Source organism: Protopterus annectens, chromosome 4.part0, assembly GCF_019279795.1.
Source record: "Protopterus annectens isolate FY-2018-M chromosome 4.part0, PAN1.0, whole genome shotgun sequence".
In the NCBI taxonomy this organism is placed as follows: domain Eukaryota; kingdom Metazoa; phylum Chordata; order Ceratodontiformes; family Protopteridae; genus Protopterus; species Protopterus annectens.
Window position 1 is genome coordinate 1,101,333,288 of NC_056733.1, and position 144,179 is coordinate 1,101,477,466.

The window sequence follows — 144,179 nt, forward strand, 5'->3', positions numbered from 1 at the left end:
ATCTTGCTCTCTGTTATGAAGCAGGTGTCTGCCATCACTTCTTTCTGAGAGCGCTAAACAAGGTGATGTTCATGTGTCAACTGTGCAGACGTTAATGTTGATTTAAATTAGTGTCTGTGACATTCTGAGCATAGATGTAATGATAATTCCATTTTTTCTATCTCTATGAAGTTAATGCAAGTGTAAAATCATGTACATTACCTTTTTATGCAAAAACATAAGGTTAAAAGTTAATGCATGCATCGACAAAGATAAAAACGAAGCAAACTTTTTAAGTTATTCTTGAAGGAACTGTAAGGACAGACATGTTACTTAATTTATCTTAATGTATTAAATGTTCAGGTGCAAGAATTCAAGATTTAATATCACACAAAGCATCAAGTAGAAGTTAAAATTTCTAATGAGGATTCATTATAGCCAAGTGCGCCTCCAGGCGTTTCTGCAAATAACACCTACTGACGCCTCTAGGAGTCAAATATTGTTTGTTCATATTTGCATTAATAATTCCAAAACCATGCTACATATAAAGTATCAGAAGATTTCATCTTAAAGCCTACATGATGGCAAATACCTACCTCTACCCTCTGATATCACTTCTTTAACCTCTTTCCAACTTTTCAAATACCAACTAAAAATTTATCTCAATAAACACTGGCTTTGCTCCTGCACTAATCCAGACTAATGCTAACTCTTTTCTCTACCATCACCCTTGTTTAAAAAAAAAAAATTTACAAATTTATTTTTTATCTGTTTTACTTGCTATATTTCTCATGTAACCTTTTATGCCTTTTTGTGAAAGTGTACAACTAATGGAGCTTTTCTCCCCGGGCCTCTACTGAAAATGGACATATATCCAGTTGGACTAGCCCGGTCAACAAATGTAAAATAAATAAATAAAATAAAAATACAATTGCATTGTCTAATGCAGCTAAAGAGATATTAAATCTTATTTGTGTAGTTTATTTGTATTTGTAGTAATTTCCATATTTCTCTAAATATCTCAACATTCAGGTAACAGAGACAGAACTGCGTAGCCTCATATGAAGGCTTACAGCTGTATGAAGAAAATCTTGCTGACAGTATGTGTCTTGCTTGGACGGTTAATGAGATAATTTGTCTTGTGTCTTTCGGCTTTTCCCGGTTAGGGGTCGCCACAGCGGAACTCCGGTCCGCTAATGATTGGTAGTTGATTTTTATGTGCCGAGTTACCAGCCCTGATGCACAACCTTCAACAAAGGTACGCCCATTCACGCATGTCTCCACGCAGAAGACGTTCTAGCTGAGAATCTAACCGGATAGCGTCTTACTGTGAGGTTAATGAGATAACACAAGCTGTTTATACATTACAAAGTTAATATTCTTTGCCTTTATTTTGACTTATAAAATCCAGTCTAATGCATTGAACTAAATGAATGCCACTAATGTAAAGATTAACTTATCCTGAATAGTTTGCCATTTACAGATTTCTAGTAACACTTATGGTTCCAGAGATATGAATATTTGTTAGAACTCTAAGGTATAACTTCATTTTTTAAAATGCTAGAGCCACACCCACTGGGAGTTAAAGGTACAAACTCAAAAGAGCTGTACTGGAGAGAGTGAGATAAGGGAAGCATAAGAGAAATTAAACTAATAGGAGTGAGATAAGGGAAGCATAAGAGAAATCAAACTAATAGGAGTGAGATAAGGGAAGCATAAGAGAAATTAAACTAATAGGAGTGAGATAAGGGAAGCATAAGAGAAATTAAACTAATAGGAGTGAGATAAGGGAAGCATAAGAGAAATTAAACTAATAGGAGTGAGATAAGGGAAGCATAAGAGAAATTAAACTAATAGGAGTGAGATAAGGGAAGCATAAGAGAAATTAAACTAATAGGAGTGAGATAAGGGAAGCATAAGAGAAATTAAACTAATAGGAGTGAGATAAGAGAAGCATAAGAGTAATTAAACTAATAGGAGTGAGATAAGGGAAGCATAAGAGAAATTAAACTAATAGGAGTGAGATAAGAGAAGCATAAGAGTAATTAAACTAATAGGAGTGAGATAAGGGAAGCATAAGAGAAATTAAACTAATAGGAGTGAGATAAGGGAAGCATAAGAGAAATTAAACTAATAGGAGTGAGATAAGAGAAGCATAAGAGTAATTAAACTAATAGGAGTGAGATAAGGGAAGCATAAGAGAAATTAAACTAATAGGAGTGAGATAAGAGAAGCATAAGAGTAATTAAACTAATAGGAGTGAGATAAGGGAAGCATAAGAGAAATTAAACTAATAGTACTGTGGCACCAACTACCAAGTAAATAAGCTAAGTCAGTCTATCAGTCGGTGCTAGACAACACAATTGTTGCACCTAGTGTCTGCAAAAGTATATATTGTCTTTGCAGGTTATCCATTTAAACCTGATAGGCAGCTGGTAGAAATTTATTTGCAGTACTTTGATCAACACATACTTTCCAGACTAACAATTTCTCCAGTTAAAACTGGAGGAACTCGTATCTGTCGATGGGAAATTAGAAGCATGTAAACTGATTTTCTGTCACTGGTGTTCTGCATGTATATTTCTACGGACATCCTAAAATATAGGCCAGCATGGCAGTCGTGTTCTAATGTTAGAGGCAGTGAACTGACTAATACTGACACCCAACCCCGTTAGTTTGAGCTCCCTTTTCATCCCTCCCATGGACTTAAATGGGCTTCTGTGAAGGACCTTCCTCAGGATGAAAAGGATGCAGGCTGGTATGCATGTCTAGCACTTCTTAGAGAAGATGGACAATAAAACAAATTCTGCGTTCATCCATTTATTTTAATGTAGCTCTTAGAGTTAAGGTGGAACAGCATGAAGCCTACTGTTTAATGACAACGTAAACCCACGGCTTGAACATCTCACACCTGAAGGTGGGGACTGACATTCAAATAAAATTATCAAGAAACAGAAGTTTGGGCATACCTTACCAAACTTTATATCTAGGTTGTTGTTGTTTGTCTTTCGGCTTTTCCCGGTAAGGGGTCGCCACAGCGGAACTCTGGTCTTCTAATGATTGGCAGTAGATTTTTTACGAAATGCCGAGATGCCAGCTCGATGCTCAACCTTCAACGAAGGCACGCCATTTATGCACGCATGTCTTTCGAACGCTACCCAACCGCGGGGAGAACATGTAGACTCCACACAGAAGGCACTCCCAAGTCCAGCCAAGAATTGAACGGGAGAACCTCTTGCTGTGAGGTAACAATGCTACCGCCGTACCACCGCGTCATCGCCGTACCTTTATATCTAGTTAATGCTGAAAAAAATGGGTCCCGTCATACATGTATGACAGATTGTCTAGATACTGTAACAGAATACCTTAAAAGTGAGAGAGATATGGGAAAAGAACATGGGGGAACAGGTAATTCACCTAGTTGAAGGGAATCCCTATGTCATCCTGCTTAGAAGTCATTCAAGCATAAGCAAGTTTGACCCTGATAGGCAGCTGGTAAAAATTTATTTGCAGTACCACTGAAGTACCTGTTCCTTTTGCCTACTTCAGAGCCCACCAACTCCTAATTACAGACAGAGGTCATGAATGACATCCTACAATGTCTGCTTCCACAGGAAGGCAAGTGAGTAATTGTTGGCTTATAAAAACTAGATTGCCATCTACAGTGCTAGCAAAGATTTCCCATCTGAGATGCTAATTATCCAACCTTAGCTAATATCACAAATACTGTAGGCCAAGTCAGAGGAACAAATCTGATTGCTCAAGAGCCACTTCACTTTTTTGGAGACAAATGGAGGCACCATCTCTACAGTGTTTCTCTCTCACTCTCTCTTTTTGATAGCTACTGCAGAGACAACCTTAGCAGGGTACATTTAGCTATGACATGAGCAGATGTGCAGTGCTCCTATTCACAGAAATTCAATGTAATTTGTTTTTCATTTTATTTTATTTATTGCTGATGGGACCTTAGAGGCAGGTAAAACATCCAATTGCACGTAACATGATGCAGTAGCTGTAATACTAAAACTTGTCTTACTAACACTAATCTCTACCTCTCACCTATCCAGAGTTTTGCAGACTGTCCAGAGTTTTCATGCATATCTTTGGTCTGTTCCTCATAATGAAACCAAAAATGGTAGTTAAGCGAATGAAACAGGCCACGGCACTTTACAAACTAACACTTTAATGATAGTTGAGCACTTTTGTTCCAATACTTCCAATGAAACCTATTCAGAACTACATTTCAGTTAAAAAACCTCACTTAAGTAATGACTCTAAAAAGTCATGTGACCTGACAAGTCCACTTCAAAACTTTTACCAATTAACACAATACTTACTTACAATTAAAATTACAAAATATTCAAGCATCAGACTATTTCAATTTTAAAAGCGAATAAATGGAACTGTAATCATTCAGACCAGGAAAATTCATGTCATCTAATCAAATTTCCATTTTAATTTATACTTATCTAGATGTTCATTGATTATAAAGCTACAAGGGTCATTCACTACTTGCTGTATTGCCAAAAAAGCAAGCTTGTGTGAGTTGAACTCATTAATATGTTTAAACAAAGCATTGGTAGTCCTCCCTTTCCTCATGTATGACATGTGCTCATAAATTTGCTTCCTCAGTTTTATGGAAGTCTTCCTAATGTAAAATGCAGGGCATAAATTACATAAAGCTATGTAAACCACTTGTTTTGCATTACAAGAAAAAGCTATTATTTTTGTATTCCTGACCTTTTACACTGAAATGGCCTGATGTGATTATATGTGAACATTATGAGCAACTGTCACCTTTACTCATACCCAAGTTACTACTATGTTAATATTGTGGACATATTTGATTTGTTCCAAGTAGTCTTTAAATGCTTTCTCTTTTCTGTAAGTTATACATGTTTTTTTGCCCTAAGGTTTTTATTGTGCCACCCTCCAATCTAAATAGGTTCCAATTTTTATTTAAAACCTCTGCTATTGCTTTACTAAGGAAAATGTCATTATGAATGATTTGCTAATTCTGAACTCGTTACTACTTTTGGCCCCTGCAGACCATTCCAAAATCAATCAGTATTTGAGGAATTTAAAATAGGTACCTATATACCATTTCTCCTCTTATAAACCACTTTGTCTCTTATTTCATTGGTGAAGCTTGTAGGATAACCCCTCTTGTTGAACATATCGATCACAATTTCACATTCCTTGTAAAAGCCATCCAAGTCTGAGGTCATTCTAGCTACACGGACTAGTTGTCCCTTTACCACTGACTTTTTTGGTGCCATGGGTGCCAACTGTCATAAGTACAAGTTTGAAACTGTAAGTTTCTGTGAATATGAGAACAAAATCTACCATTGCCTACGTCCTTAGAAAATTCAGCATCTAAATATACTATTTTTCTTTATCACACTTCAAGAATTCAACTGAGCTGTTGATATATTCAAAAAATTCCAATAACTTGTCATATGTATCAACCTACAGAATGAATATATCATCCAAAAATTCTTTCTAGAGGTTCAAGGAATTTTTAAAGATACTGTTGAAAATAAACTGTTTCCCAGTGTGCCGTTACCAAATTTGCCAAAATTGGGGCACACGCTGCAGCCATATCTATTCTGGTAACTTGTTAGAAATACTGTCCTTCGGAACATATGAAATTAATTTTTAAGATTGTTTCCATCAGAACTACAACAGCATGTTTGAACATCTTCTCTTCAAGCCACTCCAAACCCACATCTTGAGGTATAACAGAATAGAAATTTTGAACGTCAATGATCACAAAAAGATCATTTTCTAAACAAAAACGAGCTCATTAACATGACTCAAAAATGCCGCGAATCCTAACATAGATATAGCAAGTTAATTAGTTCCTTCTTTAAAATGTTATCCACAAACATAGCTATATAATGCCTCAGATCTAGTTGTGTCAACTATTGGCCTGAATGGAGGATTATCTATACACTTGTGAATCTCAAGGATGCCAAACACCCCTAAATTTACTGGCTTCTCATTAATCATGAAGTCATATTCACTTTTCAACAATTGACATTGTAATTTTGGAGAAACCAATATGAATTTAATTTCTAGACACCACTGTATAAGCATCCTTCAACAATACAGCATTCATACGATTATGGTATTCTTCTTGGTTGATAATAACAAGGCCGCTCCCCTTATCAGGCTTCATTACTCTTATGTTCTTATCTTCACTTACATCCTTCAATAGTTTAACTTCATCTCTCGACATACTGTAAAACCTATTAGTGCAAGGTTGACTTGAGATGCTTCTAATATCTAAGTCTCACAGTTGTTCTAACACTTGAATACTGTAATTTAAAGGAGGGTTAAAACAACTAGGTCTACACATACAATCATAGCTGTTGGTTATGCCACCATTTTTAAACCACATGGCTAGATTTAATTTACAAGTTAATAATTTTAAGTCCATAATGATGTCTACAATATTAGCCTTTCTAGCTGGCACATAAGTCAAACTTTTTGCTAGAACATTGGCACATTCGGAAATAATATTTTTAGCAGACAAATTATAAACATTGAAATCCTGCAGATTGTTATGAACTACTTTAACATGAGAAAGGCAGTCTGAGTCCTTTACAGAGTAACATCCATCAAGTTCTTGTAATTGTGGCTGTGATGAAACCTCCTCTTCATCTTGGCTCCCTGCCTGTGGAATACTTAACCGTTATTTTTTTATTTTATTTATTTAACATTTGTTATTCATTTGTTTTGCCAAGTATCTCTGCTGGTCTCTGCTGTGGATTGTCTCTGATCTCCTCATCTCCTTTTATCTAAAGGGACCAGCTGATTTTGTGGTTCCTAAGTAAGTCCGATGACATAGTATCCTGCTCGCTATCTATTGGCCAATTATTGCTGTCATTCGAAAGGTTACAGCAGAAACTCATCAGACCCATTATTGAGTACAATGCACCAATTGGAATGTACCTGGCTAGGTATCTCCAGCAGCTGGAGAGACCACAGAGGTACCTCACTAAGAGGATTACTGGCCTCAAACAGTTGCCCTATGCAGCACGATTGAAAAAACTAAGGCTTTTCTCTGTTGCATACCACCTTCTCAGAGGTGATCTCTGTCTAACATACCATGTCCAACCCAGAACTGTTGAACATGCTCCATCTTAGCAAAACCAAATCCACTTGAGCTACACGCTCTAGGGATATAAACCTCAGGACAACAATGAATAGAACATGCTGGAGGGATAGATTCCCTTCGCAAAGACTTCCCTTGCTACAGAACAAGGTCCCGATCTACATAAGACAGAGACCTTCACTATTACTCTTCAAGAGGAACCTTGACGAGTGGATGGGTAACAGAAAGTTCACACCAGGGATCATACCAACAGCTCTACTAGATAGGGGCCAAGGGTACTAGCTGCTAGATCAAGGGCCTAGGGAGCTAACCAAAGGGGTGGTGAATACCACACAACGTGGCTGGGCTAATATATGCCTTCGGGCAGATAGCCCAGTATCTACCTATGAACCTATGAACTAGGAGGACTAGGTTATGCCGTGCCATTTCTGTAACTGTCAAAATCTCTTTTTAATTTGTAAATCTTTCATTTAAGAATAGCATCACAGTTTTTGTCCATATTAATAAAAATATTATTGTAGTTAGTCTGATAATCAGCAAACAGCAGATCTTCCCTGACAGATCTATCAAGCATATCTATTTCACTAGATAATTGTTCATTTAGAACATTATTGTCTCACCATCAGTCTCATAATATCACACCCAGCTCTGTCAAAAATCCTTCACAGATCATGATGGAATACAAAACCTTTTGTTATTTCAGTGGGTTGAAAACCTGATTGGTTTCTATGGTTTTTAACAGATAACCATTCCTCGTAATATTGGTGGTTTTCTGGCAAATCAGTGGGAATCAAAGTCACTAAATAATGACATACGTTTGAGCTTCAGGCTTCATAACCTTCAGGAAATGCATGTTAATGCAAAACTTGCTATTCTAGCATCTTTCTAAGTTTATAAGAGCAATATTTAAAAGATGTCCCTATTTTGGGGCCTTTCCCTTCCCCATTATTTTTGTCTCTGTTCAGATTTCTTGCCCTAAGAGGTTGAGGGGTATGCAATAAATAGCCCAATGGTGCTATCTAGTCTCAAAAGCCTTTAAGGCTTATTTATTGAAATATTTTAAATCTGCTGAACAGGAATGTGGTAAAACAATACCAACAAACTGATATTGTGCTTGTAAAGACTGTATAACCAGATAAAACACACTGCATACATTGTATAAGTGTAGCTGTTTCAGACCTGAATTCCTACATTTTACAGAGGTAGACAATGACATAACCTACATTCTAGAGAGTTGGTAACCATTTTTCCTGCAAAACTCATTATAATTTTTATAGAGTTGTAAGAAGAGATAGTTGACAAACAGTTCATACATGCTATACTGCCAAACATGCACTCTCATGATAGGCATTACAGTATATAGTGTATTTACTAAACGGGATACTTTAAGCCGCTGTGGTACAGTGGTAGCATTGTCACCTCACAGCAAGAGGCTGTCATGTTTGATTCTCGGCTGGAGCACCTTCTGTATGGAGTCTGCATGTCCTCCCCGGGGTCGAGTAGCCTCCGAAAGACATGTGTGAATGGGAGTGCCTTTGCTGAAGGTTGGGTGTCGGGCTGGCAACTCGGCACCATAAAAAAAATCTACTGCCAATCATTAGCGGACCGGAGTTCCGCTGTGGTGACCCCTAACTGGGAAAAGGCGAAAAGACAAACAAAAACTGAACAGGACACCTCTATCACATTTACTGTCACCTATTACATAAAAGGAAGTGTACCCTACCTCCTAATATGTACTAGGAGGAAGACACTAACATTATTTTATTCTATAATCCATAGAAGTTAGGATGCATATTGTAAGGCTACGGCAAAGCATGGATAAGGAGTATTGTTAGTAGAAGAATGTTAGTATGAGCCAGAGTATGTGGCAAGCTCTCTCTTAGTATCATTGTTGTACTTACAGTGTAAAGCAGTATTACATACTTCTGCAGGTAGTTTAGGTAGGTATTTAAAGTATTAACATTAATATTTTAGTTAAAAATATTGTCCAACAAAGGTATCTAAAGACTGTGTTGCAAAATTGTATGGTAAGTTGTGTTGCTGTTCTGCTATGTTGTGATTATTCCCTGTATCCCCAAAGCACTGTAATTCAATCATTTATGTTTTGTAGGCACCTTTTAAGTTTCTTCCTGAATGTTATGTCATACCTCTCAATCTCTTAGCAGAAAAAAATCTGAACAAAGTTTAAAATAATGGCCAAAAAAAAAAAAAACAACAGATTTTAAATAGTGCTCTTATAAACCTAGACAATTGCTAGACTAATACGATTTATGTTAGCATACATTATCTGAAGGATATGAAGTCTGCAATTCAAATGTATGCCATTATTTAGTGACTTCAGTCCTCAGTGATTTCCCAGTAATTACAAATTTTATGAGGAGGAGAGCAAAAAAACACAAAGCAAAAATCTGGACATTCTGTGAAAATCTAGACAGTTATGCCTGTAGTTAATTTTCATTCTAAGCTCCTTTAATGGCTTGTTCCAGTTTGTATGGGCAATTTCATAGTAGCTGTCTTCTCCTATTGCTTTTTCTAAAGTGTGGTCTGTGCATCTGTGATGTCACAAAGGTCATGAGAAGAGGCTTTTACAAATAATTTGTTTGAGTTAAAAACAGTATCTGCTAACCAGATATTGTCTAGCCAGTTGGATGTAACAAAGGGATGGATTGCAATGAATGTGTACACAGATTTAAATTTTTGAAAAGTTGTTGAAGTGACATCTGTCCTGTAATTGAAACATACAATGGCAGATGACCTAGAATGTCATCTGTGATGTTATGCTTCATAAATTGTTCTAGGCTGAGTGAAATGGCCCTGCTGACTGGTATGGAGACCACCAACTGGTGAATTTTTATGTCTCAGTTTGTCAGATTGGAGAAACTGCACCCTGATGTTACTGTAAGTGCTCTCTGGGTGGATGTTGTCCACTAGCACCAAAAAGATTTAGTGGGCAAAAAAGTAGTAATATGTGGATCTTAGTTCTCCTGTGGTATAAAATCAGGTCAAGCCAGCATACACAAAGACAATTAAATGATGCCATTCCGAAGTATCAGGGAGTAGGTACATTAACATCTAAAGCAGCTTCAATAAAGAAATTAGAACTAAAAGCACAGCATGAAAGTTAATAGGGAAGGACTTTTAGTAACACAAGACTGTTTTGGAAAGAAGTAAATAAACTTGAAAACAAGAACAAAACACCTGCGTCACCACTCAGCTGTATTTGCATGGCTCATTCAGGGTAGTGATACCTCTTTCCAGCCACGTGACAATGTTTGGTTACCGCTTTCCAGCCACGTGACAATGTTTGGTTACCTCTTTCCAGCCACATGACAATGTTTGGTTACCTCTTTCCAGCCACGTGGCAATGTTTGGTCATTTAAACAAAGACACTATGATTAGCAGTGTAATAGCAAGTAATGAGTTAAGTACGACTACTTCTATAAAAATGGCGGCCAGGTTGAATATGTTCTGTTGTCTTTTGATGACGGGACGTGCCATTCTACTGCATCTTCCTTTCATTTTCTTTTCTGTGTCATTTTAATTTATCTGAATTGCTGTTATTTTTATTTTACATGCATGATACATATAACCTGCTGGAGAGACAGGTTTGTCTCCCAGAGGCTGCCCTGTCTCTGGAATAGACTTCCCATACATGTCAAACAGAGCACCTTGCTGACTCACTTCATGTGCAACCTTGATGAGTGAATGGGAAACCACAAATTTGTCCCAGGGGGTCCACATGTGTCCCTCATTGACAGGGGCAACAGGTGCTGACTGAGGTTTCTTTTTGAGGAATAATCTCCTGGCTAGGCTGGTAAGAGCCCTAGGGCCATTAGCCTAGTAACCTCCTATGATCCTGTGATATAATGGTTTAATCTTGGATATTATGGTTCTTAAGTCTGGCAGCATAACCTCACTGCGGTCTATTAGCTGGCTTATGACATTTAACCTGAAATGCTACATGTGAAAACACACAGTCCACAGATCATAAGAATAGAAAGACACGTAGAATCATCTCTGTATAAACTCATTGCTTCGGGTCTATATTAGAACATCGAACATTCTAAATAGCAAACACTCACATGAGTGAAAATGCAGGACCTCGAAAACGTTATTGTGGGGGGCTGCACCCCCACCCCATCCCCACTAAATATAAATTCCAACTCCGAGATCGCACTACAGTGAGGAAAGGGCAAATATTCCGATCTTCACTGTACTGCGATAAAAAAAGAAACTTTGAGGTCCTGCATTTTAGCTCATGTGAGCGTTTGCTATTTAGAACATTCAATGTTTTAATCTAGACCCCACTGATTCACCTTACTGAGTTGTGAATGCTGTTAGTTACCAATACAATCAGGAACTGAATATGCCAACTCTGCAGTGTACAGAGATAAGCTAATAACTGGCATTCAGACAGGTCAGGACTGGTTAGTGACCCAGCTGTTGGAAAAACAGCTGAGAAGGGTAGGGGTGAGTGGCAAATGGTAGCTGGCTTATGGGGGGATCAGTCCAACTCACTGCATGCCTGACACATGGAAGAAGCAGGTGTTGTAGAATAGAGCAGGAGGCCTGGGATGAGCACATCCATCAGGCTGCACATTCATTCACAGTAGCTGCATTACAATGAACTGTCCAGATTTTCACAGAATGTCCTTATTTTTGCCTCTTATTTTTAGTCTGATTCTCATAAAATTTGTGGTTTTCTGGCAAATCATAGAGGCTTGACGTCACTAAATAGTACCAAATAATGACAGTCATTTGCATTTCAGATTTCATATCCTTCAGAAAATATATAATTAATAATAATATATATAATAATAATATATATAATAATATATAAACTAGGAGAGTTATATAGAAATAAGCAACTTCTCACCAAAGCAGCAAAGATTTCAATAGCAAATTCCCACCTTATCTCCACCCTACTTTATGCCTCTCCAATATATACCAACCTAAGGCAATGCGATCTAAACAAGCTAGAGACCTGCTACAACAAAATCGCCAAATTCGCCACGGGGCATCCTACCATAGTCACCACTGTCTCTCACTTGCTGAACTGGGCTGGCTTGAACTCCCTCACCTCCTTCAGTGGTATCAACTCTCACTCGCCCACAAACTAGTAAACCATCCAGTAAATGTCCCATCCCTCCAGAATCTACTCCAACCCTATCGCACCACCAGACCACTAAGATCCAGCAACAAAAATCACTTGCAGATCATTAAAGCCAATAACTCTGCTGGTGAAGCACTATTCTCTTGCACCATAGCCAAATTATGGCACTCCCTCCCACCCACAATTACCTCCATACCATCATGCACCCACTTCAAAACTTTACTAAAAGCACACCTAAAAACATGCTGGCTATGCCCTTGCAACTCCCACTCTAATATCACCCACCCCATCCAACCACTACCTTTCTTTCCACTCCACCAACTACCTTCACCAAGAATGATGCCACAATATAGAGACAAGATGATCAGCTTTAACAACTGGCTTAATGTCTGGTGTCATTCAAAGGGGATCCAGTGTCTGTCTGCCTGGGATGACATGCTTGACAAGCTGCTTCACAAGGGACGGCTTGCACCTGTCACCCCTGGGATTCCGGATATTGGCTAAGGCTCTTGCCACCCCCATAGTGCCTTTTTTAGGCAAGGCTCAAATTCTAAACCTACCACCCTAGAAAACAAAAATGGGAAGAAATTGAGGGTAATGCTGCTCAATGCCAGAAGTCTAAATCTCAAAATGCATGCACTCGAGGCCCTTCTCAGTATGGAGAACATCGATGTCTGTGCTGTAACTGAAACCTGGTTCAAGGCTCCTGAGAGCACCCCGGCACTATTAGGTTTTACCTCATATCATGCGTTCGGCCCCAAAACCCAGACCACACCACAAAAGGAGGGTGTATCCATATTCATAAAGGATACCCACACCTCCAGGTTGGTGGCAATGCACTAAGCTTGAAACCATCCAGGTGCAACTAACCATAGGCAAAACTGCTCTACAAATTGTAGCATGCTACAGGCCACCCTCTCAAACTCAGGAACCCCACACAGCCTTCCTGAAGACACTGGAGGGTATAAATGTATCTCCAAACACCATCATATTGGGTGACTTCAACTACCCGAATATAGACTGGGAACATTACTCAAGCCCTAACTTTCTAGCCCAACGGTTCCTGGAGTTCATAAATTCAAATGCCATGGAACAGCTAGTCACTGTTCCCATGAGAGGAGAAAATATACTAGATCTCATTATCACAAACATGGGGACAAAATGCTCCACACCGGAAGTATATCCCTCATTGGTGAGATCTGATCATAAACTAATCTCACTGGAAATCCACATCCCGCCCCCACCCCAAACAAAAAAGACCACAGTGAAGAACTTCTCTAAAGCAAACTTCACACTACTCAAGACTGGTGTGGTATCCTTCAATGCCCCTGAGCCAGTGGAAACCACAACCCAAGCTGCAGAAGCCCTTATAAATGCCTTCTATGAACACCTCCAGGACTGCATGAATCAGGCAATCCCAAATAAAACCAAGACTCTTTCCACAAAGGGCAAATGTCCAGTCTGGTGGACCCCAGCCATTAACAAACTTTACAATAAGAGGAGAAAGCTATTACATGATAGAACAAAATCCATAAAAGGGAAGTCACCCCTGATCATTATCAGTAAAAAAATACGAGCACTCATAAAATCAACTAAGGCCAATTTTGAGAGAAAAATTGCCATGGATTCAAAGGACAATCATAAGGCCTTTTTCAGCTATGTTAGGAACCTGGGTGGGAACTCCCAGATATGCTCAGAATTAGTCCAAAATGATACAAAATCACTGAACCCACAGACATTGCCAACATACTGGCAGACAGGTTCAGTGCAAACTTCACCCCTTTCCCCTAAAGGAGAGATAACTATCCCAGCAGAGTGTAGCCTCCCAGACATCTCAAATGCGCAGGTGAAAGCTGCTCTCTCTAAAGCTAAAAACACAGCATCAATGGGACCGGATGGTGTCCCGGCTGTGTGCTACGAGCTAAATGAGGAATTAAACCCGCACATAAGGCAGCTGTTTAATCTCAGCCTTACCACAGGATACGTGCCCAAGGAGTGGCGTACGGCAACTGTGGTCCCACTCCACAAAGGCAGTGCCTCTATGGACCCTGGTAATTACCGCTTCATAAGCTTAACAAGTCTAGTCTGCAAAGCTATGGAGAGGATCATAATGGAGCTCATAAACAAAGATATAGGGGACTTGCAGACATTGGACCCGTCCCAGTTTGGCTTCGTCAAGGGCAGATCATGCCTTTTGAACTTGGTCGACTTCTTCGAAACAGTCACCAAGGCCATTGATGAGGGAAAGGCAGACCATACAGCCTACCTTGACCTTGCAAAGGCCTTCAACACAATACCCCACTCGGGTATTGTAGAAAAACTTACCAGCTTAAATGTAAACCCATATGTCACAAGATGGGTTGCAAACTGGCTTAAGGACAGAACCCACAGGGTTAGAGTTGCTGGCGCTATGTCAGACTCCAAGCCGGTCACAAGTGGTGTCCCACAGGGCTCGGTCCTTGGCCCCCTATTGTTCGGCATCTACTTCTCAGAAGTACAGGCTAACATGGGAGGACTTTGGCTGACAAAGTTTGCAGGCGACTGCAAATTGGCCATAGTGGAAAGTGCATCGGACACGGATATCCTTCAGAAGGGACTCACAGAAACAGATAGCTGGTGCCAGAGCCATGGCCTGAAGTTAAACGCCAAAAATGTATAGTCATACCCTTCGGGAAAAACAAGGTAACCCCAAGCTACCATATAGGTGGCAATCCACTAAGCACAGAAGAGGTTATCAGGGACCTGGGGACCCAGGTTGACAGTGGCCTTTCTTTTGACACTCACGTTGCTAAAGTGGTTAGAAAGACCTTCTACATTGCCCACCTGATCATGAAGGGATTCACATCCAGATCTAGTGAGGTCATTGTTCCCCTGTACTCTTCACTTATCAGACCAATGATCGAGTACAATGCCCCATTCGGGATGTATCTCACCCGACATCTGCAGCAATTGGAGAGACCCCAAAGTTCCTCACCAAAAGGATAAAAGGACTCCAAAATCTGTCATATGCTGCCAGATTGAAGAAACTCCAGCTCTATTCAGTTGCATACCATCTGCTCAGAGGTGACATGTGCCTGACATACAAGGCCATGTCCAACCCGGAATTAATGGACATGCTCCACCTCAAAAAATCCAAATCCACCAAAACCACTAGAGCAAGCGACTTAAACCTTAGCACGGATATAAATAGGACATGCTGGAGGGATAGATTTATCACTCGGAGACTCCCTATGCTGTGGAATAAAATCCCGATCCATGTGAGGCAGAGCACCTCGCTGGCTCTGTTCAAGAGAAATCTTGACCTGTGGATGGGAGATCGTAGGTTTATCCCGGGAATCATCTCTGTGTCACTGCTGGACAGAGGCACAATAAACTAATGGGCACAGTATTTTTTCATATAAGGGGTGGCATAAGCCACAAAAATTTGGGCTAGGCTTATAAATGCCTTAGGGCAGATAGCCTAGTATAAACCTATGAACCTATGATTATAGCAAGCTCAGATGCTCATAAGCCTAGTACTTATTATACAGCAGGAACTTCTTATTGTAACATTTGTTAATGTCTGTTATGTACTTCACAGATAAAGATTCTGGTTATCTACTGATGTACTATGTTGTTCATCTGTAAATATGTTGTAAGTAATTGCTATGTTAAATTGTTAATCGCTATGTAATTCAGTGTAACTACTGTCTGTTTATTTTAACTGTGGAGCTTTTCTCCCTGGGCCTCCACTGAAAATGGACCTATGTCCAGTCGGGCACTCCCGATCAACAAATGTAAATAAATCATCATCTTCTTTCGGCTGTTCCCGTTAGGGGTCGCCACAGCGGATCATCTGTTTCCATTTCTTCCTGTCCTCTGCATTATGCTCTTTCACACTAACCGCCTGCATGTTCTCTCTCACCACATCCATAAACCATATTTTAGGCCTTCCTCTTTTTCTCTTACCTGGCAGCTCCATCCTTAGCATCCTTTTCCCAATATACCCAGCATCCCTCCTCAGCACATGTCCAAATCAACGCAATCTCGCCTCTCTTACTTTGTCTCCAAACTGTCCAACCTGAGCTGAACCTCTAATATACTGATTCCTAATCCTGTCCATCCTAGTCACACCCAGTGCAAATCTTAACATCTTTAACTCTGCCACATCCAGCTCTGACTCCTGCCTTTTCGTCCATGCTACCATCTCCAACCCATATAACATAGCTGGTCTCACTACCCTCTTGTAGACCTTCCCTTTCACTTTTACTGGTACCCGTCTGTCACAAATCACTCCTGACACTCTTCTCCACCCATTCCACCCTGCCTGTACTCTCTTCTTCACCTCTCTTCCACACTCACCATTACTCTGAACTGTTGATCCCAAGTACTTAAACTCATTCACCTTTACCAACTCTAGTCCCTGCATCCTCACCATTCCTCTACCCTCCCTCTCATTTATACACATATATTCTGTTTTAGCCCTGCTGACCTTCATTCCTCTCCTCTCTAAAGCATATCTCCACCTCTCCAGGGTCTCCTCAACCTGGTCCCTACTCTCACTACATATCACAATGTCATCTGCAAACATCATAGTCCATGGGGCCTCCTGTCTAATCTCATCTGTCAACCTGTTCATCACCACTGCAAATAAGAAAGGGCTCAGAGCTGATCCTTGATGTAATCCCACCTCCACCTTAAACGTATCTGTCACTCCCACCGCAGTCCTCACCAATGTCACACTACCCTTGTACACATCCTGTACAACTCTTACATACTTCTCTGCCACTCCCGACTTCCTCATACAATACCACAACTCCTCTCTAGGCACCCTGTCATATGCTTTCTCTAAGTCCACAAAGACACAATGCAACTCCTTCTGACCTTCTCTGTATTTCTCCAACAATACTCTCAGAGAAAATATTGCATCTGTAGAGCTCTTTCCTGGCATGAAACCATACTGCTGATCACTAATCATCACCTCCCTTCTTAACCTAGCTTCCACTACTCTTTCCCATAACTTCAAGCTGTGACTGATCAATTTTATCCCTCTGTAGTTACTGCAGCTCTGCACATCACCCTTATTCTCTGACTTTCCAAAATTTCATTAAACAATCTAGTTAAAAAGTCCACTGCCATTTCTCCTAAGCACCTCCATGCTTCCACTGGTATGTCATCTGGGCCAACAGCCTTTCCATTCTTCATCCTCTTCATAGCTGTCCTTACTTCCTCCTTGCTAATCTGCTTCACTTCCTGATTCACTATCCCCACATCATCCAACCTTCTCTCTCTCTCATTCTCTTCATTCATCAGCCTCTCAAAATACTATTTCCATCTACTCAACACACTCTCCTCACTTGTGAGTACATTTCCCTCACTGCCCTTTATCACCCTTACCTGCTGCACATCTTTCCCAGCTCTGTTCCTCTGTCTAGCCAATCGGTACAGGTCCTTTTCTCCCTCTTTAGTGTCCAATCTCTCATACAACTCTCCATATGCCTTATCCTTAGCCTTCACCACCTCTCTCTTTGCCATGCACCTCATCTCCTTATACTCATGTATATTTTCTTCATCTCTTTGACAATCCCACTTCTTCTTCGCCAACCTCTTCCTCTGTATACTCTCCTGTACTTCCTCATTCCACCACCATGTCTCCTTGTCCTCCTTCCTCTGTCCAGATGTCACACCAAGCACCTTCCTAGCAGTCTCCCTTACTAGCTCTGCTGTAGTTACCCAGCTATTCGGTAACTCTTCATTGCCTCCCAGTGCCTATCTTAACTCTTCCCTGAACTCCACCTCACAGTCACCATTTTTTAACTTCCACCATTTAATCCTTGGCACTGCTTTCACACTCCTCCTCCTCTTCTTGATCACCAACGTCATCCTACAGACCACCATTCTATGCTGCTTAACTACACTTTCCCCAGTCACCACTTTACAGTCTCCAATCTCCTTCAGACTGGCCCTCCTACGTAGGATATAATCAAATGTAAATAAATAAATAAATAAAATATAATAATGCAAAATATGTCATTCTAGAAACTTTCTAAGTTTATAGGAGCAATATTTTAAATCTGTCCCTATTTTTGGGCCTTTTCCCCTATTATTTCTAGCTTTGTCCAGATTTCTTGTGTTGAGAGGTTGAGAGGTACAGCGTATATACATGTCACAGGGCAGCATCGTGGGATGATGTGAATTATGCAACTATGACCAAAAAAAAAACCTGATGGCTCCATGAATCATAGCATCCTGTGACCAGCTTTCACCCCCTCCTCCTCCCAACCAACACAAACATATGTGAGAGATGCAGCTACACAGCCAAGCTGGAGGCTAAGCTCTCTCAACCCACAACTGGATCATCCAGTCACAAGGAGAAGGGCAACACTAGCACCACATTACCAGACTCACATAGACCAGGCATAGCTGCACCAGCAAACAACTCTCAGAAACACGCAAAAACATACTCAGAGGCTTTAAATAAGAACCCGCCTAAACAACAGAGACCTCCTAAGCATACAACTAAGCAACCCCCACCCCACAACAGAAACCAGACAACACATATGTCACAACATCAGTGTGCCAAGCAAAAACAGCCCCTAAGGCTAAATAACACACCTAACACACTAATAATCGGTGATTCTATCATCAGGCACACAGACGTCCCACTCACTAGACTGAATAAGGAGAAGGTTACCGTAAGCTGCCTGCCGGGTGCCAGAATCCGCCACATAACACATGCACTCAGGTCACTCCACAAGTACAGATATGAGTCTGTCATTGTACATGTTGACGTAAATGACCTGAGACGTACCTCCCTGGACTACATGAAAAGAGACATTCAGGAGCTCTCTGACCATGTAGCCCAGACTGGTATGACTGACTCTGAGTAGCATCCTGCCCTCACCCAAAATGATGCCAGCATACGAACAAAACAATGATCAGTTTCAACAATTGGTTAAACTACTGGTGTCATTCAAAGGGGATCCAGTACTTGTCAGCCTGGGATGACATGCTTGACAAGCCACGTTGCTTTGACAGAGATGGCTTGCACCTGTCGCCTCTGGGCTTTCGAATACTGGCCAAGAATCTTGCCGCCCCAATACTGCCTTTTTTAGGCAAGGCTCAAAAGACAAACCTGCCTCCATAAACAACAATAATAAATATAAACTGAAGGTAATGCTGCTCAACGCCAGAAGTCTAAACCTCAAAATGCACGCACTCGAGGCTCTCCTTAGTATGGAAGAAATCGACGTATGTGCAGTGACAGAAACCTGGTTCAAGAATCCAGAGAGCACCCCAGCACTACCAGGCTATAACTCCTACCATACCTTTAGGTCCCAAAACCAGGACCAGAACACAAAAGGAGGGGGTGTGTCCATATTCATCAAGAACACCCACACCTCCAGGCTAGTAGCACAGCACACGGAATCTGAGACCATCCAAGTGCAATTGACAGCTGGTAAATTGACTGTTCAATTTATAGCTTGCTACAGATCTCCCACCTTGTCCCAGGACCCTCATGCAGCATTTCTGAGAACATTAGAAAGTATGAAGATTCTACCCAACACCATGCTACTGGGTGACTTCAACTATCCAAACATTAACTGGGAAAACTACTCAAGCTCAAACGCCCTAGCCCAAGTTTGGTATAAGTTCATGATAATTGTATACATGTTTTTTAAATATTTTTTTAAATATTTGTAACTTGTTTCTTTAATTTAATTTGTAATTAACTGAGAGTAATTACTTAATTGTTAGTAGGGGTGTGTCTTTTGAAATGTATTTAAAGTGAGTTATTAGTCTTTGTGGAACTTTTACTCTGTAAAGGCAAGTTTTGCCGAGGTGCTAGAGAAAATTACTTGTGTTTTTTACCTTCAAGTGGATTAAATATTTATCCAGACGTGCAGTGGAGTTTTTCTTTCATGGTATTACAAATAGAGTTTTGTACTTTTCTTTGGTGGTTATTGCAATGCTTCCATGAGTTTATAAACTCAAATGCCCTGGAACAGCTGGTCACCACTCCCACAAGAGGTGACAACATACTGGACCTGGTCATCACCGACATGGGAAACCTGTTCCACACCTGAGGTAAACTTGTCATTGGTAAGATCAGATCACAAACTAATCACACTGGACATCCACATCCCAACCCCCCCCCCCCCACACACACACACACACACACACACAGTCAAGGAAATAAAGGTAAATAACTTCTCTAAAGCCAACTTCGCACTCCTCAAGACCGAGGTGGGAAGTTTCAAAGCTCCCAATCAAATGGAAAATGATGACCCATCGGCAGAATCCTTTACAAATGCATTCTATGAACACCTTCAAGAATGCATAGAACGAGCCATCCCAAGTAAAACCAACACCAACTCCTCAAAAAAGAGGAAGCCAGTCTGGTGGACCCCAGCCATAAATAAACTTTACAACAGAGGGAGGAAACTCCTGCAAGATAGAACAAAATCCCAAAATAAGAAGGCATCTCTGATTAACATCAGTAAAAAACTGCGCTCCCTCATTAAATCATCCAAGGCCACCTTCGAAAGAAAAATAGCCAATGACTCTAAGGATAACCACAAGGCCTTCTTTAACTATGTCAAGAGTCTAGGGGCAAACTCTCAGATATGCTCTGAGCTAGTGCATAATGGCCATAAATACACTGAACCAACCAACATTGCCAACATCCTGGCTGACAAGTTCAGTGCAAACTTCACCCCCCCCCCCCACCAAAGGGGCTGGCACCCATCCCAGTAGAATGTGGCACTCCAGATATCTCAGATACACAAGTAAAGACAGCCCTTGCAAAGGCCAAAAACACAGCATCAATAGGACCAGATGGTATCCCAGGTTGTGTCTTACATGAGCTTCAAAATAAACTAACCCCCCATCTCAAAACACTATTCAAACTCAGCCTCTCTACAGGCTATGTACCCAAAGAATGGCATACAGCAACAGTCGTACCACTCCACAAAGGTGGTGCCACAACTGACCCTGGGAACTATTACCCTATAAGCTTGACTAGCTTGGTCTGCAAAGCCATGGAACGCATTGTCATGGAGCTCATTAACAGGGACATTGGGAACCTCCAGACACTGGACCCCACCCAGTTCGGCTTTGTTAAAGGCAGATCTTGCCTCCTGAACTTGGTTGACTTCTTCAAAACAGTCACCAAAGCCATAGATAAAGGGAAGGTGGTCCACACAGCATATATGGACCTCGCTAAGGCGTTCAACACCATCCCTCACTCAGGAATCATAGACAAACTCACCAGCTTAAATATCAACCCCCATGTCACGAGATGGGTTGCCAATTGGCTCTCAGACAGAACCCACATAGTAAGAGTGGCAGGCATCATGTCTGACTCTAAACCAGTCACAAGCGGAGTCCCACAGGGGTCAGTCCTGGGACCCCTCCTGTTCGGTATATATTTCTTCAAAGTACAGGCAAATGTGGAGGGACTGCGGCTAACCAAGTTCGCAGATTACTGTAAATTGGGTGTAATAATTGACTCTCCAGCTGGCACAGACATCCTGCAAAAGGATCTCTCAGAGACAAACACCTGGCGTCAAAGTCACGGCCTCAAGCTAAATGCCAAAAAATGCATAGTAATCCCATTTGGGAAAACAAAGTACCTACAAACTACCACATAGATGGGAATCCACTAAGTACAGAAGAAGTAATTAGGGACCTGGGTACCCAAGTAGATAGCATGCTCACCTTTGAGAACCACATTGCCAAAATGGTCAGGAAATCCTTCTATGTGGCACACCTGATCACAAAGGGTTTCTCATCCAGATCCAAGGAGGTGATTGTGCCCCTTTACTCCTCACTCTTTAGGCCCATAATAGAGTACAATGCCCCATTTGGGATGTACCTCACTAGACACCTGCAACAACTAGAAAGACCACAGAAGTACCTCACTAAGAGGATTAAGGGCCTTAAACAATTACCCTATGAAGCATGACTAAAAAAGCTCCAGCTCTTCTCAGTCGCTTACCATCTGCTCAGAGGTGACCTATGCCTGACCTATAGGGCCATGTCAAACCCTGAACTAATGGACATGCTTCATCTCAAAAAAACGAGATCCCTCAGAACCACTCGTTATAGCGACTTGAACCTATGCACAACAATAAACAAGACATACTGGAGGGATAGATTCCTGTCCCAGCGACTCCCCTCACTCTGGAATAGAATCCCAATCCATATTCGACAGAGCTCCTCTCTGACCCTCTTCAAGAGAAATCTTGATGAGTGGATGGGTAATCATAAGTTCTACCCTGGGATCACTTCAGGAGCCCTGTTAGACAGAGGCCCAGGTTACTAATCTAATGGGGAGGCGAAAGCCATCACTCTGTGGCTAGGCTTATAAATGTCCCTGGGCAGATAGCCTAGTACTTACCTATGAACCTATGAACCTAAATGGGCAGGTTAGGTCATGATAAGGCTGATGGCTGTTTGGTAATAGAGAAAAAAATGCCCAGAAAAAAAAACAGGTATGTAATGAACAGATGAAATGTGAGTTATTCCTTAAGAGGGAGGATTCAATATGTCATTAGGGCTTTCATGAATCTTTATACCTACAGTCAGTCAATTAGGCATAACACTGCAAACTCAGATATTATTAACATGGGTTAAAGTTCAAGGCATTCACTGCCACATGCTTTACTTCAAACAAATGCCTAGACAATTTGAAACTTATTGCAATGTAATTTGGAGCACTGATGTGATACAAGTCAACAGTTTTATGGTTTGATACTCATTTTCCTCATGGATAGGTGACCACAGGTAAACATCTCAATATATCATTTTTCAGCCCAGCCCCATATTATTCATAAACAAAATATAAGGGCTAAAAAGTATCTTGGGAATGTAAGGCTAAGCTTCTTAAGATCCTCACAGATCAGTAGTGTACTAAGTATCTATGAACCTGTACCTTCAGCTTCAAGAAAATAATTGTCCAGTCTCAGCAATACGTGTTTCAGAAGTGTTTGTTGAATGCATATGCCGATTGCATAATCTCCTTATTTACATTGTGAAATGTTATGTAACTGTTCCAGCTTGTATTATTGCCTGTGCTACAGAATAACATTTATTTTGAACATGATATCTTAACCTGTGTTCCTTTTTTTGTAACGTTCGTGAATTGTAGTTTGATTACAAGCATTATTTAATGACTTAACAAATTAAAATAAGGTGACCACAAAACAAATTAGTTTTGTTTCCTCTTGCTGTCTTACATGCAGATAGTTGAAAACTCAGTATTTTCTCTCTGTCCCTAACTAAAGAGGTAAAGTAACACTAAGCAGGCTTTATTTCAAATCAGAAGCCTGCACTAAATGTACATATAAGTATCAGTAACAATTCACAGTATGATGATATCCCCATATCTGAGATGGACTGGCTTCCCATCCAGAATTAGTTCTCTGCCTTACGGCTTTGTTTACTGGAATAGGCTGGTTTCTCCACAACTCTAAATAAGATAAAATTATCATTGTCAACTCCCTTTTCCCCCATTTTCTACATGGGTCAGCGTGTTGGGTCACTTGTCACCATCTCTTCTTATTCAACGCTTCTCTCTTATCTTCTTCAACACTCGAGCCTGACTATCGCAAATCGTCTCTCACACAGTCCATCTATCACCTTGCTGCATGCCCTTGTTTCCTTTTGCCTTCTTCCTCTCTGTCCCAAATCTTCTTCACCAGATTTTCTGATTCCCTGAACTTGTTCTCGAACCACCATAAACTAAATAAGATAAAACATATGTTTGAAAATGAAGTTATAAATCCACAGGATGATTAAACATTGCTAATAAATTTACATTCCCCATACATTAATCAGTGCATTAAACAATTAACTGCTATTGGAAAGAGTAGCAGGACCCTTTAGTCCCATGCCTTTCTAATACAAACTATAACTGAGTCCTCTTTTTTAAATGTAACGCAAGAGTGTCTGGATCCTCTCATTACTATAAGGTTACCAACAGGATGGCAAAGAAAGTATATTTGAATGAATATTGATGACTTGTTATAACTAATCCCCATCAGCATAATTAAAGTAAGCAGTAATTTGCCCCCAAAAATCAAACAGCTATGTTTATTTTAACTTAGTATTAATACTGTCACAGATTTTAGCAAACTACACTTTTTGCGCTCCTTTCAGATTTTAGCTAGAACATAATCAGATTCAATTTGCCCGTCATACAATGTTACATAGCGTGACTAATGTTAAATATCAAAATATTTTGCCTAGCTCCATGGAGTAGAGAGAGATGGACCCAGGCAACCAGACTTAAATTAGTGGACCCAAGAACTGGAGGACCAGGCAGAGAAAGAGGGAGGAGGAGTGAAGGGGAATGGCTTGCTTGCCTTTCCTGAGTGGGGTAAGGGTATGCATGCATTTGGGAGTACGCTGGTAAAGACCACTGTTCATGCTCTGATGGAATGGTTGGGGTCATGTGGAGAGAATATCCCCTGCAAAAGTGTGGGGACTTTATCCACAGATGCCTAATTGCGTGCTCCTCCCTTATCATTATCCAAATGTACATAGTAAGATCCTGGGGAAAATAACAAAAAAAAATGTGTCACCCCTTATGGCTGTCTAAATGATGGCCCCCACCCCCAGATGATGTTCACCATGCTGAAGAGGAACAAATGGGCCAAATGACTGGGAGAGGGATGATGGTCAACAGACAGCAGAGGTAGAAAGCTGCAAAAATATATCAAAGCATAACAAGTTCTTTTAGCTTAGTTATCTTATCAGTCTTCTGAGTGTAAGTTTGTATCAAAGTGTAATAAGTTCTTTTACCTTAGTTATCTTATCAGTCTTCTGAGTGTAAGTTTGTATCAAAGTGTAACAAGTTATTTTAGCTTAGTTATCAGTCTTCTGAGTGTAAGTTTCAGTGTTTGTTGCTTTTATATGAATTATGGCTTGGTTTTGTAAATGCCACGGCTCACAATAGCAGGTCATGAACTTTGCAGGGAGCATTTCTACAAACTTGTCAGCCTCTGACATACATTTATGATCTTGCAGAGTGTGGGTCTAGGGCAAAAATATTAATTTTCTCTAAAAAAATCATTCATAAATATAGTGCAAGAGATATGAAGAAGCAATTCATAGACACAAAACACAGTCATGAACAGTGGTGTACAAAGAAGTTAAACTGTGAGCTGCATACAGGATACATTGCTTTGTATCTTGCATTCCACCGCACAATTTATTATCAGTCACTGTGTTGCATGTTGATATTACTCAGCACAGCAGGGAAGAGTTACAAATTAAAGTTTGCTAAATTGCTTTTTTCCTGAAAAATGTTTCACTCACTCATGATGGTAGAACTAGGGCATTACCATAATATGCTTATGAGGTGACCTGGAGCTCAAGGAAGACACAATGGTGGGGAGGAGACAAGTGTGGCTGTGCAAGCAGGGTTGCATGCATCTCAGGGACTCTGTTGGCGTCTACATCAGAATAGCAAACGCTAAAAACAGCGAACGCTCTTCTGTCAAACTGTAAAGTTTGAAACCCAAAAATTTCGAAGTCAAGGATCTGCAAATTTTTTCCCAGGGGAAAAAAATTCACTGATCCAAAAAAAATATATACAAACAAAATAAAGTGGGGGGGCTGTGCCCCCCCCACACCCCCCAACTTAAATAAAGCAACTTGGAAATCGCACCACAGTGGAGAAAACAGCAAAGTCCCTAGAACAGCCCAGCAATTTTTGTCCCCTGGGAAAACAAATCACTGTTCCGTGACTTTGACATTCTCAGCGTTTGAACTTTACAGTTCAACAGAAGAGTGTTCACTAATTTCAGAGTTTGCTCTTCTGATAGGAACCCCTCTGTTGTTGGTAATTTTTTCCTATGGTAGAATGAAGCTGTTTTTAATTTTAATTTTCTGTTTATCACTGATATGCTGCTCAGCTCTGGATGCAGAGCAACAAATCAGCAGGGAAGGGAGATTGATGTGTTCACTACCACAGCACCATCTGCTCTGCTGATACATAGTTGGAGTCCCATAAGGTATACAACTGGGAACAGCCCATGGTTTCCCATAAATAACTAAATAAGGTACCCCACAGGGTATACTGTTGGGAACAGATCATGTGTTCCTCTAAATAACTAAATGAGGTGCCCCACAAGGTATACTGCTGGGAGCAGACCATATGTTCCCCCCCATAAAAATAAATAAGGTACCCCACAAGGTATACTGCTGGGACCAGACCACATGTTCCCCTAAATAACTAAATGAGGTGTCCCACAAGGTATACTGCTGGGAGCAGACCATATGTTCCCCCCATAAATAAATAAATTACCCCACAAGGTATACTGCTGGGACCAGACCACATGTTCCCCTAAATAATTAAATAAGGTACCCCACTAGGTATACTGTTGGAAACAGACCATATGTTCCCCTAAATAACTAAATAAGGTACTCCACAAGGTATACTGCTGGGAACAGACCATATGTTCCCCTAAACAACTAAATAACGTACCCAAAAGGTATACTGCTGGGACCAGGCCATATGCTCTCCTAAATAACTAAATAAGGTATCCCACAAGGTATACAACTGGGAACAGTTCATATGTTCACCTAAATAAATAAGGTACCCCAAAAGGCATACTGATGGGAACAGACCTTATGTTCCTCTAAATAACTAAATAAGGTACCCCACAAGATATACCTCTGGGAACAGCTCATATGTAGATGTTGGTACCTTTGAGAATCAAAAACAATCATGGATGTCATAACATTTATGCTCTATGCATGGAGTACCACACTTGTACGATGGGGTAAAACTGCATACAATGTCTTACCCCATTGTATTCCAAATATTATGCATCATAAAGGGCTTTGGCTCAATGATACCCAATTTTTAGGAACTACTCTTATAAAACTCAAAGAATTGTGAAGACACATGTTTATGAAAGAAGTGATTTTTGTTGAGGCAAGCACCCCCCCCCCCCTCCAAGAATCCCCTCTATATTGGAAAACCAAAGCACTCACATTGCTGTTAAATTACAGAATTAATTCTAAGGTCACCACACTGACAAACATGATTATTGTCAAAAAACATTTCAATAACTCTCTTGTATAGCAAACCAGGAAAAGGAAAAAGGCATTTTCAAAATACATTGTTGAAAACTCTTATTAGACCACTGACTTGTGTTTAGGGATAATGTATATTATCCCCACAAAGCCTTAACAATTTAGCATGAGAATGCTTTAATTCTATTTAATTGTGGCATGCAATCTACCCCAAATCTATTTATGTAAAATATGAATTAAAAAAGGCATTTTTTCAAAATACCTGTTTGAAATTCCTGACTGCAAAGTGTTTTCTCAAAATACTATATCTGGTTGAGCTGAGTCTGAAATAGGTCCTCATAGTTCAGTGCTCTTTCCTAGTAAATAGATCTAGATAAATAATAAATTAGAACAAGATGAAGGTGGTGGATGGCTGACTCTAAAAGAGTTTAATAAATTGAAAGAACTGCTACTGATGGAATCAGCCTGAACTTAAATGGCAATACAAAATACTCATGCACTAGACTGAATTGCAGATGAGTGTATTTGTGTATTTGGTTGTTTATACTGATCATTATAACAAGTTCAAAAAATGAATAACTAAAAGTTAGTCAAAACATCTCGTGAAACAAAGAAATTAAGTACAGTATTCAAACATATGCCATATCTAAATTATGTAATGCAAACATTGTCTTGTTGATTTTTAACTGGGTATATGGATTTGGACTTATGTCCCCTTGTCAATAATCATTATACAATATTCAGACATTAACATGACAAGCTAAGGCTATGTTCCATGTTCTAGTAGATATTTTACAGTAAATGTACGATATGCAAGACACAAAAATATCAATGTCGTTTTACTCATGAGTATAGCGGCATAAGTGAAATGGAGAGGGAGGTTGGCTAAATGGTGTTTACCTCATGGAAATAAGGTACAGGGTTTGAGTCTCACCTTTGAGGGAAAACCGGCCAGACTTAAAATGGCTCAAGGACAGCTAGCCTAGCACTTACCTCTGAGTGTTATTAATAGATTATGGAAGTAAAATATGCTTTGTAGAAGCATATATACCATCCTTTATGAAAGTATTAATATCCAGATAGGTTAGTGGGTCTTTCAGATGCTCAGGAACAATGTTTCAAAGGATGTAAGAGAAGGGCAGTTCTGAAAAAGGCAGAGAGATTTTGTTATGCTACAGGTGCTATTTGAGAGAAGGTACATTCTGTTAATGAGATAGTAAAAAGTGACCAGTGTGTGTCGTCTCTGGTAAGGTCAGACCAAAAAAATGGTCTCCTTGTAGAAATAAAAGTAAAAATAAAACCCCAAACTCCAAGTAACCCTGGAACATTCAAGAGCTACTCTAAGGCTGACTTCCTACTACTAAGGGATAACCTGGCAAACCCTAAGAACACTGCTGCCTATGCAGAATTGTTCACAGAAACCCTGTACAAGCATGTTAATAGCTGCACAGAAGCAGTTGTACCCACCAGGAATAAGTACAGAACTAACCCAATAAAGAAAAACAAGCCCATCTAGAAGGACCACAACATCAATAGGTTGCATAACAGAAGTAACAAAATCATGTCAAAAAATCGGAGGTATAGTTCCGATCAGGTTAAAAGCACTCTCATCAAACCAAACAAACAACACAGAGAACAAATAAAGTCTCCCAAAGCCAAATTTAGGGTAAATATAGCCTTCCAGGCCAAGGACAGCCACAAGGCATTTTTTATATATGTCCACAACTTCAAAGCCAATACACAATTGTGTGCAAAGCTCATTGTTAATGGAACCACCTACAGAGCTTATTGTTAATGGAGCCTGTGATGAAAGGGGATACTGCCAGATCAGCTAGCTTGAATTTTGTAAATAATTATATGTCATTTGTGAACATCAACATTATCTATATAAGATGTTTGTGTTACAAATGTATTACAAGTGTATGTCATGTGTATATCAAACTTGTTTGTACAGATGTGTGTTGAAAAAGGTTTTTGGAAAATGCTTGAAATGTATCCACAGTGTGCCCTACTGGAATAGAACATAAATGTACATGCACTATTCTAATTGTTTAAATGAATATACTTTAACAGTGGAAACTGGAACACAGGTGGTTAACTTCAGTCCAGCAAAACTTCAGAACAATAGCTGAAATTAAATTACTTTATGGCTATAGAATAAAAGATATCTTTCAGTTTTAATGCAGCAAGGAGACACAATGTCTGTACTAGGGATCTTTTTGTATTGTCTTGGAAGTGTTTTATTGTTTTATGACTTCCAGCATCTGCCAAAGATCTGAGAAAAAGCCCTTGTTGATGTATTTTACAGGTAGATGCTAAATGCTACCAGCTGCCATCAATGGTTGTTTTGGGCCTGGGAACTAGTAGTCAGATGACAAGAAATTATGTAATTCTGCAAGCTACCCCAGCAGTAATATTTGAGATATTAATTTAAGAAGTCTCTGAGAGAGACACAGCATTCTGTAGTCTGTCTTGGACTTGACAACAACAGGAACAATTCACCACATCTGCCTTGGTCTAAGTACGTTTCTAGGTTATAAAAATTATCTTAGATACAGTCAAGAATATAACAAAGCTTAGTTTAGATATTTTTTCTTTATTTATGTGAGACTGTCCTGCAATGTTGCTTTAAATATTTACTGTGATTTTGAACTTTGATGTCACTATGAATATATATATATATATATATATATATATATATATATATATATATATATATATTCGGTATTGTCTTGTTCTTTTATTGTTTATTATTAAATATATTTACACCATTCATTGTGGCTTATCTGTGTAGAGATAATTAATTTCTAAGAGTACTTGCATATTTATTTGGTGACACTGTATGGGCCACTCCTAATAGCCTTGCTCTTGGTCAAACTACCATTTGCATTAATATTAATGTTACACAGTAAGATTGAACACCCTTTGTTAAGGGCCTTAAAGTAGGTGATAAGGAGTGAATGGTGGCAGTGATAACTATCTTATAGTCTGGGAAAAAGGGGGCATAGCTAGTAAACCTGTACCAGCCTTTCCCAGATGTGTGTGTGTGTGTGTGTGTGTGTGTGTGTGTGTGTGTGTGTGTGTGTGTGTGTGTGTGTGTGCGTGTGTGTGTGTGTGTGTGTGTGTGTGTGTGTGTGTGTGTGTGTGTGTGTGTGTGTGTGTGTGTAAATCAAACCTCAAAGAGTGTGTGTGTGTCAGCTACTTGGGCAGGGACACGGGGCACTGGTTGGACAGAGAGGGTGCTAGAGGTCTTGGCTTGGCAACTCAATTGAGATCTCAACTCTATAGCTGTGCCATTGAGGAGTCTTACTGGGGATCTGTAGAAAGAAGGAGAAACCAGCCCCCAACTGACTGTGGTCTCTGTGTGCTCTTAAGGGAAATTGCACTTGATGCGGAGAGCTGCATCTGGAAATACGGTGTATGTACCTGTCATCCTGTTAGTGTACATCCCCCACTGGTGCCAGTGGTGAGGATTGAGGCTGCTTCATTACCGGTCCAGTGGTGGGTCTTTACATTTATTGGTTGGCAGTGGTGGGATCACCACATCACATATTCGGATTCAGTGGTGTGGATATTGAACTTCTGTAGCCTGTAAACAGTGGTCACTAAAGAAGGTGTTTGTACCCCCAAGTAGCCACACAGTGAACATTCAGAGTTTCATATCACAATAGTTTTATTTTTTTTTTTAGCTTAGTTAGTCAGGGAGAGCAGGAAGGATGTCGGCAGAGGAGTATGGCAAGTTGACAAGGAGCCAGCTAGCTGAGATGTGCCAAGACAAAGGACTGGTGCATACCAACCTGACTAAAGCAGAAATTACTGCAGCCTTAACCACAGGTGCATCACAGAGCAGCAACCAGGAGGAAAACCAGACTGGCCTTGGGGATGTACAACTCAGAAAATGGACAGTTCAACTTTCTCTCTGAGGACCTGAAAATCTGTCTGGAGTTCAAGAGACTTGAACTGGAGGCCAAACATTTGGAAATAGAATCACCAGAGAGACAGCCGCATTTGGAAGTCAAAGCTGAATCAGTAGAGAGACTGAGATGTCTGGAAGCCAAAGAAAATGGGAGGCAGAGGCAACATGAAAAGGAGATACTGACTCTTCACCAGGGTTATTGAGGTAATGGAAAAGGGAGTAACCGAACCCCAGAAGCAATAAAGGTCAGTAAATTTCTTCCACAATTTTCAGAGGGTGATACTTTTGATAGTTTTATTCATATGTTTGAGAGGGTATGTAAACAGTATAATGTTGACCAAGGGCTCTTTGTATGGTTCTTGACCCCCTTACTCCATGGTAAAGCTGTAACTGCTATTTCTAAATTGTCTGATACTGATTACTTAAATTATAATACTGTTAAAATTTGTTTATTAGTGTTTTAAGTTAACACCTGAAGCTTAGAGAAAAAAGTTTAGTGAGCATAGACGCGAGGCAGATGAAAGTGTATGTGAATATTTATTTTATTTATTATTTATTTTACATTTGTTGACCGGGCTAGTCTAGCTGAATATATCTCCATTTTCAGTAGAGGCCCGGGGAGAAAAGCTCCAAGACAGATACAAACAGACAATAAATATTGTTGCAAAAAACAAGAAGTAGACATAGAAGATATTTTTATGCATTTAACAGTTTTGTTTGTGTCTTTCGGCTTTTCCTGGTTAGGGGTCACCAGAGCGGAACTCCGGTCCGCTAATGATTGGCAGTAGAGTTTTACGTGCTGGCTTGCCGGGCCTAACGTACAACCTTCAATGAAGGAACACCCTTTCACGCATGTCGCCACACAGAAGACGCTCTAACTCAGAATCGAATGGGCAACGTCTAACTATGAGGCAACAATGCTACCGCAGCACCACCACCGCAGTATTATTTTTATGCATTTAACAGTACATTTCATAAAACTATATACAAAGTTTAGAGCAAGATATATACATGTGTTAGTGGCTAAAAAAATAGTATCCAGGTTCTTACTAGATGCTTTCCATTGCACTACAGAAGATTAATTTAGTGGAGAGAGAACAGCTAGCCGAGATATTAGTAGCAGCAGTAATGATAGGTTAGTCAGGGTTGCTACAAGGGCACAGCCAGTGTGTTTTGAGGAAGGTTTTAAGTTTTTGTTTGAAGAGTGGTAAGGAAGGAAGGGAAGTAAGTTCAGTAGGTAGAAGGTTCCAGTTTTTTCCAGTTGTGTTTGAGAATAGAGAGTTCCCTGCCATGTTGTGAGACTTGTTGATGTTAACTAGGAGTTTATTTGATGAATGCAAGGCATTAAGATTTTTATAGGGGTTATGAGGTCTGAAAGTATTGGAGTATTGTTTGACTGGTAAAGGATCTTATGGGCAATCACAAGTTGGTTGAATTGAAGCTGGTTTTGAAGTTCAAGCCATCCAAGTTATTTGAGATTCTGACAGTGATGGGTTCTGAAGGGTTTACCAGTGGCAAGTCTGGCAATATATTGCTGAGTTAAGCACTTATTTTCATAGATGGGTGACTGGGTGTCAGGTCACGACTTTTGAATGTCTGGCAGACTTTTAGGTGAGAGAACATGCCCTTAGCACTTTGCCTGAGGACATGAGAATCCGGTTAGCAGATAAAGAATGCAATACCACAAATGAGTTGGGGAAAAAGGGATACCTATACCTAGCAAGCAGGGCATCACTGTACAGGAAAGGGATACCCAGTGCTGCTCATGGGGACCCATGGTGGGCAGCCTAAATCACCCCAACAGAGTCTGCCAGTAGCAGTGTAAGCCACTAGTTAAGGTAGATGGCCAGGATCATGGGTTAAATGTTTTAAATGTAACCAGTGGGGCCATGTAGCACATAGATGCCCATGGAGGCAAGGTGGGGAACAAAAAACAGGAGAGCCAGTAAGTGGGAATGACAGAATGCCAGGAGTAAGTTGTCTGGAGACAACAAGGGTACCAAACTAACACAACAGGTTATATCCTATCTTAGTAGATGGGAAACAGGCCACTGCTAAGACAGACACAGCCTCTGACCTAACCATTGTGAAGACTGCAATGGTTAAAGAGGAGCACTACTTTCTTGGGTAGTCTACTCCAGACAGAGCTTTAGGAGGTACCCCATTCCAAATACCTTTGGCTAGGGTTCACCTTGTCTGGGAGGGTGGAACAGGAAGCAAGCAAGTAAGTGTGCTTGCGTATGTCCCTGTGGATGTCCTGATAGGGAATGATTTTGATAATGCAATACCTTCTGTGCATGCATTTACATGAAGTCAGGCTTAGAGACAAGTATGTGCGTCTGGTAGCCTGAGGGGAACCCAGACAGACCACAGACTTGAAGCCAGGATTGGGGAGGTGGTTACTTCAGGGAGGGAGCTCCCCTGTAGCAGTGAGACTGAAGGTGAGCCACAGCTGCTTGTGGATATGTGGATACTGATGTTCCCTTGTAGAGAGTACCCAGGCTGACAGTGAGCCACTGCTGTCAGAGAATACCAAACTTTCTGTGGAAGGGGAGCTGGGAAGGGTAACAATGACAGAGTTGAGACTCAGCTCTCAGACCCTACATTACAGGGCTTGAGAGAGGTAGCCAGAGAGGTGCCTGATTCTCAAGAAAAAGGGGAATCTGTATGCTGGGGCAAAGGGTTACTGTATAGAGAGTAAACCCCTGAGGGAGGGCTAGAGGGTGAGAGAATACTGCAGTTGGTAGTGCCCAGAGCCTACAGTCTGGCACTTCTAGCCATAGCCCATGACATTCCCTTTGCAGGTCATATGAGCATAAAGAATATAAAGAGATGTATTATGCAAAACTTTTATTGGCCTGGGATTTTTGGGGATGTAACAGGATACTGCAGGACCTGTGAGCAGTGCCAAAAGGTAAGCAAGACAGCAGACAAGGTCAAAGCTCCTTTGCTGCCTTTGCCTGTGATTGTAGAGCTGTTTCAGAGGATAGCTATTGATTTGTGGAGCTCTGAGTATCCCACGTTCCACAGGAAAGAAGTATATCCTAGTGGTAGTAGATTATGCAACCAGATACCCTGAAAAGGTGGCAAATGCTTTATTAGAGATCTTCAGCGGGGTAGGTTTCCCAAAAGAAGTATTGACTGACAGAAGTGCGAATTTCATGTCAGACCTGATGGCTTGTCTATGGAAGCACTGTGGTGTGAAGCACCTAAAGACCACCCCTTACCACCCCCAGACTAATGGTCTGGTTCAGAGGTTAAACTCTACACTAAAGACCATTCTATTGGCATTTGCAGACCAGTTTAAGAGTGATTGGGAAAAATATCTGCCCCATTTGTTGTTTGCATACAGAGGGAAGCCCCAGGAATCCACAGTTTATTCACCTTTTGAGTTGCTGTATGGGCATAGGGTGAGGGAACCTCTAGATTTGATTCACAATGAGTGGGAGGGTTAGTACGAATCCCACAAGGAGTCTGCCGTGGCATATGTCTTAAATCTCAGGACAAGGCTCAGGGAACTCATGGGATTGGCCCAGGAGAACCTGGCAAAAGTCCAACAGCAGAAAAAGGTCTGGTATGACAGGAATGCTTGAGCTAGAGAGTATGCTCTGGGACAGAAGGGTATGGTATTCATTCATGTCAGGCACAACAAGCTGCAGGCAGTTTGGGGGGACTCTTCAAATTGGTAAGGAAGCTCAGTGATATTAACTACATGGTAGTACTGCTAGGCAGGAGGCAGGGGCACAAATTGTACCATGTTAATATGATGAAACCTTACCATGATAGGGAGGCCCTGGTTCGAAGTAATTGCAGTAGAAGGCAGGAGGAGACTGAGGGGGATCTATGGCTAGAGGAAGCCAGCCAGCAAAATCCCAAATTACTATGGTCGAGCCTAGGGTTGCAGGCCCATGATATGACAGTGCAACACTGTAATGGGGTCAGCAATGCAAAGGCAGCTGGAATCTCAAGATGTAATGGGGTAATGTATTCCCAGACAGACTTATCCCTCTCAAGCAAAGTTTCTCAAGGGTCTAGTTGAAAAACTAGCTTGAGTCTTTAGAGGGGGAGAAGTGTGAGAAAAGGAGATACAGTCATCCCAGCTAGCCTGAATTTTGTAAATAATTATATGTCATTTGTGAATATCAACATGATCTATATAAGATGTTTGTGTTACAAATGTATTAGAACTGTATGTCATGTGTATATCAAACGTGTTTGTATAGATGTGTGTTAAAAAAGTTTTTGCAAAGTGCTTGAAATGTATCCATCATGTGTCCTACTGGAATAGAACAGAAATGTACATGCACTATTGTAACTGTTTAAATGTATTTATTTTAACAGTGGAAACTGGAACACATGTGGTTAGCTTCAGTCCAGCAAAACTTCAGGAAAAATAGCTGAAATTAAATTACTTTATGGCTGCGCAATAAAAGATGATATCTTTCAGTTTCAATGCAGCAAAGATACACAATGTCTGTACTAGGGAACTTTCTGTATTGTCTTGGAAGTGTTTTATTGTTTTATGACTTCCAGCATCTGCCAAAGATCTGAGGAAAAGCCCTTGTCTATGTATTTTTACAGGTAGATGCTAAATGCTACCAGCTGCCATCAGTGGTTGTTTTGGGCCTGGGAACTAGGAGTCAGATGACAAGAAATTATGTCATTCTGCAAGCTATTCCAGCAGTAATATTTGAGATATTAATTTAAGAAGTCTCTGAGAGAAACATAGCATTTGGTATTCCATTTTGGACCTGACAACAGGAACCATTCACCACATCTGCCTTGCTCTAAGTAAGTTTCTAGGTTATAGTAATTCTCTTAGATACAGTCAGGAATATAGCAAAACTTAGTTTAGATATTTTTCTTTATTTATTTGAGACTGTCCTGCAATGTTGCTTTAAATATTTCCTGTGATTTTGAACTCTGATGTCACTATGAATATATATATATATTCAGTATCGTCTTGTTCTTTTATTATTTATTATTAAATATATTTAAACCTTTCATTGTGGCTAATCTGTGTAGAGATATTTAAGTTGTGAGTGTACTTGCATATTTATTTCGTGACACTGTATGGCCCACTCCTAATAGCCTTGCTCTTGGTCAAACTACCATTTGTATTAATATTAATATTATACAGTAGGATTGGGCAAACTTTGTTAAGGGCCTTAAAGTAGCTGATAAGAGTTGGCTGGTGGCAGTGATAACTACCTTATAGTCTGGGCAAAAGGGGGCATAGCTAGTAAACCTGTGTCAGCCTTTCCCAGGTGTGTGTGTGTGTGTGTGTGTGTGTGTGTGTGTGTGTGTGTGTGTGTGTGTGTGTGTGTGTGTGTGTGTGTGTGTGTGTGTGTGTGTGTGTGTGTGTGTGTGTGTGTGTGTGTGTGTGTGTGTGTGTGTGTGTGTGTGTGTGTTTGTGTGTCTATAAATCAAACCTCAAAGAGTGTCTGCGTCAGCTACTTGGGCAGGAACATGAAGCACTGATTGGATAGAGAGGGTGCTGGAGGTCTTAGCTTGGCCACTCAGCTGAGATTTCAACTCTATAATTTTGCCATAAGGAAGTCTTACTGGGGATCTGGAGAAAGAGGGAGACTCCAGCCCCGGACTGACTGTAGTCTCTGTGTGCTCTTAAAGGAAATTGCATTTGCAAACTGGAACTTAACCTTGAAAGTGATGTGTGTCAATTCTGTCTATTGTATTTAATAGTTCAACATCTACCTGTGAATTCATTTTCTTCCCTTACTTGTTACATTATGTTTTGGGGCTCCCCCCAGGCTTCCACTGAAAATTGGTCTTTGATCCAGTGAACTTTCCCAGTCAACAAATGTCAATAAATAAATAAAATAAATGAATAAATTTGATGCAGAGAGTTGCAACTGGAAATACTGTGTGTATATCTGTCATCCTCTCATTGTACGTCCCCCACTGGTGCCAGTGATGAGGAATGAGGCTCCTTGATTACTGGTCCAGTGGTTGGTCATCACAAAGCCATCTACACTGAGCCAGAAGATATAGCAAATCTTCTGGAAGACAAATTCAGCATTAAATTGATCCCTCTCTCCCCCCCCCCCATCTCTCTTCAGGAAATACCATCAAATACAACTCCCCCACCTATCACTATGGAACAGGTCATCAATGCTCTCTCTGGGACCAAGAATACTGTATCAATGAGCAACAACAATATCACATGCTGTAATTTAACCATATCCTGCAAAAAGGCTTCATGACTCATGCATAGAGAATGACAATTCTCATCCCTCTGCACAAAAGTGGGCCTTCTAGGGACCCTGGAAACTACTGACCCATTAAGTCTCACTAGTTTCATAAGCAAAGCCATGGAAAGACTTAACATGGAAATGATCAGTAATGATATAAGAAACTTCCATACACTGGAACAAGCCAATTTGGTTTTGCCAAAGGCAGGTCATGCCTACTCATCCTGGTGGACTTCTTTGAGAAGGTTATCAAAGCAATGAATAAGGGCAAAACTGTTTACACAGTTTGCACTGCCTATCTTGATCTGGCCAAGACATTTGACACAATAGCCCACTTGGGCATTGAGGTTAGGTACCAGTTCTTATGTCACCCAGTGGATAGTCAGCTGGCTCACAGACAGGACACAGAAAGTTAGAATTGGAGAGGCCAGCTATACAAAGAAGCCAGTCACCAGCAGAGTCTCTCAGGAATCAGTTCTGTGATGACTCCTTTTTGACATCTACATCTCTCAAGTCAAGGCCAACATAAATAGCCTCTGGCTGACCAAATTTGCAGATGATTCCAAATTAGGAGAGGTCATAGAATCCCTCACCAACACAAATATTACAATAGTATGCATCCCAGACATGGGTTTTCCAACATTGTAAAAAGTCAATTTACAAGGCTACTTAGATTATGTAAAGAACCTGGGGACTTGAAACAACAAGCTGATAGTCTGGAAGGTTTATTTGTAGATAGAGGATATAACAGTAATATAATTAAAGAAATTAGGCCTTCTATAATTGATAGAACTTATATGCAACATATACAAAAAAGGACTAGCCATAAGAGTAATTATAAGCCAAAGAATCAACATAAAGTAACTTTTATCACCAGATACACAAGTGACAACAAAGAAATTACTAGAATCATATCAAAGAATTGGCATATTCTTATGGCTGACCCCCACTTAAGCAAAATACTGGACAAAAGACCTGGTTTTACATATAAAAATAGTAAAAGTCTAAAATGAATCTTATGTATTGAGCGCAATGATAAAGACTCTAAGCGTTTAAAATGTCCTAGAATAGTAGGCACCCTACCATGTGGTAAATGTAATATGTGCCCACTGATTACTAAAGAACAGGTATTTATACATCCGACATTAGACTACAAATTTGAACCCAGATTTTATGCTTCTTGTAACAGTGTTAACCTGATATATTTGGCCAACTGTGATACATGTCAGGCATTTTATGCAGGTATGACTACCAGAAGATTGAGGGATAGAATATATAACCATATGTATGACATTAAAAAATCTGACCAACAAAATGCCTTAGCTAAGCATTGTTCAGCATATGTAGGACATAGTTTCAGATTTAGAGTTATTCAGATAGTCCTTATTAATAAGAGAAGAGGTAATGTAGTGAATTACTTAGCAAAAGTGGAAATTGAATGGATATTAAAATTGAGAGCACATCAAGAACCAGGTTTGAATCAATTCATCACTATAAAACCCATACTAGAATCACGCAGTTTAAAATAAAATAGATAAATAAACATTCATCCATTTATCTATCTATTTATTTACTTTATTTTATTTTATTTAATTGATTTTTTATCTTTTATGTATAATATTTATCATATAATATGTTGTTTTAATATCTGATGCACTTTATTAATTTATTTAAATGTTTCATACATACATATTTTTATACATATACATACATACATACATACATTTAATTGACTAATATATATATGATGGTGACTATTTGATATATATAATACCTATACATATTTCCTATGAATTTTTTCTATGAATTTTTTCTATGAAGTCTTTTTATTAGAGCTTGTTGATTTTACTGATATAATACATAGTAATTATTTTATATATATATATATTTATTTGTTATATTTATTATTAGTTTATTTAGATTCTAGATCTGCATTTAAAATTCAATGTAATTGACTAATTGTTTGATTAGAGTTACGTAATCATTTTACACTATTTAAATGCAATGTGATGTCTTAATTACTTTAGATCTGATGAAGCGTACCAGGGGTGTACGCGAAAGCGCTCATTTGTTTGTTCTATTTTAATAAAGTACTCATATATTTTTTTTGTGGTAGTCTGACTACGTCCTTTTGATCATATGATTCCAAATTAGGAGAGGTCATAGAATCCCTCACCAACACAAATATTCTCTGGGAAGGGGTGACACAGACAACTATCTTGTCTCAGAGCCAAGAAATGCATAATAGTATCCTTTGTGAAGTCAGCCACCCTTGATAACACCATATTGACAACACACCCCTAACAGTCGCTCCAGAATTAAGGGAATTAGGACATCTATCATTTGACCATCACATATGTACCGTAGTGAAGAAATATTTTTATGATATATAACTTAGAAAGAAAGGTATGGCATTTAGGTCCAAGGAGTTCATTGTTCCACTGTATTTCACACTAAGCAGACCTATCATTGAGTACAATCCCCCCTTTGCCATGTAATTAACCAGGTACACAAAACATTTGTAACATCCACAGAGGTTCTCACTAAAAGAATACAAGGCATAAATAATATGCCCTATGCAGCCCTCCTTAATGCCCTATTCCTGCTTGGCTGTCAAGGAGATTTATGCCTGACATACAAAGCATCGTCTAACCCAATCTGATGTACCACCTGCATATCCGCAAAAGCAAGCAGCTCTTGACTTACCCATTCTAAAGACTTACTGTAAGCCTTACCTGTGATTTAAATAGGACCCACTGGAAAAAAACAGATATGCATTCCAAAGGCTGCCTGTTTGTCTAGAATAGGCTCCTCATCCATGTGAAGCAGAGTTCCTCCCTAACCCAATTCAAGTGTAACTTGGACAACTGAATGGGGAACTGGAAATTCACCTTTTTTGGCACCTATGTCTCTAATGGACACAGGTAACCTGTAAATGGTTCATCTCCCCAGCTTCTGCTTACATTATTAAGGGTACCAGAACTGGTCAGAGATTTGGGATGCATGACTAGGCTTAAAAATACCCTAGTGGTTGTTAGCCTAGTACACACCTGTGAACCTATAAGCATAAGTAATATTTGAATGTAGCATAAGGCAGAAATTACCAAATGACATTTTGCAGGTTAGTGCTTAGAGCAGCTGCATATGGTTCCTTCTGTGACTGGTAGGTAACTAGCATTTTAAGTGTTCCATAATGGTGTTCTGTTGGACTTGGCTAGTGTTACAAAGTTGCACATTTATTTATGGTTGTCTGTAGCAGGTGGGTGCTTTATAAGGGGGCTAAAGCAGTAAAGACCATTGCAAATAGCTTTGCATGATTCTTGGATGAGTAATCTAATAACTGAATATGACTTACAGCTGAGAAAGGACTCTAGCAATAGTTTTTTTATGTACAAATTTTGAACCTTAGTGTTAAGCTGAGCCCACACCCTAAGTATTTATAATTATTTATAAAGGCAATGTTGTTATATACATGGTCTGTGATAAGAATGGTGTGTTTTTTACAAGCTATTAAGCTGTACAGAGTGTCTGATAGAGGTTTTAGTGAGTTAACTGTGAGGTTAAAATCATTCATTCAGTTTGTTAGCCAGGAAAGAACACTGATCCAATGGAACATTTGCAGGTTCAGCCTGAAAAAAATAACAAAATGTAACAGTTTAAATCACTTGCTGCGGAAGTCTTTATTTATAATAGGTTATATTCAATGAGTGGCGTAACAGAAGACTGGCTCATAAAGTGTTATGTTTAGTACCTGAAATTAACTGGATACGTTGTTTATTATTGATGAACACAAATTAAAATATTGGACCTAGACAGCGCCTTGTGGCACCCCCTTCATTAGCATGGATGGTTCGACAAGGTAGTTCTTAGCTGAGCTCTCTCTGCTCAACGGTGTCAATAATTTGAAAAACATTCTCATGGACTAATTCTCATGTGGAATCTAAGAACTTTTCTATGAGAAGTGAATGATTTACATTGTCAAATGTTATTTGAACTCTAGGAATAGGGCTTGTGTCATGCATCTCTTACCAGTTCTGGTAAATATAGAGGGTAATAGAGCATGTAGGGTGTTGTATTTATACCTAAAACCATGTGTGCTTGGATTATATGTATTTCTTCTATTAATTTAATTAGTTGTTTGCATACTAGTTTTTATTTTATTATTTTATTTATTTATCCTTTGTTGACCTGGTTAGCCTCACTAGGCTAGCTCCCACTTTTCAGGGTAGATGCAAGGTGGCATTTCTACAACATTTAGCCAGGGCATCAGAGAACATCCCATACTCATTCACCTGAGCTAGCACCAAGTCAAACAGATTGGACTCTGAAAGGAGTTTAATTTTGCTGGACCTAAAGTCAGAAAGGTTAGTTACAATTTGAACATTTTGGTAAAAGTATAAATAGCGTGGATTTTCGGTTGTTGGGTGTTAAACTCTTGTAGAGATTAATCTCATAAATGTGGGTTAAAGATTTGAGGGTATTATAGCCAGTTTTCTTCATAAAGGGCAGTTGCACTTTTTTTCTATGAACAGGGTTCAAAGAGAAGACTGGATACGGAATCTGGAATAACTGTTCTTTAGCTTGTCCATAACTGTAAGGAGCATGAAAGGGAAAGCAAGATCCATAAATATTTTCTAAACTCCTTGATAGAAATGTAACTAAATGTGATCAGAAAACAGCACGTAAATTAAAATAGTGAAAATCAAAACTTTCTCTGTAGCAAATCCTAAAACATTTACAGGGGGGTCTGAACACTCAACTCCTCATCGACTTGCTACTTATAAACAGTAACTCTGATGTAATTGTCAAAATAAGGGGAACCACTGAGACACAATAATCCTGATGTTAATATGCACATGGCATTGACTGAACTTTTGTGACTGCACATTTTAATGTTAGTCTTTTGTTTGTCAGATATCTTCCTGGCAGCAGTTTTAATACTCACAATAACTCATATATTAGTTTTGAAATTCTAGCCTTTCTTGAACTTTAATTCTGTAACTCAGTCTGATATAAGTGGATTCCTGACACCATTTTTTCAGAGGCCAATATATGTTTATCTTATGCAAACACTCTAAAATGTTTGTCTCAAGAGTCAGAATGCATTTTAATTGTATCTAAAAACTTTGTGGATGCATTAATGGGTTTTGTTCTTAGTGGCTTTACTAGTGTCCGTTTCTTCACAGTGATAGGTGAAAGCCATGGTCCTGTCTTATTTTTGCTCCCCTATAAATTACTGGTGTCTTATGATAAAGTTTAATGAAAGATAGAATGTTTACCCTCACAGATCTAGGTGTCTAGTTAGGGCACCAGCAATTTATCCATTGCTCCTGTGTTGTTTTCAGTGAGCTGCAAAATAAAATCCAGACTTTACATAGTATAATGTACCTGAACAAATACCAGTAGCTATGGCTGCCTAAGTACACAAATGTAGATTATGGAAAAGATTGTTTGTCATTTTCTTTATTTAATAATCACCTGAATACATTGGCAGTTTGTTACTACACTTAATCTTAGTTTTGAATGTCTGCTGTCTGCTAAAATGCCAGCAAAACTGCAAAATGTAACTTTAGGAAACAATCCAATTTCTCATAGTTTTCAGGTAAGAACTCTGTAAATGTATTGATTCTTTCATGGATACATTCAAAAATTAATGAATTATAGCATCTCAAAATATAGTAAGTGTTGTGCCCTGTGGTAGGAAACACATGAATACTAACACTAGCAGGCTGACAGGCTGACAGTTTCCACACACTTCATGCACCAAAGCAGCCAATATCAAAGCATACTTCTCACCATTCATAGGTTGTTAAAAGATGTACCACTATAGTGCTTTGTAATAGTAAAACTAAAAATTGGCCTCAGCTGATGGAATAGCACCAAATAACACCACATAATAAAACTATGCGGAGCAAAGAACCTAACTGGTCTAACATAATAAAAATTTTTAATTGCCGCTTTCATAATGCAACTTATTCAGAGTATTTATATCACATTATCGAAAGATGAAAATAGCGAATGCTATTTCATCTAACCTAAAATATCTAAACCACATAATATCGAACATTCAGAACAGGAAATTTTTTCCTTGGGAAAAAATTCACTATTCTGAAACACATTCACACCACACAAGCACACCTAAAAAATATCAATACACACACATACACTTATAATCCTACAACTAACCCTACACTAAACTATACATACACTACTATCTATCCATTTACCTTAACCCAAACCCTAGCACTGAGGTCCATCACTATCGCACACTCACCTAACCCGCACCCTAACCCTAACTCACTTAACCCACCCCTAACCCTAATTCACCTAACCTGTGCCCTAACCCTAATTCACCTAACCCGCGCCCTAACCCTAACTCACTTAACCCGCCCCTAACCCTGATTCACCTAACCCGCACCCTAACCCTAACTCACCTAACCCGTGCCCTAACCCTAACTCACCTAACCTGTGCCCTAATCCTAACAACCACACAATTGCACACTTACCTGAACCTGAACCTGACCCGTAAATTTCCAACACAGCGCTGAAAATAGCGAAGCCACAGAGCCGGCCAACCGAATTCTTTCCCTAGGAAAGAATTTGGTGTTCTGCAGCTTCGCTATTTTTAGCGTTCGCTCAAAACAGGTCGATATTAGAACATTCAAAGTTTTAAAACTTCGATGTTCTGATATAACCCTATTCAGGACACACACCATAATAAAACTGCACTTCATTATATACAATACTCAATCCAATCAATTGCTACAAATTGTTATTTAACAAATAATTATCATCCAATCACTGTTAAGATACAAAGACACCACTTACTCATCCCATAAAAACAATTTAAATAATACATTCAACTTTAATTAACTTTTTACATAAAAGGAGGTTTAATAAGTAAATGAATTATTATGATGTGTGTTCTGAAGAAGTTGTATTCTGAAAGCGGGAATTACATTTTTTTATTACGCTAGACCAGTTTGGTTCTTTGCACCGTATAGTTTTATTGTATACTTTGTAATAGTACCCATAAGGCAGTGTAGCCTCTAGTAACAAGGCCTGAGAGAGCCCCCATTTGGCGGCATTGTCTCCAGCTCATATAAAAACATGGTACCGCCTGGCAGCTAATATTATCCAGAGTTAAAGCTTTAACTCCCATCATTGGAATACAGCAACATCAGTTTCTGACAGGAACTGTAAGAGTGCAAACATCAGCACCTTCCCTGTCATCCCTGCAGGACATCACTCTCTCGAAACGATCCATTATCACAGAGTCTCCCGGGCTTTTTATATAATTAAAAACCAAATCAGCACCTGTACAGAGTTTCAGGTGGCCTACCTCTGCATGCCTTCATGGGTGTCATCTTTGTCTGCAGTCTGTCATGAGAGATGAAACAGATGAAAATAATAAAACATGTATTCTACACGCAAGATACTAGAACAGTACTTTATATTGCTATATGAAATATAATTAATTTAACATGTAGTGGCATGAATTGCATTAGTTAGAGCATCTTATAAAGCCATAGATGTAGGTATGCAGTATTTGTGTTCACAGCTGTAATTAGACAGTTTCAACAACTTACAGCACAAGTTAAATGCAACCAAAGTAAGATGCAGTTAGTTACTGTTATGCAAAAATATAGTATATGTAGCTGGTGTAAAACACAACAAGAAATACCATGCTCCTTACTGTCTCAAATGTAGGGATTCTGCTACTATTAATAAATAATTCACTGCCTAACCTTAACTCTAAAGACCTAAGAATTAAAATTTTTGTGATGAGTGGAATGTGTTTTTCTTCTGTCAGCTCTTGAGATGAAATGAATGATTCTTCAAGAAACAGAAAAGACACCTTTCATCGGTACAGTAGGTAGCTTTCGGGACCCATCCTCTATCTATCAAATTAAAGTAAGCATAAACATAAATTGCAGCGGAGTGTGTTACACTGAACTGAAGTTTAACTGGTCTATTGTTGAATTGTGTTTGTAACATTTAGTTTTTATTATATAAGTTAAGGCTGAAAAATAGTACATCTGTGTTAGGTCTGAATTGTATTATAACCCTAAATATTACGTAGGCTACCTTGATGCTGACCTTAAAACATAATGCCTCTAACTTAACTGTAATCCTGATATCTCTAATCCAAACCATAACACCATTCATAACACCTGGGCCTCCACACTTAAATCTAATATCTGTAACTTTAACTCTACAGACCCTGGAACTAAAACTGTAGAGATGAGTGAAATGTGTTTTTATTCTGTCAACTCCTGAGATTAAATCACACCCCTCTTATCAGTCTTTTAACTTTTCAGGGCCCCTTCCTCTTCCTGCTAGAAAAGCAAATCTGTCATTCCATCTGTCTCTCATTACATTTCATTACTTTAAGTAAAAAAAAATCTAATAGACTTAACAACCATCAAAAGTTTTCTGCCATTAATAATATATAGTTAATAATATAAACTTTCTCTCATTCCTAGTTTAAGAAATCCATTAAATAACTATGTTAATTGGCAAATATTAGTAGAAAAAAAATGGCAAAATTAATGGAATTTAAGTTTTAAACAGAATACTGTTTCATATCTGTTGCAAAAAGTGCTGACAGTGGGTCTTATATACTTGGTCATTAAGGGTCTGTGCTTTTCCCCTAAACCTTAAACAGTATGGTACAAAATTAAATTTAAAACTTGAATACCTTTTTAGGTTTAACAAGGTCTTTCTCAGTTTCAGACCACTATGGACTCAAAATTCAAGGATATCATTTTACTGAAAGAAAAAAAATGCAGTTAGAGGATAGTGCCTAGGGAGATTAGTTAATCACCACTATACGTGTCTGTCTCGTGACAGCAGAATAATTAAATTTCAAGTAGAAGAATATTCTGGTAAATATTTAGAACTGTGGGGCTGTCTTTCTGAAATATGATGATAAACACCTGCAACTTTCGTACCTAGTATAGGATCAGATGTAGTACAAGAGCCAACATTTAGTTAGAAGTTGTTTATGGTAGCCCCTATTCACACCATGCTGCTCTGTTACCTTATTTGTATGCAATGTCAGGTAGTAATAATAATACCCATCTGTTAACCAGGTAAGGCCTCAGGGCACACAGTTCCTTTCCAGGGCTGACTCAGCAGCAAAGTCAGGTTAAGTGACTCGCTCAAAGTCACACAGCAGGCACATTTGGGCCGAGGGAATCAAACCCTGTTACAGGGACTACAGCTCACAACCTTAACCCTCTGCACCAGCTGCTACAGGACTTTTTCTTTTCCATATGAAATGGGGAGCTGCCTACATCATCTTTTACCACTTTATATCACAAATATCATAGGAATCAAATGTAAAGTTAATGCTCATACAGCAAATATATATACTGCTTTTTCTGACCAGCTAATGCAATGTTGCACCATTGCTGACACATAGCACATGGTACAGCATCAATTTCACATCCCAAATGTACTCTTATAGTAACTGAACTGCACAGTTCTTGCAGCTACTGTATTTGCTAATAAATTAGACCAGGCCTTCCCCCTCGTTGAGAAGCAGCTTCTGCCTAATGGCCCACATCACTCATTGCACTTGTGAGGCCTTTATTATTTCTTTACAATTTTTTTACCTTTTCCATAACCACCAAACCCTTTCCACACGTTCTGATTCATGTGTTCCTACACTGGCTAACAGTAACTGTATCACCAGCTGTGGACAGAACTGAAAGCTCAGGCGGACCATCAGTCATATTCAGTTGCTCTGGATATTTGCAGCACATCAAGAAGTCAATGACATCAGCAAGGAACTAAGATTTCCCATTTCAGCAAACTTTCCAGGCAACTCTTTTTCCACATACTTCATGTTATTAAAAAAATGCTGTGAAACCCTTTTTCTGACTATAGGTTGCAGGTGACATTACAAGGTAACATAAACAATTGTGGGAATCTCTAATGCCCCTGAAGATCTCTGTAGCAGACTCTTGGTTATCTCCACTCTGCCATCAAAACACAGTTTACCATAAACACCTGCACCTTACTCCAGAGTCAATATCTGTCTCAATTTGCTATTTAATAATACCATTGAAAATGCTCAGTTTATTTAAATTTCTCCATCATAATCTACAATATAAGGCTTTGCTGAAATCCAGAGAGGCATTAACTGTTAATCTTCAAAAATACTACAGCTGCAGAACTCCACCAGTCTTAGTACAACACTTTCCTTCTGTGACTCTCTAAATAACCATTCAGCTGGATTTTATTTCATAATGAGATCTTTCCTGGAGACTTTTATTATTAGGTAAATGAATTAGTCCTATTGGATAAAACATAACCAGTCAACAATAGTTAAATACACTCAAAATATGTAAGTCTACAAAAATAAAAAATAAGAATGTTTTAGAAGGCTTTCAATGAAAGCATTTTACATATTAACTCTGTGTCAGGGTTATATTAATTCATTGAAAACTAATTACAACGAACGGCTGTGCATGGAACACAAATGGCCATTCATTGAACAATTACTTCAGCGAATGTTTTTCTGAGGGAAGGGTATTACTTGTCCATCAAACTAACCATAACACAAACTACATTATATTAAACCCACCAAGGTAGGGGGGTCACACACCCCCACACTTTTATATAGCAACTCCAAAATCGCACTACAGTGAGGAAGAGGCAAATTTCTTAATGCTGGCTTACTATCTCCCTTCCCTTAGAAAAATGCTCGCTAAAGTGAACATTCAGTGAACAGCTATTCGCTGGTTTGTGTTCACTGAACAGCTGTTCGCTGAAATTAGTTTTTGATAAATTAATATAGAAACTTAGAAAATATTAGTATTGCTACACAAGTATTGTTTGCATATTTCTATACGATTCTGTGTGATTTCCTGGAGACTGTCCCATGTCAAAGAAATGACCGATGGAGGTTTTCCATGTATGTAGGATGCAATAGCTTTGTAAGTAAATAAATAAACCTAATTTGAAGGGAATGCATACCCTACTGGCATTCATTGAGATAAATAATGAGTTGGTAGACAAGTAAAGGATTTAATTAAGAGCAAGACAACTGCATCCTGTATTGGATAAGGTGAAGGTAATTATCAACTCTCATTAGGTATAATTGGTGGGTCCTGCAATGGTTCATGTCAAAGTATATCCTTTGTTCTCTTATAATCAAAGGATGTCACAGAGTGCTCATTAAAATTGCATTTCCTGACCTATTAGTACTACAGCAAACATGTTTTAGGTACTTCATGTAGGCAACAAAACCCACAGCTGATTCCAGAGTATCATAAAGCCAAATCTTTCACAGTCATCAGGCCAATAAGAATAATGCATAATAAGAATACTCTGCATGATGTATTGCAGGTCCTAAGTAGCCTTTCGTCATGGCAAACTTTAGAACTCATCTGTAATGTTACCTGAAAATACCAACCAAGGTTATCAGTATCCTTCTTCTTTTGGCTTTTCCCAGTTAGGGGTCGCCACAGCGGATCACCTGTCCGCTCATGACTGGCAGTGGAGTTTTACAGTGTCGAGTTGCCAGCCCAGTGCCCAACCTTCCAAAGAAGGCACACACATTCACACATTCACACCTAGGGCCAGTTTAGAGTGTCCAATCCACCTGCAGCATGTCTTTGGGATGTGGGAGGAAACCAGAGCACCCAGAGGAATGCGACCACAGAGAGGACATGCAGACTCTGCACAGAAGGCACTCCAGCCAAGGATCGAACCAGAGAACCTCTTGCTGTGAGGTGGCAATGCTAATCACTGCACCACTGTGGCTGCCCAAGGTTATCAGTATCCTTACTGTTGTTATATGCTGCATACCAATCTAATTTCTAAGATCACGGCCATATAGATTCATAGGTTCATAGGTTGGTACTGGGCTATCTGCCCGAAGGCATATATTAGCCCAGCCATGTTGTGCAGTATTCACCGCCCCTTTAGTGGTTCTCTAGACCCTTGTACTAGCAGCTAGAACCCTTGGCCCCTATCTAGTAGTGCTGTTGGTGTGATCCCCGGTGTGAACTTTCTGTTACCCATGCACTCATCAAGGTTCCTCTTGAAGAGTGATAGTGAGAGGTTCTGTCTTATGTAGATCGGGACCCTGTTCCATAGTAAGGGAAGTCTCTGTGAGGGGAATCTATCCCTCCAGCATGTTTTATTCAATGTTGTGTTGAGGTTTATATCCCTAGAGCGTGTAGCTCAAGTAGATTTGGTTTTGTTAAGATGGAGCATGTTCAACAATTCTGGGTTGGACATGGCTCTGTACGTTAGACAGAGATCGCCTCTGAGAAAGCGGTATGCAACAGGGAACAGTCTTAGCTTTTTCAAACGTGCTGCATAGGGCAACTGTTTGAGGTCAGTAATCCTCTTGATTAGGTACCTCTGTGGTCTCTCCAGCTGCTGTAATGTCTAGCCAGGTACATTCCAATTGGTGCATTGTACTCAATAATGGGTCTGATGAGGGAAGAGTAGAGGGGCACCATTACATCCTTAGATCTTGATGCGAACCCTTTCGTGATCAGATGGGTCACATAGAAGGATTTTCTAACCACTCTGGCAACATGGTTATCAAAGGAAAGCTGACTATCTACTTGGGTCCCTAGATCCCTTATTTCTTCTTCAGATTTCAGGGGATTACCTCCTATGTTGTAGTTTGCGGATACTCTGTTTTTTCCAAAGGAGATTACTATGCATTTTTTTGCATTTAGCTTGAGACCATGGCTTTGACACCATGCATCAGTCTCATTTAGGCCCTTCTGGAGGATCTCCATGTCGGTCGGAGACTCTATTATAGCACCCAGTTTGCAGTCGTCCGCAAATTTAGTCAACCACAGCCTTTCCATGCTTGCCTGTACTTCTGAGAAGTATATGCCAAACAGGAGGGGCCCCAGGACAGAGCCCTGAGGCACACCACTAGTTACTGGTCTGGATTTGGACATAGATCCCACTACTCTTACTTTATGGGATCTGTCTGAGAGCCAGTTTGCGATCCATCTTGTGACGTAAGGGTTTATGCCCAGGCTGGTGAGCTTATCAATAATACCTGAATGGGGAATGGTGTCAAATGCTTTAGCAAGGTCAAGGTAAGCCGTGTGTACCTCCTTTCCCTTATCTATAGCCGGAGTAACTGTCTCAAAGAAATCCAGCAGGTTCAGGAGGCATAATCTGCCCTTGACGAAGCCGAACTATGATATAAACAGAATTTAGAACATATGCTTAATTAAAAGTTTGCCTCACCATGTTTCTTTTCTTAAAAACCTGTGCATAGCATTACACAATGAACCATTCAACAGTTGTTTCTCTATGATACATGTTTCAGGGTTTGCCTGCACATAGCATTACACAATGAACTATTCAACAGTTGTTTCTCTATGATACATGTTTCAGGGTTTGCCTGCACATAGCATTACACAATGAACTATTCAACAGTTGTTTCTCTATGATACATGTTTCAGGGTTTGCCTGCATATAGCATTACACAATGAACTATTCAAGAGTTGTTTCTCTATGATACATGTTTCAGGGTTTCATAAGCTTACAGAATTTAAGTCCCTGTGTAAGCCTTGGTTAAGTCTTCTCACTTATACAGTATTCTGCCTATTATAAAGTCAGACATTAATGTAGGCAATATGACTGTATACTTTTGGACTTTACTGAAGTTTAAACTGGAACAGTCATCATTAAGGGTTCCATATGTAACTCTATTTCTGGCCTCAGATACATATAAAAATATTTATAATTATGCGCACTTTAACATTAAAAACAAAGAAGGGGCATAATGGTTAAGGTCTTTACCTCACACGGTTTGATTCTTACCTCTGATTACTGGCTGAGCTTATAATAGTCTGTGGACTGTTAATCTAGTATTTACCTATGATCATACAAAATACGAGAAAATAATATGTCTAAAACAGAGATATGCATTAAGGTACAATAATAGCAAATTTTAGTGATCAGCTGGCATGATGGTTAGGGTGTTTATCTTACAGACAGAAGGTGCAGGGTTTGATTCTGAAATGGGATAATTAGCTGGGCTTAAAATGGCATGCAAGAGCAGTTAGCCTAGTACTAACCTATGACCATCTGGGGCTTTGTGCAGCTATGTCTCAGTCATTCATAGAAGCTATGTTTGACTACTGAATGGCAACTTATGTCTAACCTACAAGGCACTTTTCAATGCAGCCCTAATGGATTTGCTACACATTTGCAAGAAAAACTGCACTAGAATTACCTAATCTAAGGATCTAAACCTTGTCTGTCGCATACACAAAACATGTTAGCGGGACAGGTATGTGTCTCAGAGGTTACCCCTTCCTTGGAACAGACTTTCCATTCATGTGAAACAGAACTCTTCCCTAAGTCTATTCAAATGCAGTTTGGACCTGTGGATGACAAATTGCAAAATCACCCCTGGCTTGTCGCCTGTGGCCCTTATGGACAGGGGCAGTCTGTAGATAACCTAAGGCACAGGTATATAACAAAGCCATTCTAGCCTGTGGGCACTAATAATTAGGAAAAGTTGGGAATGAATGGCTAGGCTTAAAAAGCCTCTAGGGCAGTTAGCTAAGTAATTTCCTATGAGCCTATGATCAATGCTGTAAAATTATAGGCTGATATCTTACATTACTAAAATTCTAAACTTGTTCCACCTCTCACCCATTACCATATGTGATATCAGAAAGGAAAGAGGTGCAAGGTGACTCAGTAGCCCTCAGGATATTTGTGTGCCAAAAGCTTGGTAGACAGCACATGTACAGTTCACTAGACCACTCATATATCATTAGCAGAATCATGTGTTATAAAAAAACAATTCCATAGCAGAGAGACTTTGACCTTTACTCTGCCCTAGATAAACCACATTCAATCAGGAGAAAAGGTGCTGGAGAAACCAGTTGGTGAGGGATGGAAGTGACTAGACAAGGTCAGCTTAACCCTCCTGTTGGGTGGAAGTTAATTAAACCTGCAGGTCTGTGGTACACAAAGATGAAGCCCTGTCTAGGACCCAGGTGACATGGATTCAATTAGAAGCTGAAGACAGGGCAAGAGGAATTATGAAGTAATACGTCCTTGCCACTTCCAGGGAGCAGGGTGGACGATTTGCTTGGGACATAAAACCATGATGGAACAGCAGCTATGCCATTTTAAGGTGAGTGGGTAAATGAAGAGAGTGCCACTACATAGGTGTGGGTGGTCACTTTGTGGCATCATAGCTCAGCATGTCTTGGGAATGGCTAGACTCATCTGGCTACAGTATAATGTCCCTGGCACCTCCGCTCTGCTCCCCAGTCACAGGGATATTCATTGCCAAGTGGCCATATTGTCTTCTGTTTTGGAAGGACAAAACCCACTGAGTGAGGGCATCCAGGGCACTCTCCCACTATGCAGTGACCCAGAGATAAAAGGACTATCAGGGATGCTGAGGATCTGAATTCAGAGCTGGATGGCCAGGAAAAATAAAAATACTACAGGAGTGCCGCTGGGGAAGGCTCAGTGTTACATTTATTTACAGAGATACTTGGGTCACAAGCCCAGACAGGACATGCATGAATTCCAGTTGAGTGTAGTATCTAGAAAAATAGAAAACTTTCAAAGCCACAGACATGCAGGTGACTGGTGAAAAAAATTTTTTTCTTTATTGCACTCTGGTACCTCGGCCTTCGCCTTCTCAAGGAATACATTTAATTTGTGATTCACCACACCTTATAAATCATTAACTAAAATTTTAGAACCAATCACAACACTCAATGTGCATTTGAATAATTAAACATTTACACCTGAAAAAACCATCACAAAGTCTGTCAAATGCATTTCTATGATGCAAACATATGTTTTGTTGAACCAAATGGCAAGTTAATGAACACGTGAAAATTTTATACTTAATCAAATGTATAATATGCAAAATGTGCAAATATGCAAAATATACAAAATATACCTAAACAATGTACCATCTCAAATTATATTCATTTGTAAAACAACATTTTGTGTATACATAATGCAACCCCTATAAGAATATTCCTTTAATTTTTTCATTATAACATCATCTAACAAGTCAATTGTATTATATGTGTAACAGGGGCATTCTCTGATGAATTCAATAGAGTTATAATGAAAAAATTAAAGGAATATTCTTATAGGGGTTGCATTATGTATACACAAAATGTTGTTTTACAAATGAATATAATTTGAGATGGTACATTGTTTAGGTATATTTTGTATATTTTGCATATTTGCACATTTTGCATATTATACATTTGATTAAGTATAAAATTTTCACGTGTTCATTAACTTGCCATTTGGTTCAACAAAACATAAGTTTGCATCATAGAAATGCATTTGACAGACTTTGTGATGGTTTTTTCAGGTGTAAATGTTTAATTATTCAAATGCACATTGAGTGTTGTGATTGGTTCTAAAATTTTAGTTAATGATTTATAAGGTGTGGTGAATCACAAATTAAATGTATTCCTTGAGAAGGCGAAGGCCGAGGTACCAGAGTGCAATAAAGAAAAAAATTTTTTTCACCAGTCACCTGCATGTCTGTGGCTTTGAAAGTTTTCTATTTTTCATCATTCTACATCAGTGTTTCTTATTTGTGTGATGTCTATGAATGCCGTTGCAGACATGGAATCAGGAATTCCACCATCTAACCAGCCGGTCAATTTCATTTCTATGTGGAAGGAGAGAGACGACAAAATAGCGTCCAGTGATCCTTGGAGCAGGGCAAGTACTGATTATGCTTCCAAATACATTGAATTGGAAAAAGCTATGGTAAAGGAGGTGACTACATACTATGATATTAAGTTGTTGGAGAAATATGTAAATTTGAACATAACCCCACGGGGTTTACGAGTAGAGCGGTTACCAGCCTACGAGTTTGCAGAAGAGGAGGCTGATTTATCAGCTGAGTGGAAGGCAGTTTCTTTAAAATGTACAATAAGTTGGCTTGGCATTCTCATTAGAAGAAATGAAAGAGTACTGGACAGAATTCGTGCTTCTATTTTGCAGTTGCAGAAAGAACTGATACAAGAAAGCTCAAGTAACATCTTTGAAAAAAATATTTCAGATATCAGATCCAGAGTGTCGAAAGTGGAGTCGGAGGTGATTATACGCAAAAAGAACAAATTATTAAGAGACATTAAAGATCATGAATCTGGTAGGATTTATTCGTGGCAATACAGCTTTAAAAGAAAACGCGGAACCAGGCGTGACGTCAGAAGTCAGACCAGGAGCGACTCGGTAGGGGATTCCACTTTTTCTTCAGTGGAAATGGAGTCGGCAGGAAGAAAAAGCGTTTCCTTTGAAAATTTGAACACTACCCAAGAAGCGGAGTCGAGGGCGATGGATGTGGCAGAGAGTTCTAATCATAGTTCCACACAGAACACCGTGCAAAACAAGGGTAGTGGAAGACGCTTTCAAAACAAGAGTAACAAAAGGTAAAAAGGAGCCAACTGGTCTTCGTAATCTTGGCTATGATGTTTCTATAAATCCGGTTAATTGTTCCGGTCCGGCTGAAGGTGTAGTAATGATTTCGAACCATGAAAGCAGCAGTAGATCTGTGATTTCATCTTCAGTAGGTGAGTCCTACCATATTTTAAACTATTCCACTTTAGACATTGCAACTGCGGGTAGAAATGTACTGTTGAAGGGACCGAAATTTGTTCCAACCCGTTTTCCTTCTTTATCTGACATCTTGTCAGATGTAAAGTCATTTTGTAGAAAGCTGCACCTAAGGGTATTTTTTGAAGAAAATAAAACCAGTAGGAGTTTGGAAATGGGGTCGGAACAGTGTTTGAATACCTCCACAGACTCTATTCTGGACAGTTCACTCATGGACATTTCTTTACACCAAAATGACCTTGTTGATATTTTTGCTACTGAAGAAAATGTATGCAACAACAATAATGATGGTTTTTTTACAGGTTATGGTAGATTTGAGATGCCGAGAATGCCCCAGGAGAGCAAATTTAATGCTCCAAGAAGTAGTACAGCAATTTTACTGTTTGAAAAGACCTTATTCAAGCAGCTTGAGTATAGACACGAAATGTTCATTAGAGGTAAGAAATCTTATAATTTGAACAAGGAAGAATGGGAAGCTTTATCAAATATGAAAAAATCTAATGAGCATTTCGTGTTTACACAAGCTGACAAAGGGGGCAATTGGGTGATTTTACCTAGGGAAAGGTATAATAGGATGGCCCTTGAATTGTTAGATGATGTAAAAACTTATTCCAGGTTACCTTCTAGCATGTTAAGAGAATTCAATTTTGCACTATTAGAAATTTTGGAAAGAGGGGAGCGGTTGGGTTTTTTTACGTCTAAAGATGTGAAGTTGATGTATAGAAAAAATCCAAGGAATGCGAGATTTTTTATAATTCCTAAAATCCATAAAGACGTAGAAAACCCACCCGGTCGACCTATAGTTTCTGGCCAAGGCTCTTTTCTGGAAAATGTAGGACTATTCTTAGATTCTGTGTTAAAACAACATCTCCACAAAGTGGATGCACATATTAAAAATACTAAAGAAGTTTGTATGGAAGTTAAAGATATGGCATGGGAACAGGACTTTTATTGGGCCTGTGTTGATGTCAAGTCCCTATATACAAGTATTAATACGGTTTGGGGTTTGAAGTCCATTGAGAGAATGTTGGGAGAAGGGCCGAGGACGAGCTATATAGTGCAACTATTGGAATTTTGTCTAACCCATAACTGCTTTGAGTTCGAAGGGAAACATTTTCTGCAGAAAGAAGGAACTGCCATGGGGGCTTCTTTTGCCCCATCTTATGCCATTCTTTTTATGGCATTTTTTGAAAATTCTGTCATTTATACCAACTTTTTCTATAGGACCAAGGTAGTTAAATATAAACGTTTTATAGACGACTTGTTGTTCTTGTGCAAGGGGGATCCTTCGGATTTTGATACATTTATTTCGGAAATCAAAGGAAATCCTTATGGTTTGGACTTCACTCATACGATAGGGGGCAGCAACATCCAGTATCTGGATGTTGAATTTTATGTAGATTCGAACAACAGAATCCAGCATAAACCTTATTATAAAAAAACAGCTGCAGATAATTTTTTGCATGCCTCCAGTATGCATAGTGGAGCATTAATAAATGCATTACCGTTAGGGGAGTTCAAACGTATTGGAAATAACATTTCTGATTTAAGTCTGGTGGGACGTGAATTTGATAAAATAGAAAATAGATTACAGTTAAGGGGTTATCAAGGGACAATAGTTCGTTCTGCCAGAAGAAAGGTAGAAAAGGATTTGGGTCTTCCAGTGCACATGCAAGGGGAGAGCATGGAGGAAAGTTGGGTTAGGACAAGAAATCTAGGGGGCCATGGTTCGAAATCTACTTGGTTGGTCAACAATGAAGCAGGGGCCATAGAACAAGATAAATTATTTTTTGTTACCAAATTTTCCCAATTTTCAAAGGTAGTGAGGGACACAGTGTATAGTCTTTGGCCTTTGGTCTTGGGGGATGATAGAGTAGGAAAATTGTTTCCCAGTAAAATCACCTTCTCTTACGGCAGATACCCTAACCTTAAGGAGATTTTAAATACTAGAAGTCCGAAGAGGAAAGGCAATATCTCCAAGGTAGGGACATACAAATGTGGGAATTGCAAAGTTTGTAATAGAGTAAGGAACTTGGATGGAACATTTATCAACAACAAGAAATATAAGGCTTTGGAATATTATGACTGCAACTCGGGGGGAGTGGTATATATTATTGGTTGTGAGTGTCGAAAGTGGTATGTGGGACAAACCTCCAGAAAAGTTAAATTAAGAATAATGGAACACCTTGGAGATATTAGGAATGGCAGACAGGAAAGCCCAGTGGCAAAACATTTTATAGATTTTCACAATGGATCAGAGGAGGGTTTAATATTTTGTGTTTTGGGTAGGCCATTTAGTGTGGAAGGGGAAATTGGAGTGAATAACAAACTATTGGAAATGGAGTCCAGGTTCATTTTGAACTTCAAAACCCTTTTCCCCAATGGCATGAATTTAGACATGTAAGACGTGTAAATTCAACATTGAGGTAAACAGTTTTGGATGATATAGCAAATGTAGTATGTGTAAATTTAGTATATACCATTTCATCTAACAAGTCAATTGTATTATATGTGTAACAGGGGCATTCTCTGATGAATTTAATAGAGTTATAATGAAAAAATTAAAGGAATATTCTTATAGGGGTTGCATTATGTATACACAAAATGTTGTTTTACAAATGAATATAATTTGAGATGGTACATTGTTTAGGTATATTTTGTATATTTTGCATATTTGCACATTTTGCATATTATACATTTGATTAAGTATAAAATTTTCACGTGTTCATTAACTTGCCATTTGGTTCAACAAAACATAAGTTTGCATCATAGAAATGCATTTGACAGACTTTGTGATGGTTTTTTCAGGTGTAAATGTTTAATTATTCAAATGCACATTGAGTGTTGTGATTGGTTCTAAAATTTTAGTTAATGATTTATAAGGTGTGGTGAATCACAAATTAAATGTATTCCTTGAGAAGGCGAAGGCCGAGGTACCAGAGTGCAATAAAGAAAAAAAGGAAAAAAATTTTTTTCACCAGTCACCTGCATGTCTGTGGCTTTGAAAGTTTTCTATTTTTCATCATTCTACATCAGTGTTTCTTATTTGTAGTATCTAGAAGTCAGCTGTTTAAACTCTCATAAAAGAATGTGGTCACTTTGTTTTCTTGATTAACCTCCAAAAAAGCACCCTAGAGGTTAGAAGTTGATACTGATGTTTTGACAATTGGTTATTTTGGGCAGATATATTACTATGTGTGTACCACAAAGGTGGTAACTCCCAAGAAAGCTCTAATTTTAGGCCGATAGCCATTCTGTCACCCTCTCTAAGCTACTAGAAAAATATATACATGAGCAAACTCTATAATACCTAATACAGGAAAACCTACTTTCCCCTACTCAGCACAGTTTCCGTCCAAAACACAGTACAAACACTGCCCTTATCTCCTTTACTAACAATATTTCAATGACTCATGATAATAACAAACTTGTATCCTGCTTATTTCTAGAACTTTCTATGGCATTTGATACCATCTCACACTTTCTACTTCTGGCTAAACTGACTAATCGCAACTTCTCTCCTGCCACTCTCTTGGTTTTCTAGCTCTCTCTAATCGATTACAATCAGTGAAATGGCTCTCTGTACCACCCCCCCCGTAAAAATGGGTGTTCCCCAAGGATCTATATTGAGTCCTTTGCTATTTAATATTTTCACCAGTCTGCTCTATACTTCTTGCTATCAGTCATCACTTGTACAATATGCAGATGATTCTACTGTGATCACTAGCACTGACTCTCCCTCTGGTCTTATCTCTATTAATCAGGCAGCCATTACATCAGTGGAAACCTGGCTCACCAACAACCAATTAATTCTAAATCCCCAAAAAAACTAAACTCTAACTCTTTTTCCCTAAAACCCTTAACCAACTCAAATCTACTTTCACTATACTGTCTCTAAATGAGACTCCAATAGTACCCGAAGGTAGCACCAAACTCCTAGGCATCACCATATATGATCAACTTAAATTTGACTTGCACAGCAACAATTGTATTAGGAAGACTCATCAAAAACTAGGCCTCCTTTACAGAAACAGAAAGTTTCTCACTTTCAAAGACAAAGTAACCCTATCCCATACTTATCTCCTACGCAGTGTATTATATGGTTCTCAAATACTCACAAATCTAAACACTACTCTCCTAGCAAAACGTAACTCAACTTACAACAAGGTAGCCAGATTCTCTGCCCAACATACTCATAAAATCAATTACTGTGTCTCACTTAAGCACCTAAACTGGCTGGAACTACCCAACCTGCTTCTTCTTTCTCAGCTCCAGATTATACACTCTGTATTGTACCAACCATACTGCTGCCCTAACGTATCCTTCTATATATCCCACTACTCTCCAACTAGATCACGTCAAAGCTCTGATCAAGACCTACTACCTATCTATAAACCTGGGACTAATATGGGATGCAACTTATATAGCTACCATACTACCATTGCATGGAATAAATTTCCTCTTCAAATTAGATTACTAAATCAACCAAAACAATTCAAAGCAGCTGCTAAAGAACACTTAAAAACTCTCTGGTCCTGCCTCTGTTCCCACCCAACATAAATTGTCCCCTCATCCCTAAACTACCTACTAATTAAACACTATTCCAAACTTTTATCCTCTAATCTCCACTGTTTCTACTTTTCCATCTCCCCTGGCTTTGTCTACCAGTCTCGTTTAACTTAGATATCTTATGCTTTAGCTAAACTCTTCTCTTTTCTAAACTATCACCTGAAAGCAAATAATGTTTTATATTGAACTAATAATTTAAGACTGTATGTTTATGTTTCTTCTCATATTTCCTGCATAATAATGATGACTTGTAAATATATCACAATTGTTTAATGTTGTTTACACTTGATATCTTTTTTGAATATGCTTTTGTAATTTTTTTTACTTTGAACATTTTCATCTGTAATTTTTATTTCTAATTGTACTGTATAATGTTTTCGGAGCTTTTCTCCCTGGGCCTCCACTGAAAAAGGGCTATTTTCAGCTCAGTCGCACTACTCCTGGTCAACAAATGTAAAATAAAAAATAAATATAGCCTGCTTGTTTAAGTTGCTCTCCAACAGAGTTTGAATTTATTCCCTTACGATGTCTACCAAACCTGAAAGAAATAAAAAGAAAACTATGTTATAGATATGGGCAGGAATTCATTAAAACTTCAACCAGAGCAAAAAAAAAAAAAAGAACAGTCAAAACCAGCTACATGATGAAATAAAATAAAACTTTTATTTTATTTATTTATTTATTTAAGTTTGATGACCGGGGAAGTCCACTGGGCCAAGAAGAGCCTGTTTTCCATGGAGGCCAGGGGAGAAAAGCTCCACAATAATTAAAAGTTACATTTCACATGTTACAAAACAACATAGTTCATACAGCTAATTTAAACATTTACAGATAAGCTCCATGATATTTGCAATTGGCTTGTCACAATGTTACAAAAATGAAAATACATAATTCAATACAGAAATTTCAACATTTACATAAAGTGAATATTTTTTTTACAAACTCGGTTGTAGGTTTAACATTTCAAAATATATAGCTACTAGCCATTAGTAGGTTAGGAAAATATTATGCATGGAGAGAGTAATAGTATATTTCAGATTGGAGGGCATAGTACGATAGATATTAGACAGAAAATTAGTTTTTGGTAGGGGAAGGATTGTTTTGGGTGGGATGAAGTAATAGTAGAGGTAGTTGGATGAGTCAGTGCAAGGTGGAATGGGGGGGGTGGTTAAGCTAGGGCATGGCAAGGGCATTCCCATTTGGAAGAAAGATGAGAGAGTAGCTGAGATTTGAAATTTGTATGGTTAGGTAGGTTACGTAGGTGTGTGGGGAGAGAGTTCCACTGTTTAGGTAAGGAGTGGGACAGCGGTAGATGGCCAGGAGGTCGTGCAGGTTTGTGGACCTGAAGGAGATTTTGTTTTTTGGATCTGAGTGAGCAGTTGGGAATGTAAGGTTTTAAGGATGTAGCAAGAGCTGGACAGTTGACAGGTTTAAAGATGAGCTTGTGGGCAATAGTGAGTTGTAGGTAACTGAGGTAGTTGGGTAGTTCAGGCCAGTTGAGGGTGAGGAGGGAGTGGCAGTGGTGGGATGAGTTTTTTTTGAATTGGTTAAAAATTTGGAGATCTTGTGGTAGCAAGATTCAAGTTTGGACCAAAGGCCAAGATGGAGATTGGTGAAAAGAGGGGCACCATACATAACGGAGGGAAGTAAGAAGGTGGATGCAAGAGTTTGATGGGTAGAGAGGCTTAGGAAGTGGCTGTGCCTGTAGTGGAGACCTAACTTTTGGTGGATTTTCTTGATTGTGGAATGGATGTGGATGTCAAATTTTGGTTCTTCATCACTAATGATGCCATGAAGCTTGGTGTTGGGAACAATTTCAAGGAGGGTGTTGTTTTGGCTCTCTATGGTGAATGTGGATTTGTCAATGGAGTTTTTGGTAGGGGAAAAAACATTAGTTTAGTTTTATTTGCATTTAGTGCTAGATGGTTAGACTGCATCCAGGTTTTTGTTTTGGAGAAGGCTAGTTGGGTTTTTGCTGGAAGCTCAGAGGGGGAGAAGGCTGAGCAGATGATTGTTGAATCATCTACATATTGGATGATAGATGAGTCTGGGATGGATTGGTGAAAGTTGTTAATGAATACGTTGAAGAGAAGAGAGCCAAGAACAGAACCTTGTGGGACACCAGTGGGTGTGGGAAGGAAGGGGGAGGTTGAAATTTTCCATTGGACAGCATGTTGGCAGTTGGACAAGTAGGTGGAAAACCAGGCAATGGTGGTGGGAGAGAGGTGTAGGGTGGAGAGTTGGGATATAAGTATGGTGTGTGAGATGGTGTCAAAGGCCTTTGACAGATCTTGGAATAGTGTGGATACGAACTTGCCTGAGTCACGTTCAAGGTTTATGGTTTCAAGAAAGCCATGTTAGGTAGGGGAGAGGAGATTGTTTAGTGTTAGGTGTGCCATGAGTTGTGCTTGTATTGTTTTCTCTAGTATTTTAGAAAGAGGGGAAAGGATGGCAATAGGCCTGAAGTTGGTGGTATCAGTATTTTTGCCACCTTTGTGGAGAGGGATGATGTAAGCATAGCGCCAAATAAAAGGGACGTATGATTCTTGTATGGATCTATTTATAAGAATAGAGATGGGATAGGCAATGCTGTCTCAGATTGTTTGAGGAAGGTGGGTGGAAGGTTGTCGGGTGCATTGCGACAGGGTTTGAGTTTGAGGAGAAGTCTTTTTATAGTGCTTGTGGGGATGGGCTTGAGGCAGAAGGATGTGGAGGAAGGTTGATGACTGTGGTGGTGGTTGGAGGAGGATGGGCTGGTTGTGGAGGAGGGGGGTGGGAAGGAGGCTGATAGTTTAGCTATGCAGTCTATGAAGAATGAGTTGAACTGGCTGGCTGTTTCAAGGTTGGAGAGGTTGGGGTCTGAGCAGGGGATTTCTTTGTTACCAGGATGCAACATGGATGAGATGGAGTCCCAGACTTTTTTGGGATTTGTTGAGTGCAAGGACTGTAGGTTGGAGTAGTAGGCTTTGTGGTCTTTAATTATTAGTTTTTTGCAGAGTTTCGTAGTTGCTTATACTCTAGGAGGGTGTTAGGGTTTTAAGTTTTTGATATTGTTTCCATTTTTGTCCCTTTGGTGCAAGACTAGTTTAGTATCTTTTGATAATCATGGGCAGGAATTAGTTTTGATGCTTTTGGTTTGGGGGGGCTTGCTGATTGAGAATGGTTAGGAATGAGTGGTTAAAGTAGGAAACAGCATCATCTAGAGGAAGGGTTTTTAGAGGGGACCAGTCAGTATGCTTTAAGCATTCAGAGCAAGTTAGAGGGTTGAAAGAAGAGAGGTTGTGGGTTTGGATGTAGTGGTGTTGTTTATGCAGTGGAGATGGGAACTGGTTGGCGAACGCTGGTAGGTGATCACTGAGAGGATCAGGTAATGTTCCAGCTTTGGTGATAAGATTTGGGTGAGTTGTTAGGATCCAGTCAATGATGGTACTAGAGGTACCATCTTTATTTGGCCTGGTTGGAGATTGTATTAGTTGGGAGAAGTTGTACAGGTTGATTGTGTGGGATGGGGCTTCAGAGTTAATAGTATTCCAGTTGATGCTGGTATCACCGAGTTTATAGGTTTCATTTTTTATAATGGAGGAGAACCAGGACAGGATGATTTCAAGAGTTTTGATATTATCACCAGGAGGAGTATAGAGGGCAGTGATACATATGGACTTGTGGTTGTTTATTTTTAGTAAACCTATTATAATTTCAACATTGGCAAAGGTTGGCATTTTTATTGGAGTAGGGAGTTATGGTGTGTGAGGTGGGGTAGATTATTGCTACTCCACCTCCTTTTTTGTGGGCTCCATCATTGCGAATGATTTGGAAACCTGGTGGTAGGATTTTGCTATCTTGTATATAGGTTTTCAGCCAGGTTTCAGAAATGGCGGTAATGTCAGGGTAGTTATGGGAGAGCCAGGCACGGAGGTTAGGGATTTTGTTTTTTAGGCTTTGTGCATTAAGTGTTGTAAGTTGAATGGACTTTGAGTTTGTGGGTTGAGTAAAGGGTATGGTGAGATTGATGTTAGAGATGGGTCCGGGGTTGGGGTAGATGTCGCCGGCTAGTGAGAGAGAGATGTGGTGGAGTAGAAGAGTGAGGCAGTGTGTTGGGCAAGGGTAGCTTGGGTTGCATGAGAGTAGTGATTTTCTGGTACCACATTTAAGAGGGGAGTACAGGGTTGGGTTGGGGACAGTTTTGGTTTGAAGAAATAGATTGGGTTAGAGGTAAAGAGTCCATGTGAGATGGATGAGTTGGATGGGAAGTGAGGTTGATGGTAAGATGTAGTGGAGTGTGTGTGAGAGTTATGACAAGGGTTGGGAAAAAGTGTGAGATAGGTAAGAGAAGAGAGAGAAATTAGTAGGGCAAATGTGGTCATAGGGAGAGATTTTATGTAGAGCATTGTAGGAGGGGTGGATGTTTGGGGTGATGTAGATCTACAGGTGGGTGGGGTTTGGTTTAGGTGTGTTGTGACTGGAGAGGTGTTGGGTGGGGAGGAGTCAGGGGATGTATAAAAGTACAGGTAGTGGGAGCATGTGGAATTTGGGGGCAGGGTAGGGGAGAGGAGTGAGCCCGAAGGGTGAACAGAGCGGGTTACACCTTCCAGGAGGAGCAGCAGTCGCCAAACAGAAAAAAAATCAATGAGAAGTTTAGAAACTACTGAAATAGAGCAGCCTATCGTTTTGGTTTGAATGTTACCTTTCTGTTTGTTTTTATTATTTATGCAGCAATGGGGAGCTGCAGTTCACTGAGAAGTAGGAAAATAATGTAGTTATGCCAGGGGTTTTAGAAAGGGACATGCAGTACGTGCACACTATAGAGGGATGCCCGTGGGACAGACAGAAACAGAGTGTAGTCAGGAAGAGGTTTTTAGTATTTAAAGATGGCACCACAGCTCAGGGGAGGAATAAGCAAACTCTCAAGAGGAAGAGGGAGGGAATAAACAGGATTGACAGGGCTGGGAAGCTTATAATAAGATTATGTTAGGAGACCGAGGGAAGGGGGGGGCTAAGAGCTAGGGCTTGGAGAAAGCTGTGAGAAAACAAGTTTGACAGGGCTAGGAAACTTACACTAGAATTATGTTAGGAGAACAAGAAAAGGGGGAGTGGCTATGGTCCAGGACTTGGAAAAAGCTGTGAGATGGGAAAAACAATCAACCAGCTAGCCCAGGTCAGTACCTAAAAGTGAATGTTTATATGTATGAATTCAAAAGCAGATTTAGTAGAGCATCAGGGAAGTAGAATATAAAATAAATGTAAAGCTTTGTAAAATGAATGCTTTTGTAAAATAAATGCGCATGTGAATGTGCATGTGAGTTGGTGTCTGTGTTTGCATGTGTATCCATTTTTTTATATCCTGCAGTGGACTGGTATCCTGTCCAGAACTGGTTCTATGCCTTACTCCTGCTGTTTGCCCAAAAATGCTGCAGTTCCCGTGCAAAAATACAATTGGTGAAACAAATACCAGAGAATGAATAAATGACCTTAAGGACATGACACAGAGCAACTTGAGCACACAGCAGGAACTGCTTACAACAGTTTGACATTGATGGGCATTGCACAGTTCCTGTCAGCCAATAGTGGGAAGGTTGTTAGGTGCTTACACAAAATCCAAGCCAGCCACCAATGATGGCCTACTAGTGTCAGACTTTTGCGCCTACATCCTGGAGGTGAGATTTAATTACAAAAAGCTATTCCTGACTGGAAGGTGAGGATGTCACATAGGGTGAGATGGGGGGTAATTCAGCAGCACTGAAGAATGAATGAGTCATTGAGGTCATATGTACACATGATGGTCAAGGCTGGTAAGAGTCAAAAACCTAGATGCAGTCATAGAACAGGATAAAGGCTTTAGGTAAGCTCTTCATGCCCCACCCATCTGTGCAGCTGTAATAATGCTATATTTTTTCAGTTAATGTTAACCCAATTTAACTGTGGTCAGCTGTGGTTTCTGTTGCATGTATTTAGATTCCTCTTGCTTGTAATGGGTGCCAACCACTACATTTCACTGAAATATAAAGCTAGTTTTTGTAGTTCACTTTTGCCTTCTGCAGCGGGGAGTGGTCTTCCTACTGTCTCTGCATACTAAAACTAGGAAAGACCTGTTTATAATAGGTGTCCACAGCTAATGTTCACCTTAAGAATATCTGAAACTGAAACCTTCTGAGCTGTTGGGTATATTTAGCTGTTAAACTGTTTTATGGAGTGCAGTTCTGCTGTTGATTTCACTGTTGCACATATTATCCAATGATTGCATTTTAGCATGGATCCTATGCTTTTTAGGGCACTTGACATTTCATATTTTCCCTAAGGATAGCTGAAATCAGTCTAAGACCTCAGCCTGATCTCTGCGGCATCAATAAACCACATGGCCACTGGCAGTTCTGTCTCAGCATGGGGAGGAGGTGCATCAATTGGAGCAAAAGCATTTATTAATATAATCAGGACCTCTGGCTCACTTAACTTTGCTGTCAGCTCATTTAATTGCATTATGACACTCTTATTTTCTTACTCCTGTTGAAGGTTCTTTGGTTGTTAGTTCTGCTAGAACCCCAGGACCTCTAAAGCAAAACTTGATTGTTCCTTCTATACCTAGGTGGATTGCATTTCCACACTGCCGTCCCTTATCATTGGCTTCCTGTAACATAACCTCCCACTTTATTGTCACCCAGCTCAATTTTTATGAACTGCATGTGACTTATTTAACAAGCTAACTTACATAGCTAACAAGTTATATAACTTGCCACTGTTTTGCTTCACACTGTTTTTTTTTTAATACACTTTTTTTTATCTACTGTACTGCTTATAAAATGCTTCTGATAGTTAAAGAACAAACAAACACACACCGGTTATCAAAGCACATAGTTATAAAGCAAACAGAAAAGTTAATTCATTCTAAAATTAAAAAAAAAAAAAAAAAAGAAAACTTAGCCGGGGGATTGCTGACATGTCTAATCCTTTTAAGTGTACTTCACATAATGTTCTACATCAAAGCCTCATCTTTTTTAATACAGAAATCTGCACAACATATTAAATGTGCACACTTTCATCTAACCATGTTTAGTATAGAACATAATATTCTATTCATCACAGCTAATTTCATGATATATGATAAACACAACTACTTTTGTACCTATGTTTGTGGTTCCCTGGTAGCACTAAATCCTTGGCAGTCTCTGTGTGACTTGTCATGCTCTTTGCAGTTGTTTTTTATATATATGTCTATTTTATTCTCAGGTCAAACATAGAAAGTATACATTATTAATGCTGTATATTATCATGATAATACTTCTTAAATAACCAAAATTATGGAGATCATAGGATCATAGGAAGTTACTAGGCTATTGGCCCTGAGGCCCTTACAAGCCTAGCCAAGAATTTAGCCCATGTTCAAACAAATCAGCACCCAGCAGGGAGCTAGGTGGATTCCCATGGGTGTATTTTATGTTCTCCATCCAGTTATCCAGGTTGTGCTTAAAAAGGTTTAATGAGGTACTCTGCTTTATGTGGAGAAGGAGTCTATTCCACAAAAGGGGGAGTCTCTGGGACACAAATCTGTCCCGCCAACAACTCTTATTGATGTCACAAACCAGGTTGAGGTTTCGCTTGTGGGTTACTCGAATGGAGCTTCACTTGCGGATATGCAGCAGTCCCATTAGGGCGGGGTCTGAGATTGCTTTGTAAGTAGGACAGAGGTCACCTCTGAGGAGTCTGTAGGAGACTGAGTAGAGGGACAGTGCTTTTAGCCTATCTGTGTAGGGCAGATGTTTGAGGCCCTGGATTATCTGGGTGAGGAATCTCTGTAGTCTCTCCAGCTGTTGCATGTGCCTTGTGATTTACATGCCAAAAGGTGCATTGTATTCAATAATAGGTCTTATAAGGGAGGAATACAGGGATGTTATGACCACTTTGTCCCTGGATGACATACGCTTACTAATGAGGTGGCCATGTAGAAAGCTTTCCATACAAAGGAGGCAATATGGTGGTCAAAAGTCAGTTTGCTATTAACCTGAGTTCCCAAGTCCCTTTCAACTGTTTGCCTGCTTAGTGCCTCAATGTGATAATTTGTGGGAACGTCATTCTCCTCAAAAGGAATGATGATGCACTTTTTGGCATTCAGTTTTAGGCCATGTTTCTGACACCAGTCATTTGTTTGCATGAGACCCTCGTGGAGGATGTCCACATCACTAGGGGAACTGACAGCACCTAACTTGCAGTTATCTGCAAACTTGGTCAGCCATAGCCCACTAGATTTGGCCTGCTTCTCTGAGAAGTATATCACAAACAGCATAGGCCCCAAGACCGATCCTTGGGGTACATCGCTTGTTACGGGTCTAATACTTGAGATGGATTCCCCTATTTTGACTAGGTGGGTTCTATCAGTGAGCCAGTTTGCTACCCATCTGGTAACATATGGACTGATGCCTAGTTTAGAGAGTTTATCTATTATAACTGAGTGTAGAATAGTATCGAAGGCCTTGGCCAGGTCAAGGTAGGCGGTGTGCACCATCTTCCCCTCGTCTATGGCCTTGATGACTGTCTCAAAGAAGTCAATCAAATTTAACAGGCATGACCTCCCCTTGACAAAACCAAACTGTGTGGGATCAAGTGTCTGGAGGTTGCCAATGTCCTTGTTAATGAACTCCATGATAATCCATTCCATGGCCTTGCAAATCAAGCTAGTTAGGCTGATGGGTCTATAATTTCCTGAATTGGTGGACGCTCCACCTTTGTGCAAAGGGATGACAGTAGCTGTCCTCCCCTTGGCTGGGACGAAGCCGGTACTCAGGCTTTGGTTGAATAGGGTGTCTAATGGTGCTGCACGTTCCTGTCTGAGTTCATGTAGGATGCAGCCTGGGATGTTATCGGGTCCCAAGGAGGCTGTATTTTTTGCCTTTGAGAGGGCAGTGATGACTTGCTCCCTACAGATAAGGGGAGGGGGGCAGGTACTGGGGATGTCCTGTTTTACTGATGGGGGGGCAGAGGAGTTAAGTTTTCATTGAACCTGTCTGCCAGCAGGTTGGCTATATCTACAAGGTTTGTGTATGTGGTGTCCTTGACCATCAGTTCTGAGCAGATCTGGGTGCTTCCCTTGAGATTGAGAAGCCTTATGATTGTCTCTAGTATATGTGGCCAGTTTGGACTCGAAGTTTGGTTTGGAGGATTTCACTAGTGCTCTTATTTGCTTGTTCAGGCTAAGGAGAGATTGATTCCAATTAGACACCTGCTCCTTCTTGGCCCTGGAAAGCAATTTTTCCTTTTATCATAGTGTTTATTTATTGTAGATGTCCACCAGACAGGTTTACTCTTCCTTGAGGAGGATGATTTTGTCCTGTCTGGTATTCCTGATTCCATGCAGCTGTATAAATGCTTATATATAAATATATATATATATATTACTTTCGTGTATGTTTGAACATGTGTGCCAGTTTCTGTGGAGGGGGAGAGGGCTATGAAGCTGTTTATACCTTCCCTCAGGAGGTTGTAATCAGCTTTGGAGAAGTTTTTTTTTACCCTAGCTAGAGGGGGTCAGGGGATATGGTGACTTAGAAAGTGACTGCTTTGTGCTCAGATCTTACCAAGGATGATGACACTGTATGGATGCTGCACTAGTTACTCATGTTGATTAATACCAAGTCCAAGATATTTTCACCTCTTGTGGGGGTGTCAACTAACTGGTCCAAGGCATTTGCATTGACGAACTCAAGAAATCTCTGGGCATTTGTGTTTTGGCATGAGTATTTCTTCCAATCTATAGTTGGATAGTTAAAGTCACCCAGGATCAGGGTAAAGGGTTGAACCTTGATAGATTTGAAGAGGTCCAGATAGGAGGAGTGGGCATCTTGAGTCTGGGTTGGAGGCCTGTAGCTAGCTATGATTTGAATATGGGTCTTGTCAATTGTTAATTGCACCTGGAGTATTTTCTGAGCATCGTACTGTTTGACCAGCCTAGATGTGTGTATGCCTTTTATATATATTGCAACTCCACCTCCTAATGGAGATGAATTAAGGGGGGTGTAGAAAAGAGAATTAGTAAGGTAGAACTTAAATAAACAGAAAATAAAGGTATGGATTATCTGTGAAGCAGGATTTAGGTTCACAAGTATATTCTAGGTTAATGATCACCAGGGCTTTTATAAGCCTATGTACCATGGGCATTTATTGGGAGGGTATAAGTGAGGAAGTTACTAGAATTTATGTGGGGGGTGGGGGTATGTTAGTTTGGGCACTACTTGTCTGACTCTATCAGAGAGATGGAGGTCAGACATGGGGTGAATTTCTGATTTTCCATCCATTGGTCAAGATTAGTCTTATATAGGGTTAGGGGTGGACTCTGCTTCACATGGGTGGGGAGCCTGTTTCAGAGCATGAGGATCTTCTGAGACACATATCTGTCTCACTGACATGTCTTATTTATGTCACAAGCAAACATTAAATGCTTGGATCTAGTGGCTCTGGTGCTGTTCATTTTGCAGATGTGCAAAAGGAACAATGAGTCCCCAGATTAAGGGGGAGCAAGGGAAGAGTGAGGCATATGAAGAAGATATGCCACATGACAATTCTCTGAAGCTGTCCAGATTTTCACAGAATGTCCAGATTTGTGTCTCATAATTTTGGTCTGTTTCTCATACAATTTGTGCTTTTCTGCCAAATCACTAAGGATTCAAATCACTAAATAATGACATACATTTGAGTTTCAGACTTCATATCCTTCAGAAAATCTATGCTATTAGAAATCCTGTTATTCTAGCAACTTCCTAAGTTTATAAGAGTAATATTTAAAATTTGTTGTCGCCCCATTATTTTACGCTTTATCCAGATTTCTTGCTCTAAGAGGTTGAGAGGTATGTTCAGGAGTCTTCTGTAGGAGACTGGTATGAAAACCCAGTTAAAGTTGCACAGTAAGGGAAGGAGCAGAAAACAGTGTCAACTATGACACAGGAAATGTTGTGGAGTGATGGGCCAATGAGTTCCCATGTGAAGGAGGAGCAGATGAAGCAGGGCGCATCTGGTGAGGATATGTCACAGGAATACTTTCTAAAGCTTTCTTTAGAATACCTACAAGAAACTGATGGAAATGATGCAGACAGAGTTTATAGTTATTTGGAGAAAAATCAATTATATCAATAGAACAAAAAGGTAACAAAAGAAAGTTATACAGAACAAAGGATCATTTGTTGTTAACCAAAGCCATAACAGAGAATTGTGAACAGGGGAAGAATCTATGTTTGGTATGGATAGATTATAAAAAAGCATTTAACAACATCCCACATTCATGGATAAAGGAATACTTATAGATGTATAAGATACACCCACATTGATCAATTACATTACAGTGACCATTAAACAGTGGCAAACTACTTTGCAATTGAGCCATGACAAATGGCAAATTGTTGTTTTATCTTGCCCTTAACCAATTAAACTGTTTATTTAACAGCTTAGGCTATGGTTACAATTTGGTTCCCAGAAAGCAACTTTGTTTAAAGATTTTTTCTTCTACTTTTTATGGATGACTTAAAACTGTCTAATTCATCAAATATGGAGTTGAAAACAGAACTATAAATTGTTAAAACCTTATCAGATGATATAAGAAAGAAGGTTGGGAGAGTTGCCTAATGGTTAAGGTGTTTGCCTTACAAACACAAGGTGCAGGGTTTGAGTCTAACAAGGGATAATTGGCTATGCTTAAAATGGCTTGCAAGGGGCAGTTAGATTAGTACTAATCTATGACCTATTTGTCTTGATAATCTGCAAAAGCAACATTTAAAACAGGAAAAGTGCAACACCAAGAAATCAGACTTGGACAGAAAAGTGATATAAGTGAACATGAGCAGGAGGGATTGCATACATTTTGGGACTAGATGATAGATCAGCAATAAAACATGAATAATTGAGAATAAAGCTCAGTATGGAAGACTTTAGAATACTAAAACTAATATTGAAAACTGCCTTGCTATCTAGTAATAAAGTCCAAGCTATAAATCAATTTGCTGGGTGGCCGTGGAGGTGCAGCAGTTAGCTTTGCCATCTCACAGCAAGAGGTTTTCTGGTTCAATCCTCAGCTGGGGTGGCTTCTGTGTGCTCCCTATGGTCGTGTGGGTTTCCTCCGTGTGTTTCGGTTTCCTCCCAAAGATGTGCTGTAGCTGGATTGGACACTCTAAATTGGCCCTAGGGGTGAGTGCGTGCATGTGTGTGCCTTTTGTGGAAGATTGGGTGATGGGCTGGCAGCTCGACACCGTATAACTCCACTGCCAATCATGAGCAGGCAGGTGATCTGCTGTGGTGACCCCTAATCAGGAAAAGCCAAAGGAAAGAAGCTAAATCAATTTGCTCTTCCTGTTCTAACTTACAGTTTTGGAGTGACTGACTGGCTTCAAAAAGTATTGGATCAATTGGACAAGAAAAAAAAAAAGAAAGATGCTTCATGCTTATCAAATGATATATAAAAAGTAGTGTATGCCAAGACTAGATAATCCTTGCTCTGAAAGAGGTATGGGTCTCCTCAAAAGTGATTACATGTATAGATCTACAGTCGTGGGACTACATACATATCTGCTGACCTCACCACATCCAAACATAGTGAAAGTTTTAAGACATGAGGAGAAGAAGCCTAAAGTGATATCCTGGCTTAGTTTAGCAGAAGTATTTTGGTAACAAGAATGAATGGAAATCAAACCAGAAGTAGACAAAAGTCAAATAGCAAATTAATGTCCCAAAAACAAGAGAGAGAATATAAGGAAATGATTAGATGAGAAGGAAAGAAAATTGGAACAGCCATAAATACAGTGACAAATACAAAGATCTAGAACAAGCTCATGTTTGACAAGATTTGATACAGGAATGGTTAAGTAGAGATGTTAAAACTAAAAGATGGAACACTAATAATGGCACCCCAAGACAGCAGACTATGTGCACATTGGTTTACAAATTCCATTGCAAAGTTGTGAAAAACAATTGCTGGTTCTGTATAAAAGAACTGAAAACAGTCACACATCTTGTTGTTGGGTGTGATACACTAATGGCAGAGGGCCTATATAATAAAAACCATAGTAATGTGCAAGACTTTCACTGGGGCTTGTGCAAACAAGATGCATTAGATAATCTTTTTGACTCAGTGCTGTGAAGCACTGGAAACATGAACCACAAACCATTATAGGGAATAATGAAGTTTATATCACAAGGGATCCCCTATTACCAACAGTTCTAAAAATAAATGCGAGAAAACTACATATGGTAGTCCATGACAAAAGACAAAAGTAACATTGATAGCTGAAATTGCTTCACCCAGTAATTACAATGCCGTATTTACACAGAGACACAAAGTCATAAAATACCAGGATTTGTAAGCAAGAAGGAGAACAATGCAGAATAAAAATGCCTAGACAGTTCCAATAGTAGTAGGAGCAATGGGTCTAATAAAAACGAATTTACAGTCATACTTAGATATGCTGCCAATACATGTAACCCCATATGAATTACAGAAGGATGCAGTTCTGGTCACAGTAATGGTGCTGAGAAGAGCACTCTTGGCTAATATCAAAGACTGAAACAATACTAATTATGAACCTTAATCATACAATGGGTTGAGAATGGGGTCCATTCTTGTCATGGCATTAGAAACCCAGGAGATTGGAGGAATTAAAAAATGAGAACTAGGATTCTGGTGGGGGGTGCTAAGGCAGAACTAGAAATGAAGAGAGACAGTTTGAAGCAGAGGTTACATTTTTATATTTTCAGCTCTCAGTGCCTGTTCTAACCAATTAAAAATGCTGAAGAAATGATGCAGAAGAACCAGTCTATGATCTTGACTGCCTCTTTGATGGCAGTGATGTAAGAGATGAAGGAAAGGATGGCATCTGAGCGATTAATTTAATAACCGCAACCAGGACCCACACTCAGTACAATTTTTTCAATGAGCAGGGTTTGAATAACAGGAAGAGTGAGTCAAAAAGATTATCTAATGCATCTTTATATATTTTATCCTGCATTATTCTACAAATGGAAAATATTGATTTAAATGAAATTTCTGCTTACTAGTGCACACTGGATTTTATAAAGGATTGCAGCAGTATCAGCATACAGAGAAGTATACAAAAGGATAACGGTTTACAGATTATTAAAAATATATATGTAAGAACACCTGTGTACTAAGTATGCAACAATGGAGAGACTTAATTGGGATGGACTGTGGTATCCCATTCTGATCCCCTGAATTTAATATGAGAGGTAACTGACAAGATGGCTGAGAAAATCCCATGCAGGGTATTGTATACAGTTCTGGAATCTTCATCTGTATAAAGTACAAAACAGGACAGAAACAGCTCACAGAAAATAATGAAAATGATGCAGAATCTGCAACAAAAAACGTACAACGAGGTGACAAAAAGTATAACATGACACATTTATCCACATTCACTAACAATACCATCTCAGGTCTCCTCCGAAAGTAGTTCATGCCTAGTGTGACTAACCTGGTCAACAAAAAGTAAAATAAGGTAGGAATGGTATGACATGATAACAACTATTCAGTAGTTCAAATGAACCCACAGAATCTTACTGGCGACTACCGTTCAAAAAACAAAATATATCAGAAACAGAGAAACAACCTGAAGCTTCAGGGCAAAGATGGACGGCTCAGGGGAAGTAAGAGAAGGCAGAGACGGACACCCCAGGAGAATAAGAGAAGGCAGAGATGGACATCTCAGGGGAAGTAAGAGAAGGCAGAGATGGACAGCTCAGGGGAAGTAAGAGAAGGCAGAGATGGACAGCTCAGGGCATTCATTTGAGCCTTTCAAAGAATTTTACTGCAAAGAGAGATGACCACTACAGGCACTCATATATACATGTCCATTCAGCACTACTCCTTTCAGACTTAACTATAGGCTGAACCAGAAAGTGCTTCTCTTATACTATTCAGATGTAATTTGGACAAATAGATTAGCACATTTCAGTCCTGGTTTAGCATCCTTGCCCTCACAGATAGGGGCAACATGTAAATGTTCTGCTTTTCTCTGGTGTATTTGTACATGGAAATATATAGCTGAGCTTCTAAAGATCCTCACAGATCAGTCGCCTAGTAAGTACCTATGAACTTATAAAGCAACATCTCAGATCCTGGCCTACATCTCTGTGTTGAAACGGAATCAGAGATAGGGGCATCCAAGTGCGATTATGAGTCTTTACTGTGTGTGAAATTAGAGCAAGAGCTAGCAGTCATGGCTATTGGTAAAGGAAGTGAAGGTTGCTTATGGCTGGATTAGCATTTTTATTCTATTTAGGTGGTGGTGCTGCGGTAGCGTTGTCGCCTCACAGTAAGATGTTGTCCTGTTCGATTCTCAGCTAGAGCGTCTTGGGCATACCTTCGTTGAAGGTTGTGCGTCAGGGCCGGCAACTTGGCACGTAAAAATCTACTGCCAGTCATTAGCGGACTGGAGTTCCGTTGTGGTGACCCCTAACCAGGAAAAGCCGAAAGACGCAACAACATTCTATTTCTATCAGCACTCATCATCTTCACAACTTTCATATAGTAGCTAGCTAGCTAGTTACAGCCCATAATGAACTGTTATTGTCAACAGTTTGTTTGATTTTTTTCTAATGATATCATGTCCATAACAAAAAATATGTCTGTGATAGTTAACATATGTATAATTGAAAAAAGTACACTTTTATAATAAGTATATAAATTCATAGAAAATAAATTAGTAGTTTCAGCCAGAAATGTGTATGCTTCTTGAATTCAAAAAGTATTTTTTTAACTTATATCTTGCTAACCTTTAATTGCTGGCCACATTAGTTGTGTAGGCTGATTAGCCCTTATCCTGTATTACTAAGTTTTAATTTTTCATTCTTCAGTTCTCAGACAAAAATATGATAAAAGCAGAGTAACAAGTCCCTTATGGTGGAGTTTGAGGGACTCAAACTTCACCATTGGAGAAGATGGACCATTGATCAGTGACACATACTTGTAATGCCACTCAAGATAAAAAGCATCAGACTTCCCTGAAGTAGCTGCAAACTGCTCTTTTACTCCTACAACTTAGAAAGATTATGTGAGTTACACGTTAGCCACTCCCCACTCTGTGAAACACATTTAAGGAATTGGTGAGTGTCAATTTGAAAAAAGTGTGTCGGTGGACAGTTTTACCAGTTTAAATTTTCTTTTAAATAAGTGACCGTAACTAGGACAAGAAAAAATATACCTCAACCTGACCCATCATTTTTCATTTTGCCTTTTAGGTATTTCAAATTCAGGTTTAGAAAGTGCTTTAACAGAGAATACATCAACAGTAATAAATTATAAAAACAAGCAAAAACTGCAGAAAAAAAGACAAGTTTGTACTAAAACTTAAATACAGATAAAATGCCAAAGTTATAAGGACAATAAGAGTTTACTGGACTGTTGCAAACCCCTCCATCACAGTCTGAGTTCAAGTGCATGAGTATCCAGTGTCATCATCAAGCATTTCTATTTAATTCCTTTGAAATGCCAGTAACCTGTTCCTGTTCTAGATTCTGTGCTGAGAATTGTTGTATGTTGAAACCAGTAATTTGTGACTGCAGTATGAGGTCAAGGTCTGTGGTCTCTCAGGGAGCATATTCTTATGCGGGAGTTGGAACAAATTTAATTTTGCTGGTAGGTGCTGCAACACTTTGAATTTGAAGATGACATTCAACCATCATAGATAGCTGTGTCTCCTTTAACTTGGCAGGGCCGAGTCTTTTTCATGCTGACTGCACTGAACTTCATAACAAATGTTAATTTGACAAGTTCTTTCAGGAAGTGCTAAGTATTTTTAACATGAATAGGTGTTAATAAGGCCGTTGTTGTGGTCCTGTCATAGGGTGGGAGCCAGCAAGTCTGGCACTGTGAAAATTAAAGAGTGCGTTGTAATATTTTTGATTCATAAGCAAGTAATTCAACATAATTTTATATATAAATGGTAGGTAATCAGTCTGCAGACTATTGCATGTCTAGCCAAAAAGCAAACAGTGACCAAGTGTAAGAATCAAACCTTGCATCTTGCATCTGTGAAATAAACACTCGACCCATTATGACAACCACAATACCAGGCTACATATGCTTTCAAGCAAATTTATGCATTTTAACTTATTGTAAACTGGTCATTAGCAGATAGTTTAGTCTCAAAGTCTAGATCAATTGAAGGTAATATCAGATATAATTGTCTGGAGGATCTAAACTTCTGAAGAGGAAACTAGTCATGGTGACATCTGTATTAATTGGTAAATACAACAAAGAACTAGGTACAGGGTGAAAACATCGCTGCCATGATAAAGGACAGTCGACGTCATTATTTTCTGAACAGATAAGCACTACAAAGTATTTGGAAATGAATAAAACGACTTATCAAGGGACAAAGTTAGAAGTACAATAGCATCAGATGCTTGTGCAGACAAAATTTGTGTGCAAGACAGTGATGGGGAATGACTGTTTATTAGGGAGGGTACTCCTATACCGGAGTCTTCAAATGAATCAATCTATCCTATTCAGAAAGCATATTGCAGTGTTAAAAAGTGAAGCATACAGCTTCTGCACATTAAGACTCTTACTTTTACAGAACCTGCCTTTGTTAAAGATGTTACAGCTGAGGATGGTATCTTCATTGTCTGTCACACAGGGGTTGTACAAATTCTCAGAGGATGAAAATATATGGCAAATATGTTTCCACACACGTCACCAGCACTGTAACCACCTTGATGTGCTGCTTGTTGAGATGGAGAATACCAAATCCTTTGTGTCAAGGACAATAACAGTTTCTTTTTATTTATTTGTGTTTGGTATTTGTTAAACACTGGTTCAAAGACTCTTTTCAGCCATGAATAGGGCTTACAGATAAAGACAACACAACCTTGCTATACATGGGGGGCAACAAGTTTCATGGTGGCTGGTTTATTGTAGAGCTCCACATCCCGAGCATTTCCTTTCATCCTTTATTTTACATTTAAGTAAGATATCCAACTTTGTTTGTGATTTAGCTCTGTTTTCTGTTCTGTAAATCTATTCCAATTTGGCACTTTAGCATCCTTTTGATTTTTAAGACTTATAACCATGTGGCCATGGCAACCGAGCACTCAGAATAGGAATGTAAGTTTGACTAGCTTACAAACTTAGTAAACTTTATTTTGGCCGATACTAAAGAAATTAAGGGTTTTGTGGCAAAGAATGCTAAGAAGATAAAAGCCCTGTCAGCTAAATATGAATTTCAGCATTTGGCTACCTCCCTTAGTGTTTCAGTAATTTAGGTATTGCAAGCCAAGATGGAAACACAAGATCAAAACATCCTGCAGTTCAAGGACTTGGAGAATTGTCATCAAAGGAATAACATGAGATTTATAGGCTTAAATAAAGGTCAGATGGTTGGAATATAAGGGAGTTTTTTTTAAAAATACCTACCAAAGGCACTTGGCTTACATTGCAGCATCACTACTGAGAGGGCACATAAATTGCTTTGTTAACTGCCATCTGAAACCCAAACTATGCGCCATATTATTTTCAGGCTTCTAAATTATAGTGACAAAGCTAAGGAGGGCAAGATTTTTTGTTCTTATTTGCCAGAAGGACAGTTGTTCCTGGATTTTTCATGCTCAGTCAGTATTGCAGAGCAAGAAGTAATTTGCAGACACCCGTTCCCTATATTACAAAAAACAATATTCCAACATCAATTCAATATGCTGGTGATCAGGCATAAGGATGAAAGATATTTTTTACCTCACCAGACCAGGTTGTTTTGTTTCTTCAGAGCCATCTTTCACAACCATCTGTATTCACTCTTACTAAAAGCAATCTTTTCTTCTGTACCTTCTGATGGAAGTTCTACTCATCTTACCATTTCAGCACAAGACCCCCAACCTCCCCTTGTGAAATAAAAGGATCACACATCCAGGCAAATATGCAGTGATACCAGAACTGAAGAGATGGCTATGAGGTTCCCTTGCAATGGTGATGCCCTACAGTAAGATGTAGGTTTACCTCCAAGTTGGGTTCATAAAGAAGTATCCAGACGATTTTGTGTCATCTACCATGCTCAGTCTGGATCCCTTGCCCATGGATGATTCCAATTCTTCAGAATCTCAGGATTCCTCACTGGCATTCTCTCAGAATAGTAAAGACCCTATAAAAGCTCTCTCTATCAACCAACACCCAACCTCCAAGCCAGTGTATAACTTCTTTTTGGGCCAAATGGGACATTTATAGGACAAGAAATCAAACTTTTCCGCAGTTATCCCCCCCCCCAAAAAAAAAAACATAAATCTAAGCCTGCCAAATCTTGACTGCAATCTTGCATACCTTGTTTTTCTTTATTTACTCGTGGTTGGACCCCACTCACGCATGGAAGTAGAGTTTTATTATGAGGTGGTCTTGGATGACTATTGGTACTATAGTTTTCACTGGGCATCATATATAGTTATCAGGTACCCTAGTAAGGCTGTGTTTGTGTGTGTGTGTGTGTGTGTGTGTGTGTGTGTGTGTGTGTGTGTGTGTGTGTGTGTGTGTGTGTGTGTGTGTGTGTGTGTGTGTGTGTGTGTGTGTGTGTGTCACACTAGCCTTATCCTTACGTAGTCTGCTTTATTGTTTTATTCTTTAGTTATTAAATCTTTACTCTGCTTTTTCATGTTAGTTCTTAATGATAATAGTTTGCATTTAGAATGGTTAATGTTAAGGTTATTTCAATTAATAGTTAGGCTTCAAGTTAAAAAAGAATTTGCTTTACAAATGGGTTAAAATGTAACATGTGATGCGGTTTTAGCCCGGGAACTGAAAATCAAGAACGATCACAAATGATGCATCAGTAACCTACTTCATTCTTTTCCAGCAGCAAGGCTTTCAGTTAGCTCAAAAAAAGGCGTTGCCATTTTTATTAACCATAAGCGCAACTGGAAAATAACTGCATCAGGTTTCTAGTCATGGTGGAAGGTGGACGTTAGTTAAATGTAAGACCCTTGAGGGGTTTATTATTCTGCAATCTGTCTATGATCCAAATTTTGACACATCAGACTTTATAATTTTCTTTGCCTATTTGGTGCCCTTTAATTTCCATCATCTCCCAGTACTCACTGATGGGGGGGGGGGGCTTTAATATGGTGCTAAACTCTTTAGAAGACCATTCTCAACCTTCTGTAGAAAGACACATGAGGGCTCAGTAAATTCTTTTAGATAGAATTAAATTGATGAATCTTCAGGATGTCTGGTGCTTACTGCAGCCCATAGATTTTGGTTATACTTTTATTTCCCATAGGCCTCTAGCAGTAGAACTGATTTTTTTTCTCTCCTCTCCCTGTTTTTGGGGAAAATCCTTAGCATCCCATATCATGAAGGCCTGGAATTGTTTTTTTTTTTGACTGGAGGACCCAACCCATTTTTAAAGGAGAAATTTTGGAGACTCCCTGATCCTTAAAGGTCCCATATTAAGGCGTTTGTTGTGGATGAAGTTTCTCTTTACATGCAGTAAAACCTTCTCTCATCACTGCTTACCTTTACTTAAGTGGGAATCATTTAAACTTAACCTAAGAGATATCTATTCTGCTGCTAAAGATGAAAGTTTAACATTTGTAGATAACCAGATACAATTCCTAGAAACTCGAGTGGCCAAAGCTTGTTCTAAAGTTCACTCCACTTAATTTCAAGACACCTTATCTTGGAATATAATGTTTTAAAAAGGACAACTTAACATTCAACTTTTTGAAAAATCACATTTATATCTCCAGCAGGCAGCTCTTCAAGCATGGGCTCATTTAGACAAACCAGGGTAATGGCTCACTTACATATTCCAGAAGAAGATAAGAAATGTTTTAGAATTAGCTGCATAAAGAATGCTGAGGGGACACTGGTAACTGATCCCTTATCAAGTAACCATGAGATTGTTCCATTTTACTTCTCCCTTTATAGTTCTAATTATGATTCTTCTGACCCTTATAGCATTTTAGACTGTATTACTACCAACATAACTTTCTTCTGATCAATCTTCAGCTCTGGAAGGTCCCATTTCCTTCCAAGAAGTTCATAAAGTAGTTACCTCTACTCCATCAGGGAAAGAGCTGGGCCCTGATGGTTTCTTGGCAGATCTCTACAAGTTACTTCAACCCTCGCTTTCTCCTGTTCTAACATCTCTATTTAATTATATACAAACTTCAGGGAAGATGCCTCCTACTATGTGAGAATTCCATATTATTATAGGTTCATAGGTTCATAGGTAGGTACTAGGCTATTGACCCTAGGGCATAATTAAGCCTAGCCAAAAAATGTTTGCTTACACTTCCCTTCCAAGTGGTCTGGTTTCCTGTCCCCTGTCAAGCAGGGCCATGAAAGTGATTCCCAGGGTGAATTTCCTGTTTCCCATCCACTCATCAAGATTCCTCTTGAAGAACGCTTATGAGGAGCTCTGCCTCACATTTATGGGGATCTTATTCCACAGCAAGGGAAGTCTCTGGGACATGAATCTGTCCCCCCAACAAGTCCTGTTTATTGTTGATGTCAGGTTTATGTCCCTTGAACGAGTAGCTCTGGTGTACTGGGTTTTCCTTAGGTGGAACATTTCTAGCAATTCGGAGTTTGACATAGCCTTGTATATCAGACAGAGATCGCCTCTGAGTAGTTGGTATGCAACCGAGTACAGTCTGAGTTTTTTTAGCCTCATGGCATAGGGCAACTGTTTGAGGTCCGTTATTCTCTTTGTGGGGTACTTTTGAGGCCTCTCCAGTTGTTGCAGATGTCTTGTTAGGTACATCCTGAACAGGGCATTATATTCAATAATGGGTCTAATGAATGATGAGTAGAGGGGGACAATAACATCCTTATTCCTGGATGCAAACCCTTTTGTAATAAGGTGGGCCATGTAGAAGGATTTTCTAACCACTTCAGCAATATGGTTGTCGAAGGAGAGGTTACTGTCCACCTGAGTCCCTAGGTCTCTTATCACACTCTCCGTGGTAAGTGGGCTACCACCTATGTTGTAATTCATAGGTACTTGGTTTTTCCTAAAGGGGATGGCTATGCACTTTTTGGCATTTAGCTTGAGGCCGTGATTTTGGCATCACATATCTGTGTCCGTAAGACCCTTTTGAAGGATATCTACATCAGTAGGGGTCTCAATTATGGCACCCAGTTTGCAGTCATCTGCGAACTTTGTTAGCCATAGTTTCTCTGTGTTTGCTTGTACCTCCGAGAAGTAGATACCGAACAGGAGGGGTCCCAGGACTGAGCCCTGTGGTACACCACTAGTCACCGGTTTGGAGTCGGATCTAGCATTTCTTATTCTCACTGAATGGGTTCTATCCATGAGCCAGTTAGCAACCCATCTTGTAACGTAGGGGTTTATATTTAGGTTGGTGAGTTTGTCAATAATTCCTGAGTGGGGAATGGTATCAAAGGCCTTTGCAAGATCAAGGTATGCTGTGTGAACCACCATTCCCTCATCTATTGCTTTAGTGACCATTTCGAAAAAGTCAACAAGATTTAGGAGATAAGACCTTCCCTTTACGAACCCAAACTGGGTGGGGTCAAGGGTTTGTAGGTTCCCAATGTCTTTGATTATGAGTTCCATGATGATGTGCCCTATGGCCTTGCAGACAAGACTTATCAGGCTGATGGGGCGGTAACTCCCAGGGTCAGTGGTGGCACCTCCTTTGTGCAGTGGCATAACTGTTGCCATGCCCCACTCTGTGGGCACATAGCCTGAAGTGAGGCTGTGGTTAAACATGGTATTAAGGTGAGGGATTAATTTGTTTTGGAGTTCATGAAGTACGCAGCCTGGGATGCTATCTGGTCCCATGGATGCTGTGTTTCTTGCCTTGGAAAGTGCTATTTTCACCTGTGTCTGTGATTATAGGGGCAGTACAATCTTCTGGTATAGAAATGGGTGCTTTGGGGGTGATGGTGGGGTGAAGTTTGCACTGAACCTGTCTCCCTGTATATTGCCAATGTCAGTTGGTTCCGTGAATTTTGAATCATACACCAACGGCCAGCAGTCGCAATACTAAAACACTAGAATCCAAGGTAAATAGTAAACATTTATTGAGTACCCATTTAAATATCTTGTTCAAACTGGTTTCGGCTAACCAGCCTTCATCAGTGAATAGAATTTTCCATCCAGTGTGAATAGTGAATATTTATACACAGCCCCAACCAATGGAAAACATGGTATGATCCAACATAGTAATTAAAGCAACCAAGTAAGCAATAGGAATCAAAATTTACATCACAGTGTTAATAATAATGTATAAGACATAATAAGACATTACATAACAAAGTAATGAAATAAAATATAAAACACAAAGTTGTAATTATGAGTAAGTATTATATTAAAGTACATTATTACTTATCTAATTCTACATAAAGGCACATGTTCCATAAATCCAATGCCAAGCATAGAATATCACAAGCATATCGTATATATATTACGATGTAAATGACAAGTAATATATATCCTGAGGGTAAAGGATAGACAATTTTATACATATATGTGTGTATATATATATATATATATATATATATATATATATATATATATATATATATATATATATGTATTTGACATATCACATTGTAACATGTTATCTAAAAGAACATAAGTCTTATAGGGTTCCCTTTTTTAATTGAAAATATAAATTATTTGCATGCCAAGTAAAGGAACTTGGTACATAAAATAATTAATTTGAAAACATGTTCAACCATATATCAATATATATGTATGCTCCTAAACATATTGAGATTTCAGAAAATTTTACACCCACGGCTACCAATAGCCAATGGATTCACCTCCTGTACATATGGTAACATGTTATCTTAAAAGACATAAGTCTTATGGGGTTCCCTTTTTCTAACTCAGAGTATAAATTATTTGCATGCCAAGTAAAAAAAACTTCGTACATTTAATAATTAATTTGAAAACACGTTCAACCATATATAAATATAGATGTATGCTCCTAAACATATTGAGATTTCAGAAAATTCTGCACCCACGGCTACAAATAGCCAATGGCTTGATCTCCTGTACCTAACATCTCCAAAACTATTACAAATGATCATCAAGACCTGGAGGAAATAATGCCCCAAGATTAATGATCCAATATTTTTCTTTATGGTTTAAAATGGTATGCCAACCTTGTTGATTACTTCTATCTCCTGTGATTTTGTCTATGATCATAAACATGAACTTGGCATTGGTGTGTTTAATAGTATGTCTATAAAGGGCATTAGTTTCTTTTTTGTTTGGGATGTCACTTTTGTGTTCATTCATTCGAGTTCTAAGTGAGCAAGAAGTTTGGCCAACATAAAAACTGAAGATTAGCAGGTGGCTAAGTACACAATCCAACTGCTACTGCAGTTGCCAAAGACTCTTAAGTCGTAAACCCTACTAGTATTGGCACTACTAAATTGTTTAAGTTTACTTACTTGTTGGCATGACCCACAATGTCCACACGGGAATGTGCCCAAAAGTTGATCTCCAGTTATGGTCATTTGTTTGTATATTGCACCCCCACTTTCCTTATGCTTATAATGAGAGAATAGGGCACCCAATGTTTTACCACGTCTGTATGAAAATTGAGATTTGGGACCTAAAAGTCACCTTAATTCCTCATTTGCCAGAAGTATGTTCCAATGGGTATCCAAAATATTCCTAATAACATTGTGGTTGCGTCCATATGTGGTTACAAATCTTAGGGTAGGTTCCCCCTGTGTGGTTTCTCATTTCTTGTATTCTAATAATGTATTCCTATCCTGATTGGTGGACCATTCACTTGCTCTGAGTATGTCTGATTCTCTATATCCCCTTTCCATAAACCTGTTATAAAGATCTAGTTTGGCTTAATCAAAATCTTGTTCTGATGAGCTAATACGTTTAATGCACATAAATTGAGATTTGGGTATGTTCCGGATGGTGTGGCATGGATGCATACTCGACTTATGGAGCAAAGTGTTAAACTGTGGATATTTCCAATAGGTCTTAGTATTTAGAGTATGATCGTCATTCCTGTAAACTGTAACATCCAAAAAATCAATAGTATCCTGATGTGATGTTACAGTAAACTTTATGCCCCATATATTTCCATTCAAATATTTCACAAACACCTGTAGATATGCCTCATCTACATGCCACACCATCCAGCAGTCATCCAAATATCTGCGCCAGATATCTATCTCCACCATATACAGGTTGTGGAGTGGATTGTAGATCATACATTCTTCAATATACGCCATGAAAAGGTCTGCATATATGGGAGCAAAAGATGCTGCCATAGCAGTACCCTGAAGTTGCCAATAGCACTCTCCCTGGAAATAAAAAACATTTTTGTTTAGTATGTGTTCTGCCATGCATACTAACAGTGTATTAAATCCAGGTGGATATAGAGCTGAATGTTCAAGCCAATGCTGCAAAGCCTGTAGTCCAGCCCAATGAGGTATGCTAGTATATAAGGATTTCACATCCAGAGTACACATGAGCCAGCCCGGCTCCAATTGTGTATCCTGTATTATTTGAAGAAACTGAGTTGTATCCCGAAATCTAGGTCTAACAAAAGTAAGCTAAGGTTTCAAATATTGTGTAAGAAAAACCAATAGAGGTTCTGTCAGGGAACCAATGCCGGACACAATTGGTCTCACAGGGGGTTTCAAAATTGATTTATGGATCTTAGGGAGAAGATAAAGAATTTGTTTTTGTGGGTCTGTAACCATTAGATGTTTCACTGTGCTCTTGGTAATTATACCTTCCTCCTCTGCTTGATTCAGAAAAGTATCTATTTCTTTCTTGAATACAGGAGTTGGATCAATAGACATATACATGTATCATCTAGTATTGGCAAGTTGTCCCCTGCTCTCATTCAAGTAATATCCCATATTCATGACCACGACCGCCCCTCCTTTGTCAGCTGGTAGAATGCCAATGTTATGATTCTTCCTTAGTTCATCCATAGCCACCTTTTCAGAGGGAGGTATGTTTTGACCCATAATACATGATTCCCTGTGTGGAAAGTGTAGATCTCTAAGTACCGATTGTAGAAAAATGGATACGGGTTTATTCATGGGTGGTTGGAATTCAGATTTGTGGAATCTGAATTCATTGGATCTTTGAGAGGTTTTGTCTGAAAAAAATAGTTTAAGATTCAAATTACGACAAAAACATATTACATCAGAAACTATATTATACTCTTCAGAGAAAAACCCAGGTACAAATCCAAGACCTATATTAAGTAATTGTTCTTGTTCGTTTGTGAGTATTACATCAGATAAATTCAACACATTCCTAGAGACATTATTATTAATTATTTCAGAAGTGTCTATCAACCCTTCCACAGAGTTTGTTCTTATACCCATGCTTGTGTTTGCGGCCTCCCCGCCAGCTCTTTCCATGTCGAAAGGGTGTGATGCATTGGGTTTTTTACAGATAGGTGACTCCCTGTAACTAACACTATCGTTGTCCATATAGAAGGATTCCTCCCCTGATGTACTGATGAAAGACCTATCATTGGTCTTAAGAATAGATCTAGGTCTCTTCCTGGGTCTATTGTTTGCTGTCCCCTGACTGGTATCCATAAACCTTACTGATCTAAAAGTTTCAAACGGACGTCCCCTTTGATAATCAGTAATGTCCCTATTAAATTTCTTAATTTTTCTCTCCCTGGTCTGTTTTTCATAAGTTGCCAATTCCTTAGAGAGTTTATTCACAAAAGCTGCATATATGGGTAGGGACTCATACTTTTTACATTCCTCACAAAAGGTTTTCACCTCAGTTAAGTTAGTATCAACCATTCTTTCATAATACGAAGCAAGTATCTTAACAAACATCATAGAGGCTTGTTGTAATGCCACGTTCCACTCTTTAGTCAGTCTCTCTTCAGATCTACCAACTAAAGGTTGTAAGCGAATTCTCAGGCCTCCTGGAGCTATGTCCCTATTCATGTATGCTCAAAATAGTCTAAGGTGCCAGATATTTGCTCTTAAATTCTTCAGGCCCTTACCTAATTTATTGAAGGCCATATCACATCCATTAGAAGGATTATTAAAGGAGCCATTCTGATTATTGCCTGGCATGAAATCTATCCCAAAAACTCCAATATCATCCCTATCAGCACATAATCCATGAAGAATGTTCTCCAGATCCATATTTATTGGTGTCCACAATAATGTATACAAAAAGTAAGAAGTCACAAAATATTGTGTAATGGGTTTAGTAATGCTCCTAAATAAACCAAGGAATTGGCCGTCTATGAATACAGATACTCAATATTCTTATCTAATAAGTGTAAGGAAAATGTCTAGTATCAAAGGACATCTATATATTCTTCTAAAAATATAATGGCATCTCAATTATAATATTGATATCAGTCAAAGGACAACAATACTACAAAGTCATAGAACCAGAGAAGCTCAGACCCATCCGTCCATTAGACTACTTATAGTCCTTAAGTTGTCTAATATAACCTAAATATGATTTAATAAAATGAAAACCATCCCCAATACGGTATAACAAAACTTCCAAATGGACCTATTGTTACTAACAATGGTTGTGTGAAGCAGCCTGATTGAAGTTCAACAATTTCTAAACACTTAGGTGTGACTATTCGCCACTATCTTTCAAGAGAAGTGCAAAAAACCATGACAGAAGTGGTTATTTATACTGTATATGCCAAAGCCCAAGGTGCGACTTATTAATGACACAAGTACTAATTTCCCGTCATACATGAGATTAAAAATAATATAAGGTCAAAAACACCCATATGGGCTACAGGTTCTATATAATATTTCAATCAAAAGTCCAAACCATCATTTTGGTTATTAAATCTTCTAATGGACCTTGTTCATAATAATAGTGGTCATAAATAATAGTTGGTTAATAAACCTACTAATGGAACTTGTTCTTAATAATAATGGTCATAAAAAATAACCTAGTGATAGTTAGAAGATGATATCCAGTATCTGAGTACATGTATCTGTTGTCCTACACAGACTATACAGATCCCTGTTACCAAAATAATCACTTGTATAGTGTAGGCCAAGGCCCTGAAGAGCTATAGAAAGTCCCTATATTAATACACCATTAGCCTATTGTTATCATGTACGAATTCGGAAGTCCACATTTGTCTAAGGCACCTATACAGGTCGTGATCATGAATATGGGATATTACTTGAATGAGAGCAGGGGACAACTTGCCAGTACTAGATGCTACATGTATATGTCTATTGATCCAACTCCTGTATTCAAGAAAGAAATAGATACTTTTCTGAATCAAGCAGAGGAGGAAGGTATCATTACCAAGAGCACAGTGAAACATCTAATGGTTACAGACCCACAAAAACAAATTCTTTATCTTCTCCCTAAGATCCATAAATCAATTTCAAAACCCCCTGCGAGACCAATTGTGTCCTTCACTGGTTCCCTGATGGAACCTCTATCGGTTTTTCTTACACAATATTTGAAACCTTAGCTTACTTTTGTTAGACCTAGATTTCGGGATACAACTCAGTTTCTTCAAATAATACAGGATACACAATTGGAGCCGGGCTGGCTCATGTGTACTCTGGATGTGAAATCCTTATATACTAGCATACCTCATTGGGCTGGACTACAGGCTTTGCAGCATTGGCTTGAACATTCAGCTCTATATCCACCTGGATTTAATACACTGTTAGTATGCATGGCAGAACACGTACTTAACAAAAATGTTTTTTATTTCCAGGGAGAGTGCTATTGGCAACTTCAGGGTACTGCTATGGGAGCATCCTTTGCTCCCATATATGCAGACCTTTTCATGGAGTTTTTTGAAGAATGTATGATGTACAATCCACTCCACAACCTGTATATGGTGGAGATAGATATCTGGTGCAGATATTTGGATGACTGCTGGATGGTGTGGCGTGCAGATGAGGCATATCTACAGGAGTTTGTGGAATATTTGAATGGAAATATATGGGGCATAGAGTTTACTGTAACATCAAAATCAGGTTACTATTGATTTTTTGGATGTTACAGTCTACAGGAATGAAGATCATACTCTAAATACTAAGACCTATCAGAAATATCCAAAGTATAACACTTTGCTCCATGCGTCGAGTATGCATCCACGCCACACCATCCGGAACATACCCAAATCTCAATTTATGCGCATTAAATGTATCAGCTCATCAGAACAAGATTTTGATCAAGCCAAACTAGATCTTTATAACAGGTTTATGGAAAGGGGATATAGAGAATCAGACATACTCAGAGCAAGTGAATGGTCCACCAATCAGGATAGGAATACATTATTAAAATACAAGAAATGAGAAACCACACAGGAGGAACCTACCCTAAGATTTGCAACCACATATGGACGCAACCACAATGTTATTAGGAATGTTTTGGATACCCATTGGAACATACTTCTGGCAAATGAGGAATTAAGGGGACTTTTAGGTCCCAAATGTCAATTTTCATACAGACGTGGTAAAACATTGGGTGCCCTTTTCTCTCATTATAAGCATAAGGAAAGTGGGGGTGCAATATACAAACAAATGACCATAACTGGAGATCAACTTTTGGGCACATTCCCGTGTGGACATTGTGGGTCATGCCAACAAGTAAGCAAACTTAAACAATTTAGCAGTGCCAATACTAGTAGGGTTTACGACTTAAGAGTCTTTGGCAACTGCAGTAGCAGTTGGATTGTGTACTTAGCCACCTGCCAATCTTCAGCTTTTTATGTTGGCCAAACTTCTCGCTCACTTAGAACTCGAATGAATGAGCACAAAAGTGACATCCCAAACAAAAAAGAAACTAATGCCCTTTATAGACATACTATTAAACACACCAATGCCAAGTTCATGTTTATGATCATAGACAAAATCACAGGAGATAGAAGCAACCAACAAGGTTGGCATAGTATTTTAAACCATAAAGAAAAATATTGGATCATTAATCTTGGGGCATTATTTCCTCCAGGTCTTAATGACCATCTGTAATAGTTTTGGAGATGTTAGGTACAGGAGATCAATCCATTGGCTATTGGTAGCCGTGGGTGCAGAATTTTCTGAAATCTCAATATGTTTAGGAGCATACATATATATTTATATATGGTTGAACATGTTTTCAAATTAATTATTTAATGTACGAAGTTTTTTTACTTAGAATGCAAATAATTTATACTTTGAGTTAGAAAAAGGGAACCCCATAAGACTTATGTCTTTTAAGATAACATGTTACCATATGTACAGGAGGTGAATCCATTGGCTATTGGTAGCCATGGGTGTAAAATTTTCTGAAATCTCAATACGTTTAGGAGCGTACATATATATTGATATATGGTTGAACATGTTTTCAAATTAATTATTTTATGTACTGAGTTCCTTTACTTGGCATGCAAATAATTTATATTTTGGGTTAAAAAAGGGAACCCTATAAGACTTATGTTCTTTTAGATGACATGTTACCATATGATATGTCAAATACATATATATAATACATATATGTATAAAATTGTCTATCCTTTACCTTCTGGATATATATTACTTGTCATTTACATTGTAATATATATATATACGATATGCTTGTGATATTCTATGCTTGGCATTGGATTTATGGAACATGTGCCTTTATGTAGAATTAGATAAGTAATAATGTACTTTAATATAATACTTACTCATAATTGCAACTTTGGGTTTTATATTTTATTTCATTACTTTGTTATGTAATGTCTGACTGTGTTATACATTATTATTAAAATTGTGATGTAAATTTTGATGCCTATTGCTTACTTGGTTGCTTTAATTACTATGTTGGATCATACCATGTTTTCCATTGGTTGGGGCTGTGTATAAATATTCACTATTCACATTGGATGGAAAATTCTATTCACTGATGAAGGCTGGTTAGCCCAAACCGGTTTGAACAAGATATTTAAATGGATACTCAATAAATATTTACTATTTACCTTGGATTCTAGTGTTTTAGTATTAACTGCTGGCCATGTTGCATGATTTGTTAATGGTTTGGCCGAGCACACCATACTTGCAAAGCATTAAGTTCCTGTCCGTGAATTTTGAGCTATTATGCTGCAGGTCAGAGCAGATCTGCGAGTTGTTATTTAGGTTTTTGACATAGCTAAAAAATGCTTTGTGATTGTCTTTGGTGTCTGTTGTGATTTTTCTTTCAAAGCTCACCTTAGAGGTTTCTATGTGGGTTCTTAGCTTTTTGCTAAGGTTGGTCAGGGTGCTCCTCCATTCCTGGGTTTTTACTCTTTTCTGCAATACTTTCTTCCCTCTATTTCAAACCTTATTTATGACCGTGGTCCACCAGACTGGTTTCTTATTTTTGGAGGAGTGGGTCTTGGTCTTGTTTGGGATAGCACGGTCCATGCACTCATGTAGGTGCTTGTAGAGTGCTTTTGTGTAGGATATAGCAGATTCAATCATATTGCCTTTCTGCTGGGGAGTAGCGAAGTTTGCCACCTCTGTCTTGAGTAGCATAAAGTTCGCCTTGGAGAAGTTTTTCACCATGGTTTCTTTTGGGGTGGGCAGTGAGGGTGGTATGTGGATATTTAGGGTGATGAGTCTATGATCTGATCTGACCAATGAGGAGTTTACCACAGATGTGGAGCACTTGTTCCTCATGTTGGTGATGACCAGGTCCAGTATAATTTTACCTCTTGTGGGGGTGTTAATAAGCTGGTCCAGTGCATTGGAGTTAATGTACTCCAGGAAACACTGAGCAAAGGCATTAGTACTTCCGTAGTTTTCCCAGTTGATGTTTGGGTAGTTGAAATCACCCAGTATAAGGGTGTTCGGTTGGACTCTCATGTTTTCCAGAAATGTTCAAAGAAAGAAGAGTGCGTGTCATGGGGCTGGGAAGGTGATCTGTAGCAAGCTACAATCTGGAATGCAGTTTTGCCCATTGTCAGTTGCACTTGGATGATTTACGAGGCATCATTCTTTGTAACCAGTCTGGAGGTGTGGTTATCCTTAATGAATATGGATACGCCTCCTCCCTTTGTATTTCAGTCCGGATTTTGCAGCCAAAATGTGTGGTATGAGTTGTAGCCTGGAATTGCTGGGGTGCTCTCTTGAGCCTTGAACCAGGTTTCCGTTACTGCACAAATATAGATGTTCTCCATGTTGAGGAGTGTCTCGAGAGAGTGCATTGTGAGGTTTAAACTCCTAGCTTTCAGCAGCATGAGCCTCAGTTTTTTGTCACTAGTACTTGTTACAGTGGTGGATTTGTTTTTTGAGCCTTTCCTAAAAAAAGAGCCTTTGCCAGTATCCTGAATCCCTGGGGTGCCAGTTGCAAGCTATCTCTGGCAAAGCATCAAGGCTTGTCGAGCATGTTATCCCAGGCAGACAGGTATTGGATCCCCTTTGAATGACACCAAAAACTTAGCAAATTGTTGAAATGTATCATTTTTTCCTTGTACTGAGGTATCATTCTTGGTGAGGGTAAGATGCCACTCAGGGCTAGGGTCATACCTGCCTTGATTACATAATCAGAGAGCTCCTCTATGTCTCTTTTCATGTAGTCCAGGGAGGTATGCCTTAGGTCATTCTCACCAACATGGACAATGACAGAGTCATATTTGTACTTGTGGAGTGACCTGAGTGCATGGGTAATGTGGCAGATTCTGGTGCTCGACAAGCAACTGACAGTGACCTTCTCCTTGTCCAGCCTGGTGAGGGGGACATCGATGTGCCTGACTATGGAGTCACCTATTACAAGTGTGTTTGGTAAGGTGTTTTGCCTTAAGGGCTGTGGTTGTGTGGCACACTTGTTTTGGTGGTTATGTGATGATTGCGGAGTGTTGGTGGGTGTAGGTTGCTTGCTTGTCTGTTTTGGAGGTCTCTGTTGTTTCCGCAGATTTTTATTTAGAGCCTCCAAATATGTCTTTATGTATCTATGTGTGGGGTTTGCAGTTGCATATGTGGTGGGTCTATGTGTAGTAGGCAGAGTGTTGCAAGTTGGTACCTTCTCCTCTTGACTGTCAATTCCAGTCGTGACTGGAGAGAGCTTTGCCTCAAGTCTAGCTATGTAAGTGCATCTCTCGCAGATGGTGTGTGGTAGGAGGAGAGGGTTGTCTGTGTACATGAGGCAGTTGTGACATTGCCTCAGGATGCCCGAATTCATCAGGTGCACAGGAGAACACACTGGGAGCTGACTCTTGGACATGACTGAATGGGTTAAGGAACTATTCTTATTTGCCTGGTAGGGGAGATTAGTTTGACTGTTCCCTGCAAACAACAGTTGGGGATCGAGTACAATAGTTTTAGTGCTTCTGTCTCTTATTGAGCCAAGTGCTAGTCAGAAAGCTCTGATTTCAGTGCTAATACCAAGGGAAAAACTGAAGAGCAGACTCTGTGGAGCCGGGGATAGTTTAACCCTAGCTAACTGCCGCTGCAATATGTGCAAATCTGTGCAAATGTGGCTTTTATATCAGAAAGATTAAAGAGATAGCAATTAGCCCAAAATGGCCAATACAACTACAGTTTCTGGGCAGAAACCACTCCTCCAAGGACAGGTAGGCTGTTCGGAGCTCCCCACTCTCACTGGTGAACAAAGAAACTTCCTTTTTGCCCAAGTAAGGTATGGCCAAACACAGAAGCTTAAACATAGTTCAAGTATCAGTATGTATCTGAAACTGGACTTTTCTAGCTTAGTAAGGTGGGAAAATAGCAAAGTTATTTTGTTTTTTTTTTTTCAAGAAAACATTAGAAACAAATGCAAAAACACTTTTATAGTGCAGTAATGGCTGTCGCACTTGAGTGAGAAGCCATTAACAGTTAAAAAATACAATTTACAACAAAAACAACTTTTTTAAAGTGCAGGCACAAATAAATGCAATTTCAGTGTAAAATGAGCATTGTGAGAAGCAATAAACACCAGAAAACCAGCGTTTAAGCGGAAATAGCTATAAGTAACAAGAAAAAATAAAAAATGGTAAATGGTACTTAAACACCCCAAAGTCTCTCCTTATGTCTCTCTGGCATTATAGGTCTCTGCAGGATACCTGGGCAGGGAAAGAGTGTCAATCTGTCAGTAACTAGAGGTCTATCTACCTGCTTTATATTGAAACTAAGATCTATGCCTGTATCTTAGCAAAAAGGTTGAATGCCATTTTACTTACATTAATTTTATCCTCTCAAGCCGCTTTTGTCAAACATAGATCTAGTACAGATCATTTTCACTCTATGTTGCTATGTTTGCAAGCTGTGAAATCTTTTAATAAACCAGCTGTTGTAGTTTTGGTTGATTTGAAAAGTATTTTGACTCAGTCCGCTGAGACTATCTGTGGGCTGTCTTAACTAAATTTGGGTTTCCTATTACCTTTATCAAAGCAACAGATGTTTTGTGTGACTCGCTTTATGCAAGCGTACTTACTAACCAAAATATCTCTTCTCCTTTTCCTCCACAAAAAGGAACTAGGCAAGGCTGTCCATTGTCCCCGTCCTTTTTTCTTTTAGCGAAAGAACCATTAGTCATTTTGATAAGTAATGGACCCTCTTTGCATAGCTGGGAGCTTATGGGAATAGAGGCAACATTTTTTTTCTTTGCTAATGATTGTTTATTACTTACACTGAGCAAAACAGAGCTCTTTGTAGCCAATAACACTGATTTAGCTCTTAAATATGGGACTTGGACCCCCGATTAGCTGGACAATGGGTCCTCCGAAGCATTTAGGTCTGTTCCTGTCTAGGTAATGTAAGGAAGTGTTACACCTAAATTTAAAACCTCTTTGGGAACATCTTTTTATTCATGTGATTTGTGGAGGTAACTGAGCCTCTCCTCGTGGGGCAAAATATCAGCTCTTCAGATGGTCGTTTGTCCCAAGGTTCTCCATGTTTTACAACACCAACCGACTCCTTCTCATAAGTAGCATATTAAAATAAATGTTTGATGACTCAGTTTTTCTAGATGATAAAATGAAATAAATTTTTGATAACTCAGTTTACCTGGGATGGTAAAATTAGTGGTATTCCTAAACCAGCCCCCTTCTTTCCCAACATTTGCAGCTGTGCGAGACTATGCAATGTTTGCCATTGGGCAGATTTGCTTATCTGTTATAATTACTTATACTGTAGCCTCCAAACAGGCTTCATGCCTCATGAATGCAGAACAGCAATAGTCATCCCTTTGCACAAAAGTGGGCCATCTACAGACTTTGGAAACTACAGACCCATAAGTCTCACTAGTCTCATATACAAAGCCATTGACAAACTTATCATGGAAATAATTGATAATGACATAGTAAACCTCCAGACACTGGACCCACCCCATTTGCTTTCATCGAGGACAGATCATGCCTTCTCAACCTGGTGGACTTCTTTGAGAAGGTCACCAAAGCAATGGTTGAGGACAAAATGGTTCACACTGCCTACCTTGACCTGGCCAAGGCATTTGACACAGTACCCAACTCCGGCATTGTTGACAAACTCAGGAAGTTAGGTACAAACCTGTATGTCACCCAGTGGATAGCCAACTTGCACACACTCAGAACCCAGAAAGTTAAAATTGGGGAGTCCACCTCTACAATAAGGCCAATCACAAGTGGAGTCCCTCAGGAATCAGTCCTTGGACCATTCCTTTTTGACATTTTCTTTTCTGAAGTCAAGGCCAATTTCAGTGGTCTCTAGCTGAGTAAATATCCAGATTATTCCAAACTAGGAGCTGTCATTGAATCCCACACTGTCACAAATATTCTCCAGGAAGGTCATATCACAGAAAAGCAACTGGTATCAGAGCCAAGGACTAAAACTAAATGCCAATAAATACATAATAGTATCCTGTAGGACGTCATCCACCCTTGGTAACTGTAGAACAGTGTGTATTCTGTGTCTTTAAGAAGCATATCAAGGACTGAACATGCATATATAAATAGCAAGCATGTGCTATACTCAGTGCCATTTTGAAAATGCAGCCAGAGCGTGAGCATGTAAGAATGAATGCAGTTAGTTTGTATATAAGTTACCTAAGTTAAAGTTAATATGCTTCAATCGTAATGTGTTTGTACATAATAAAGCTGCTTGAACAGAACCCACAAAGACTTATCTATTACATCCTGACTAGACAAGCAACATGGTGTCAGAACCGGGATTCCAGAGACTGATATTCAGAACTGTAAGGTCAGAGATAACAGTGAAGGCAAACTAAGAAAAACGATCACGAAAAAGGGCCAGAAAAGAGCCAAAGGCACAAAAAGTTTATTTTATAAAAAAAGATAAAACTGAGCATTACAAGGGCACAGCCCACATTATTAGACAAGTGAGAGGCACAAAAGGTTTATTAATTAAACAAAATGTTTAAGACTGAGATATTTGATAAAATGATTATCAGTAAAGCAAAATGGATATGTTTAAAGCAAAACGGGTATATTTAGAGTAAAACGAGCACAAGAAAAGTACAGTTGGCATGAAAAGAGATTAAACAACCAAAATGAATATGATAAGGGCAAAAGGGGCACATTAAGCATAAATAAAGAAAGGCGACTGCGTGTTTTTTGGCAAAGTGCTGTGTTTTGGCATCAGTACTGTTAGAAAAATGTGTATTTGAATACATGAGAAATGCTAGTTTGAAAGCAAAGTAGTATTTAATGCATTTTATTCTATTAATCATATAGTAGTAAAATTAATTCATGTCTAAATGTGAAGTAGTTTTGAAACTGCAGTGTGGCTTGAAGCAAAAGCTGATCCCTGACCCTGACAGAATGCTAGCTTAGCAAGTTTTAATGTTTATGCTTTTCACAAGTGATTATCTGCTGGGTCAGGAAATTAAATGTGTGAAATAATAATCTTCTGCTCTTCCTGTAAGAATGAGATGGCCTTGTATATGTGTTACTTAGATATCACGCAGCTGTGTGAGGAAGTGTAACAGAACAAAGACATGCATTAAAAGACTGAAGCTGCTATTGTATTCGAACTGATATGAAACCTTGAATAAATAACTTTACAGAAAGACATTATGACTGACCAGCTGGATAGCAAGGCCGTATTGTATCTAAAGGAAAAGTTTTTTAAATGTACAGCATCAGCAAACTTAATGAATGAAGAATTGTAAGCTAAAGTGATGTAGATGCCCTGTGACATATCACGTCAGAAAGGTGGGCATAGCTTAATGTTAAACCTATATAAAATTGTGTGCTTCCTGTTTCATGTCAGACAAAATTCTGTACTTGTATGTTTTTTGCCTCCTGGTGTACACTAGTAAACTTTTGAATCTGAACCTCCTGTGTATTGAATTCTTAATTTTATTTAACAGTTTGGTCCTTTCAAGACGGAATTCCCTTGGTAAGCTGCAGATCAGAGCGTATCGGTGGTCGAATACTGCGCAGGAGAAGTTACCAAAATGGTTCTTCTTGAGTGAAAAGACCTCCGACTGAATTGTCGTGTGTAAAGAGGCTGGCCACTTTTCTGATCTGTGGCCGAAGAGCGGAATTTGAACGTTTTTCAAAACCAGGAGGCTCAGGTAGGAAGAATTTGCCTTTTTTCTGTTTTAGATCAGGGACTAGGTTACAGTATATTGTTGTCAAGATTTGTTTTGCAGATCAGGGACAAAAGGAAGTACTGTATATTTGGTCATAGATCAGGGTAACAGAATAAGGTAGACAGTTATACTAGATAAACTGTAAACAGGAACTAAGAACTTAATATCACGTGATAAAAAAGGGTTACATAGCATTTTCTTTGACATGGGTAATCAGTGCACTAAAACCTCGTGAGATCCGCCCCTAACCGAAGACGCAAAATACATGTAATTACGGAGTTCTGATAACGTTAGGTATTATACGAAATGGGTTAATAAATATGAATTTGATGGTAAACTAGATAAACCTTCACTAGTTAAACTCCTTAAACAGCTTAAATCTGATGCAGGAGGTCAGGCAAAAAAGCAACGCCAACTAGGCATTCCTCAAGCACACAGGTGGATTGAGGAAGCAAATCGTAGAGAACAGAAGCTTAAAAATTCAAAAACATTGTTTTTAGACAAAGAGGATAATAACTTGGTAATAGCTACAGCTCCTCCTCCTCCTCCCTTACCCCCTCCCTTACCCTTTTCAGGATATGAAGCGAGTGGACAGGCTGGTCCGCCTCCGCGTTATCCTGAAGTTTCAGTAAGACCACAACCATTTGTTAGAGATCCTATTGAGACTAGTCCCAAACACGTAAAACACATAGGGACACAGAATCATACCAAACAGAGAGGAATCTACAGGATGAGTGAGGAAGAAATATGCCCACTTATAGAAGTTCCAAATCCTCAGGCAGGACAGGAAGGGCAGGATCCAACACTCCTCGTATATAGACCATGGACACCGGAAGACATCCGGAAGGCTACTGAGGGAATCCTCCATCCGAAAGTTAATTTTACAAAATTTTTAGAAGATTTACAAGGCATGAGGTTAAGTTACCACTTGAATGGGGAAGAAGTAGAAAAAGTAGTGAGACAAATTATAGGTCCAGATTGGCACATGATTTGTGGCGCCTGGAATCCTCGTAATGCAGAGCTCAGACCACTCCCACATAGTCATGCAGAGTTAGACAACAGAGTGAAAGGTCTGACAGACCGAATCTCTGAGAAATGGAAACCTAGAGCAGACTGGACTTGCATTAATCAATGCATACAACAGGAAAATGAGACAATAGATGGATATTATGCTAGATTATTAGAATGTTTTAATAATCATAGCAGTATGTCGGTTCCTGAGAACCAAACAAATGATTCCCCGTATGAACAACAATTAAAAAAATGCGTTTTTGAAGGGTTGCATTGCACCTATTAGTAGCTTCATTATGAAGCATATGATAGATCATCGAACAGGGAGGCTACAAGCCTTACTTGAATACGCTAGACATGCTGAGAGACATTTTAATAGTAAAAAGAAAAAGAAGGCACAAGTCTTCACTGCTGAAGACGGAGCTGAAGTATTTGTATTACAGTCAGGTAAAAAGGGCAAGAAAAAGAATGCCCAGGGAAACAAACAGTTTGATAAACAATCAGAAGATTTTGAAGAGAGGAAAAAGAGAGGTGAATGCTTCAAATGCGGGAAAAAAGGGCATCTAGCAAGGGATTGTAGGCAAAACAAGAAGGTAATTACGGAAGATAAAGGAGATGAGGACTGGCTATATGATAGTGAGGATACATCAAGTGAAAGTCAGAAATCATCAGGAAAACTTAATAAACAGAAAATAAATGTAAATGTGATAGAAGGAGTACAGGAAGTGCAAATAGATGTGGAGGATGAAGAAAGTGAAATTTTGGACTTAGCATTATTGAGCTTAGAGCTCTACTTAGCGGATACAAAACCGGAAGTTACACTTCTGGTGGAGGGAAGGGAAGTCAAATTCCTGTGTGACTCAGGAGCGTCACGGACTTTGATACACCCCTCCAAGTTACCAGAACATTCCGAATCACCTGATTATATACTAGTAAAAGCCGCAAATGGACAGCTATACAGGGAACCACTTTCCCATGATATAGCAATAACTGACCCTGTTTCGGGTATGACCCAGAGAAGTAAAATAGTTGTGTCTGCAAAGTGTCCAGTAAACCTATTGGGCAGGGACCTTATGCAGATATTTGGCATAGCAGTAGTTCCAACTGTGCAGGGTATGGAGGCACAGAGACAAATGGATACCTTTGTACTGCGACTGGAGGGTGAAACTTTTTACTGGTACAGCCAGGACCTAGTTACGACTGGTCCAGGGGCAGTAACTGAGGAACTGATGAACGTAGCCATCAGTAAAGCCCCCTCCCTTGACACTGATCGACAGCATTTGTTACACTGTACTCTATACTATTGTACTACACCAGGACCTGATAGAGAATATGAGCAAGAATTGTTCAAAAATCGTGCAACTAGATTGGTTTTGCGTACTTTGTACTGGGATACTGAGGGGAACAGTGTAGTTAGCTGTTCATTACCTCAATAATTCCTTGCATTGTATAGATCAAATCGGTTGCCACATGTCAGCTTGACAAAGAACAAAAGTGTTAAATGGGCAGATTTAGGAGAAAAAGTAACAAGATGGGAGAAACAGACTGACTTAGAACTGTCAGAACAAGGGATACAAAAACAAAAACTGAATTGGTTGACACAGACACATCCAGCTGTACACTTGCAATCTAGCGAGGACAGCTGATTAGCATTTTTATTAGAAGAAGAAGAAAAGACCTTATGTGAAATTCCAACAACTCTCTGGTCAACAGGCAAGTCAGATGTAGGACTTATTCGAACAGCAGGACCAGTTACAATAACCCCAAAGTCAGCTTTTAGACCACAGAAAAGACAATACCCTTTGAGAAAGGATGCAGAAATAGGAATTAAGCCTATAATAGCAGCATTACTCAGAGAAGGAGTACTGGTAGAATCTCCTGATTCACCATGTAATACACCCCTATTTCCTGTTAAAAAAGCAAATGAGGAATGGCGGATGGTACAAGATTTACAAGCTGTAAATAATGCAGTAATACCTAGAGCACCTACGGTGCCAGACCCACATACTTTGTTAAATGATTTAGAACCGCAACAGAAGTATTTCTCTGTGGTAGATATTAGCAATGCTTTCTTTTCAATACCTATACATCCTGATAGTCAATATTGGTTTGCATTTACATTTCAGGGTAAAAGGTATACATATACTCGACTACCACAGGGATATTGTGAGAGCCCAACAATTTTTATACAAGAAATGGCTAGCAACCTGGCAGGATTTACCCCACCGGGAGGTAGTCAAATTCTACTTTATGTAGATGACATCTTGCTAGCAGCCCCCACCCAGCAACAGTGCAGGGAGGATACAGTAGCATTATTGAAATTTTTAGCAATACAAGGTCACAAAGTAAACAAAAATAAGTTACAACTTTGGAGAAAACAAGTTAGATACTTCGGATATGTAATATCCAATGAAGGTAGAATACTAGATGAGGAAAGAAAAACAGCAATTTTGCAAGCACCCAAACCAACAACCAAGAAAGAAATGATGTCTTTCTTAGGTACAACTAATTTTTGTCGGAGCTGGATACCAAATTATGCTTTGGAATCTGCTCCATTAACTGACTTGATATATAAGACACCAATGGCAGCACAAGATATTTTACAATGGACAGCTGAAGCAGAAACGGCTTTCTGCAGGTTGAAGCAGTTGATAGCTTCTTCATTAGTTTTAGGACTTCCAAATTATCACAAACGGTTCTTTCAGACAGTAGATTGTAAGCAAGGATATATGACGTCAGTATTGACGCAACAACATGGGGACAAGCAACGCCCCATAGCCTACTATTCATCACAGTTAGACCCAGTGGCCCAATTCTTGCCTCACTGTGTACAAGCAGTAGTTGCAGCCGCAATGGCAGTGCAGGCTTCGGCCTCAGTGGTGGTGTTATTCCACCCTTTCACATTGAGAGTGCCTCATGCAGTTGCAATAATTTTACTGCAAGAGAAAATGGCATACCTTTCTCCTGCTAGACATCTTTCATGTATGACTATACTGCTGAGCCAACCTCATATGACAATTGAACGATGTACGACATTGAATCCATCAACATTACTTCCAACTCCTGCGGAGGGCACACCATACAGCTGCCTACAGGAAATTGAACAGTTAGCTTTACCTAGACAAGATCTTACAGATATGCCCTTGGATAATGCCGAGGTGACATATTACGTGGACTGCTCATGCAGAAGGGATCCTACAGGAAAGAATCTGGTGGGATATGCAGTAGTTACAGACACTGAAATTTTAGAAGCTCAATCCTTACCACACAACTTATCTGCACAAGCAGCAGAGTTGATAGCTTTGACGAGAGCATGTACTTTAGCAAAAAACAAGTGTGTAAACATATATACTGACAGTTAGTATGCTTTTTCTACAGTACATGTATTTGCACAACAATGGAAAAATAGAGGAATGATAACATCTAGTGGAAAACCTATTAATCATGTGCAATTTATTTTGGAGTTATTAGAATCTATTCAGTTACCTACCGAAGTAGCTATTTGTAAATGTGTAGCTCATACAAAACAACAAGATAAGATTTCGAAAGGCAATGCACGAGCTGATGCAGCTGCAAAGCAAGCAGCCTCAGAAACTTTACTTTAAATGAGGAATTACAACCCTCTGAGATTTTAGATTTAGACATGTTAAAAACAATGCAGATGCTTACTACAAAAGCAGAAAAACAAAAATGGGTAAAACGAGGTGCAATTCTTGAGAATGGACTGTACATTTCCAAAGAAAGAAAACCGATATTGCCGTCTAATTTATTTAGATATGCAGCTTTGTTGAGCCATGGGCAGTGCCATGTCTCAACAGGGGGGATGGTACAGTTAGTAAATCGAATATTCTAAACATATGGATACATAAACTACACAAAATAATTTTGTGCAGCTTGTCATACTTGTAACAAGCATCATGCACAAGGAGCATTTAAAACCAATCAAGGAAGTTTTCGTATACCACCATACCTGTTCCATACTATTTGTATGGATTTCATAGAATTGAATAAATGTGAAGGGAAAAAATACTGTTTAGTTATTACAGACATGTTTTCTAAATGGGTAGAAGCTTTTCCAACACAAAACCTGGATGCAACAACAGTGGCGAAAGCCCTGATAAAAGAAGTAATCCCTAGATTTGGCATTCCGGAGAGGATTTATAGTGACAATGGCACACATTTTGTGAATCAGACGATTCACCAGCTTGGGAGATTTTTTGGTATCTCCTTGAAGAACCATTGTGCTTACCACCCACAGTCAGCAGGACTGGTGGAAAGGTACAATGGTATCCTAAAGAATAAACTTAGGAAGCTAGTAGAGGAGACCCAAAAGAATTGGATATACTGTCTGCCTTTGGCACTGCTGAGTATGAGAACGGTTCCAAATGTAAAGGGTTTGACTCCCTTTGAAATGGTTTTTGGGAGAGCATATTATGTGCCTCAGTGGAAAGCTCTCATGCCTGCAGAACAAGAGGCTGACAGTTTGTTAGCAGAGTATATGAAGAAATTGTTAATGAATAAGTCTGTTTTCCAGTTTAACTCTCTTTCAGATAAGGAGCAGACCAGACCGGTGGAAACAGTCGTGGGCCCTGGAAGTTGGGTGTGGCTGAAAGTGACGAAAAGGAAAAACTGCGCGAGTCCAAAGTGGGAAGGTCCGTACCAGGTTTTGTTGGCAACACCTACTGCAGTTAGAGTGGCCGAGAGGACGTCCTGGGTTCATGTAACGCATTGTAAACCGGTAAAGAACTTTCAACTTGATAAAAACTTTGAGAGTGATACACAACCAGACCGAGATGGCCAAAAACAAAGCGAATAGAAGTTTAGATCAACCCCAGAGATGTTGCATAATCATTTTGTTGTGTGTACATTTATTAACTGTAATTGTGACAATTTTCCTCTTGCTGTGGTTTATCCTACACACAACCACACAAGTGAAAGTGGGAAGGCGTGATGAAACGTCCAAATTTTAACACATACCTGGCCATGAAACGTGTGTATGCAGAGACTATGAACATTTCAAATTGCTGGGTTTGTACAGCTATACCAACAGCATATGGAGGACTGGTAATGTCCGCTGTCCCTTTGGGGATAAATGAGACTTGGGAGAATTTACTTTTTGACACAGGAACTGTGAGATCACAGGACAAAATAGCTTTATTTTTACCTGTCACACAAAAAGGAGTTGTATGTTTCTATAAAAATGACACTCTCCAGGTGGGCTGGAGCAATTGCAATATAACCATATCTTACCGATGTTATATTAAGAATAGTAATGGCAATACTTTTTGCAATACTAATGATGACTCATATTTAAACGCATTGAAAACAACTATGAGTGACATTCAAAAAAATCCAGTTTTGTTTAAACAATTGTCAGTTATAGATCAAAAAATGTTTCATGCAGGGCTGATGCGTATTAGTACTAAAGTAGAAAACTGTTATTTTATTTGTGGGAAAAAGGCATATAAATGGTTACCTGAGAATTTGTCCGGCAGTTGTTTTTTGGGTTACTTGGTTCCAGCAGTAAGACATACTGCAGAATTACCTTTGGGTAAGATACTGACGTAAGGAAACAGCTCAAAAATCTGAAGGTCCAGTTAAGAAACCTGTGAATCCAGTTGGGAAGATCGAAGCTGGTTGGAAAGACCATAATTCAGTAAAAGACAAAAGCGAATTGACTCATATGGACTTGAGTGACAGTGTTATATCCTGGGCAGGAATACTCCCAGCTTATGGAGCAGTCAAATCAATCTGGGAGCTGAGGAAGTTGTCGAAACTTCTCGAAGTAATGAGTAATGCAACTTTTTCTGCCCTAGAATTGGTGACTGATGAATTGAATGCAATGAGAACTGTTGTGCTACAAAATCGGATGGCTCTTGACTTCACCCTAGCGGTGAGAGGTGGTACATGCGCGCTTATCAAAGAAGAATGCTGTGCTTTTATCCCTGACAATCGCCACGAGATAAATAATCACCTAGATGTAATTCAGCAAGTATCAGCCATGACTGAACCAGGCCCAAACCCACTGACGGACTTTTTCCAGAATCTATTTGGGGGGGTGGGGTTCCATCCTAATGAACATTCTAATTGCTATTTGTGTGGGTATACTCCTAATAGGAGCATGTGTTTGTTGTGGAATTCCCTGCATGAAAAGATTAATCAAAGATTTTGTTGATGTATCTGTTACTGAAACTTTCTACCAAGATATTGAAATTGAAAGATTGATTTCAGATGACGCTTTTTCTGAAGTATAGATTAAATGACTCACCTAGCTGAAAATCCTGAGCGGAAAAGGCTAGGAGATGAAATGACACTATGCATACTTTAAAATAGAATAAAAAGTATTAATAGGGGGAAAATGTTAGAAAAATGTGTATTTGAATACATGAGAAATGCTAGTTTGAAAGCAAAGTAGTATTTAATGCATTTTATTCTATTAATCATATAGTAGTAAAATTAATTCATGTCTAAATGTGAAGTCGTTTTGAAACTGCAGTGTGACTTGAAGCAAAAGCTGATCCCTGACCCTGACTAGCTTAGCAAGTTTTAATGTTTATGCTTTTCACAAGTGATTATCTGCTGGGTCAGGAAATTAAATGTGTGAAATAATAATCTTCTGCTCTTCCTGTAAGAATGAGATGGCCTTGTATATGTGTTACTTAGATATCATGCAGTTGTGTGAGAAAGTGTAACAGAACAAAGACATGCATTAAAAGACTGAAGCTGCTATTGTATTCGAACTGATATGAAACCTTGAATAAATAACTTTACAGAAAGACATTATGACTGACCAGCTGGATAGCAAGGCCGTATTGTATCTAAAGGAAAAGTTTTTTTTAAATGTACAGCATCAGCAAACTTAATGAATGTAGAATTGTAAGCTAAAGTGATGTAGATGCCCTGTGACATATCACGTCAGAAAGGTGGGCATAGCTAAATGTTAAACCTATATAAAATTGTGTGCTTCCTGTTTCATGTCAGACAAAATTCTGTACTTGTATGTTTTTTTGCCTCCTGGTGTACACTAGTAAACTTTTGAATCTGAACCTCCTGTGTATTGAATTCTGATTTTTTATTTAACAAGTACGACTTTGTATTGTATCAAGGGCTTAACTAGTGTTATTCAAATTATCTCAGTGTGTAAACATGCATATGTGTGCGTGTTACTGTGCATGTATTCTGAAGAGTTTGTGTGCATAGTGCAACTGTTTCATGAAGTACAGTCAAAGTGCAGCCATTTCGAAAAGTTTCTTGTGATGGATGCATCTATTTCCAAAGGACCACCATTATAGACTGTTTCTTGCATTGTAAAGAGTTGTCTAGCAAGGTACCACCATTTTGGGGGAAGTTTCAGTGTGCTGTGTACTGATTATTCACAAAGTGCAGTTCCTTCAAAATGTTTCTTACTCTGAGCTTTTTCTGCCTAGTTCATCCACATAGTGCAGTTATTTGAAATGTTTCTTACACTGATGAGGTGATTTCTTGCAGTACAGTAATTTCAAGAGTATTACAGTGCCCGAGAGACTTATTTTGCAAAGTTCAACTCTTCAGAGGCTTGTTGTGCTATTGGGAAAAGTTACAAATACTGCCATAAATTTCTGGTTTATGTGTATGTGTGTGTGTGTTCGTGCATATTTGCAAAACCCTTCACTGGCATGTGTTAATATGGCAGATGGATTTCAAAAGCCCTCACCACTTGTATTTGATCAGAATATTGCAGAGAATTGGAAAATATTTGAGCAAGAGCATGATATTTTTATACAAGCAGCTTATACTGACAAAGATGCATGCACCAGGGCATTCATTTTGTTAAACCTAGCTGGGTCAGAGGCCATTGAAAGAGAGCATTGATTTGTGTATACACCAGCAATATATGAGGGAGAAGGTGAAAATCATCATATTGTTGAACAGGCCGAATCAAGGGAAGACCCCGAGTGTTTCAAGTGCAAATTCAGAGAAATGTGCAACACCCAGACGAATATTACATTAGAGGGGCATTTGTTTTACACAGGAAATCAGAAACCAGGGGAAACTTTTACAGCTTATATCACTGACCTGAGAAACAAAGCTAAAATGTATTTGGTGACTTAAAAGATGAGTTAATAAATGACAGGCTTGTGTCTGGTAATAATTGTGCTGTTGTGGGAAAGATATTGCTTCTTGACAATGATTTAACGTTGAGCAAATCCAGAGATTTTTCAGATGCATGAAGGTACAAAAAGGCAAGTGACAAGAGCATGGTTGCAGCAGGCTCCAGAGCAAATGTAGATAGCATGCAACACATGGCAAACAGAAGCAGGCCTAAGCACATGGCACTCACAATGCTTGCTGATTCACCAGGGAAACAATGTAATTTTCCAGCAAGTTCTAAGAAAGGAGCATGCTCAGTGCAGTACAAGCTTCAGTCAGCATAACCCAAATCCAGCTTTGTTAACTGTCGCAATTGTGGTGCCAATCGTGAGTCTAAAAGAGAGATGCTTAACATTTGGTCAGCAATGTTACAAGTGTAAAAAATGGAACCATTTTCAAAAATTTTGCAAATCAAGAAAACTTCACACAGTTATAAAGAAGGGTCACTCAAAAAAGCAAATTGATCAAGTGGAGTTGCAGTCCACTTTCTATGTAGATGGTGTATCAATAATTAGTGAAAAGGTTGATGCAGTGAATTTGTTGGAGAAGAACAAAGTGTTTTGTACTGTCCAGATAAATGGTAAATCCACCTAGCTCAAAATAGACACTGGTTCAAAGTGTAATGTTATATCAATAGACACATTTGCTAAGATGAGAACCAATGAACAACTCAGTGTGGCTAGTAGTGCGAAACTTGTTGCTTATGGAGGTAAAGAAATTCAAACTGAAGGCTCGGAAGTGCTTTCATGTTATTTGGCTGGGAACTGTTACAACTTGTTATTCCATGTAGTTCAAAGACCAGTGCAGTCATCACTGGGTCTCAGGGACAGTTTGAGAATGAATCCACTTTCTTTTACCAAAGAAGTTTATCATGTAAGTGCATACCCTAGTTCCAATTTTTCTGAAGCCATTTTCTCAGAGTATACTGACGTTTTCGATGACAAGTTGGGCAAACTTCCAGTTGTGTATTCTATGAAGTTAGACACAAAAGTCAGTTCAGTAATCAGACCAGCAAGAAAAGTTCCAATAGCTATGCAGGATAAAGTCAAAGCTCAACTGGATAAAATGGTGTAGCAAGGTATAATTTGTCCAGTTAGTGAACCAACTGAATGGGTGTCATCCATGGTAGCAGCTCAGAAAAAAGGCTCAGATGAAATCAGAATATGCATTGACCCAAGAGATTTGAACAAAGTATTGAAGAGACCACATCATCCAGTGCATACAGCCAAAGAGGTCTAATACAGAATGTCACCATTTTTTCTGTCCTGGATGCAAAAAGTTCATTTTGGCAAGTGATGCTTGATTGCAAATCCTCATTATTAACCACTTTCAGTACCTCATTTGGCAGATATAGATTCCAGAGAATGCCATTTGGAATAAATTCTGTAAGTGAAGTCTTCCAACATGCAACGGAGCAAACTTTTGTGGGTTATCCTTGTGCCATAATAGTAGATGATTTATTGGTTGAAGGCAATGGTGAAGCAGAGCATGACAGAAACCTTAAGAGAGTTCTAGACAGAGCACATGAAATGAACTTAAAGCTCAGTTCTCTGAAGTGTAAATTCAGACTACCAGAAGTTATATATGTAGGTAATTTATTTACCAGCACTGGTTTAAGACCAGACCCATCCAAGCAAGCAGCTATTCTTGAGATGTCAGCACCAGATAATATTCAAGCTCTACAGCTTTTCCATGACATGGTCAACTATTTAGGCAAGTTTATACCAGACTTCAGTGAGCTGACAGCACATTTAAGAGAGTTGATGTGCAAAAAATGTTACATGATCTTGGTTGGAAGAGCACCACAAGGCATTTGAAGACCTTAAGCAGAAAATTGCCACCCCACCTACATTAAGATACTATGATGTCAATAAATTAGTCACTCTTTCCTGTGATGCTTCAAAATTGGTCTTGGCGCAGTTATTCTTCGGGAAGGCAGACCATTAGCCTATGCATCCGGAACACTTACCCAAACTGAGATGCAGTATGCTCAAATTGAGAAAGAACTTTTGGCAATAGTATTTGAATGTTCAATGTTTCATGATTATATTTATGGTCAAGCTATTCAGATAGAAACTGATCATCAACCTCTAGTCACTGTTTTAAAGAAGCCTATGCATTCAGCTCCAGCAAGATTACAAAGAATGATGCTCAAATCACAAAAGCACAATTTCAAAATGGTCTATACAAAAGGCAAACTTCTTTATCTGGCTGATACCTTATTCAGACTGCCCAGAAATACAAAGGAACAGCACGACGCAGGGAATTTTGACTTTGACATAATGGCAGTGCGTAATTTTTCTACCACGAGACTTGATGAGCTGAGAGATCATACAAAGACTGATCCAATTTTGTAAAAGCTCAACCACTGCATTAATGTTGGTTGGCCTTCAAAGCAATCCTGTGCACCACCTGAAGTGCAAACTTATTTTCCTTACAGAGATGAGATGTTAATGGAAAATGACATTATTTTCAAAGGGCTTAAACTGTTGATCGTGTTTCCTTACAACATGAATATATCTAGATTTTGCATCGTGGTCACCCAGGTTTCAAATCTACCAAAAGAAGGGTGGCAGAACTAGTATTTTTGCCTTCACTAGTGAAGGACATTGATAAGGTACTTTATTCTTGTTCAGTATGCATTAGTACTAAACTGCATTTGCAAAGAGAACCACTTCAGCTAAGTCAAGTTCCTGAACTACCCTGGTCAGCAGTAGCCACTGACATATTCGAGTGGAACAATCAGTATTACTTAGTATTGGAAGATTCTTATTCAAACTGATTTGAGATTGATTTCCTATCTAACACCGACTACTGTTATTACTAAGATAAAACGTCATTCCTCAGTCCATGGTAGTCCACACAAACTTATTTCTGACAATGGTACTCAATTTACTAGTCAGTTGTTTCATAAATTTACAAGAGAATGGGACTTAGTACATGTTACTAGCAGTCCAGAATATCCACAGTCAAATGGACTAGCTAAAAGTGCAGCACAGAGTGCAAAGCAATTACTTGAAAGGTCAAAGCGTTATAATACCGATGTCTTTTTGAATTTGCTTAATCTTAGAAAAATACCCCATGACGATATACTTGGCTCGCCTGCTCAGAGACATCTACCCATGCAAGCCAGAACAACACTGCCTATTAGTTCAAGTTTACTGAGGCCTAAAGCTAAAAACAACAGAACCATCACATCCCAATTATTCAGGAAGTGATCCTTCCAGGAGTCCAGTTATGATAAATTGAGCAGATTTCTTTGTCCATTGAAAGGAGGAGAGACAGTGAGGATACAAATGGCGAAAGGTTTCAACCTGATTGGTCAAGTGACAGGTATATGCACCGAGCCAAGATCCTACTTTGTAGAATCTGAGGGTGTGGAGTACAGGAGAGATCACAGACATCTTCTTCCTGTACCAGAATTGTTATTGCAGCATTGTTCCTGTGATACAGACTCTAGATCTCAGAGCAACCCAGACAATGTCCCCGTTCCAGAATGTGTCTTAATTCTACTTCCATTCCTGAGGATGTTCCTGATATTCCTAAGGTTTAACATTCAGCAGAGACAGTTCCAGTTGCTAAGTCTAATTCTCAGTTTTGTGTCACATGATTTGGTCGTACTTCCAGACCTAGTGTGAAATACACAGCAATCTCGACATAACTGTATATATGTACCTAGTTCTGTATAATTGCATGAACAATAACTATTTGTATTGTTTGCATGTCAACTGATATTCTTAGCAATTGCTTGATCTATTTCTCAAATAGGGAGGATGTAGAACAGTGTGTGTGTGCTGTGTCTTTACGAAGCATATCAAGGACTGAACATGCATACGTAAATAGTAGGCACATGCTATACTCAGTGCCATTTTGAAAGTGCAGCCAGAGAGTGAGCATGTAAGAATGAATGTAGCTAGCTTGTATGTAGGTTACCCAAGTTAAAGTTAATAAGCTTCAATCGTGATGTGTTTATACATAATAAAACTCCTTGAGCAAAAGCCACAAAGACTAGTGTATTACATCCTGACTAGATGAGTGACAGTAACTATCATATTAACAGCATGCCCCTAAGAGCTGATCCAGTAGTCAGGGACTTGGGAAACACATAGACAGTAATTTACCCTTTGACCAGCACGTGTCTACAGTAGTGAGGAATCATTCTATGTTGCACAACTTATAAACAAAGGTATGGCATCTAAGTCAAAGGAAGTCATTGTTCCATTGTATTTGGCATTCATCAGACCTATCACTGAGTACAATGCCCCCTTTGGAATGTACCTAAGCAGGCATATCCAACAAATGGAACTCCACAAGGTTCCTCACTAAAAGAATACAGGATGTAAGTAAAATGTCCTATGCAGATAACCTCAAGGCCCCTGTATTCTGTCTCCTACAGGTTGCTGAGGGGAGATCTATGTCTGGCATACGGGACATTGTCAGACCCCACTTTGATGGATGTCCTGCATATCAGATAAACAAATGGCACCAGAAGTACCCATTCTAAAGACTTAAACCTTGCCTGTGATATAAACAGGGCCAGCTGGAGAGACAGGTATGTATCCCAGAGACTACCTGTCTGTGGAACAGGCTCACCATCCATGTGAAGCAGAGTTCCTCTCTAACCCAATTCAAGTGCAACTTGGACAATTGCATGGGGAACAAAAAATTCATCCCTGGCTTAGCACCTATGTCTCTAATGGACACAGGCAACCTGTAAATGGTTCATCTCCCAGGCCCCTGCTTGGAAATGTTTCATCTCCTAAACCCCTGCTTACACTTATCAAGGGTACCGGAACTAATCAGAGATTTGGGATGCATGGCTAGGCTTAAAAAGGCCCTTTGATCATTAGCCTGGTAAACACCTATGAACCTACGGCATCAGTTGTCTGTGTGTGACATCAGTAAAGACAGCTAACTTTGTAGGAAAACCTGCCTGATTTGTAAGAGGCCGATTAAGTCAAAAAAATAAGAGTGCCTAAATTAGAAGTTTTCAGGGATGCTCTAGTTTTGAAAGTGTGCATTAAATTTAATTGCACAAAGTTGTTTAATTGTTGTGGGTATAACAAAAAATTATGTTTGAGCATCTTCCTACTTCTCAGTGCTGCTTGAATTTAAGATGTGCAAGTGTTTTGTTTCTCATTCTGGTAAAGCTCTCTGAAAAGTATAAGGAATTTTGCTCTCTAGGTCTGTGGGATAGAATCAGACATTATGAAAGCAGTGAGAATGACTGATGATGCAGAACTAGTGTTTACCTGTTATATTTGGTTAAGTATGCCAAGTTAAACAAGAACAGCAGTGTATTCAAAAGCATCTTAGTACTCCCATAAGAAACACATTTTTGGACCATTTCAGAAATGTGCCCCCCCCCCCAACATGGCATTCATAGAGCATTCCTCAACTTTGTTAATGTACTGGGATATATGTGGTGAGATTAACAGTGAATGATCAGGAACAGCTGCTGCTCGCAGAAGACAAAGCTGCTTTTTGTGTTGGCTGCAGAGTATAAGGTAGAAAAAATACAGGAAGGAAATAAAACAGTGCACTGAATTATGACTCGAGCAACTTAGCAAAATACCCAGCTGCCTGTTTCACAGCTGTCAGCATGCCGAGATGCTTACCTTTGGCTAGATTCATACTTTCCATTTTCGTTAGTAACAAGAAATAAGTATACATGAAATTCTAGCTATGTTTTAATTTTTTACTAGAAGCTAGTGCCATACAAGCATACCAAAAACAAAAGCAAATAAATACTCCACATTGTGCTAATGTATTATGTTCCCTTTATACATGCCCTGCCATAATGTAAAGAGAGAGTAAACGTGATATCCTACACTGATCACCTCAAAGACATACAGACATCTGAGAGGTGATCTTCTCCTGGCATGCAAGGCATTCCTAGACGTTGTTTTGATGAATCTTTTGCACGTCTGCAAAACAAACAGCATCAGCAATACTAGAGTAAAAGACCGAAATTTTGTTGCAACATAAATACGGCATGTTAGAGAGGCAGATATGTTTCTCAGAGAATTCCCATTTTCTGGAACAGGCGCCACATCCATGTGAAGCACATTTCCTCCTTGTCCCTATTTTAGCACAACTTGGACCAATGGATGGGTAATCAGAAATTCACCCCTGGTCTGACTATTATGTTTCTGATGGACATAGCCAGTCAGTAAATCACCTCCTGTAAATGAAATATAAATCAAATTTGTGGGTCGCATTTGGGTTGCATGGCTAGGCTTTTAAGGGGCCTAGTGGTCATTAGCCTGTTGTGAGCCTATGAACCGATAATGAAACTGATGAAGAGTGTGGTGTGGTTCCTCACCAAATTAAATCACTCTCCCTCACACTGGCACCATGGTGGTGAAGATAAGTGATTTAGATAGGTCACAGAAGTAAATACCACTGAATAGCAGAGGCCCATACTAGTCAGTTACATATGCTCATTTATCGCAGCTAGCAAGTTTTAATAGAGGACTATAGATTGCAAACAGATGGAATTCACAAATGGTTTACTCTTCATGCAAATAAGATGCACTGGTGTAAGGACAGGTAGTTTGACAGAGTGATTCGGTAACAGACTGTAGCACCATCAAAATTCACCTTTGCTGAGATTTCAAGCTGTACAGCACATTTACATATTTAAGCAAGAGAACAAAAAAAAGGTGAGGTGCAGAACACAGAAATAACACATAAAGTAATTCACAGACCCATTATAATAAGACCTGCATGCTATCTTAAGAGAAGAGCTGTCAGAGTGTAAAGCAGTGTTGTAGCCATGGCTGAAGGCGTACTGTGATGTGAGCAGTGTGTCAGTCAGCACCGACGTTAGAAAACTGAGTCGAGGAACAGAAGGCAGACATGGATGGATGGACTATATAGTTATAGGTTTGCCACTGAATGAGAAATAGTGAGATGAAGAAATGTCTTAGATTTGTAAGGCCTTGAGAACCCAGCCTTCATGTAGTACCATGAACTTGTATTACTGATAGTTTTTTATAGTTTTCAGGGACCAACCCATCATATTTAACTGTCCATAAGATAAAATACTTTCAGAATAGCTGGTTAGCCTGTATTTGGCAGGGTCCAGGAATGAGTATTTACTTACCATGAAATTCGACCTGGATAATCATTGTCCCTTTTCATCAACAAGGACTAAGGCCATTAGGCAACTTAGTAACTAAAATGTTCCAAGGTTACTAGCCTCTTCCCTTCAACCCATAATGCTCAGCAAAACAGCTTCCTGTCCAGTTCTGTGCTGTGCCAAGCTAAGGAGAAGCAGACTGTGTCAGAATAAAAACTAAAGGAACCCTAGACCATGTTAGTAGGGGGCAGGGAGAAGAAGGGTGGGTATGTTGATGAGGATAACGCTGCTCATATAGATTTATCACTATAGTAAGTACTTGAATTGTGAATCTGCTATGAGGAAATCTGTCATCAACGGCACTAGGACAAAGTCTTGAGCTTATCATTCTGGGTGGTCACCTTCATGGGAACATGCCTATAATAACTTTGAACCTGAAGGAATACTAGATCTGGAGATCACATCACCTTCTAGGATCTTATGAACGCATTCAATAAAGCCCACATAACTTCTGTAAAAATATCAGCTAAGGGTGCATTTTCGAAACATGCCTGAGAAGTAGCCACTGCTTTTACTGAGTGAGATCTAGATACAGAAGGCAATTGTTTACTCTACTTTTCACAACTAATTTAGGCTCCGTATTGAAATGTCAACATGCCAAAAAAAGGAATAAAACTACAGGAGAAGAGTGAGTTTCGAAGATTGGTCTTATCCTTTAAACTTTTTTGTGGGGGGTCAAGCCCCCCTGCAGCCTCCAGAATGGGGGCAAACCCTTTTCACCTTACCCTGAACTCAGAGAAAAGGGAATACCACAAGAAATCGCCATCTTGGACTTAGTATATGAAAGTCCATTTATTTTTTCAGCCATTCAGTCTCTGTGTTTCGGGACTCGCTCTAGAGAATTCCAACATTTCAATTGTTTACCCTGAATTTAATACAGTCAGTCAACCATCTCTGGATAAAGCAATTTTAGAAATTGTACAACCCAATTTATTTTGAGAAAAGGACACAAACAATTTTGATTCTTTCTTTGAGGATATGGTCATAACCACTGAAAATCTCAGTTGTCTGCGGACATCCACACAGTGCATCAAATATTCACTTCTGTTATCATAATTAGGAAAGAATACTAGCAGATTAATAGTCTGTCTGATTGAGATTTGTTTCACTTGCTAAATCTGGCATAAAAGATGGGTTTGTGTACAAAACTACTCTAGCCTTTTGAAATATGAAATATGGATCATTGGCACATAAAAGTTATAATTCAGAAACTCTTTTACATAAAGTTATAGGCACTAAAAAAGAATTTTCCAAGATAAAAAAATAAATTCTGCAACAGCAGCTGATTCAAAAGAAGGAAAACTGAGTTTCTCTAAAACAAAATACAAATCTCAAAAAAGGGCAGGATCCTTAAAAGGAGGTGCAGTAAAGAAAGCATCCCTTAAAAAGGCATTAAATTCTTTCAAGGACACTGAAGACAAAGAGTTAGAATCTTGATGAAATTTCAGAATTTCTGTAATGTGCACTTTAATAGCAATTTCCCAACACAGGAAGAGACTCAAAAGAGAGTCCAGAGCAGACACTAATCTATGCCATGTTAGAGCAGCTAGGAGCTTTAAAGCCTCTGATTCGCTGCAACTATGTACATACATTTGGTAAACAGGCTTCACCTAGGAGTGTAGAAACCTCCTGCACTCCTTGGAAGATTCCAAAAGACTTCCTCTCAGTGTAATTGACTTACTCTTATAAGTTTGCCATGATTCCAAAAGACTTGTTCTGGGTGTAAGTGACTTACTTCAATGTAAGGTCTCTATATAAAGCAAGCTTATACTGATGGACAGGTTCCAAAAGACTGTCCCTTAGTGTAAGTGACGTACTCTGGTGTATACACCTGAGTAATTCTTTTTGGATCTGGCCCCCGGTGTAAGCATATTTATAGATAGGCCTTACACCGAAATAAGTCACTTACACCAAAAACAAGCCTTTTGGATTTGGGTCAAGCTTACATTGGAGTAAGTCACTTATGCTAAGAGCAAGTCTTATAGATTCTGGCTCTTTATGTGTATCTTAGAATTCCAAGGAGCATATACAGTCTCCTTCTGACAGAGGAAGGATAGACTGCAATGTGACCATCCAAAAGTATTCTTTAGAAATAAATTCAGTTAGAATCCTTAAATCCAGTAATGATGTCTTTAGTCTTAATGGGAACAAAAAAGAACCTGAAGTAATAACCTGTGTGGTGGGACCTCTTGGCTCTTTTATGTCACAGGTTCAGGTTTAACATCTCGTTTTTGCTGCAATCTTCTCTCAGGATGGAACATCTGGTAGGGGACAGAGTGAGGTGAGGTGGGGCAGTGGAAGGAAACTTTATAGTGTCTGGATATCACAGTCGTTATCAAGTTGCCTAACATGATGGCCAGTCACACCTGAAAGTGTAGAGACAGATGTCCCCTTACTCCCTCCAGAGAGGGACAGTCAGGCAAGGTCTTAGGGATTAGGCTGCTTCCCCATGAAAGAGGACTGTGGAATCCCTGATGCTGCCTATTATTTCTGCATCTGGGATAGTGACTATTCTGAAAACCACCACAGATTCACTGGTTCATTTCAGAACTCTTATGTCTGATGCTGTTGAAACCAGAGCTAATTTGGGCTTTTTGCATTATGGAAAAGGTGAGCTGTGCGAAGCTTGAAAATTAACATCAGATGGTTTTAACCTCCTACTGCATATTCTCTGGGGGGTATTTTTTAGTGAAAGGACCTAGACAGCAGACCTGTTAAATGAGGCATTAGAGAAGGTGACCTTGAAATCCATGAGCTACAACAAGGCCAGACAGCAAAGAGCTTTGCCAGGTCCTGCTGCCCCACTTACAGCAGCCACTGGACTGTGAGGTGATCCCATAGCAATATTAGTGACCGATGACATAGATACCATCTGTGACTGCTGTCTGAGCTTAAACTATCCATCTGGCAACTCATATGAAGACTCTCTTTTCATCAACCCCCCCCCCAAAAAAAAACTCAACATATGAGAAAGATGGCTTATTGCCCTCAGAGATAATGTGCAAGACATATAAATGCACCTCCTAACCCTATCCACAGTCACTGATTCCTTATACAGGGTATAGACAGTAAAATCTGCAGTGTCAAAACCTTTTTAAGGACAGATGTAGCAACAAGGGAATCTGGTTTAGGAGCTTCTATCTTGCAAATCCAGTCTTGGGAAGCCAGAATATCCTGTTCAAGATCTTCAGGACAGGCACTATAACTGTCAAAGTTACAACTAGTCCTATGATTTCAGTAGGTGTGTCCTGGTGGTGGATGTGGCCGGAGATTACTGATGTTGGAAGACAAGGGGTAAGGGTGTGTGAGATAGGAAAGAAAGGAGGGGGGACTCTAGCTCATGAATATTTAAGAATATTGAAAATGCAACACATAGGGAAGTCGTATGCACTGTTATAGATGCTGCGTGGGCAGATTGGTCCGATAAGAGAGATAATTTTTCTGGGCTATGATACAGAATCAGAATTGCCAAGATATGGTAAGGCCTTGCTGTGTCTAATAATGGTAGCTGCCAAAAAAAGAAATTACTAGAAAATGGAAATCAAAATCTAAACCAGCTATACTGGAAGTAGTAAATATAGTAACAGAGGGTCTATATTAGATAAACGAAAGTTTATCTTACCGAATGCTGACATTATCGAAAATCCTGGAACTCGAAACTGCAATTGTGGGGGGCTGTGCCCCCCACACCCCCTGCTAAATATATTTTCCAACTCCGAGATCGCACTACAGTGAGGAAAGGGCAAATATTCCCATCTTCACTGTACTGCGATCTCACAATTCCGGTTTCGGGTTCTGGGATTTTCGCTCATTAACGTTCGGTAAGATAAACTTTCGTTTATCTAATATAGACCCATAACAGAGATAAAACAACTGGAACTGAGATCTTTAGAAAAGGGTACGAAACTGCACAGGAAAAAATGAGAATTGTGGGAACAATGCATGCAAGGTAGGAGGAATGAGGTCTAAAAGGAGGCAGGATTTGAATGCGCTATGTAATGCTTGAGTGAGAAAGATTGGGTAGATCATAAGTGATTTATAATGTCTGCGGCTGGGAATGTGTCAGTATGGTTTGTGATGTAAAATGCTTGTTCATAGTTTAGTACTAGGCTAACTGCCCTTGTGGGCTATTTTTAAGCTTAGCCAATTACCCCAAGTGAGAATCAAATCTGCACCTTGTGTCTGTAAGGTAAACACATTAACCATTATGCCAACCTCCCCATGTTGGTGTGGTTTGTTTTCATTTATATAAATGTATGACTGCCTATCTAGTAAGTGATGGCTTAATAAAGATGTTTCTCGTTTAGAAAACAAAGGCAGGAATTTAATAATTTATGTAATATTCCTTAGGTTATATGATATATAACAGTATATGTGAAGTATAATATTTGTTTTGTTAATATAGTTTGATTACTTTTTATATGAATGTAAATGTGCCTGTGTCACAAGTGATAATTCAATGAAGGTGTTTGAAAAAAAAAACACAGATAGGGAAATCATAAGAATTTGGGGGAAATCATGAAGTTCATTGCAACTAGTAAGGGTATTCTTGGGAGACGTTTGAAGGTTAATACGTGTAAATATTCATATAGAGATGCATGACTTAGGAGGGGAAGGGATGCACTACATAAAGGACTTGTTAGAACTGAGCTCAGGAGACAGGCTGACAGAACCAAACAGAGGAGACAGGCTTATGAGCTTTTCAAAGGTATGCCATATATAGCTATATCTCTGTATATACATATATATGTATATATATATATACATATATATGTATATATATATATGGATTCCTGTTACAAGAATGAAAGTTCACTACTTCGAACTTGTAATAGGAAGCCTCACTTCTGCGAAAGTTCACTTTAACGAAAGTGAACTTTTGTGTAAGTGCACTTCACCGAAAACACTGCAGCACAGTGGAAGGCATAAAAAAAACAAGCTATGTCCTCCACTATGGTGCAATAGTCAAGGTCCTTAGGGTTATGGCACGGGTTAGGGTAAGGGGATAGTTAGTAAAGCCTTACCCTAACATATGCCCTAACCCTAATGTTCGTGACTATCGCACCATAGTAGAGGACATTGCTATGTCCTTCATTGCGCTGCAGTCGTCACGGACCTTAGGGTTAGGACAGGGGTTATGGTAAGGGGATAACCCTATGGGTTATCCCCTTACTATGACCTGTGCCCTAACCCTAAGGTCCGTGAGTACTGCACGGAAGTTCAGTACAACACCCGTTCGTTGCACTGAACTTCGCGTAAGTGCACTTTCGATTAAGTGCACTTTCGCTGCAGTGAGCATTCCATGCACTATTTCGAATTAGTGAAAATTCGATCTAGTGTATGGAACCCATATATATATATATATATATATATATATATATATATATATATATATATATATATATATATATATATATATATATATATATATGATAATGGGAAATACTGGCTGGGATATTGGGCTATTCAAGATAACAAGAAAGATATAGTGACAGGACAAACCCACAGTGAGGGTACTATATTGCCTAAAGGATGAATGTTTAGGAAAAGAAAAAGGCAGAATTTGGAAAATGTGTAAAGACTTACATTGGAAAATGTCAGTGGAGCTTCATTAGGCTGACAGATACATGGACTGCAGACAATGCCACTTGGGAGGCAAATGAAACATAAGAAGATGCTTGAAAAGTCACAAAATGTATGAAAACAGGCTCTAAGCCCACACTAGTGGCAAAATGGGATAAAATCCATACTACAACCCAGACAACCCTAGATGGACTAACAGCTCAGGAACCTGATACTCCAGGCAGGGAGGATGGGACATGTCCATCCTAGGGAAGAGATGGTATTTCACACTTACCTGTTGCACAGCTCTGATGACTGGACCTTGGCTGGAGAGCCCTATCATTATGTGGGGATCTGGTGCTAGGAAACATGTGACAGTAGCTTCCCATGCTGTTGATGATAAACCCTGTCGATATAGGTGGGGGAGCATGCATGCAAGAAGAAAGGGGGCATAGGAGACCCTTGTGGTAATGCAAGTCTTTGCATCACCACCAGGGATGGGATTAGGCCATAAAGTGAAACAGCTGTCTTTGGCAACACACCAGCGAGAGCACAAAGCATCCTCATGCCTGCCTGGATAACACCACCATTCCTGGAAAGTGTAATCTCTGATCAAGGGAAGGTTTGATTTTTGGCAGGCATGGGACAAAAATGAGATAAAGAAAGATATGCCTAGTATATCTCTTGCATATAAATATTGGAAAGCAGATACCAGATTGTCAGTTACTTATGAAAGCTTGGAGTAGGTATGGAGGAGGATGGTAGCTGAGACTTGAGAACTGAAATGGAATTAATTGTTGGCCTAGTTAAAAAATAAAGTGTCACACCAGTGGAAGAGAAGAATAAAGCCTTGAACAGGTTGACCCAGTAGTCAGGGACTTAGAGACACACATAGACAGTAGTCTATCCTTTGACCATCACGTCTACAGTAGTGAGGAAATCATTCTATGTTGTGCAACTTATAAACAAAGGTATGGCATCTAGGGCCAAGGAAGTCATTGTTCCACTGTATTCAGCATTCATCAGACCTACCATAGAGCACAATGCCCCCTTTGGCATGCATCTTACCAGGCATATTCAAACTGGAACGTCCACAGAGGTTTCTCCCTAAAAGAATAGAGGGCATAAATTAAATGTACTATGCAGACCACCTCAAGGGCCTATCCCTGTATTCTGTCTCCTACAGGCTTTTGAAGAGAGATCTATGGCCTGCATAAAGGGCATTGTCAGACCCCACTCTGACGGACCTCTTGCATATATATATATATATATATATATATATATATATATATATATATATATATATATATACACAAAACAAACATCAACAGAATTACCTGCTCTAGAGACTTACACCTTGCCTGTGATATAAATAGGACCCGCTAGAGAGAGAGGTATGCATCCATCCCAAAGACTACCCTGTCTCTGGAACAGGCTCCCCCATCCATATGAAGCAGAGTTCTTTCCTAACCCAATTCATCTGTAACTTGGACAATTGGATGAAGAACAGAAAATTCATCCCTGGTTTGACATCTATATCTCTAATGGACACAGACAACCTGTAAATGGTTCATCTCCCAAGACCCTGCTTGTAAATGTTTTATCTCCCAAGCCCCTGCTTATGCTTATCAAGGGTACCAGAACTTGTCAGAGATTTGGGATGCATGGCTAGGCTTTAAAAGGTCCTTGTGGTTTTTGCCTAGTAGATACCTATGAACCATAATGGTATATGTCCCAGGATCCTGAGAAACTTGGTAGGTATGCTTGTAGGACTCATGACAGAACATTTCAACTGTTTACTTGGAAATAGAGAAAAGAAACCACAATGGTATTGTTCCTCACAGACAGCACAAGAACTGATTCAGGTAACCACAGACTCATAAACCTCACCTCTGTGGCAGACTCTGGAAGGCTCTGGAAAAGATACAGTGAAAAAGGATACTGGTTTCCTAAAGGCAAGCACCCATAAGATAAAAAGCTTGTGTCAGGTTAATGATGATATGTGGGCCAGCTATATGACTACAATGTTAATTGGGATATGGCCTTACCAAGACACCATGCTTGGGTGAGGTTCATAGACCCTATATAATAGAGAGATTTCTTGTATGCTACATATTGCATGCAGCTTACAACTAGGAATAAATAAAACAGTAAAGCAGACCTGACATGTCCTGGTGAGACTTCACCAACAGATGTGAGGACTGAACTGAAACAGTCATGGGGAAACATACACACCAATACATCATCAGTAAGCAATTAACAGTCACCATGCAGCATTCCAGCAGTGGTATAACACACACACAGAATGCTATAGACACACACCAATTGGTGGAGACTGATGTGAATGTTGCTGTTGCCCTAGGCAGGTGATGAAGAACACAGTAGTTAGGGAGTGCACAGATGTGATCATCAATACTGACATGCAATAAATGTAGGGAACATTTGGCCATTTATATCATCCCTGTTTGGGAAGCATATCATCAGTCATAATGTGAATCCTGTAGGATGATAAGGCACACTAATGTCAATATGTGGGAATGCAGGCAAAGGCACATGACAAATACAGTTCAAACAGGATATGGAGACGCTTACAGGAGAAACACTGAACATGCTGTTCAGATGTTACTGACTATGGAAAAAGCATCATGAATACCATACATCCATACATCACAGGTGTGTTCACATTTGATGTAGCCTATAAACAAGGTGTCCAGCCATACCTCGTCTGTTTGTAGGTGGATCACAGTAATAGTATATGGAGACACATACATGACATGGGTTAATGTTGTGCAGGTGCTGATGGACCTATGAACGGAGAAAGACAAACTTCACACATTGCTTTAAGTCTTAGGTATGTAATGCATTGTTAACAGAATATGCAATGACACTTATGTCAGGGATCCACATCCTGTCTGTGACCATGTTCTCTACACAGTTGTTCTGCTGAACAAAATAAAATGGCAATACATTAATAATTTGCACATTCCATTGAAGAGTCTGGTAGTGTATATGCTGCAATGGTTTAAAGTTATGGCTTTTATGTACATCCTGGAACATCGGCTTCAATATCTTCACCAGGTATATGATGATCACGTGGTATGATGTAATGCCAGGAAAATTGTGATCTTGTGTGGGGGTTAATGGTGGACCACCTCTTGTGACATTCCTTGAACTCTCATATATGTGTACTTGGTTTGCAGAATGGGGGATCATGTCTGAACAATGTCAACAACAGGCCTCATGGGATCGATTGTGAGCACCGACAGCACTGATCATGTTTGTCAGTTCAGTCCAAACCTCATTCCATCACACAGTATTTACCATCATTCCAAGGAGACTTTAGCCATGCTGGCACAGAGGCTCAATTATAATGTTATTCTCACACTGAGAACTATTGTCACCCCCTAGTTCAGTTTTTCATCTGGAAGACAGTGTTATATGCACAGGTTATACATTTTATGGAGGCTGATAGCTGACATGATGATGTTATACGCATTTGCCAAGTTACTTCCTCTGCTCTCTCTACTGATGTGAGTTAATGCAAAATAATCCTTAATCATGTATATTACTGTTATGTATTTAAGAACACAATGAATATGAAAACAATGTCTAAATATGAAAGACATGTCACAACATCATCCCATGTAACAACCCATTATATTATCTGTATAGATCATATGTGGGATTTGAACCCATTGTAGAAGACATTTTAACTACAAGACAACCAAACAACTCTTGTGCCACACACAAATTTCTTCACATCTCAACACAGTAAACAGTGAGCAGTTAAAGCCATCTTTGTCTTGTGCAGATTGTAATAACAACTACTGCTATTTTACTAAGCAGAGTGTATCTGTAAACTATGCATTAAACCGACAACTAAACTATGCATTAAACCGACAACTTTCAGAAAGCATCAGAATTCATTCTCTGTAAGCATAACACAGACAGTACAGGTTAATCACAATGAACTGCTGATCCCTTTTCATTTCAGTTTTATCTATAGTGCATGCATTAGTAAGCATCACTATTGACATACAACTTACAGAAACCATCTCCTCTCCTTAAGCGTACCAAACACAGTCAAAGTGAACCAGACATTACAGTGGATATAATTGTATGTCATTTTCATCCACTTTTCAAAAGGTCTGTTTGCTTTTAGCCAAATACCATCTGCATGCTTATTGTTCAATTGTGGCACAGCCAGTTTGTATTGCAGATTTGTTTGACCAATAAAAAGCATGTCAACATGTAAAATTTGAATTATAAACATTAAATGTAACACTGATATGCTATAATTACAGTAGTGTATTCCACCACAGCAATACTAGACAGCTCACCTTTGAAGCTGGCAGTAAGTCAGCTATACCTGACAGTGAGTGCACCTATGTGCATTTTTAATACCATTTATGCCATACATAATTAATGAACTTCATTAACATTAAATGTTTTGGAATCTCATTTGTGCACAGCTGCATAACATCTATAAATTTGGCACAATAATCAATAGCTCAGCATAACACATTCTGCACAACTGCCCAATAGGTATCAGTAAACAGGACTATCAATGACATGTTCCCAGTGCCCTCCAATAGTCTGATACCATCATAGAAGTACCAATCTTAAAACATGATTTGGATACATTTACTGGTCATACCATTACTACCTGAAAACTGAGTGGGACCTCAGTTAGCATTTATCTGAAGGCATTTTTTGGACAAAGTTCTTGCTTCAAAAGTGAAGATGTGACCGCAAAGAGGTTTTGGCATGTCCAGTCACTGAACAGAATGGAGGATGAGACCACCCAGATGCTCATATCTATGCTGGACACAGAGTATGTGAACACGCTCAAGGAACTTTGCAATGATAGAGATCTGGAACCAGATTGCAAGGGAGCACCACTGATGGACTGGGATTTTCCTGACTGGTGTGCAAGCCTAGCACTGATATGACGTGCATCAGAGGGACTCTAAGGATCTTCGCAGGATTGTTGCAGAGGTCGTAAATGTCCAACAGCAGCCTGTGGATGCCTGCAGTAAGTTTCATAATCCACACCTTAACACCTACATTATAACAAAAGTATTTCCTAGCTGTATGCGTTTAAGGGACTGTTTAAATTTTATTTCATTAGTGTCTGTATTGATAAGAGTAATACTAATGTACATAACATTATACACAGCAGCTGTGAATGATATGCCATAAATATTCTTATTACAAGCAGGAATGAGCAGTTATGTTAATTAGCTCAACTGGTTAAGCAATAAGTCACAGTGATTAATGACCCCACACCCTTTTTGGGGTTCAAAGCCCGTTGCAGATCATTTTGTAGATATTGCTGTTTATATAGTTGATATTAAACCCAAGCAATTTAAGTCCTCTATTTTCCTGGCAAGTGTCCAGTATATCTTTACTAAATATATAGAACAGCCGTGTTTCACTGATGCCCATCGTGCATAAGGCTCAGATGACTAACATTTTCTCCATTATCTGTATTGGTTTGACATGCATCGTACAGTATATTTCTATATGTGTGAATGCTGAGTAATACAGACGTACATTATTACTCTCTACATTATTAAAGAGTTAAACACTGAGACATACTATTGTTATATGAGGGAACACATTGTTACACCATAGAAATAATGCTGTATGTTGTAATGCACTGTGTTGGCTCTAAGCTCAAACTGTTGAGCTCTAGATCAGTTTGAATGTCTTAAGGATACATCTGGATTTAATTCCTTGTATTTGTATTTCAGTTTAATAATTACGTATTGGAGCAGATATATGAGGTAATTTCTTGTTCAGATATACAGTATAACTTTTTAGACATTCATTAATTACATGGTGCATTAAATCCTATAACACCTTGGTCTCAGATGACTATGCATTTCTCCATTATCATTTATTTTTGTTCTTTTTGTCTTGTCTAAGGCCTGCACTGCATTTTTAGTTCAGTCTGTACATATTAAAGGTTGAGGTTTCAAACCCTACAGTCCTTTTAAGGGCTAACTAGGTCCTTTCCAGGACCCTCAAAAGATTCTGACTGGGATTCCACCTAAAAGCCCTGGCTTGGACCACAAGGGGGCACACCAGTACTTTGAAAGGCCACCTACCTGGAACTCAACTAGCCCAGCCTTGACCAACAAGGGGGCACGCCAGTCTTACCAGGACTACCTAGGGACTCATCTGGACTGACAAAGGTCCTTTTTAGAACCATATGAGATCTGACGACAGTGCCATCCCTGACTGCCCAGGTGGAGACCAGAAGGGTACAACCCAACCTCCCACCTGACAGGTACTGCAAAAAAGTCCTTGTTAGGGCTACAAAGGTCCTCCTCAGGACCAAACACACCACAAAGGTTCTTCTCAGAACCAAAACAGTCCTCCTTAAGACTACAAAGGTCCTTTTCAGGACCAATCCACCACAAAGGTTCTTCTCAGAACCACAACAGTCCTCCTCAGGACTAAAAGGTCCTCCTCAGGACCACCTCTCCACACCACAAAGGCCCTTATAAGATCCAAAATAGTCTTCCTCAAGACTACAAAGTCCCTTTTAAGAGCCACAACAGGTTTATTCAAAACCACATACGAATCACTAAGTCCTTTTCAGGACTTAGACTTGCACCTCCAGGAGTAACAACTATTCCAGTAAGAGTGTTCTTCCGTCCAGATTTATTCCCACCACACAAGTGGGTAACACTCCAACAGGAAGCGGATACCACCCACTATGTTGTTGGTTTACTCAACTATTATCTTAGATTTTGAAAACATTCCTTAGTAATCCTGTATGATGCAAAGATTTTTCTGTCACGCACCAACAGTCCAATATGAATATTCCAGGGAGAAATGTGGGTTTGAATCATTGATGTTATTTTTATATTTCAGTAATGAGTAATTAAAAACAGATATGGCAGATACTAGCTTGTTCAGTAATATGTTATATTGTTTTAACATCAGGAATGCAGGATGTCCATTAACACCTATAGCACTTAATTCATGGATAACTAAGAATATCTCTGTTATCTGCAAAGATTCTGGAAACCTCCATATATATATATATACATGTGTGTCTGTGTGTGTGTGTTTTAATATCAAAATGCTGAACCACAGTTCGAGTAATGACTTACTCGAAAAAAAAGGTCAGAAATGTAAACTTCGTTCACTCAAAATAATGAAAGCGGTAACGTAGATAATTCGAATGTGACATTATCAACATTACCCACCTTACCTTAATGTCCGGTGATTTCCTACAAACCAAATATTGAACCTAAGCAACTGCCCTAAGACATTGAGAGGTATGACAGCTGCTTTTGCTTGCAGAATCAGGCACATACCTCTCAACTATTTTTGTTACCTAATTGTTTCACTGAATAGTGTGCTGTGTGTCTCTCTGCAGTTAGTTCCCCACCTACCCTCCCTGTTCTTGTCTTGGTGTTAGTGCTGGTGGCTCTGGAATTGCCCACCCCTCCTGTAAGTCTGTATTTGAACACTCCTCCTGGGTCCATCTCATTTGCTCACTTAACCGAGTACAGTGAGATCATATTCTGAGTCTAGTGTTCACTCTACTTAATACAGAGAGAAGATTTGAGAAGGCCAACCCACTTAGGTTCTTCTTTCCTTTCTCCTTGCACTTTACTAACAAAAAAATGCACTTTATTCATCTGCTTTTACTGTATTTGTGTTTCCTCATACTTTATTTTGCTTTTGCCTCTTCTTAAAATTACTCAGTTTTATTTATTCTGCTGCATTTATTACTGCTTGGTAGTAGCCTGATTAAATTGTAACTGTTATTCTAAGTCTTTTTGGTTTAAGCACTTGGGCTTCATATCAGTTGTTTTACATTAAGAAGGTTTGTGGTCTGCACTGTTGTGGCAGGACAGGTAGCTTACATCCTTCTAAGCTGGGAACTGCTGATTGAAGGCTCAGTGTCTGCTATTCTAAAAGTGTATTAGTTCTGGCTTAAACACTTGGGCTTCAGGCCAGTTATTCTACATTAAGAAGGTTTGTGGTCTGCACTCTTGTGGGAGGACAGGCTGGATTCTGCCCTTCTGAGCTGAGAATTTCTGGTCACAGGCTTATTGTGCCTGCTTATTTGAACTGTTTCTTTCTGAAATTGGTGCGCCTTGTTGCTGTAGAATAGACCAGATTCCGGCCTGCTGAATCTAGCTTTGTTTGTATAACTTGAGCACTGATCCAGGCAATCTTTTTTGGAGAAGGTTCCCACTGCACCCTAATGGCAGGAGTGTGCAGTTAGAACTTATCTGATTGAAGACTGCTGGAACAGGGCTCAGTTTTGAGCTTTTTTCTGGTTAACTGGGTAACTTGTTTAAATCAGTTTGTTTATTTTCTATTGTTTTATATATATATATATATATATATATATATATATATATATATATATATATATATATATATATATTGACTCCAACTCTGATCTGAGATATATAGGTTGGTACTAGGCTATCGGCCCTAGGGCCTATACAAGCCTAGCCATAACAATTCCCTGGCTATTTCTTCCCACCCTATTTACTTCCTGGACCCTTGTCTAGCAGGGTGACTGACGTGATCCCCGGGGTGAATTTCCTTTCTCCCATCCAATCGCCAAGGTTCCTTTTGAAGAGGGCCAAAGAGGCGCTCTGCTTGACATGTATGGGCAGTCTATTCCAGAGTCTGGGGAGTCTCTGGGTCAAGAACCTATCCCTCCAGCATGTTTTGTTTATTGTGATGACAAGGTTTAGATCCCTGGAGCATTTGGCTCTGAGGGATTGGGAGTTCTTTAAGTGAAGCATGTCCAACAGCTCTGGGTTTGACATGGCCTTGTATGTTAAGCAGAGATCACCTCTGAGTAGACGTTATGCGACAGAGTATAGCTGGAGTTTTTTAAGGTGGTCAACATAGGACATCTGCTTTAGGCTTGTGATTCTTTTAGTGAGGTATTTCTGCGGCTTTTCCAGTTGTTGCAGGTGTACATACAAAATGGGGCATTGCATTCTATAATGGGTCTAATGAGGGATGAGTACAGTGGGACAATGACCTCCTTTTTTCTGGATGAAAAGCCCTTAGTGATGAGGTGTGTCACATAGAAGGATTTTCTGACTGCTGTGGCGATGTCATTAATGAAGGTGAGACCACTGTCCACCTGTGTCCCTAAGTCTCTTATCACACTTTTGGTGTTTAGTGTACTGCCACCTATGTGGTAATTTATGGGTGCATGTTTTTTCCCAAAGGGGATAACTATACATTTCTTGGCATTGAGCTTGAGCCCATGGCTCTGGCACCAAGCATCTGATTCTGTAAGGCCCTTTTGTAGAGTATCCATATCATTTGGAGATTCAATAATGGCTCCCAGTTTGCAGTCATCTGTGAACTTTGTTAGCCAGAGTCCCTTAGTATTGGCCTGTACTTCAGAGAAGTAGATGCCAAACAAGAGTGGTCCCTGGACTGAACCCTGAGCTACTCCACTTGTCACTTGCCTGGAGATGGATTTGGAATCAGCTACTTTTACAGTGTGGGTTCTGTCAGTCAGCCAGTTGGCAACCCATCAGGTGACCTAGGGATTAATGCCCAGCTTAGTAAGTTTATCTATGATTCCAGAGTGGTGGATGGTGTCAAAGGCCTTAGCGAGGTCCAGATAGGCTGTGTTTACCGCCTTACCCTTGTCCACAGCTGTGGAGACTGATTAGAAGAAGTCAATCAGGTTCAGGAGACAAGATCAGCTTTTCACGAACCCAGACTGGGTGTGGTCCAGTGTGTGAAGGTTGCCAATGTCTTTGTTTATAAATTCCATGATAATAAGTTCCATGGCCTTGCAGATCAGGCTCATCAGACTGAAGAGGCAGTAGTTCCTGGGATCCAAGTTGGATACTCCCTTGTGGAGTGGGATAACTGTAGCTGTGTGCCACTCAGTGGGCACGAAGCCTGAGGTGAGGCTATGATTAAACATGATACTTAGGATAAGGTGCCAGTTCATTTTGTAGTTCATGTAGTACACAGCCCAGGATGTCATCTGGTCCCATGGATGCTGTATTCTTAGCTTTGGAGAATGCGTTTTTTACCTGTGTGGCCATTATTACTGGAATTTGGAAATTTTCCAGTATTGAGATGGGCCATTTAAGAGGTGAGAGGGGGTGAAGTTGGCACTGAATCGATCTGCCAGGATATTGGCAATATCCTTGGGATCAGTATATTTAATGCCATTCTGTTGCAACCCAGAGCAGATCTGAGCATTGCCCTTTAGATTCTTGACATAGTTATAGAATGCCTTGTGGTTGTCTTTGGAATCTTTGACAATTTTATTTATTAACTAGCTGTGGAGGATTTTATGAGGGATCTCAGCTTCTTACTGAGGCTGGCAAGGGAGTTTTTTTCCATCCTGGGATGTTCCTCTTTTCTGCAACAGTTTCTTCCTTTTGTTGTAAAGTTTGTTTATGGCAGAGGATCACCAGATTGGCTTCATTTTTTGGGAGGACAGCATCTTGGTTCTATTTGGGATGGCATGATTCATGTATAAGTGGACGTGCTTGTACAGTGCCTCAGTGTAGGACTCAGCAGTTGAACTTTCAGTTCCCATCTGCATGGGTGTCATGAAGTTTGTCACTTCTGACTTGAGTAGCATGAAGTTGGCTTTGGAGAAGTTTTTTACGGAAGTTTCCTTACTGGGGGGTGGGGGTAGGATGTGGACGTTAAGGGTGATTAGCTTATGGTCTGACCTGACCAACGAGGGGGTGACCATAGATGTGGAGCATCGATTTCCCATGTTGGTAATGACCAGATCTAAGATATTGCAGCCCCTGGTGAGACAATGGCTTAGATGATCCAGGGTGTTGGAATTTATGAATTCCAAGAACCGCTGGGCAAAGGTGTTGGCACACGAGTAGTTTTCCCAATTAATGGCAGGGTAGTTGAAGTCACCCAGTATTAGGGTGTTTGGTTGTATCTTAATATTTTCCAGTATGTTTAGAAAGGTGTAATGAAAATCTTGGGACATGGTGGGGGATCTGTAGCAAGCTACAATTTGGATTGCAGTCTTACCTAGAATTAGTTGCACCTAGAGAATTTCAGATGCATTGTGTTGGGCAACTAGCCTGGTGGTGTGAATATCCTTGATGAATATGGACACTCCTCCACCTTTAGTGTTTCAATCCTGGTTTGGTGGCCGAAAAGTGTGGTAAGAGTTGTAGCCTAGTATTGCAGGGGTGCTCTCTGGAGCCTTGAACCAGGTCTCAGTTACTGCACAGATATCGATGTTCTCCATTTTAAGGAATGCCTCAAGAGAGTGCATTTTGAGGTTTAGATTTCTAGCATTGAGTAGCATTACCTTCAGATGTTGCATACCTGTACCTGTTACAGTGGGGGTTTTGTCCTTTGAACTTTGCCTAAAAAAGGCAACAATAATAAAGGCAAAAATATAACTATAAGTATCCTTTTCTGTGCATTTAAAGTGTTTTTTTTTTATTGAATCTGCTTTATTTTCTGAAAAAAACAAAAAAAAACCCAAAAAATATACTTGTTTCCCTCCTTTCTAAGCTAGTATAGTCCAGTTTTCAGGTTAGTGCTGAATCCAGGGCTGTGTTACAAGTCTCTGCCTTTGCCCATACCTTACTTGGATAGAAGGAAGTCTCTCTCTTTACCTGTTTGAGAGGAGAGCTTTGAGCAGCCTATCTGTCCCTGGAGGACTGGTATCAGCCTAGAAATTAGTAGTTTATTGGCCATTTTTGCTAATTTCACTTTCATTTCCCTGCTATAAAAACCACATTTGCCAGGTTTTGCGCTACGGTATAACTATTCCTGGCTCCACAAAGTCTCCTCTTCAATTTTTCCCTTGGAACTAGACAAACTTTCAACTTAAGCACTCAAACCATTCATTTCTCAGCCCAGCACTTGCTCAAAATTCATAGCAGGCACTTATAAACCCTAGCACTAGAACCCCCCTATGCTGCATAGAAGGACAAGGCTCTCTATTCGACCTTACCAGCCAATCAGTAAAACAGTTCACTGTACCTATCCAAGCATGTCCAAAGGGCAGTTTCAGGTGTACTCTCCAGTCCAACTGGTGAATCTGGGCATTTTGAGGCAATGTTACAACTGCCTCATGTACACAGACAATCCTCTCCTCCTACCACCAAACACTAACATATGCGAGAGATGCAATTATACAGCCAAACTGAAGGCTAAATTCTCTCAACCCAAGACTGGATCAGACAGTCAAGAGGAGAAGGGAAATACTTGCATCACACCACCAGTCTCACATAGACCCATTAAACCAGCACTGGCAAAAAACACACATAAATACACGAAAACATACTTGGAGGCTCTAAATAAAAATCTGCAAAAGCAACAGATACCTCCAAAGCAGACATCCAAGCAACCTCCAATCCCCAACACAAACCATGAAACACATACTTCACAAAACCAGTGTTCCATGCAATCACTGACCTTAAGACAAAATAACATACCCAACACACTAGTAATAGGTGACTTTATAGTCAGGCACACTGATGTCCCACTCACTAGGCTGAACAAGGAGAAGGTTACTGTTAGCTGCCTGTCGGGTGCCAGGATCCGCCACATAACACAAGCACTCAGGTCACTCCAGAACAAGTCAAATACGACTTTGTCATTGTCCATGTTGGTGTGAATGACCTGAGCCGTACCTCCCTGGACTACATGAAAAGAGACATGGAGGAGCTCTATGATCACATAGCCCAGGCCGGTATGACCCTGACCCTGAGTAGCATCCTGCCCTCACCAAGAATGATACCATGGTATAAAGAAAAAAATTCAGTTTCAACAATTGGCTAAGTTTCTGGTGTCATTCAAAGGGGATCCAGTGTCTGTCCGCCTGGGATGACATGCTCAACAAGCCACGCTGCTTCACTAGAGATGGCTTGCACCTGTCACCCTTAGGCTTTCGAATACTGGTCAAGGCTCTTTCCACCCCCATAGTGCCTTTTTTAGACAAGGCTCAAAAGACAAACCCACTGGCGTAAATAGCACAAGCAAAAAAAAACTGAGGGGAATGCTACTCAATGCCAGAAGTCTAAACCTCAAAATGCACGCACTCGAGGCACTCCTCAGCATGGAGAAAATAGATATATGTGCAGTAACAGAAACCAGGTTTAAGGCTCCAGAGAGCACCCCAGCACTACCAGGCTACAACTCATACCATACATTTCGGCCACAAAACCTGGACCGAAATACAAAAGGTGGGGGTGTATCCATATTCATCAAGGATACCCACACCTCCAGGTTAGTGGCACAGCACAATGCTTCAGAGATCATCCACGTGCAAATAACAATGGGCAAAACTGCAATTCAAATTGTAGCTTGCTACAGATCACACACCATGTCCCAGAAACCACATTCCGCATTTCTGGAAACACTAGGAAACATAAAGTTCCTACCAAACACCCTAATATTGGGTGATTTCAATTACCCAAACATTAACTGGGAGAACTACTCAAGTACTAACTCCCGTGCCCAACATTTCCTAGAATTTATAAACTCAAATGCCCTGGATCAACTGGTCAACACTCCCACCAGATGTGACAACATATTGGACCTGGTCATCACCAACATGGGCGACTGGTGTTCCACACTGGAGGTCAACCCCTTGCTGGGTTGATCTAACCATAAACAAATCACTCTGGATATCCACATTTTTCCCCCACCCCCGGTCAAGAAAACCACCGTGAAAAACTTTTCAAAAGTAAACTTCACGTTACTTAAGACCGAGGTGGAAAGTTTCAAAGCCCCCATGCTGAAGGATAACACTGTCCAAGCTGCAAAATCCTTTACTAATGCATTCTACGGGCAGCTACAGGAATGCATGGATCGTGCTATCCCAAGCAAAACCAAGACTCACTCCTCCAGGAAAAGGAAACCAGTCTGGTGGACCCCTGCCATAAACAAGCTATACAATAGAAGGAGGAAACTAGTACAGAAAAGAGCAAAATCCCAAGAAGGGAAGACATCCCTGATCAGTATCAGCAAGAAACTACGATCCCTCATAAAATCATCCAAGGCTAGCTTCGAACGGAAAATTGTCAAGGATTCCAAAGATAACCACAAGGCATTCTTTAGCTATGTCAAGAATCTAAGTGGCAATGCTCAGATCTGCTCGGAGTTAGTGCAGAATGGCACAAAATACACTGAACTGACCAATATCGCCAACATCCTGGCAGATAGGTTAAGTGCAAACGTCACCCCCCCTCTCATCCCCAATAGGGCCCATAACCATGCCAGAAGAATGTAGAGCCCCTGAAATCACAGACACTCAGGTTAAAACAGCCCGCTCCAAAGCCAAAAACACAGCATCAATGGTGTCCCAGGCTGCATCCTACATGTGCTCCAAGACAAACTAACCCCTCACCTAAACACACTGTTCACACTCAGCCTCTCCACAGGCTACATACCCATAGAGTGGCGCACAGCAATGGTTATTCCACTCCACAAAGGTGGAGTCACAACAGACCCCAGGAACTATCACCCTATAAGCCTGACTAGCTTAGTCTGCAAAGCTATGGAGTGCATCATCATGAAACTCATTAACAGAGACATTGGAAACCTCCAAACACTGGACCCTACCCAGTTCAGCTTTGTTAAGGGCAGATCATGCCTCCTAAACCTAGCGGACTTCTTTGAGACAGTTACCAAGGCTATAGATGAGGGAAACGTGGTACACACAGCCTACCTAGACCTCACAAAGGCCTTTGACACCATTCCCCATTCTGGCATTGTAGACAAGCTCACTAGCCTGAACATAAACCCCTATGTCAAGAGATGGGTTGCCAACTGGCTCACAGACAGAACCCACATGGTGAGAGTTGCAAGAGCTAGGTCCGACTCTAAACCAGTTACAAGTGGTGTTCCCCAGGGCTCAGTCCTAGGACCCCTCCTGTTAGGCATATACTTCTCAGAGGTACAGGCAAGCACAGGAGGACTATGGCTGACAAAGTTCGCAGACAACTACAAACTAGGGGCTATAATTGACTCTCTGGCTGATACAGACATCCTCCAAAAGGGTCACACTGAGACGGATACCTGGTGTCAAAATCATGGCCTTAAGCTAAATGCCAAAAAGTGCATAGTCATCTCCTTTGGAAAAAACAAAGTACCCACAAACTGCCACATAGGTGGTAGTCCCCTAGATATGGAAGATGTAATAAGGGATCTGGAGACCCATGTAGATAGTAATCTTTCCTTTGATAATCACATTGCCAAAGTGGTTAGAAAATCCTTTTATGTGGCCCACCTAATCATAAAAGGGTTTGCATCCAGATAAAAAGAGGTCATTGTGCCCCTCTACTCATCACTCATCAGACCCATCATAGAGTACAGTGCCCCATTTGGGATGTACCTTACAAGACACCTGCAACAGCTGAAAAGACCACAGAAGTACCTCACCAAGAGGATCACTGGCCTTAAACAGATGCCCTATGCAGCTCGACTGAAGAAACTCCAGCTGTACTTGGTTGCATACCACCTACTCAGAGGTGATCTCTGCCTGACATACAAGGTCATGTCCAACCCAGAATTGATGGACATGCTCCACCTAAAGAAAACCATAGCCCCTAGAGCCACACGCTCTAGGGATCTAAACCTCACCACAACAATAAATAGGACGTGCTGGAAGGATAAATTCCTATCCTAGAGACTTCCCATGCTTTGGAAAGCGATTCCAATCTACATAAGGCAGAGCTCCTCACTAACACTCTTAAAGAGAATCCTTGACGAATGGATGGGAAACAGAAAGTTTACTCCGGGGATCACTTCAGTGGCTCTGCTGGACAGAGGCACAGGGAACTAATCTAAAGGGGCGGCGAAAGCCAACACATTCTGGCTAGGCTTATAAATGCCTTTGGGCAGATAGCCTAGTACCTACCTATGAACTATCCAGATTTTTGCCTCAAAGTTTTAGTATGTTCTTCATAAAATTTATGGTTTCCTGGCAAATCACTGAGGATAGAAGTCACTAAATAATGACATATATTTGACTTTCAGACTTTATATCCTTCATAAAGTGCATGCCAACATAAATCCTGTTATTCTAGCAACTGAGTTTATAAGAGCAATATTTAAAATCTGTCCTTATTTTTGGGTTTTAGTCACCCCATTGTTTAGGCTTTGTCCAGACTTCTTGTGCTAAGAGGTTGAGAGGTATGGTCAGGCAGACTAATATTAATGCAAAACTACCCATAATACATCTACAAGGTATCTGCAATACTCATTTATTTTATGTGAATTACATTATAGATATATTCACTTTTGAGTTATAAGGAGGGTATTTTTGAGAAAGTGATTATTTTCTTTTTAAGCACAACCCAAAATGACAGTCATATCTGTAACAGTAAGAGTGCTTTTACCTGGGCAGTTTCACATATAAGTTATTGTGTTGTTACATCTTGTGGCAAAGCAGCTGATGACCAACTTGATGTACAGCTGTGGTGCTCATTGATTGAATATGGGTACTTGCTTACTTGCTGTTTCATTGTTTGTTATGAACATAATCCTATATTCCTATCTTCCAGTACTTCCTTTATTTCTCTTCCTACCAGATTTTTTTTTCTACCTGTCACTCTTCCTCTCAATAGTCATTAACGTAATTTCTATCTAATATAGTCTTTCAATTAAATCCTATCTACTAAAATTTGTATACTCTTAACTTACACTATTGCTCTGTCTCTCCCACACATTTTCTGCTTCTCTCTTTAGCTATCTTTCTATCTCATACTGTTCAGCTTTCTGTTTCTCTTCTAACTCATCCACATTCATACTAACCCTGTCTTAAAAATGTATACAATTTTACAGTTTTTCAGATTTATGTGTTATGAAATGTCTGCTTTGTATAATTTGTTATTGTATATTTTTTGTATTCGTGTATATATTCAAATTTTATGTAAATGCTTTGTGGAGCTTTTCTCCTTGGGTCTCCATTGAAAAGGGGTCTCTACCCAATCGGACAAACTCGCTTAACAAATGTCAAATAGATAAATAAAGTCGGCACACTATTTCTGACATATACTTCAGTTCAACATGCCCTGAACTTCTGCAGTAAACAAATGTGATGGATTGTTTAACATAAAATTGCCAAACTTTTTTACAATTTTGTACAAACCCAGTCCTGTTATTATTTCCTGTCTCCTGGTTAAATATTAACTGATCAGCATTACAGTGGTTTAATTGATCAGGCCCAATAGATAAGAACAACTACAAATGCAAGTTGAGACAGTTACACATTTCTTGAAGATGGTCACTGTGTGGAATCATTTACATTGATTGATATCATATGCTGTCACTGTGTTTATGATGTCAAGTTTTTTCTGAGATGCACAGCATTATAATTCTCTAATGTGATGTCAGCCATTAACCATGTTGCATTGCTCATCTCATCTGCATATAACTATTAATACTTCTGTGATGTCCCTCCTCTGGGCTTGCAATCAAGGAGACTCAATCCTCACCACTGACAACAGTGGGGAATGCTCATTGTGAGAAAAATAGACACACACAGTATTTTCAGATGCAGCCCTTTACACCAAGTACAATTTCCCTTAAGATCACACAGGGAATGCACACTCTAGTAATGGGGCTGGGTTCCCTCTCAAGGCTCCAAATAAGACACCCAATGACCACATAGAGCTAAGTCCTTAGCCAGGTATTCCAAGTCACATCCTCCACCACCCTCTTTGTGAAATCTGTGCTCTCAGTATCCCTGTTCAAAGTAGCTGTCACAGAGTCTCTCAGATTTGATTTTCACACACACACACACACACACACACACACACACACACACACACACACACACACACACACACCTGGGAAAGGCTGGCATAGCTTACTTGCTCTGCCACCTCCACCTAGACTATAAGGTAGATTTGCTGCCACCAGAACACCTGAAGCCAGCTACTTTAAGGCTCTTAAGGGTACCCAATTACACTTATTAAAATTAATACTTATACAAATGGTAGTGGTTAACCAAGAAGCAAGACTTTCAGGAACATGGAGCCACTGTGCCACTAAATAGATGCAAGTACTCTCAAAGGTCAAATATTTTCTAAAAGACCAGCCACAATGAAAGGTACAGATATATTTAATAATAAATAATAAAAAAAGAAAACATGAAAATACTGAATATCTATTTACAAAAAAACACGTTAGAATTTCAATCACAGGAAAAAAAAATGAAACATATATGGAAAGACTCATCCAGAAACAGAAAAAAACAACATTTAGCTAAGCTCACTATATTTCTTTAACTGAAGAATTACTGTTCGCTAGTTACTTACTAAAGCAAGGCAAGATGAAGGTGGATGAGTGTATTGTCAGGTCCAAAAACAGAGTGCAGCCATCACATCTCTCACTAGTATTCAAATACAATTTCAGTGCTGGCTACAGAATGATATCCCATCTTGTCACCTGACTATGTGGTTCCCACACTATCTTCTCACTAGAAACTCAGCCAGGCTCTGACACTGATGTGTCACAACACACACACACACAGAACTTTAGCTAAGATTTATTACTGCATCTGGAAAGCGTAAAAATATTCCAACACTTACACCATTCTTGCAGAAACTAACAGGGCATTCTCTGACACTTCAGGGTAGCAATTAGTTCACCACAAATTAGAGGAGGATCTTAGGCCAGGCTTTTTACAGACATTGAATCTCTGGCTGCATTCAGACCAGTGAGATAAAATCTTTAAAGCCTAAACCAAGTCATTTAATTTCAGGCTATCTTCCTTAAGGTTAGCTGGATTGAGCTTAACCCCTTCCCTTCCAGTAACCTCTCTTAAAATATATACATTTCATCAGTTACAACAATACAGTCTGATATACATGTATATTTCTTTTCTGTCCAGCAGGACCCACTGTTGATACATTGTTAACACAATCAACTTTACACATTTTTAACAGAAGCATCTATATAAATTAGTTTAAGCAGGCCCTGAGAAAAATCCATCCATTCCTTTTCCTTTGGCATCTGAGGTGACGAAACATTTCCCATTTTCTGTTTTTTTTTTTTTTTTAGGTATGATAATCACTTTCACAAGACAAGGTGGTTCCAACCCCTGATGTTCCTCAATAAAGCAGTCCCTGCATTTTCTCTAAAATTTGTGGAATACCTTCTGGGCTTTCATAGGTTGATACTAGGCTATCGGCCCTAGGGTCTATACAAGCCTAGCCATAGCAATTCCCTCACCCAAGACCGAAACACTAAAGGTGGAGGAGTGTCCATATTCACCAAGGATATTCACACCTCCAGGCTAGTTGCCCAACACAATGCATCTGAAATTCTCCAGGTGCAACTAACACAAGGTAAGACTGCAATCCAAATTGTAGCTTGCTACAGATCCCCCACCATACCCCAAGTTTCTCACTACACCTTCCTAAACATACTGGAAAATATTAAGATACAACCAAACACCCTAATACTAGGTGATTTAAACTACCCTGCCATTAATTGGGAAAACTACTCGGGTACCAACCTCCTTTTCCCAACGGTTCTTGGAATTCATAAATTCCAACGCCCTGGATCAACTAATCCATTGTCCCACCAGGGGCTCCAATATCCTAGACCTCGTCATTACCAAAATGGGAGATAGATGCTCCACCCCAGTGGTCACCCCCTCATTGGTCAGGTCTGACCATAAGCAAATTACCCTTGACATCCACATCCCACCCCCACCCCCCACAGTAAGGAAACCTTTTTAAAAAACTTCTCCAAAGCCAACTTCATGCTACTGAAGTCAGAAGTGACAAACTTCACAACACCCATGCAGACAGGATCTGGAAGTTCGACTGCAGAATCCTACACTAAGGCACTGTATGAGCACATCCACTCGTGTATGAATCGTGCCATCCCAAATAGAACCAAGATGCTCTTCTCCAAAAAAAGGAAGCCAATCTGGTGGTCCCCTGCTATAAAGAAACTATACAACAGAAAGAAGAAACTGTTGCCGAAAAGAGGAAAATCCCGGGATGCAAAAAACTCCCACACCAGCCTCAGTAAGAAGCTGAGACCCCTCATAAAATCCTCAAAAGCTAGTTACGAAAATAAAATTGCCAAAGATTCCAAAGACAACCACAAGGCATTCTATAGTTATGTCAAGAATCTAAATGGCAATGCTCAGATCTGCTCTGAACTACAACAGAATGGCATTAAATATACTGATCCCAAGGATATTGCCAATATCCTGGCAGATCGATTTAGTGCCAACTTTACTCCCCTCTCACCCCCTAAAGGGCCCATCTTAATACCAAAAGATTGCCAAATTCCGATAATCGCAGCCACACTGGTAGAAACAGCACTCTCCAAAGCTAAGAATACAGCATCCATGGGACCACATGACATCCCAGGCTGTGTACTACATCAACTACAAAATGAACTGGCACCCCACCTAAGTGTCATGTTTAATCATATCCTCACCTCAGGCTTCATGCCCACTGAGTGGTGCACAGCTACAGTTATCCCACTCCACAAGGGAGGATCCACCTTGGATCCCAGGAACTACCGTCCCATCAGTCTGACAAGCCTGATCTGCAAGGGCATGGAACGCATTATCATTGAACTTATAAACAAAGACATTGGCAACCTCCAGACAATGGACCCCACCCAGTTGGGCTTGTGAAGGGCCGATCTTGTCTCCTGAATCTGATTGACTTCTTTGAATCAGTCTCCAAAGCTGTGGACGAGGGTAAGGAGGTCCACACAGCCTATCTGGACCTCGCCAAGGCCTTCGACACCATCCCCCACTCTGGAATCATAGATAAACTTACTAAGCTGGGCATAAATCCTACGTCTCGATGGGTTGCCAACTGGCTTACTGACAGAACCCAGACTGTAAAAGTAGCCGACTCCAAATCCAGCTCCAGACAAGTGACATGTGGAGTACCTCAGGGTTCAATCCTGGGACCACTCTTGTTTGGCATCTACTTCTCTGAAGTACAGGCCAACATTAAGGGACTCTGGCTAACAAAGTTTGCAGATGACTGCAAACTGGGAGCCATTATAGAATCCCCAAATGATGTGGATATTCTACAAAAGGGCCTTACAGAAACAGATGCCTGGTGCCAGAGCCATGGGCTCAAGCTTAATGCCAACAAATGTATAGTCATCCCCTTTGGAAAAAAACATGTACCCATGAACTACCACATAGGTGGCAGGACACTAAACATCGAAAGTGTGATGAGAGACTTAGGGACACAAGTGGACAGTGGTCTCACTTTCAATAACCACATTGCCACAACAGTCAGGAAATCCTTCTACGTGGCACACCTCATCACTAAGGGCTTTTCATCCAGAAAAAAGGAGGTCATTGTCCCACTGTATGCACCCCTCATTAGACCCATTATAGAGTATAATGCCCCATTTGGTATGTACCTCACAAGACATCTGCAACAGCTGGAAAGGCCACAGAAATACCTCATTAAAAGAATCACAGGCCTAAAGTAGATGCCATATGCTGACCGTCTAAAAAAACTCCAGCTATATTCTGTGGCATATCTTCTACTCAGAGGTGATCTATGCTTAACATACAAGGCCATGTCAAACCCTGAGCTGTTGGACATGCTCTACTTAAAGAAATCCCAATCCCTCAGAACCACATGCTCCAGTGATCTAAACCTTATCATCACATTGAACAAAACATGCTGGAGGGATAGGTCCCTGACCCAGAGACTCCCCATACTCTGGAATAGACTGTCTATACATGTCAAGCAGAGCACCTCATTGGCCCTCTTCAAAAGGAACCTTGATGATTGAATGGGAGATAGGAAATTCACCCCGGGGATCATGTCAGTCACCCTGCTAGACAAGGGGCCCAGAGAAGTAAATATTGTGGGAAAAAAATTCCAGGGTATTGTTATGGCTAGGCTTGGATAGGCCTTAGGGTCGATAGCCTAATACCAACCTATGAACCTATTTCTTCCCATAATATTTACTTCCTGGACCCCTGTCTAGCAGGGAGACTGATGTGATCCCCTGGGTGAATTTTCTCTCTCTCATCCAATCGTCAACGTTCCTTTTGAAGAGGGCCAAAGAGGCACTCTGCTTGACATGTATGGGCAGTCTATTCCAGTATCTGGGGAGTCTCTGGGTCAGGAACCTATCCCTGAAGCATGTTTTGTTCATTGTGATGACAAGGTTTAGATCCCTAGAGCATGTGGCTCTGAGGGGTTGGGATTTCTTTAAGTGTAGCATGTCCAACAGCTTTGGGTTTGACATGACCTTGTATGTTAAGCACAGATCACCTCTGAGTAGGCAATATGCGACAGAGTATAGCTGGAGTTTTTTCAGACTGTCAGCATAGGGCATCTGCTTTAGGCCTGTGATTCTTTTAGTGAGGTATTTCTGCGGCCTTTCCAGTTGTTGCAGATGTCTTGAGAGGTACATACCAAACGGGGTGTTGTATTCTATAATTTTTCTAATGATGGATGAGTTCAGTGGGACAATGACCTCCTTTTTTCTGGATGAAAAGCCCTTAGTGATGAGGTGTGCCACATAGAAGGATTTCCTGACTATTGTGGCGATGTCGTTATCAAAGGTGAGACCACTGTCCACCTGTGTCCCTAAGTCTCTTATCATACTTTTGGTGTTTAGTGTACTGCCACCTATATGGTAATTCACGGGTACATGTTTTTTCTCAAAGGGGATAACTATACATTTTTTGCATTGAGGTTGAGCCCATGGCTCTGGCACCAAGCATCTGTTTTTATAAGGCCCTTTTGTAGAATATCCACATAATTTGGGGATTCAGTAATGGCTCCCAGTTTGCAGTCATCTGCAAAATTTGTTTGCCAGAGTCCCTTAGTGCTGGCCTGTACTTCAGAGTAGTTGATGCCAAACAAGAGCGGTCCCAGGACTGAACTCTGAGGTACTCCACTTGTCACTTGTCTGGAGCTGGATTTGGAGTCAGCTGCTTTTACAGTGTGTGTTCTGTCAGTAAGCCAGTTGGCAACCCATCGAGTGACCTAGGGATTAATGCCCAGCTTAGTAAGTTTATCTATGATTCCAGAGTGGGGGATGGTGTCAAAGGCATTGGTGAGGTCTAGATATGCTGTGTGGACTGCCTTACCCTCATCCACAGCTCTTGTGACTGATTTGAAGAAGTCAATCAGGTTCAGGAGACAAGATCGGCCCTTCACAAACCCAAATTGCGTGGGGTCCATTGTTTCAAGGTTGCCAATGTCTTTGTTAATAAGTTCCATGATAATATGTTCCATGGCCTTGCAGATCAGGCTGGTCAGACTGATGGGGTGGCAGTTTCCAGGATCCAAGGTGGATTTCCCCATTGTGGAGTGGAAATAATTGTATGAGATTCCCCTTCTCACCATTGTCGGTAGCATCAGATGTTTTGGAGGTGCATACCTCAGACACCATACTAGCCTCCAATGGAATCACTGAAGCAGTCATCTGAGAAGGCATTAAGTGTATTGCTAGTTCCAAGACCTCAGTGGGTATGTCTGACTTTGACTGGAAAGGCATAATGTCAGCCCTAGGCCTCTTAAACTTCTTCTTTGGAATAGGTCCGACATCAGGAGTGGAATGGTTCACTATCTTAGCGTGAGACAGGAGCTTAAGGCACTGGTTTACTAAGTAAGTGTTGAAGGAAGAAAGTCACGTCCATATGGTTTTCAGTATGAAGCACTGGCAAATAGTACAGTTCTTATAATTGTGCTCTATGCCTATACAGAAAAGGCAATGGGAATGGAGATCCTTGTAGGGATTCTACCAATCAGAATCAGACTTAACCCTTCTAGCTAACATTAAACACACAATAATGATACCTAGAAGAAACAAGGAAGTTCCCCAGTGGGGCACTTATCTGAATCAGGGTAGGCCAATAGTAACAATGACCATATGTAGAACAGACCAACAGGTGTGACACCTATATTTACACTGGTGATGAGATAGTCTGAGGGTTCACATTCATATGTCCACGTATGTACCCTTACACCTGTGGGCTTAGGTCAAAAGTTGGGCATGTGGTCCTGTGGAAGGTTTTGGCTTTGTTACTCCAGCCAGATGTCCAGATTATCTGGCAAAATAACCCAAGAGTTTGGAATACTGCAACATATGAACTAGTAAGGCTTATATTTCATCTATTTCTTTTTATATGATTTAAAACAGAATGATATATAAAATATATATTTCAACACAGGTTCATAGGTAAGTACTAGGCTATCTGCCCAAGGGCATCTGTAAGTCTAGCCAGAATGGGGCTGTAGTTCCCTGTGCCTCTGTCAAGCAGAGCCATTAGTTTCCTGTGCCTCTGTCCAGCAGAGCCACTGCAGTGATCCCTGGGGTAAATTTTCTGTTTCCCATCCACTCGTCAAGGTTTCTCTTGAAGAGTGTTAGTGAGGGGTTCTGCCTAATGTAGATTGGAATCCTGTTCCAAAGCATGGGGAGTCTCTGGGACAGGAATCTATCCCCCCAGCACATATTGTTGTGGTGAGGTTTAGATCCTTAGAACATGTGGCTCTCAGGGATTTAGGTTCATAGGTGGGTAGTAGGCTATCTGCCCGAAGGCATTTATAAACCTAGCCAGAAAGTGTTGGCTTTTGCCACCCCCTTAGATTAGTTCCCTGTGCCTTTGTACAGAAGAGCCACTGAAGTGATCCCCAAGGTAAACTTTCTGTTTCCCATCCACTCGTCATGGTTTCTTTTGAAGAGTGTTAACAAGGAGCTCTGCCTATTGTAGATTGGGATCTTGTTCCAAAGTATGGGAAGTCTCTGGGACAGGAATCTATACCTCCAGCACATATTATTTATTGTTGTGGTGAGGTTTAGATCCCTAGAGTGTGTGGCTTGAGGGGATAAGGGTTTCTTTAGGTGGAGCATGTCCATCAATTCTGGGTTGAACATGGCCTTGTATGTCAGGCAGAGATTACCTCTGAGTAGGCGGTATGCAACCAAGTAAAACTGGAGTTTCTTCAGTCGAGCTTCATAGGGCATCTGTTTGAGGCCATTGATCCTCTTGGTGAGGTACGTCTGTGGTCTTTCCTGCTGTTGCAGGTGTCTTGTAAGGTACATCCCAAATGGGGTGTTGTACTCCAAGATGGGTCTGATGAGTGATGAGAAGAGCAGCACAATGACCTCTTTTGATGTGGATACAAACCCTTTTGTGATTAGGTGGGCCATGTAGAAGGATTTTCTAACCATTTTGGCAATGTGATTATCAAAGGTGAGATTACTATCGACTTGGGTCCCCAGATCCCTTATTATGTCTTCTGTATTTAGGGGACTACCACCTATGTGGTAGTTTGTGGGTACTTTGCTTTTTCCAATGGGGATGACTATGCACTTTTTTGGCATTTAGCTTGAGGCCATGATTTTGACACC